The sequence below is a fragment of the Scophthalmus maximus genome, chromosome 11, assembly GCF_022379125.1.
Source record: "Scophthalmus maximus strain ysfricsl-2021 chromosome 11, ASM2237912v1, whole genome shotgun sequence".
Lineage (NCBI taxonomy): Eukaryota > Metazoa > Chordata > Actinopteri > Pleuronectiformes > Scophthalmidae > Scophthalmus > Scophthalmus maximus.
The window spans coordinates 11,429,512-11,571,380 of NC_061525.1; the positions used below are offsets into that span (position 1 = coordinate 11,429,512).

A 141,869-nucleotide genomic window follows, 5' to 3' on the forward strand; every position below is an offset into this window, starting at 1 on the left:
TGATTATGATAATAAAAAAAAATGACAGCCTCCTTACTCTGTCAAAGTCAAAAACAAGGTCAACAAAAAAAACGTAATACACACAAATCAAGAATAACAGTAATACTCAAACCCAGCGGTTGCTTTCATTTTAATTCATCTGGAAAAACTAAAATTCTCAAAAATTTCCTAATGACGTCACTCAAATACACTTGGGTCCATATAAATGGAATGTCAACTCCATTACCCTGCATTTCCTGAAGTATTACAAAGTCTAATTCAGAGCAGAGACAAGTATTGCAGGTAAAGGTCTCGCAGGAAAACGTTGTGCAGCCACTTACTCAAGAGAACAGGAAACAAGCCGAGGGATTTTTACATTGTAATGTATGTCTGATGTCCCGGCTCAGCTCACAATAAATGGGTCGTAAGGTGAAATATTAATGCAGGTGGGGCCATGTGATATATTTTTAATGTAACATAATGGATTTATTACATGATATTGAGCTTCATATGTTTTCTGACAGCGTTGCCTGCACTGAGATTCACAATTAAACACCAATGAAACTCATTTAGACACATGAAGACTGTGAGTGTGTGAGTGTGAGTGTGTGTGTGTGTGTGGTGATTGAGTTTTAATTTTTCCTGACAACACTGTAACTTTGTTTGACCCAGGCAGAAGTCAAATTGCACTACTTTTGCTTTATTGCTGGAAAACACAGTAGGAAAAGTTGTGTAAAATTTCAATATGGTAACAAAATTAGCATAGTTTTATTCATGGAAGTTATAATGATTTGTTTTTTGTCGAAATTGTTTAAGAGAGTTGATGGTTCAGTTTCGATTCCACAAGAGGATGTACTTTGTGGTGCTGATGAATTTTATTGTGTTTCTATTATTTTGTCCACCACATATATGTATGTCATTGAAAAAGAAAAGAATTCATGGCATCAAGCAGTAATTGCGTGTACATGGAATCTACGTTAAAGATGAAGAGCAGGAAACTCTACGGTGTCAGGTGTAAGAACCTTCCGTTCCTCGGAGCTTCATGGTGATTAGATCTGTGAGGAAATACCAGGTGCTCAAAAAGTAAACAAATTATATACATTTTTATTCTTGTTTTTGAAGGGATCTTTGTGATGAAACTAAAAGATATATCGAAGTGAATGTGTCTAGATTTACCTGAGCGGATGTTAGATTCACTGCCTGCATTCATATCCCAGTTCAGCCCCGGCTGCACAGTAGGTCTGTACCCTGTTACTATTCCATATTTTATGAACTATGTAAGTAACAGATTACTTACCCACTACCAACCCCCTTGTACGATATGACTTTTATATCTACATTTGTGTTCGAGTGTGTGTGAAGAAAATGTGTAGATCTTAGACACCAACATTAGAAATTTGCTGTCACTGCTGAGGTGTGAATAATTGATTGCTTCAGCGTGAAAGCAGCGATATGAAAGTGCACATCTTGCATGTTCGGGCCCTTTCCAGTCCTGTTCCCCTTCAACAGGCTACATTTTCTGTAGGTCAGGTAGATTTTTTTTTTACAAATGAATTCAGCAAAAAAAAAAAAAAAGAGTTAAAGACAACCTGTGCTTTCATGCAGTGCAGAAAGGGACCGGGATGACAGAATCTGATCTTCCCTGGCACTTAGTAGGGAAAATGATTCTGGGGTGAAGGTCCATTCTTCAGTATCGCTCTGGTTTGTGTCTCTTTCAGCAGCTATCTATACAAGGAAAAACACTCCCGCCATATTCCTGAATACATCTATTGTTGAAGTTGGCGGAGATGCTGTTATCTTGCTGCCAGGTGGTGGAGGGTGAGTTTAGCCTTGACAGTCGACTCCTAGAGATGGCATGGCAGCACAGGAGACCTTTTGCTCTTGTTGCACTTTGTGACCAATAGGTGCATGTGAAAATACTCCCTTCTGCAGAAAAACGTTACATTGTGACTTCATATATTGTTATTATACACAATATTACTCGAAGGTTGATACTGATGCATGTCTGTAAGTCACTTGTTGTTGTTTACTGTTGTGGCTAGTTGAGGTGGAGCTTGTTTTTCACTACTTTATATACACTCATAATCCAGTGGTTCCCCAATTTAGGGGGCAGGCCCCTGCAAAAGGTCACAAGATGAATCCGAGTGGTTGTTGGATGAGTAGAAAATAAAAGAAAAACGAATTTTGCTCCAAATATTTGCAGCTATATGTTTTCCTAATTTTTGGTGATATGTTTTTGTCTTGCTTGTGTGTGAAACTTGACATAATGTTACCCGTTTGGGCCACAAACAATTATTTCAATGAAACCCTCTGAGGAATATGACCCTAAACGAGACACACATTTTCTTTTAGATCCAAAATGTTTGGTAACCATTGATTTCATTCTTAAGCAATGTGTTGTATTTTAGAAGATTAAACATTTTATGTGAAATCTTTATCTGGACTAAGCTGGTAATTGAACAGGAGTAAAACGTGCAATCTTTTTCTCTTAAATGTAGTGGAGTATATATAAAGTAGTAGAAACACTATTAGAGTAATTGTACTTAGTTACTCCTAAAACTGTATTTCTCAGTGTCTGAAGACAACAGGATGAGAAGTCGATGGTATTTCCTCAAAGTGCAATGTTCAGATTTATGTGTTCTATTGTGCCACCTGCTGGTGAACCGCTGAAGCACTGGAGCAGTTCGTGTCTTTGCTCATCACCTCTACCTGCTTTCTTTATTTTTAGAAATTTGATGGGGTGTAGCAGTTTGATGGCTGCAGGAAGGGGGGGGGGGGGGGGGGGGGGGCTCTGGACAGGTCAGCAGTCCCTCTCAGCTGTGATACAGATTGACGCTCAATCATCCACTCTCACGCTTGCAGCTGCTGGCAGTGTTTTAGTCTCAGCTCCTGACCTCCGTGTGTCTGTGGACAGAGGGAGGAAACATCCAGGGGAGCATGTGAGAACATAGTGTGCTCTTAGAAAAGGCCTCTGCAGAGAATCAAACCTGTGAATGTCAAAAGATTGTCAGTCTGTATACCGTACAGAGGGTGGAACGTTCTTAATGCATTTTGTTATCACTTACTGAGGTTGTCAGATAATTGATTTCCGTGGAGAAGTTGTTATTAGAAACATATCTCTATTTCAGCTTATTCTGTATTATTCTCATTGTACAGTAGAGCCCGACTTCCTCACTGTCTGTCACCCTGTCTTAAACCCATTCCTTCTAGTTGAATGTATATTTATATATATGAATACATTTTTCTGTAGGGTACTTCTATTAAAATGCATACTAATACGTCATAGTCTTGCTCACACAGAGATTCTTTTGTCACATTCAAGTCTATGGATTACACTTTTATGGAACCTTATGGGGGCTAAGGATGGAACTGCTGACATTAATTGAAACTGGACAGGCGTTGTTAAATGGTCTAAAATCCAAATGTTACTCCACGAGTAGTGCCACTACAGGGGTCAGGCCCCTCCAAACGGTCACAAGATCAATCTGAGGGACCTTGAGATGAATTAGGTGGCATTAGGTGTATGATGTTTTATTTCAATGTGAGAAATATAGAGGGGAAACCATTTGTTTAATCTATAAAGCGAATTTTAAAGATAATTTTATTCATCCTATTTCTTATTTAAAATCTCAAAACTAATTAGAAACTGTCAAATAACCTCCATGTTGCAAGTATTTTGTCATAATTATTCTTTAACAAATGGAAATATTGACCTGATGAAAAGTTGAGAGATCTCCACGTGACTACAGCATAACATCTGGAAACCATGAATACTTGACATTTGAGTGAATGACATTGAAATCCGCCAACATCTTATCGGAGCAAACGCAAATGACCTCGTTGAGGAAAACCCACCCTGTGGTGAATTTCAGTTGCTTGAGTAGCTGTTGTGAAATGGAAGTGACACTTGTCGTGCATGAGAGGAAAACGCTATAATGCCCTCTCACGTAAAAAAAATATCAGACAGAAAATGTCACACAGGAATATTTTTGGGATATTCTTGGCCACCGGAAGACGTGAATTGCCCAAAGACACATCAGAATAAATCTCAATGAAGAGAAATGGAATCAAATAGAAGATTTGACCTGTATATCTTTTAATGATTTCCCCTGAAATTAATTGTTCTCTCTGTTCCTTCTTTTCCTTCAAAGTATGTGCTGGAAACATCTGCGTTCAAAGTGACAGGAGTTTGAAGAATTGGAGCTATTAGTTTGCTCCGGCCGCTTCCTTCCTATTTCCATTAAAAATGTAGGAGTCACACTGACACACTGATAATGTGCGGTAGGGACAGGCAGCAGATCACTGCAACAGTCAGGCCGGTGAATAGTGTGTGTGTGTGTGTGTGTGTGTGTGTGTGTGTGTGTGTGTGTGTGTGTGTGTGTGTGTGTGTGTGTGTGTGTGTGTGTGTGTGTGTGTGTGTGTGTGTGTGTGTGTGTGTGTGTGTGTGTGTGTGTGTGTGTGTGTGTGTGTGTGTGTGTGTGTGTGTGTGTGTGTGTGTGTGTGTCACATGTTTACTGATACGAGTCCTCTGTGAAATTGGACCTCCATCATTCATCAGTCTTCACCATCATTACAGAGATTAGATTTGGACGAGCACAAGGGATATGAAAATGACCTCGTGTGAGCCAGAGATATGCATCAAAGATGTTTTTTTTAATTTACAGAAGAGACTATAGCCTACAATCCTGCTCATGCAGCACAATGATATATCATATTCACAGCAACTCTCTCGGAGTTTGAATCTTAATTTTTAAATTGTGAAATTCCCTTTTTTAGACTGGAGTGAAATTCAATCCTCACACGCTGCTGTGAATCTGCCCCGTCCTCGTCTTGTGTCTCTCCAAAGGATTACACCTGCTGTGATTCTGGTTTAATCTAAATTGCCAATATGCTTCACACTAGCATTGCATCTGTTTTGTGCTCTCTCCATGATACTATACATGACAACTGTTTTTGTAGCTCAGCACGACAAAGCCGAAACTAAAAACTGCTGTTTCTCTGAAGATTTACATCTCCAAAACCGAGTAGGAGCAAAATGTTTTCTTCTGCATGAAGATGAAATGGATAAGGATTTACAGATAACAGAGCATGAAAAGATGTTCTTTGTATTCGTCAAATGAGACTCTTACTCACACGAGGGTGCTCCGACTCGTCCTCTCATGATGAATTTCTTTCAAAACAAGGTGACAACAAGCCGAGAGATAGTGGAAAAAGAAATTGGTTGCATATGCATGAAAAGATGTTTGTAGTTTGTGTTGATATAATCCTGGATAATATGATACAGAGATGCCGCACATATGTTTCTCCAGCACCAGGACATGAGATCCATAAAGTCCAAAAGAGAAAACACAGAGCTGATGTTTTAATGTTTTATCTTTAAAACTAACTCTCATTTTCATAACTGATTGATTTCAGTCTTCGTTTTTCTCAATTCAGTCGAATGGCGGGTAAAGGCTCGGTCAACAAAACTTCAGTGGTGGTGGAATGTAACAAAGTACATTTACTCAAAAGTACTTGTACTTTACTTGAATAGTTTCTTCTTTATACCACCATGTTTATTCTAAGGGGAATATTGTACATTTTACAAAGTGTATTGTTTTACTGTAGATTATACTACAATACCAAACAACATAAACAACCATGGCTGTTTATCACCTTTGTGAAAAAATGCATATTTATTGTACATCATTTTATGCACATTTCCCCTGAATTCCAGCCTTCCAGATTGGCAATCATTGGAAAATCTTAGAACTGAATTTCAAAATGAATTTCAGTGGATTTCGAGTTGAGTAGCAGATTCGTAGCACGGGGTTATACTGACTAAAATCTCTCTTTAAGATGAATTCCTAATAGCTGTTGATTTGTTGCTAACACAAAAACAAATAGCTGGTTGCAGCTTTTTGTGAAATGTAGTGATTATTTGACCATTTAGTGAAATGTTATGGACGGTGCAGGTGTTTTTTGTTTGACAGTATTGTTCCTGAACTTGTTACAGCTGAGTTGCTGTATATTTTTCAACTGTTAGACACTATTTTCGGAATATTTGACATTAACATCTGTTGGGAGCACAGAGGCAAACCTACAAGCGAAATAGATGTGTAGTTCTAACTTCAGACCAGCAGAGGACGCTCCTGAGCCTCTGCTGAGCCAGGACGTGAGGCCTGTGATGAAAGGTTGTAGAACAGATGAATGGGCTTTCAAACATACAGTAAGTGGCAATTACACTCGAGATCTATTTGTACCAAGCAATCAAATGGTGGAGATGTGGAACCTGAAAAGTCACCTTTTTCTGCAAAAATCAGAATCCCTGAATCACATAATCAAGAAAATTATGATTTAATTGGTTTTATATCATGACTTTTGCTTAATGCGTCATAAAGGGCAAGTATTTAGAAAGATTTTAGAAGAGAAAAGAGCACTTTTTGACAAAATTATGAGCAAGAAAGTAAAACTAATGACTAAGTCAGTTCTGGCGAACTATCTCATAATTTTAACTCTTATCTCATCATTGTGTTTTCCCTTAGCCTTTTTATCTCTCAATTTATGTTATCATGGCTAAGGATTTTATCTTTTTCTGGTTAAATTATCTTCTATACCCTTTACAAATGTAGAGCACAATACAATAGAATATAACACATGTTATGATATGCCCAGCATTGTGACAATCTGAATACTGTAAAAGAAAACACCTTGACCTATTTTGCTGTAAGTAAAAAAAAAATAATCTCTTAGTTGAATTTTGAACTTTCTATTGAACATTTTATATCATACGTATGACATACTATCTCACATTTATTAATTCTATATCAGAATTTGGACATAAGTCAAAATTTCTACCCAAAGTCAAAAATCTCCTAATTTTTGACTTTGCGTGAGTGTTTTAAATTAATTATGGCTCACTTGTCTCCCTTACTCAGCAAATGTAGGGCACGGTGAATGAATTACTTACATCCCTCTTCCGCACTTCCTACCGTCCTGGGAGCATGAAGCATCATTTTGGAGAAAGTACATGTCAAATGTGCAGAGAGGGACGGTAATATTTACTGTAAGCAGCCTCATACGGGCTCATTATATCAGTTTATCAGCTGCAGCAGGAGTCTGGGCTCCTCCAGGGCTCCTCCAGCTCTGTGAACGGCTCAATACAAACAACTCTTAGACAATGTGACACTGCCATTTAGGAGCGTGACAAAGGAGGAGCCACATTGCCATGTACTGCTCCCTCTGCTGGCAAAGGTCCCAGCGAAAAAACAAAACAACAAAAAAAAGACAGCCTAAACCAAATGTTACAGCAATAGTAGCTGCTTACCGTTGCATTCTGGTGCATTGGGTGTAAATGACTCGCTGCCATTGGCCCTTGCGCTGCTGTGACACTCAGCCTATAAATAAACTCAGGAGTCCTCCTGGCCATCTAAAGGTCCTTTGCAGTTGCTTATATACACATGCACACAGTCACCACGGGGAAACAAAAGCCCTGCTCCGGTGACTAATGAAATCTGCTGACAAAGTATCTCAGTAGGTCAACAAGCCAAAGCCCACGACCACGTAGAGAGCGATAACAGGAGCTCAATTAGTGACGGCAGCCAAATCCCGAGAGGTCTTTCAGCGTTTATCAGTGTCATGAGTGTCATGAGTGCCTTTTCCCCCTCAATTTTTTTTGCTCAGTAATTGTTGGATCTAAATTGTGAGGGTGAAGCAATATGGAGTTTGTCATAATGAGATGGAGCCAGACGGTGTTCAGAGACACATAAGGTCAGAGCCAGGGGGTGAGAGGCCAACAGCTGAATCTCACATTCTTCACCGCAGTCAGACAGACTGACCACATCTCACCATCTGCACTTTGCTGTTCTGTCAGCACACACACGTCAACACACTGACACACACTAACCTATCTGCGGCAAGTGTCACCTTAAACCCTGTGAGATCCTAAAACCCAGACACCCACACACATGCCAAAAAAGGGCAAAAGCATAATTCAGCTGCATTATTTCATCAGAGATTTAAAGGTTTCATGATTTGTTGCCCTTGTCATTTACAAAAACAAGGAATAGTTTTGGGACTTGCCCTTGCTTCCAGCCAAGAAATAAAACATTTTGACTGTTGGACAGAGCCATGCTATAGCTGCTTCCCCGTGTTGGTCTTTATGTGAAGATAAGCTAACTCTTGGCACCAACGTCATGTTTAGTGGATAATCTTCCTAATCTACCACTTGGCAAGAAAGTGAAAGAATAAAATAAAACAATGCAAAATATCACAAATGTTTTTTTGTAAATAGAAAACTTTTTGGGCTCAAACTTGTCATTCTGATGTTGAAACTGATTGCACAGTGCGAAGGCGCTAGAAAGATCGACACCATCCGAGCTTAAATTGGTCCCCCCAAAAAACCTTGCTTTCGACACGTTATTCTCTCGGCCACCGGGACGCGGGGAAAGGGCCAGTCGATTTACAGCACAAAGAGCTGTCACCCACTGTGTAACCAAAACAAAGAAGAAAATAGCATTTTCCCGGTATCTATCCACAGTGATGGAAATAGCAGACGCTATTGACAAAAACAACTCAACCCCGCAAGAGAAGAAGAATCTGGTTGACAGAAGAACAAAAGCAGGTGAAGAAGGAGAGTGATAGAAATGAGATAGTACCGGATGTTTAACTCGAGGTTCTTTGTTCAAATTGGGCTGCTATGGCACAAGTGAAGTGAAGCTTCTTTTTCATTTTAAGAGAACAAATCTAGTTGGAGATCAACACATCTGATCTGTGGAGTGATGAGGAGACAACATTCCTCCAGTGAATACAGGCAACAAACATAAATACCATATTTCCATAAAGTTTTCATGGTTTTCCACTTAGGTTGCTGCAGCTCCCTCTGTTTGTTTAATGGATTAATGGAGTCCAACAGAGCATTAGCGCCACTTGCTGCTTATCTCAATGAACAGAATTTACATCGTGGTAGTGGATGGAAACTCAGTTCAATTTGCACTATATTGAGATGGAAACCCTGCTAGTGTCAAACTGTTCCTGCTTGATCTAATCACATTCAACCAAAGGTCTGTTCTCTGCACAATTAGAAACAATACTAGCCTCTGATTGACTGACAGCACCCGCTGCTTTTATTGAAATGTTGCAAACCTGCTGAGTTTCACCGCAGAGAAGACGTCTAATCCAAATGAGACAAAGTCCCTTGGCTGGAAGGACTTGGTTGACTGTGCAATGGCACCATGTCCAATCGTAACGCACCGACTGAAGCCGGAGAGCGCTTTCAGTGCGATGCAAGGTACAAGTTTTATTGGAAGAAAACATAGTTGCAAAAACTGCATCCAATAAATGCAAGACGAAGTAACAAAGTGGTTGCCCTACAAAAAAAGGTCAAATGCCTTTGTTTGTGTTTGCGACTCAGGCATGACTCTGCCTGGCTACTCTGGGGTGTTTAGTTAGAAATACGACCACCATCCCTCTCCTGTTGAGACGCCTCTATTTTATGCCTGTTTAGCCTTTGTGGCCCGTAATAATGTTCACACTCCCGCTGAAGCAAATATTGGAGCCATTGTGGCCCCTCATTGTGTCGAGCCCTGCTACAGACATCTGGACTCCTCTTCTCTTGCCCAATTTCCAGTCCCATTCAGGGTGGACAAAGGAGAGCAGGCGTCTGACCGTCCAAAAGTCACTCTCCATCACGTTGAGCCCCCGCAGCCTGACATGGAGACAATGAAGTGGAGAGTGAAGAAGCAACAGCACCCAGGAACCGGTCTGGTCTGCGTTGGAGGAGGGGGAGCGAGTGAAACGGAGCTCGTACCCCCCTGGGAGCAATGTGTGTCCACAACTCCCCAAGTGGGAGACCCCGGGCTGGGCACCAGAGGCTCCAGCAGGGACAGATTGTGGAGTGGGTGTGAAACAACAGCTGCTAAATAAATCACCACATGCAGGATCAGACAGTGGAGGATAAAAAGCAGCAGCGCAACGATCTTTGGGGGTGAGGAGGCAGGCGACCGTTAACATGCTCGTCATCAGCAGCAGCAGAGACAATGGTGGCAATGATGATGAAACAGAAACTACTAATTGTGTCAAGGAGTTGATTTTCCTTGTGCAGTGTGCTTATTAATAAACATTGTCGGAATGAAAAAGCACCATGGCAAGAGCAGGACAAAATCACAAATATGTCACAGATAGGCTTCACATTAGATCCTGGATTCTGAGAAGTGCAAGTTAGTGAATGATCAAGTTAGCCTGTCCATATCAAACAAAGGAATCATGCCGCAGCCTGGACCCAATTTTTTGAGTATGTCATGTCAGTTGTTTTCAGAGGCGAGTTCGAACATTTAAAATGAGTCCCCTTTTATTGCTGAAACACTTCATCTTTGACTGGGATGTGTTCAATGCACACACTGACTTGTTGACCCCAAATAAGCTGCCACACCGAGCCTCAGTGCGAGGCCCATATTAACCCTGTTCTAATTATACAACGCAGAAGTAAAAGATCAGCAAAGCTCTCCTCCTCTGAGTTTTGCGTTGTCCCCGTCCCGTCCCGTCCTCCGAGGACTCTCCCGTCCACGCGCGGGGCGCAGATGGCGTGTGTGTGTCTCTTTAAACCGGCGCTCCTCAGTGCGCAGCGCAGCGCAGCTCGGCGTGTGCGGCGCTTCGTGTTCGCACTAACTGACGCCTCGACCTGCAACTGGCCGGATCCGAGCAGAGAGAGAGAGAGAGAGAGAGAGAGAGAGAGAGAGAGAGAGAGAGAGAGAGAGAGAGAGAGAGAGAGAGAGAGAGAGAGAGAGAGAGAGAGAGAGAGAGAGAGAGAGAGAGAGAGAGAGAGAGAGAGAGAGGGGAATTGTTTTATTCATGATCTTTATTTGATCGTGTTTTCAGCAGCAGCAGTGTATCTTGGGAAGACGTCTCTCTGTGTGTGAGAGATACAGGGAGAGACCGTGCGGGGATGGAGAAGTGATGCTGCTGAGTTTAGTTATTAGGTCTCTCCTCCGGGGCGGTGCTGCTCTCACGTCCTTCTGGGAGTGACGGCAAAGTTTCTTTTTTTTTTCTTTTTTTTTTTTCTTTCATCCGGGGGCGATTTCATTCATTTGAAATATTTCAGATCGGTTCAGTTCACCTGCGGTTTGCAGGCAGATCTCGTCGCTGTGGGAGGTTTGATAGTCCGAAGTGGACGAGGCTGCGGACTACAGCGGGATCTGACACCCGGAGAGTGTGGAGATGAACTTTGGAAATGTACTACTTGTGACTGTCTCATTCATCACCATCACCTCAGGTAAAACATCAATTTAAATAAGAGGACATGTATTTTAAATGTGCTCTCTCTCTCTCTCTCTCTCTCTCCCTCACACACACACACACACACACACACACACACACTGACCATATGGCGTGACTGCCTCATGGTGTCGCCCATTTGACTTGTCCTATCGTGTTTTCCGTCACTCCAGAAGCACGTGAGATGAATTCCCTTCCCTGACAGCTGTGGCAACTGAACACATCACACATATATATATATATGTGTGTATAATGCATACATGCATACATTTGTATTATTTAAATGCCACCGGTAGTGAATGCCAAGATGATGCACCTTTTGTCCCCGTCCCCCCCAGGAGCTCTGAGGTGGTCACACATGGATGCCATTAGGCAGCAGAAGAGGTCAAAGGAGGCTTCGCTGGAGCAGAAGAGTGAAAACATTTAGCTCTCGCTTTCAGCTCACAGGAACTCTCAGTGACAGTGTGTCAGTCTGGACATGCCCAAGGCCCCCCTCCAAAAAAAGGTTTACGGGGATGCACACTTGTTATTGAAAATTGCTGCTTTTAAAAGCTCATGTTTGATTACCTTTGAGAAAGGGATTATATCTTTTAACCATTGGCCTAATGACAGTTTACATTCCCAAGCCTTAATCCAAAGCCCACATAAAAGCAGGGCTCAAAAGAAAAACAATTCACAAGAGTGCAGATGTTTGTTTTTTTTCATCCCCAGATTAATTGATAGAACTTTTATGACAATTTTGTTATTGTTGTGGTGCATAAATCATGATGTCTGTTCCATTCATGCTTTACCACTGATAGAGGTTTGGTGGCATTAACATGCCGACAAAGGCAGTAAATGAGAAGGCGGCTGACGTATTTTTTAAATATATATATATAAATTGGTACTGTCGTTTTTGAGTTATGCTGACAGACAGACAGCAATGAAAACACAACCGTGTAGTCAGAGGTTATTAGCATTAAATCGGGACCGTGCCTATCTGTCAACTGTAAGTCCAACGTCAAGTCTCTTGGTCTCCACCAACTCCTTGCTGAAATATTTCTGTCTTTAGTCGCTAAATGCTCTGTGTTCACAAATCAGTTCACAAATCAGTCACCACTTTGTCCATCTGCTAATGTGTGGCTTGCAGGTAGAGAACAGCAGGTTTTTAAAAGAGAAATGAGAGTTAACCAAAACAATGAGCTGAAAGATGTCAGAAGCCCGTGAAAGCTGAGGGCGTCTGTGGAGCCAGGCGATGATTCTCTGAGAGATTGTCAATTTAAGAGTGACCACTTTCAAACAAAAGTGGAAATAGTAATCCACTGTTAATATTAAATTAATTACAGAAGGTTTGAAGAGTCATATACTTAGCAAGCAGGACATCTTCCAAAATAAACCTTGCCTACGCTTGACATCTCTGCACTGCAATTTCCTGTCAGTCAGTGAACATATACACTGATACCAGCATATCTACAGCAAAGTAATAGCATCTGACATACGGCCAAGTTATTGGTCTCGCTCTATTTTACATAGATAAACTACAATTTCACCGTAAATCCTGAGCTCTTAGCTTTGTGCCACCTCTCCCCACTCGTTCTGCTTCATTATTAAGTACTTGTGCCACCTCTCAACGTTAAAGATACTTTTCAACGCCCACAACATCTGCCCACATCTATTCATCTGGAGTGAGTATTTCCACTCATACCCACACCGATTATACTGCACATTTCCCAAAGAGTGATTTGCATTTTCATAAAAATGCTCGAGAGAAGAGGATTCAAAACAGCTTCATGACCTCCGCGGGAGTCGCGATAAGACAAATGCCCCACTTGTAGATTTGAGTCAGTTATATATGTGTGTTTGGGGTTTTAGTCTCTGTTTTCTCAAACCTCTGTGTGATTGTAGTGAAAAACAACTGTCACCTTCACAAACTGCATTCAATTTAACACAGGAGCTTCTCGTACGCATGCATGCACCCCCCCATATACACACACACACACACACACACACACTGCAAATCTCAATTAATATGCCATCAGTGTAGACACTTATATTCAATGTTATCTTGAGCTGCATTCAGACTCAGCAGTGGAACTAATTGATGCCAAACAAGCCTTAGCTGGTGATTTGTGTCCACTCCGTCCTCCCGCTCATTATTTTGTGACAAATGTGGCTGAAGACTGACTAAAGCCTCTCACAGCCCCTCATGATGAAATGACCGTGGAGGATGATGAAGCCACTGCGGAACATGGTTAGTCGTCTAAATGTGCCACAAGCTTGAGTCATGTTGCCGGATGTTGATGATGTCCCACTTCTGGTACAGCCGCTGATGACATCATTCAGAGATTAGATGACGGGCGAGGAGGGCCGCTGCCAAACAAAGGCTCTAAAAGCCCAGACTGATGCCAGAAGGGAGAACTTCTCTGCTTTTGAAATCTAGTTTGCTGTGGCACGTTATCGCCTCCCCGCAGAGATTACTTGCGAATGTCACAAGCACTCCTTGAGTGTTTTTGCCCTTTTTAAGTATGTAAATGAATTGGAATTGAAAAAGACACGAGTAAATCTCTGCAGACAGCCCTACAGACAGGCTTCCAGCCTTCTGCTGCCGTCTCAATTGAAAAGTGAGAGCACGTGAAAGCATGTAAAGTTAGTCCGGAGCTTTCCGCCTGTCAGGTAGTTGTGTTCCACAGGAGGAATCAAGCTGTGAACTCAGACAGATGCAGGTTCTTTTAAGAGTCTGAAAGGCACCGAGGTCTGAAGCATGACAAGACGTCCCTCTGCGGCATTGTTGTTCTCACACATTAGCGTGACAGCAGTACACTTCTGCCCCTGGGGAGGATGCAGGGTTAATATCTGTAAATACTAATTAATGAAAGCGGCCACTGTTATGTAATGCAACGGCTAGGAGACAAGAAACACCAAATATAGCCTGAATCAACAGGGTTTTTCAAGACGTGATCTTGATCAGCCCCTCAGCTTTTACCCTGCTCACTCTGTGAGTTAGATGAGGCAGGAATGGAGGGGATGCCACGAGCAAACATGTGGGCGTGTGTCAGGGTTTGCAATTAGGAGCGATGCGATAACTTGTCTATCAGAGACAGCAATAATGGGCTTCATTTGACTTCGGCATCTTGCTTTCTCTGGATGTTTTTTGTTTTTTTTTCTATGTGAGGAAATGGAAAAACTCTCACAGATCAGCAGCAGCCATGACAATTATCACATCAAATTGACCATACACGTGATCAAATCATAATGGGTCTGTAGCTCTAATTCTATTAATACCACAGAAAAGTGACTAAGAATCAGTAAACTAAGAATCCCGCACACTCATCACAGACTTTATTGACAGTGTTTCATGACGAGTTTCATATAGACATTCAATCTAAACGACACCAGCAACGCTTCTGTTTGTGGGTACAAATTAATCCTGCTATAATCAATATTTTTATAACAGCAATGTGCCAATTGACAATGGCAAAACAACATGTCACGTAGTGATGAGCCCACAGAGAATTACCACTAAAGCTGTCTGGACTCAGGCAGGTCATTGAGGTGTGATCGACACATTGGTCGAGTAATGGAAGGATCCATCAAAAAATCGGAAGCCATGGCAACTTGGAAGAAGAGGAAGCAGTGAAAAACTAAATGAAATCTAATGACTAACGGGCAGGAAAAGAAAGGAAACACCAATCTCAATATAAAGGTTCAACATGTAACAAATGAGTAGAGCAAATTTAAAATATTTCTCTGTGAAAAGCACAGCTGCCTCTCGCCCTCATACACTCATCTGTAGGCAGCAGAGCCTTGAGAGGAACCACACAGTGAAGACCTTGCATGAGCCGGGCACACTCATTCACAGTGTCCTTCCAGATTGCATGAGTTGTGCTGAAGGTCTGTGAGATTGGTTGAAGTTCATATGGGTTTAAAAGGGGTTCATTTGATGTCGTCTGCACCGAGTCGTCTTTGGCACCATGTTGCTGCATGTTTCATAACTATTCCACAAGGAATTGTTTCATTTTTTAACCTTAGACACGCAGCTGTTGAATGAATGCCTGTGTTGAAGTGGATTTGCTGTCTTAATAAAGAACTCTGTCGAACGTCTCGATGAAAACTGTGGAGTCTGTGAATCAACAGCTTCGGGTTACTGAAGCAGTTGTCTGTGGAGCATGTTTTTTTCTGTGTTTATTTGACCTTTTCCTGAAACCCTACAACATCAGCGGTCGGTCCTCCCCTAATTGTTCATCCCTTGTCAATGTGATAGTTGTTTCACACCAGAATACCCTTAGATTAATATTTCTCACACAAATCAAGGCACTGTTTTTAGTCGGATCATGAGCCCACTGTGGGCTGTAATAGGTCGTGGTTATGATCCGACTAAAAACTTACCTTCTCTGAGGTTCCTATTATGACCTTAGATGTTTACTTTTCCATGTCAAACCAGGAGCTGAGAGAGCTTTCAGCCGTCCCTGCACAATCTTCCTGTCACGAAGCTAACGTTGCTGTGAAAACATTCCCTCTCTCAGAGAAAATATGTCGCTGTCAGGCTCAAGGTGGTTTGGACCTTTTTTTTTTTTAATGATTGCACACTTGTCACCGGAGCAGATTGTTGCTTGTCACTTTGACCACCTAAAGTTGTTTGCTATTCTTTTTCTGACGCGACTATTTTCCCCACAATGCATCAACATGGCACAGCATTGACTCTGCTGTTGCCCACGTAACTATTAATAATCCCCCTGGTGACAAAAAATGTTGCTTATAATGCTCAACTGTGTCTGCATTGTCGGAATCAGTAAATATTATTACCCATAGTATTTTCCGAGGCGTCTGTCACGCTCGCACAGTGAATACAAGGTATGAATATACAAGATTTTGTCAGGGTGACATTTATGCTATTCAGACCAACTCAAAGAAACCAGGATTATCAGTGGGAGCTGACACACACAAGGACAGCTTGATTTCATAAACCCTGGAGAGGGAACGTTGAAGAACTGAGACTCATTATGAATGTGGATAGTAAAAGGATTTAAATACATTTTTAATGATGCTGTTAATGGCAGATTGATGTTCTTACAGGGCGGATGAAGTGATATTTACTAACAGCTCTGAAGATTCCGTGGAATTAATATGAATTAGATGTCTAAAAGTGAACGGTTTTGTTTTTGGTTTAGTTTCCCCATTCTCACCAATTGTGTTTGCAGCCACAGCAAGCAGCTGCTGAAGCAAAAAAAAAAGCTCTAATAACTGATGGACCTTCAACCTGCTGGGAACCAATCAACAGACAGACACAGATGGCAACTTGCGGGTGAAAACAGTGGAGCATTTAGCCAGTGAAAACCATTTCCCTCAGGAGTTGGTGGAGACCAAAAACATGAAGCATGCAATTACTGGAGCAAACACTTAAGTTGATTTTCTTTGTATATACAGTATAACCCATGTGTCGACCTCCTATAACATCTTCACCTGACTTCCACCTTTGCTCCCGTCACAACCACAACGGCCATTACAGGGTTACGTCACCCTAACGTTTACATGTCGCTCTGCAGAAAAGATTGATGCTGTCTCACATGGCCGCTGGATGTTGCTCAGTGATGAAATGTAGCTAGTTATAATAAGCTCCCTTGAACCAACAACGATACAGAAGTCCATTATTAAAAGTAATGAAATGCAAATTCAATGGATATTGACCCATATTTCATCAGACAGTATTATTGATTATTCAATTTTGGCCTGTGCCGCATCAGTTTTTTCACCATTTTGGGTTTTGTGTCTCACAATTGGCCCGTTACTGAATCACTGGAGTGACACTTTGAAGAGGTCGACTCTCTCTCTCTCAGTATTTGTTTCTGGAATAAAACTGAAGTGGAAGGGAGCTCAGTGTGATGTAACCGTATTACATGACTTGGGATTTGAAACTGCCATTGAATCCTCTTGCGGTGCTTTAAAAATACAGTTCACCACCAGGACACCGCCGGTCTGTGGAGACCCTCCGTCAAAATCGAGTCAGATGTGTCAATATGTGCTCCCTGCAGATACAGAGTTGATGAAATATAATCTGAAGGAAAGCACATTAGGATATCTTCGAGGATCAGCTTATAGACACATATACTTGTACATATAAGTGTGTTTTTACTAACTGGAAGTGCTATGACACAGTTTACCGACCCGATTATTCATCCAGATCCTGCATTAGTGTTGAGCAATCTGTCCTGGCTTGTGACCCGCTCACACCGCTCTGTAGATGTTTACCTCAGGTCTTTGCCGTGATGGCGACTCCTGGCCCGCAGGGATCTAATCAGTTCATGAAAAGACATAAATCAGCTTACAGCAGAAAAGTGAGGGTTTATCCTGATGCCTCAAATTTAAGTATAATGTAACGGCAGCATGTGCAACAACATGTGTGTCATTGGGTTACTGCTGACTGCCTCGCTCCGCTGATAATGTAGGACTTTCAAGCAGTCTAGATTATGTGCTGAAAATAATGCCTCAGACAGAGCAGCACAATAATCAGTGGCACAGTGACCATTTCCTGTTCTGTCCTTTTTTTTTTTTTTTTTACTACACTGAGGGAGAGACCATCTGTTCCTCAGAACCAAACTAAAAGCAGCAGCATTTTGAATAATTCATTTTTTCTAACTGTAACACATTGTTAGAGACATTTGGTCTTGCTCTAAAAGCCTACCTTAGGTCTTGAAGCAGTGAGCCTTTCCCTCACAGCCAAGGGAAAATGGATCCCCAGAGAGAGGGATATGGGAGTTATCTATCTCTCGCTGCCTTATTCTCACAGCCCGCCTGGTCTGCCTGTGTTATTCCCACCTTTCCTCCAGCTACCATGTCTGCCTCTGCGACAGTCCTGATTGACACAGAGATTGGCCATTATCATATCACATGGGTGAATTCATCCTCGGTACATGTGGCATCTATTTGAAAATACTTTGCAGCAGAGTAGTGTGTGCTCACTTTGCTAGAAAGCAGCAGAAACCACTGTGGAGGAAAGGTGGGAATATTACTGCCGTTTGCACAATAGCAAAAGAGTAAATGGATATTACAAGTTGTCATTGGAATATGTCTATGTCCCTGAATTCAGAGTCAACTTTCAAAGAGAGATTGCCCATGATTCACTGCATTGCTGCACACAAATTTATCCCAAGACACAGTCTGTGTCTTTGTCTGCCATCTCCAAAGAAAGATATAACTACCTTTCAAATGGCTTTGTTGCCTTCTGCGCTGTCACAACAAGTGTTTTGGTGAACATTTGTCCACATCTCCACGTTACAGGGTCCCGGGCACGGTTTGAGGATGGCGCGCCCCGGATAGTGGAGGACCCTTCTGATCTCATTGTCTCCAAGGGGGAGCCTGCCACCCTCAACTGCAAGGCAGAGGGCCGACCCACTCCCAGCATTGAGTGGTATAAAGATGGTGAGCGCGTGGAGACTGACAAAGATGACCCCCGTTCTCACCGCATGCTCCTGCCCAGTGGCTCCCTCTTCTTCTTACGCATCGTACATGGAAGGCGGAGCAAACCCGATGAAGGCGTCTACACCTGTGTGGCCCGCAACTACCTGGGAGATGCCATTAGTCGCAATGCTTCACTGGAAGTGGCCAGTAAGTAATGTTATTTGTTATTGTCCTATTATGTGTGTGTGTGTGTGTGTGTGTGTGTGTGTGTGTGTGTGTGTGTGTGTGTGTGTGTGTGTGTGTGTGTGTGTGTGTGTGTGTGTGTGTGTGTGTGTGTGTGTGTGTGTGTGTGTGTGTGTGTGTGTGTGTGTGCGCGCGCGCGCAGGAAGATGCTTCACAGTTTGTCACAGGTCTCTTTGCAGCCAGCTGGCAGCTTTATGGAGGTCCACTGGAGAGATGGCTGTGCTTAAAAATAATGACATGAGAAAACCACAGTGTAGGAAGCAACCCCCAAAATAAAAGATGGTGGTGTAGGTGGAGATAAATTCAGTAATAGCTGCTGGCCAGTGGATTTGTTCCAAATTTTAGCTTACTGTGACGGTAAATGAATGTATTTTGACTACAGTACTTTTAAAAAAAAAAAAGAAAGAAAGAAAAGTCAGCTCAAAGACCATTAACACTTTTTGGGGGACTATAAATGTAACATGAATGTGAAAATAATACAGCTTTCTGTGCGCCTATTATTAATAGTATTACTATTATATTTTCTATTCATTTTATTATTGTAAATATCTTTAGATTAGATCTTTTCCTTGTCTTAGAAGCTGTGATTTTTTGCTCGTGCTTCTTGCCGTTATCGCTGTCATTGCTTGCCAGTCTGGGTTTGCCATATCTTTACAATGGAGGTGCTGCTTAAAATGTCATCATGATTAATGTAGGAATATAGGAAAATAACACAAATGCAGACAAATGCCAGAATTTCCCTTTAAATGACTTCTACCTGCTTGACCATCATGTCTACATTATGAATGACAATATTCTCTTGTTTATTAACATTAATCACTTGAAGCCATATTTACTGTCTTAGAAAATTACATTAAGCTTGCAACTGTGTGTCACTGAGACCTCCACTATGAGTGCCATCTAATCATAACCTCACCTGAGAGTCACCTCTCTGTGAACCAACAGGATCATTTTTGTGAGCAAAGCAAAGCTGTGTTTTCTCTGCACAGACATGTTGCTGAAGAGTACGGCAGCGGAGTGTGAGCTTTCTCATATCTCAGAACGCGCACTGAAATAAAAAGCTCCCAATAGGAGCCCGCGTTTATTATTTTCCCTCCTTGGCCTGGGACACGTGCCATTGTCTTCCTTCCCTCTTAATTGTGCCAGTGTGGCTCGGCCCTGGGCTGAACTGCAGCTCTCTTTGACATGAGGAAATGGATTAGTCAGTGGGTTGATTAGGGGAAGGAGCATAACAGATTACCAAGGTCGAACTGTCCTCTTTAAAAAAAAAAAGAAAAAAAGAAAAACCCACACAAAACAGCAATTTGAGCTCAGTCTTATCTCCCACCATATTGAGGCTTCCTCAGTGTCAGTGTGTGTAAGTGCTCACGGCTGACCGGCCGCATCTGTAGCTCGTGTTCAAAAATAGGGACAGCATCCTCGGATATACCGAAATACTGGGCACCATAAGCAGCTGCAGCTCATGTGAATATCCAAGCTGGGAGAAGATATAATGCATATATAGTCACGTGCCAACAGTTGTTGTTGTTGAAATTGAGCTTCTTGTGGAGCTGCAGAATACAGTACAGTCATATCTGTGAAGGGATGATTCACCTGCAGGCCTGGAGTGACTAACAGTATTAATAAGTGCCTGTTTTGTTCTAATCTCACTGCCTCTGGCTATAGCGAGGGCATATGCTAAACCAGCATGGTGGTGGTCTTAGACTCCCCCTCCCCTCTGTGGGAGGTTGTGCTGACTGTGGGGTAAATAGTGACCCAATTAGCTCTGGCAGGGAGGTGGGGGGAGTATGCCGTGTTAATGAGGGGGCCAGTTTTAAGATGGTGGTCTCTCTGTGTGTGGTGGCTGTGAAGCAAGTGGCTGAGGGACAACAGGTGGGAGGAGGATGAGCTTTTAACTCCCACTGAGGAGTAATTAATACCGATGCATCTGCTCGATTGTAAATACAGGTCTGCATACGGCACACGCACTAACCTGGTTTTAACCACATTAATTACACATTAATTGCCAGTGAATGATCCATAATATATTGTGCCGCATGACAAAGACTTTATTCTGTAGTGCACTCACAGGCTTGCGCCACTCACTATGTCCATGTTATCTGTGGAGATACACATCTATCTTGCTGGTTCATGATTCACATTGCTCTGGCAGTGTTACAGTCGAGAGCGACATCAGAGCTGAAACAGGCTGAGCGAGAGCCAGATGCTTATTTTGAACAGGAGCTGACTATAGTCCTCATGAATGTGTTGCAGGTCAAACTATGAAAAAAATTGTTTGGTTTGCAAGTAGTAATGTGAATTTACAAGGCAGGGACATGTATCTTCTGGAAACATTAGTGATTTGCTTTGACAATTAACATTTGTAGTTAACACGCTAATTTAAGTGTTACTGATTAAAGTGGCGTTAAAAGCCATTAATCAACGGCTGATTAATAAAGTCAAATAGAGTAAAAAAAAATGCTGTAAAATGTTAAGTTAATGTAAAACTTCTTATTGGGGAGCCCTGCAGAGTTCACAAGTTATGTTTATTGTGTTCCTGCTGGCGCTCCCCTCTGGAGTGCCCCATAGTGAGGGACTTGGTTGCCAGCAACAGTCATTATTCTGTCTTTTTCTCTCCTTTTTTTCACTGTACGCTGCCACTGATCAGATGACTTGCCTGGCTTATTGAAAACCCAGAATAATGAGACAGTGGGAATTGAGTGAAATCCATTCCTCCCTTTTCCAAACAGTTTTTTTGGGGGGCCTTAAAAGAAAACAGTTGTAGTGTCTATTTCAAATTCGTGAACGTCTGCCCATCTCAGTGAGAAGACGGTCACATGGTGTGACAGGATTAGAATAAAGTAGGACAAATAAAAAATAAAACTTGCTTAAAAGGCTTTAGAGCCAGATGTTCCTCTTACTCCTGATGAGGGATTAAGAAGGAATCAAAGTAGTGGTTGCAGCTTGTTTCTTGGCTTCTTCTGCTTTATGTTTTCTCTTTTCACTGGCGAGAATCTGCAGATATATGCATAATCCCTGATGAATACAGTTTATACATGCACTTTAGAATATCTTCTTCTGGATGCATTTAATGTTGGCAGCCTATATTTCATTCAACTGCATTTGAGCAAATCACCAGAGCTGTGGTTACGTGTGAGCCCTGGATTATAGCCAACTAATAAACCAGACTGCGTTGTCTTCATGCAATGCTTCTTTGTAATGAAACATCATTACGTTTGTGGAAAGTGGAGGAATTCATGGGTTTCTAATATACAGACCATGTTTCCCATAGTCCCTACTCATCCTCCATCAGACAATGGATTAAAGCTCTCTTCTCTGTAGGCAAAGCCTCCATTAGCCATGACAGGGCAGTATCATGGCAATGGGATTAGACCATCTCTAACGGGTTTAGTGCTCTCTGAAATAAAAGAACAATAGGAGCCATGCAGGCACTGGGTCGTCTCAGGCTCTTAAAGAAATGCACTTGCGCTGTCCTTTGACCTCTGCTCAGTCTGTGCCACTCACTGTCAACTCCTGTTCAGAACAAAAACTTAATTTTTTTCCCTGTCCTGTCTGTCACACTCAGCCATCATGTGTCTGTCAACTTGCTGGGCTTGTAAATGGTCTGCGAACTGTTAAGTAATTTGTCCTGTGGCTGCATGATTTGCAGTCACAATTAATTAACAATGAATGCACAACGTCAACAATACACCACACGAATCAGCCACTATACATGTAATACGCAGCGTGAATGCATTTTCTGGTGATTAATCTCTTTCCCTCCCTCTGCTCATTTTTTTTCCAAAAACACACAACAGATGGCCTTTCTGTAGCTCCTCTCTACCAAGTATTACATTATAGAGATAAATGTCACTTAGAAATCGAGTGATGAATATTCTCAAGGGGTTTAATCTCCTAATCTGTGTATCCCTGAAATATTAAAGTTATGAAAATGAATGTGTGCTCTCAGAATAGTGCCCACAGAAGAAATGATGAAACCGCTGAAATCATTTAGCCCTGCTTTGCCATTATTTAAGCTCACAGGAAGTGCCTCGGGGGGAAGTGAGGATTTGTCTCTGCAGAGCCACAGTCCAACCTCAGCTGCCCCGCGGTAACCGTGCTCCCCGTCTGAGCCTAGTGTGGACGGATGGAGGCGAGAGCACAGGGCCTGTTTAGGGGATTATTTAAGAGATCCAGTCATGTTATGTCCGAGAAGTTAAGTGATGGACAGAAGCCCCTCAGGAGCAGGTAGGGGTGGGGTTGTCCCCAATTCTGTGGTGGGATCATCGTCACATAAACACCCATGGGAAACTGTGTGTGGCATGGGAGGCTTTAAAGTTGGAGCAAGGAGGGATCCCATTAACTTGAACACAGCTTCAAAGAAAATGTCGGAGTTCGTGTTGCGTAGCGTTTGAGGGTAGTGATGTGTTTCAACCCCTCAAATGTCCCACTTTCTGACGTCTGGGCCCCGGGACTCTGGGTTTCAAAAGCTAAAGGTGTGTGTATGTGTGCATGTGTGTGCAGTTTAGTTCATGGCAGTGTTTCACCATGGCAGTGAGATAAAGGTCTCTGCACGCTCATCTAACCAGGCCTTACAGACCGAGGTCTAAAAATAATGCAGCGCTTTCTCTTAGCCTTTCAACTCTGCAAAAACATTTGAAACAGGCAGCCAAGTGAACACGGTCAGGGTTATTTGGTGAACAGACCTTTGGGACCAGTGTGAGTGCCTTTACTGGTTTTAGTCTTCCCATGTTTTTGCTATAGCATCTGCAAAGGCTCCCTACTTGCCCTGTTTGTGAGGATCCTCAGGTGTTTTACATCTCTGTGGGAGACGTCCGTGGTATGCTCCCTTCAAACCGCTGGTCTCATCACCTCCTCTGAGATGTATCATAGTGTTTGACTGTGAATTAGAATTCCTGCAGGGTAATGAGAAATTTAATAATGTCAAAGAGGTTAGATGTTCTGAATGAGTCTTCATTGTGTAAAGACTTCTCCCTTCTCCTTAGCCGAAATGTCACGGCATTAAACGGAAAGAAAAGACAGCCATGTGGTAAAAAATAACTTTCCAACTAATTTAGATAAAGTTCAGTTTGAGTAGGCAGGTGGTGTGTGATTGATGAACTCATATCACGGAGAGAGTTAAAAAGAAAAGGGCGAATGTACAGATTGACTGATGTCCAATTCAGACATGAGGGAAAACTGTCTGCCACCTCACTAAGTTTTGGAATATTCAAAGCCGTTTACCCAAGACAGTTATGGAAGTCAAATGAGAGGGAAGAATGATTTTCCATCTTGAAATAGCTGCGATAAAGTCACTTCAAAAGATGTAATTATTCAAGACTAGTGGGTGTGAATATTGATGTTGTATTAAAGACAGGGGCTGCCATATTGACATACACCTGTCAGGTGAACTGGTGTGGTAGTTAATGTGACATATGTAATACTTAGGACTAAGTGCATGTACTTCAATTGATTTATATATATATATATATATATGTGTGTGTATATATATATATATATATGTGTATATATATATATGTATACATATATGTATATATGTATATATATGTATATATGTGTGTATATATGTATACATATATATATATATATATATATATATATATATATATATATATATATATATGTATATATGTGTATATAACAGCTGCTCCGTTGCCTCTGAAAATAATCGGAGGCTACAACTGTAGTAACCTAGTTACATGATTATGTTTGCAGCTTTCATCGGAGCACTTTGATCCATTCCATTTTTGGTTTACGAAAATAAAGTTCACTGCCCTGAAAACTTCCCAGGCCTGCTCGATTTTTGTTATTGGTCAATTACGATTAAGGAGTTGGTGAGATGGGTTAATGTTTAAAGTGTTACCATGGCTTGTAAATTGATCTCTCAGCTCTGTGAAAGATTACTAAAATATTCATGAAAGCATAAAAATAGATAGCATTGATTATGCTGCAATCATACACTTTGGTTGAGGAATAGATAGCCTGTAGGCTACAGCAACAGGATTTGATCCATCATGACGGTTTGTGTGCATGTGTATATGTACGTTTGAAAATGTGAGCCTGTCAGCATCCGAGCATGAGTTTCCATTGTACTTCAGGTCTCAAGAGAAGGCTCCGGTTCACAGTTCACTCAGAGGCTTTGTCAATCACAGCAAAAAGATTAGACGATATCAAAGGTCGCCGTGTCAAACTTTTCCTCCTGTCGCCATCCACTGGGCGGCGGGGGGTCGCAAACCTCAGGGTTGATGTGGCTATGACTTTAGTCTTTCAGTGCTGATTCAATTTGTGTCAGAGCTGTGCTGATGTGAAGCTAGCGTTTGGGGACAGAGAAACAATCCTTTCATTAACATGGGGGCCATTTTTTTTCTCCCTCACATTCAAGCTAAATTATGAATGCGCTGTGATTTGCTCACTCCGCGTTGGACTGAAAGATGTGCATTATTCATCTGCTCTGACAGGAGAGACAGGAGAGTAGGACACGGGCGTAGGAAAACATTAAAACAAGAGCACAGTCTAACAAGGATGTTGCCGAGGATTTGAGCACTCGTGCACATGCAAACACAGCAATCGACTTTCCCCTCAATAATCTTGTTTTCAACTTGCAGCAAGAAGATGGTTCACTCAAGAAAACACATCGGATTGATTTCCAAGACAAATTGGTGTTTCTTTTGATTATAGTGTTCATGTTTCTGTGCTGCTGCTCGCCAATCTGTGGGTCTGATTTCCATTCTGTTTTAAAAACATCAGACAGGCCAGGCCTCTGACTTTAATTAGATTTCTTTGTGTTTTCATCTTAGTCCTGAGAGATGATTTCCGGCAGGCCCCGAGTGATGTGGTGGTGGCTGTCGGCGAGCCTGCTGTGTTAGAGTGTGTGCCTCCACGTGGCCACCCCGAACCCACCGTGTCCTGGAAACGCAACAACGCCCGGGTCAGCACCAAGGATGAACGCATCACTGTGAGTTTAACAAAAAATCATTGAGCGAGGTCTGTCAAGTCTCCATATTAAAATAATGAGTATAATAATGAGAATGAATATATCTAACTTTACTGGACCCTTAGGTGGCCCCAGCTCTACACGCCCTTGTAGTTGTTAAATTTGTTAAACCCAACATGTCCCAACATTTTCAAATATAAATCACAATATATGTCTGAAGGCGAGATTGTGGATAAATCTGTGTGAACGCATACCATTAAAAATTTAAATGAGTGTAAGGATTGTATAGTGATGAGATTTTTTCTAACTGTAAATGTAGATAGGGTGATATGACACAGTAGGTCGGGTCATACGTTGTATTTTTCTTAATAAATACCGTGAAAAGACCAAAGCAAACAATGAACTGAAATTATTAACAGGTACCAGAGCATGTCTGTGCTCTATGTCTTACATTTTTAAAATGTTTCTGTGCTGTAGACCTTAATTGTGTAAGACTATTAAAAATACATCAGAGAGCCACACTGTTACAATGGGTGACAGGTTCCTTTTTTTAAAAATTAACACAGCCATAATAGTTTATTTTGAGCTCATCCAACATATGGTGTCCTACTACTGCGCCAAATCGCGATGAATCTTTGGCTGAAAACTAGTCCCCAACAAATGCATTATTAAGTCCTATTTGACTAATGTCTTTCTCATGGGCCCAGCTGTTTTAAAATGTAAAAGTATATATTTGTCTCCATTCTTTAAAATATTTCTTTTTCTGAGCTCATCAGAAATGGTAGATAAGATGGAAAGTACCGACTGTCTTTTCTTCTTTTATAATGTTTTAAAGCGTAGAATCAAGAGGGCAGGATGTTGCACTTTCATTTTAGTTCTACTTTAATTATTTTGTTGGTCATTACTTTGTGGATACATGTCCCACCATTAGGTAAAATTAGTTTTTTTTTAAAAATGTACTACAGTGACTGTAATTTAAATCACCAATAAAACATGTCTTTCTACAGGACTTCTTTATAAACCCTCCATCTATTACCAACAGACTGCAGTCGAGGAGAAAGGCAGAGACACTCATTTACAGTGTTTCAATAGGCTGTAATTAAATGCGGACACCTTGGTTTTCTAATGACTGGAAAGTTTCTCTGTGATTCTGCTGTCACTTTTGTTCTCTCCTCTCATGTGTAAAATCGACAATCTCTTTTGGTTTGTGAAAGGGATTTTTTGAAATGTAAGAAACCACATACAGCGATGAACCACAACATTAACGTGCAGAAAATGAAAATATTCAAGTAAAGCCCAAAATGTATTTATAGTACGTAGTTACACTCCACCACAGTACAAAAGTACACCACAATGACTCATACAGTGCTTTGAATATGCAGCATTAATGATTTATGACAAGGGTATCCAAATGTGGATAGTTTTATTCCCTTAAAGGCCGGGATGAGCATTGAGTTGTATCTATCTGGTGTCTTCATCTGAAGTCTCAATATCTTGAGCTGTCTCTCTGCCGTTTTTCAGATTCGTGGCGGCAAACTGATGATCTCTCATACCAGAAAGAGCGACGCTGGCATGTATGTTTGTGTGGGCACAAATATGGTCGGAGAGAGGGACAGCGACCCTGCGGAGCTGGTGGTGTACGGTGAGTTTCTGATATTTATGCTGTAAATGTTAGTGCAGCAGTATCACGTCTTCCAAGGAGCACCTGCTGGACTCTGTTTGAAACCCTCTCTCCTCCTGCAGAACGTCCCGTGTTGGTACGAAGGCCAGTGAACCAGGTGGTCATGGAGGAGGAGACGGTGGACTTCCTGTGCGAGGTCCACGGAGATCCTCCTCCCACTGTGCGATGGCGCCGGGAGGAAGGAGAGCTTCCCCGCGGGAGGTGAGAGTCTCAGACAGGAGCATAGACAAACAGAGAGTCGGACTGGTGATGCACATACAGCAACTTATGAGGCAGAATAAGAAATAGAACAGTTTTACCAGAGTCGAGTCGTGAGTTGCGTTATTAGCACATGTGACCCAGAAAACATATGTGGAGTAACTCTTCATTAATTCATGTTCGGCTAATATAGATCCATAAATGGAAAAGAGGATTCATTAGTTGGCAGAATCCTCCTGGGACCAGTTTCATCCTATTTCATCTAAACTCAATATAATTTATATTTAGCTAAGCCTATTAAACAATTACATTCATTTTTGCTCTCCAACATTATATTGTTCTAAAACATAATACCATAAAACTCTAAAATGAACACTTACATAGAACAAATTACTACATTACAGCCTAGAAATGATATCATGCATGTTGTATACACTTGCATGTCGCGTCGCAGTTTTACATCTCAGGTTTTACATCATTTCTTTTTATTCTAATGAATTAAGGCCGATGGTTTTGTGTGTTTGTCCCTCTATATGGTGCCGACACTGATGCCAGATTTGATGCTGAAAACTGAATTATGATGTTAATAGACATAGGAAGGTTAGATTTAGTACAGAGTTATTGGTTATTTATGTAAAGAAGAAAGACATTTTTGGAAATACACTCATACCAGATAGATACAACCCTTGTGTCTGTACGCTTAATTTGAAGTTATATTATTAGGCAACTTACCCTGGCTAAGCTCCTGTTGTTTTTAATTGTGCTATATGAATAAATGTAACTTGACCTGACTGGTGATAGAAGCCTTATGTGTGTGTAGGTGTGACAGTCAGGTTCAGTTTATTAGTCCACTTTTAGAGCAGCTAAGTGTGATTTCAATGATGACAATTTTTTTCTTTAAAGAGCTTTATTATGTTCTTGTTATCTTCTATTTCTTGTATCTGGTTTTCTTCTGTGGTGTATGAGTCCATTAAATACATGAAACTGATTTGATTCACTTCATGCCTTGCATAGACAGGGACAGCTGAGGTGTCTCTCTGCACGATGGTCATGCATTATAATTTAAACTATTTTTGCCCAGAAAAATAAATGTATTTAATCTACAGTTAAATTAAATGTTTCTCCATAATCCAGTGAGAAGTCCTCCAATGGGCCAAGATAATCATACTCGTTTGTAACTGTTTCAAGAAGGAGTAGCAGAAAGGAAAAAGGGTTCCACTCATTTCAAGATAACGTCACCTGATTGGTAAAAAAGAAATCCTTGCAACAGGTTGATTGACATGGAAATAAATGATATTATCTCCTACCACTGGCAGATTTTCCTCCGTTTGTGTAGATTAGTACGGCCATTTAATTTTTTGCTATGCTTCCCTGTCAGATCTTTCATTATCTCTCTTCTTCTCGTTCCCAGGTTTGAAATCCGAAACGGCAACAGTCTGCGTTTGTTCCGTGTGAAAGAGCAGGATGAAGGGACATACACCTGCACATCTGAGAACAGTGTGGGCAAGACAGAGGCCTCGGCCATGTTGCAGGTCCACGGTAGGAAACACATCATGCATTCTGTACACAACACACATGCACACGTGACAACATAGAAAAGCTCATTGCTGTTCCCTGTCCAATGCTCTGTTTTTTTATCAGTGTGTCTTTGTGAGTCCCCGTCCAGCGACGCTGCCAGGAGCTTATACTAACCCATATGGATTATACCATTTGACAGATGTTTGGGAGATGTGTGCTTTAACTCCCTGCCAGAGAGCAGTCCCAGTATTAATAAGACATGACTCCCTCCCTCTCTCTTCCTGTCTCTTTATCACTCTCCTCTTGCCACCTCGCTCTCTCTGCCCTTTTTTTTGTATCACTACACAATGTGTGTGTGTGTGTGTGTGTGTTGGTGTGTGTCTTGGTTGAAATTGTCTCAGATGACTTCATCCACTAATGCTTTTATCCGTGCAAATGAAATCCTAACTGAGCAGTTATTCATTCACTCTGCTTCTTGTTCATTTTTTCCCCCCATTTTCCTTGCTATTACCTTTTTTTTTTGTTTTTTTGGAGCTCAGCGTTTCATCCATCTCATTAATTTTCCATCTCCCTCCATCGTGTTTCAAACCCTATCATCATTCCAGTTGGCCCGTTCCGTAAGTTAACTTTCCATTTAATTTTTCTCAACAAAAAAAAAAGACATTTATGTTATGCGCACTCATTTTGAGGTAAAAAAAATACTCTTTTCTCGATGGTATTTATTATGGTCTTTAAACCATCAATCTAATGGTGTAAGTAAGTAAGTCTCCATTGGTATATTAGTATGTTGACAAGGTGCCTGTTGCTGCAGTCTGTCACCCTCAGACATAGTGACTTAATGTATACCAGATTAAGTTCTCCTATCAAACAAACATCTGCTGCGTGAATCGTGTGACACCATGTAAATCCCTCTCATTCGTCGCTGCAGTTGTTTAAACTGCAGAAGAAAGACTTTTGATTACAATTCAGTAAAAGTCTTCACTTTTAAATAAGGACATGGTTTTGTGACCTCAAGTTGCATCACTGAACATTTTACCGTAAATTATTATTGCATTGTTATACTGTTGATTTTTTGATATACTACTATTGTTAATCATTTTGATGTATCCTCACATGATATAACACAGTGAACAATAATATAGCTTTATTATTAAAGGAGCACAGATTTCCAACAGATTTCCTAAATGTGTCACTAAACCATGACAACCGACAATCAGTTATTTGTACACACAATTTGGTAGAAAAAGATAAGGGGGTTCCCTGGTGCTGCATATGTAAGGGGGCCAGATTTCTTTGCTGCACTGCTAAATAAAAGGGACAACATGTACAATAACAGTTACGTACATCAAGAGAGCTCACACACCTCACAGGGGGGTGTTGAACAATCAAACAAACATGAAACAGCAGATAACCAGTAGATCAAACACAAAGTCCATACAGAATGAAAACCCTTCCCTCTCGGCTTTAGGCACCTTTTTTAATCATATTGTCTCCAGTGGGGGAAAAAAAAGAAAAACAAATATGTTGCTTGCTATGTTGATAGATACTGATCAACTGTTAATACAGACTATATCATCTGATCAAATTGTAGTACAAATGATAAAATAATAGAGTAACCACCAGGGGCCACAAAAAGGTTCCCTAAAGATGACCTGAGAGCTTCTTAAAATTACACATGAGATCAGTCTAATACTACCCCCCCCATAAAAAAAACAAGTCTGTGAGACTAACACAAGACCACACGCAACACAAACAGATTTTGTTGAAAGACATTACAGCATTATGAAGTAAACAACATTCAAAAAAATATCATCAAAACACTCTGATGTTGATGAAAGTGTGAAACATCTTCAGCGTTTGGGAACACGCTCGCCGTGAGAATATCAAGAAGGGACACAGATGACTCAGTTTTCCTGCGTGTCGAGCGTGCTCTCAACAGTCGTGAGACTGTGTGTGCGTGTGTGCGTGTGTGCGTCTGTGCGTGTGATTTGTTGAGACTATGAATCCAGGCCGGGTTAGGTCCTCATCCGACGGGAAATGTGAGCCAATTATTGAGAGGGGCGGTAGGAGGCAGTGGTCAATGTAAATGTGCGAAGGATGTGACCTGACCTGAGCTCGAAATTACCAGCTCTGCCCAGACCTTTCCCAAAATAACTGAGTAAATGTCATTAGAACGGCCCTGCCCTCTGCTGCGATGATTTGTTTCTTTAAAGGATACAGAGGTGATGTCCCTCATTAGAGATGAAAGGTGCGACAAAACTGTAATAATAGATCAAAAAGCTAAGGAGGTTAAAGGAACAACCCCTTAAATCTTGCCAGGTAGAAACTAATGGATGCTTTATCAATTCAGTGTCAAAACCATGTGGTGGGAAGTAACTAAGGGAAGTACAGTACAGGTACAGGTTTGACGTGTTTGCACTTTACTCTAGTATCCCTTTTATTCTCTTACTCCGCTACAAGTCAGAATACTGGCTTTTGTCTGACAGCTTTATTCAGCAGCTGTTGTTACTAGTTTCTGATGGGCTGAAGCTTTAGGTCGTGTCAATAGTCCTATAGGATGCAGAGATACCACCAAAAAGGCATTTTTCAGTTACGCATGATGTCATTTTCAGACTTCATTGTGACCTCTTCGTGATGTCAATATAATAAGATATCATTCGATGGGGAATCTTTTTCCGATGTGTATTTCGGACCATATTTTCGTTCACCTTGACCTTCGACAAGGGATATAAATAACCGTTCTAGGCTTGATTCCCCTGAACATTTTTTCATTGTTTTATTGGTAATTTTACTAAAGGAGATTTCTTCCTAAATTTAAATTAGGTGATTTAACAATTGAAAGAGAGAATTGATCAATCCAGAATTTGACATGTTTTCATTCTTCGACTGCCTACTGACCCTTTTTTCCCCTTTTACAGTTCCACCTCAGATTGCATCAAAGCCCCGGGACCAGATTACCACCCAAGGAAGGAGCATCACCTTCCAATGCGGCACCACAGGAAACCCCCCACCTGCCATCTTCTGGCAGAAAGAGGGCAGCCAGGTAAGTGTCTGGGGCAGGGAACAATACGTTCTCCTAATGGTGAATACTGCTGCAACAGAGACATCCAGTAGTCAGTAGTCATCAGTTTCTGTTATACCACTTTCACACCAGAATGACAGTGTAGACCCGGGTTTTTTAAACACGGGTCGACCCGCGTTTAATCGGCAATTGGCCTCTTTCACACTGTGAGCAGACCAGGGTCTGACGGTCGTGTAGTGGCAGGTGGCGACCATAGGTGGCGGTAGAGAGCGGAGCGCGCCGTAAAACAGAAGAAGAGGAAGAAGAAGAAGAAGAAGAAGAAGAAGAGTGTAGTAAACAACAGAAAGCATGGTCGCCGGTGAGCCGGTGGTCAACGTCACCTTAGATCTTGTACTTGTCACTCTTTCAAAGTTTACAAACTCAGCGCAGTGTTACAAGCCGAGCCTGGTCCTTTAAGCAAGTGGCACTATGGGGTTTGAAGTGTGTGTGTGTGTATGAGAGAAGAAGAAGAAGCTTGGCGCTGCACGCTGTGGTTGTCTACGTAGCTGCAGCCACAGTGAGAACGGGCTCCGCACATCGTCCATGTTAGCGACAGTTTATGGCCACGGTGTAATGAGAGACCGCCCGATGAGGCCGTGTGTGTCCGCCGAAGGGTTGAAATAAAGTGCCCCGATCTAAACCTCATCGATGATCTTGATTGTGTCAGTTGTTACCACCAACGAGCCAGAGCTAGGCTAAGCGAGCTAGCTACACGCGAGGTGTCTTTACTACAGCTGGAGGAGTCGAGCCTTCGTTGCCTCCGTCATCGCGCAAATTAGCGGGTTCACCCGAGTGTGACGTTCACATCAGGGCCGATCGGAGGTGAAGCCGATTATTACCCGGGTCTATTGTAGAGTCATTTGACCCGGGGCTGAATGCCGATCAAACGTTTTCACACTGAAGAACACGCCAGGTGTTAGCGGCTTTAGTGAGTCACGGAGTCCATGTGAATACATTTGCTTCCTAACAAGCTGTAGGTTGTTTGTTTGTGTGCTTATGGGGATTTTTAAAATTCAATCCTTACCATATTGTATTGTGCTTCAGAACAATTAGCAGTTTTTCACATCTTCGTTTTAAACGTGAGAGTGATTCACCGCAGCATGAGCCCTTTTTTTCCTGATTTAACCCTACTGCGGTGAGGTTGCCCAAACTCGACTAAACACTTTTTTTCCAAGTGAAACTGATGAGAAATGAACAAGAGATTTGCATTTGGCTCAGAGATATGAGTAGATATACAAAGTGTCGCAAGGCATTGCGGTAATGCGTTGGAGAGAAATGTTTCTCCTGCTTGCGCCTAGGGTGTAAGAGAACAGTGACGGGAGGAGTGATGAAGAGAGACGGGAGGGGCGGCAGGAAGTACACCAGGTGTGCAAGCTGCATCTGTAGGGCAAACCTGCAGACAAACACTGTCCTTCCATATTGTACCCAACTATAAATACCCTGTTGCGCAACAGCAGCTGGGACCGCTGAGTTGGAGGAGCAGCTTCAGATGTTTTGGGGAGATTGTCAGACAGCGAACAGGAAGTTCAGCTGCAGGTCTTGTGAATAAGCTCCTGTCCGCAGGATGGTTGAGGCATTCCTTGGCTGTTTGTGGAGCTTTTTGCTGTATTTGGCGGATTATCTGCAGCCTTATAACCTTGGTCCCTCCACTGACGTCTAAGCCTCTTAGAGGAATGAAATGGATGGCTGAATGGATTGATGTGTATCCCTTCCCCCTAGTTCACATCCATCTCGCTTACAGAAAAAACAGAATGGGAAAGCTTTCTGTGAGTGGGCATCATCCAAACACAGTGTTTGTCTCATGGTCCACTTTGAGGTCCGGACTGAAATCTCTGAAAACAACTATTGAATGAATTGGCACAGACAGTTATGGTTCCCATGATGATGCGAAGGTTGAATGTTGTCATTTATTATTCTGTTAAATGAGTGAAATGTCTGGACATCTACCCGATGGGTCCTGAAACTTGGTACACACTCAGGTTTCAGTTTGTCCAGTACTTAACCTTTTGTGTAGTGCCAACCAGCAAATGTTCCAGTAGCTGATAACTAAACATAGAGAAATTGGTAGACATTATACTAGCATCAGCCTTAGTATTATCGCTGTGAACATGGTAGCATGCTAAGGTGAGCATGTAGCTCAATACAACCTTACCGAGCTACTTGAATTTGTGTAGAAGTCGATGGGCTTTGCCTTATATCAACATGTAAATGAAGCATTTAGTCAATGAATCCATTTGTTGACCCCCATTTTGATGAACAATTAATCATCTGCCAGCTTCTCAGAAAATAACATTTAGCAAAAGAAAAAGAAATGATAAGCAGATTAATCAATAATGAAAATTTAATTAGCTGTAGCCTCAACAACAAAAGGAATTTTGCAAATTGATTGATCTCTCAAGTCAATCAAGCAAAAACATATGTTGCCTCCATCTTCTCAAATGTAGAGATTTTGCCTTTGCTTATTGTGTTTTTGATTGACAAAACACACAGTTTGAAGAAACCAACATGCATATTGGGAATTTTACAAAAACAGTTTAAAAATTGGGTATTTTTTTTACTAATTTGTAGACAAAATAATACATAAAAATGAACCAGGAACTCAAACTATTTCAGAGAAGTCATCTCCAGATCAACTTTCAACGAAACAAATATTGCAGCATAATATTGTTCTTCTGTGTGTGTGTTTGTGTGTTTAGATGTTGCTGTTCCCCGGCCAGCCGCCGTCACAGTCTGGTCGTTACTCTGTGTCCATGAGCGGAGAGCTGACGATCACTGACGTCCACCCCGACGACTCTGGTTTCTACATCTGTCAGGCCATCAGTGTAGCAGGAAGTGTGTTGACCAAGGCGCTGCTGGAGGTGGAAGGAGGTGAGACGGCCGTTTAAATTGTTGGGTTTGAACCTTGGGGAGGTTTATTCTTTAGAAGGTGCGCAGCAATTAAGCCCATAAAGACCAAGAAAGAACATCATTAGAGACCCCATGCTGGATGCGCAATGAGTTTCAAGTTTAATGTTCTTTTTCAGGCAGCTTGTAATCACCAGATATAAGCTTTTTTGGGGGGGTTTGCTTTTTATGCAGCCTAATTTGTTCTGCCCATTAAGAATCTAAATATTTTGCACTCTATACCATCCAAATATGTTTTTCTCTACCTTTCTCCATTGTTTAGCCAATCAGAAGAGAGATGACCAACCTAACATAATGTACTGCCTTACACTTTCCTCTAACCGCCAGGCCCCTCAGGTCGTGTTCCGCCGATCATTCGCCAAGGTCCGTCCAATCAGACTGTGTCTCGGGGTGAGACCGCACAGCTGCACTGCCGTGTAATCGGAGGACCATCAGTCAAGATTTCATGGGAGAAAGATGGAGAGAGTCTTCAGGGAAATAAACCAAGACTGACCTTGATGGAGAATGGCACTTTGCAAATCACAGACTTAGAGGTGTGTGAGTGGGTTTGCGCAGAGTCAGTGTCATTTATTGGAAAAAAAAAGAGTTTTGAAAGGTGTTTGCTTTTAAACTGAATGAAAAACAGACTGTGACTCATGGAAATTACAAAAAACTGAAGAGAATACTGTAAACAGTACTGTTTGAGCTCTGACCTGCTTTTACTTTCGCAGCCCACACGGCGACATATTTTTCCCATTCCCTTCATGAATTCAGTTTTGGCTTTTAAAATTAAGGTGAGACAGCGTTTCAGAGACAGATCTCTCTGAGGAAGTGCATATCTCTCCGGCAGAATGATGTGCTCATGCGGTGTGTAATTGTAATGTTAATGAAGGTGCTTGTTTGTAAATGCTAATGTGTTCTACTTTGATGGAAGAGCAGTCAGCGGCCTCTTTGTGCTCCGAGTGCAAGCAGGGTGGCGCAAAAGAAGCATCATTTTCGATAATTGACTGGTGATAGACGACAATTTGTTTGAACGTGTTTTAATGAAATGTACTGCCCAGACTTTGCTTATCCACTTTCTCTCTCGTCTCATCCTGTTTCTCAGCAGTGGTGCACAGAAAACTTGGAGCATTAAGATATGCTCCAGTGCACCACTGAGGCGGGGGAAATCTGCCATGCCAATGTGCTCAATGGAACAGAAGACGTGCATTAGTGTGGCATCAAGGGGATGACAAGGGGCGAGAAAAAAAGGGGGAAATGGAGATGACGAGTGAGGGACTAAAAATATTTACCCCGCCGATGCCCCAATCCACCCATCAATATTTAAGCAGTTGTTGGAGTCATTTAGGGAAATTCACCTGTCCACACGCTGAGCTGTCTGTCAGCCAGAGGTCAACACTGCGGTTGATGATCTCATATGGTCTGATGATGGTTCAGCAGACTGGCTCTCATCCAGGACAAGGCTGGGGCAAACACCACGAGTGTCAGTGAAGCATGCAAGCGTATACAGTTCATAATATAAACAGGAGAGCAGTTCTTTAAACTGCTATAGTAAATATCTTTATTCTGGAAAATAACAATATATGTATTTATGTGTACCAGTTATAAGGAAAATACAGTGATTCATTTGTACACTAATACACAAGTACAAAAGGCCATTTGAGCATGCAAAAATGTGAAATTTACCTTCAGGCAAGTAAATCAAAAACATATGGGGAATTATGTTTCCAATAATAAATAAGTAATGAATTAATATTGGATGTTAATTGATCTTTTCCTTCTTTGAAATTCTTATTTTCCCACTATTTGGTACTAAAAGTAAAAGTCTTTCCAGGAAAGAAGCTGGTTGAAGGGAAGCTTACAATTAACTACACTTATATATCATTAATTTAGTTATTCTATAATTTTAGTCAATATTCTTCTACATTAATCTTGTGACTATAGCTGCCAAATAAATCTAAAGTTCGATAAGTAAAAAAAAATAATTTTGCTCTAGACATTCTTGACCTGAAAACTATTTCAGTCACAGATCCAAAAACATCTATGGAAAATTAAAAACTCTTTGCAAATGTTGTCTGCTGTTTGACAGGACACGGACTCTGGGATGTACATGTGCATGGTGTCCAGCGTGACAGGGGAGACGAGCTGGAGTGGGATGTTGACCGTCAGAGGTACCGACACCAAAACACTCCAAACTCTGTCTCTCTTACACTACACCTGATGCACTCAAGAAGCTACACACTCATGTGAAAAAAGTTCTTAATATGAGCCTGTGACCATAACAGAACAAAACCCACTCTCATTTTAACAGTGGTCCATTGTTGAATTCAAACTGTTTTTCCTGTTTCTGGAACAGAAGATGGATTCTCTCCAGGATCTAGAGTTTCTGAGTTCATCCAGCTCCCAGGGCCTCCGCAGAAGCCCGTGGTGACGGAGGTGACCAAAAACACTGTCACGCTCACCTGGCAGTCCAACCCACACGAAGGCGGTGCCGCTGTCACCTCCTACATCATCGAAGCGTTCAGGTACAAACAATCTTCTCTCTGCAGCATATTATAAAATGTTGACATTTCCTCAATATGATAGCTTGGATAAATCAGTCCACTGCCTTTTTAATGTCAGAAATGGAATTAGAAAAACAGTGTTAATGACTATAGTAAAATGGTGATATTAATAATGAGCTTTATTTAAACAGCACCTTTTCTAACAAGGTTACAAGGTACTGTGCAAGTTAAAACAATAAGATTAAAAACAAAAATACATTATGAGAAAAAATAAAACCAAACAATAAGAATTTAAAAAATGATAATGGAAGTAATGATTCATTAAAGCACAAGGTTTTCAAAGTATTAGGTAGGTTATTAAGTCAGATAGGACCTCAAATTATGAACACGACTATATGAGGTCAAAAGGTCACCAATGTAAAAAAAACAACATTAAAAGCTTTTGAAGCGCACACAGTCTTTACTTAACTTTCCACCCCCGGTGAAGGTCTCGCCATCTCGCTCTGTTTATGTTTGTTAGTATTCAGACTGTAATGAAGTCTTCTTCATTTACAGTCATTAAGAGTTTGTAAATGACTCATCTCCACCTGAGGGAGAAACCGCTCTGTTAAGAGACGTCCTGAAATGAAACCGTGACGATCTCTGCATCAGTATTTAGCTGCGGCATCCCGAGGAGAGCCACCGCAGCTCTAACGACCAACCAGGGGCTTTAGCGGGACGGACAGTGAGTGAAAGAGAAGACAATTACTGCAGCGGTCAGCCCGGCAGCGCGACAACTCTGTCCTGTCCCGGGGCAATGGAAGGAGGGGAGCGTAGTGGGGACTTGGAGAGAGTTCACTCATTACAGAGGCAGTAGAGAGCGTACAGACCGAGTGTACTGACAGAAACACACAAACGTTCAGTTGGCTCTGTGTGGAAAGAAAAGCTCAGAGCGGGAGACTTGCATGCACAGCTGATGACTAAGATCCACTCGCTCGCTGTTGCACGCTCCACCACCAGCAAATTGCTGGCAAATATTTGTTTTCAGGCTTCAGCAGCAACAAAGAAAGAAAGTTGAAACCAATTTTGTTTCTCTTATAGTACCCCCTCTTGTATACATACATATTAATACTTATGTTTCTGTTTTTTATGCAAAATGGAAGTTTAATGTAAAAATTATTGAAACGCATCCAGGGCAGCTTCCACCCCGAACCCATTCGAAGCTTTTCCAAAAGCCGGATGAATCGATTTAAATGGCAAAAGGGATTCTCCAGAGAACACTAGGTGAGAAAGGTTGCCTGGGAGAAAAAATTGATGATAGAAAAATGCTGTGGCCTGCTCGTTGTAATTACCTTGCCATTTTCTCTTCCACTGAGTTTAGGAAAATGTTTAATTGTGCTCAAGTTGTTTGATTGTCACAGTTGCTGCACAGCACCAGGCTGCTGTATCCTCACCGGACCCATTAAGAGGCCGTTGTTTTAACGCTCGCTGCATTAAAATGAAGGAATAAAATTTATCATGGATTGTCCACCAACTAGGAGTGGCCACGCGTTTTGTAGATGCACACTATCTTATGAATCCTACAAACAAGTTTTTTTTTTTATTCATTAGCAAATAGATATGTTGAAAGTATGTAGGCCTACGTATAACTAAAATAAATTTGAGAACTGTATGTGCCAAAAGTAATGCTGAAACAATTAGTTCATTTGGCAAATAGTCAATTGGCAGCTATTTTTGGTGTTCAGCTTGCTGGTTTTCTTCCTCTTCTGTTTTTCATATCATTTAAACTTGCCATGAAAAGGTGACATATTTCAGCCTGCACTCTTGGTTGTCACGTTGTGCTGTGGAAGATTGTGATTGCATGTTCTCACCAAAACACAATTAACTGAGAAAACAAACTGCAGTGCAAAACTTTTGTCTAGTAATAACACAAACAGTGTTCATATGTACTTATTACAATAACTCATTGTTCTTGCTAGCAATCGATTTTCTAAGATTGTAATCCTTTCTATCAATGCCAAAAACCTTTTCTCTGACTCCTCCACTGCTGTCGAATCCGTTCATCCATCTGTGTTATCGGTTCAACAGCTGTGAGCCAACAGTTGTGATCAAGCCTATTACCTTGTTATCTCAAAATGACATGATAATGAAGCAGTCAAGATTTCAGGAGTGGAAAACCGCAAACACCTTCCGGATAAATGTCACGACCTTCAAGTGTGACACCATCATCTAACCTTCCCCAAATCCACCAACGATTAAGTCGTGATGGAGTTCATTTGGTAAAATCGAAAGGAAACAGACGAACTGCGTAGAAATATTTACATAGTCTTGTTTCCTACAATAATATGCCACTTGTCTCCTGCAGCCAATCGGTGGGCAGCACCTGGCAAACAGTGGCAGACCACGTGTGGCAGGAGCGACACACAGTTATCGGACTCTTCCCCAACACTGTCTATCTCTTTATTGTCCGAGCGGTAAACTCTTATGGCCTCAGTGACCCCAGCCCCATCTCCGAGGCTGTCAGGACGCAGGGTGAGTTACATGAGCGAAAATCATCCTCATCTTTTGTATTATATGATATAATGTACAATCTTGATTTCACTTTCTATTTCTAAGTTACAGCACAAGATGTAGGCGATGTGCTACATTATTTAGAAAAACTCAGTGTGCATGTGCAGTCTCACAGGTTGTTGCTTCCTCAGAGTGATGCTTCTCTACTCTGAGAAATGTTGAACTCCGTTTTTGCTGAATAGCTTCAATTCAGTTGTTTTTGTTTGCCTGGACTGAATGGATGTCTTTGTTGTTTCAGATGGGAGTCCCACAGAACAAGGTGTGGACCACAGACAGGTGCAGAGAGATTTAGGGGAGGTGTCTGTCTACCTGCAGAAGCCTGCGGTTCTCTCTCCCACCAGTGCCAGGATTTCCTGGACTGTGAGTTGAATACTTGGATGATGAAAGTTCTACTTTTCGAAGTTGGCTGGCAGCGTGTGGAGGACATGCTTATCTCCAAACATTAACTTCAAAACTCCTCCAAACACGACTTGACACAAACAGATTAAGTTGAGGTGCAAAGTACAGAAGTTTCCTTCTTTGATTACTGATGAGAATATTAAATGTTTCTCCATTTTTTTTTGTCTTGCCAACATCTATCAGGTCGCCCGTCAGTCTCGGTATGTTCAGGGTTACCGGGTTTTTTACCGGACTATCGGCAACTCCTGGTTGGTCCAGGATGTGGAGGCCACGTCTGACCATAGTACCGTCCTAGAAGATCTGCACAGCAGTACAGAGTACGAGGTCAAGATACGCCCTTACTTCAATGAGCTCCAGGGACATGACAGCCTCATGGTTCTGCTGCGAACCCCCGAGGAAGGTAAGAAATATTTTTCAATTACCAAAAGCTCACAGCAACACTCCTTTGGGAATAAAGTACTCAGACTAGAGTACAGACAGAAGTTAACTAGAGAAAGCTGAGGCTGAAAAGTTTTCTATTTTCGAGGCTTACTGGACAAGTTAAGTGTTTGTGGACAAAGGAAGTAAAAGTGGGTAATGCATAATTTTCTTTCCGATAATAAATGAATAATAAATGAATATTTATTCAGAGTTAATTAAAAGATTTCCCACTTTCTCTAAAATTAGACCCAAACCACATCATTAGTCCGGGGAATGTCTTGGAAATTATCCCTAGATCGGGAATCTGTAAAACAGAGCATTATCATAACAGGGAAATCTTCTAATAATAATACTAATACTAAAATACCTTTTTTTTCTTTCTCTGTATCCAGTTTTAAGTGCTCCTCCACAGGCTGTATCAGTGGTGCAGCTCATCAACAGCTCCAGTATCAGCGTGTCCTGGGTGCCCCCACCTCATAATATTCAGAGTGGCATCATTCGAGAGTACAAGGTGAGATGCAGCTACAGCATCAGCACATGACTACACCTGACTGTCTCTTTTCTGATTTGTATTCCTTTCTTTAAAACCAGCGACGCAGCCGTCAACTGAATAACAGAACAAACAAATTGTTTTTCTCGTCCCTGATCTTTGTATTTTTACAGTCATTACACAGTGTTGTTCAAATAAGTTGTTCCAATACTTGTTATTTTATTGCCTCTTATCCTCTGACATTCTGTCATCAGAGTCTCAGCTGAACACAAACCGTGCCCGTCATCTGTTTGCTCTGTGAAAAAAACACTCTCTGTCTCTTAGCATAAGCACAACACTGATTACTAATCATCAGGCACTGAATTGGAACTTGCAGTTCTATTGTTTTGATTTAGTTTTCCCATCTGTGTCTGCGTGTCCACAGTTATAAGAAAACAGCAAAAGTCTGATCACGAACATCCAGATTCAGTATGTGGCAGCTTGTCGGCCCACGGCGAGGATCACACTTAATCCACTTAAACATTAAATTTGCTGAGAACTGCAACACAGGGTTTTCTTCAAGCCTTTAAAGGGCTCAATGTAAAACTATTCACGTATTCCAGGTATCAGAGGTTACATTTCCATTACAGCGTCACAGCTTCCACTCATTTTCTGTCGCTCCAATTCGTTTAATTGACAATTGACAGCACTAAACTGATCTTTTAATTCATTTATCAAGTAAACAAACAAAATGAGCAGATTATTTTCAACCTTAGAAATATGACTCCTAGCTCTTACTATGAACATTAGTCACTATTTTTGACATCTTATGAATATCAGTAACATGGGCATGGTTTGATGTGAGTAAGGTGTTAAAAAAACATTACATAATGGTGTTGCTACTTCTCCTGAAGAAATATTTCCTCACAGAAACACAGAAACTGTGATGCCTAAAGGCACCTACTGTACATTTGCCACATCAGGATTTTCAATCTGCCTTCAAGCTGTCATTTCATTTACATGTCATTTTCTTTCATCTCTGTTGTGTGTTTGCTGCAAACTTGTCCCACCAGATGAAGCTTTAAGGCCCCAAAAATTAAAAACACCCAGTCTGTTTTTTAAATAATAACAGGCCACATCTTACCACAGGGTTGGCAGGATACATTTACGTCTTTACGTGTTTACATGATTTAAAACTCAAACAGTAACCCTGTTTATCTGGTCTCGATCAGGTCTGGTGTCTGGGCAGTGACGTGGATCAAGAGAATCAGATAAACCGGACAGTGGATGGAGCGGTCCTGTCCATCCTGCTGACAGGGCTGCTGCCCGACGTCCACTACTCTGTCATGGTGGCTGCTGTCACCAGCCTGGGTGTGGGCGCTCAAAGCCCGTCTGTCAGCCTGCTTCTCAGTGAGTCACTGAAACTGTTACAGTCACTACGGACAGAGATATACGACAAGATGTGCTCGCCGCCGGCTCAGTGCACCACAGGTGGAACCTGTATGTGACTGTTGATCGTAAAGGAGTTTACAACCCAGGCGTTGTCAGCGTGTGAAAACCATTAAGATAGACATTTGTGGGATAGACAGGAGGATCAGGATCTTCTGCTTTTAACTTGTCAGTAGTGAAGCCAGTTATCCAGACTAACTCATAGATTTCTTTCTACCATTTGGCTGCAATGTGTATTTTTTCTTTCAGCTTACCCACTGGACAAGGCGTCAATGCCGGTGAAGAAAGGTGGTCATCTCAGCATATCAGAGCAGATCACAAGCGTAGTGCGCCAGCCGGCCTTCATCGCAGGACTGGGCGTGGCCGCCTGGTTGGTGCTGACGGGCTTCAGTGGTTGGCTGTACTGTCGCCACCGCAGGAGGAAGCAGCTGGGACACTACACCACGTCCTTCGCATACACACCGGCAGGTGAGTGGGAAAAGACGCTTTGTCTTTCAAAGCATTAAATGGAATGTTTTACTTTACTCAGTTGTCAGGGCTGTTCCATAAAGGATGAAGTGTAAAAAAAGAGATTAAAATGACATGACCTAGGAGGATTTTCAGAGACCCCCACATCTTAAAAGAGAGAGGTTAATCTTTGGCAGTTGTACAGTAAGACATCAGATTTCATTTTCAACTAAGAGACAAAGTTCCTAATAGACCAATGGGGCCATCTCCAGCATCGATGAATGTTTTATCATTTTAGTAAGTATTTGCAAAGCAGTGGGTGCACTATCATCACATATTCCATTAATTAAAATGTATTTAATCCCACAGGGTAGTTTTAATGTCAGGAATAAAGGAAAACACTGATATCACACTGAAGCATATAACAAGAAACCACTACATACAGTTCATTTTAGAATATGCACTTTGGCACACAAGCACGTAAACATATCAGCTGTTTTCTTACTTTGAGAGATGAATTATTCATCGTCAGAAATACTAAATGCACTGTCCAAGCCCTCAAGAAATACATTTGAAATGAGATTTCCCCCTTAATATTTCACAGTGACTACTGTTGTCTTACCCGTGACTAAAGATTGTATTATTTCCTATTGTAGTATGGATTCTATTATCACCATTAAAATTGAAATGTTATAGATCTCTAAATACAGTTGTAGAAGCACAAACAGTTCTATTGACTAATTTAATGTCTGCATGTTTATTTGTTGCAGGCATATTGTGTAATATTGATTACACTCTTCTGGGGATAAACTTAATTTGGAAAGACGCATTTATCAATACAAGATGTATTTATCTTCCAGCGAATCTTCTGAAAACAATTTTCAAACAGAAGATTGATCCTTTTTCCTCCTGTAAAACATGATTTATAACTGAATTACTTTTCTTCTTTTAGTCGGCTTTGCTCACAGTGAAGGATCTGGAATCATAAACAGAGGGTAAAGAAGATTATGATTTCATAGAGATATTTGCCACTGTGTTTCACAGAATGTAAAAAGTATTAATATACAGTAATCTAATCTCCTTCCAGGCCTGGATTGATGGGATCAAATATGGGAAACTACCCCTGGTTGGCCGACTCGTGGCCCACTCCGAACCCCACTCATAACAGCAAAGACTCAGTCAACTGCTGCTCTGGCAAACTGGACCCAGACAGATATTACAACAGTAAGAACTTCCCCCACTTGTTTTTTTGGTGAAATGGCAGATAGATTTCAGCAAACTTAATAGATGACCCTAATCAATGTAACACCGTCTTTTCAGCAGTCGGTATCGCCAACTACCCGACCCAGTCAGAAAAGCACAGCACGGCGTCCAACGACAGTCCCATCTACAGCACCATCAACACGGCTGCTGAGGACGACCTGCTCGCCTACTACGACACCTACTCCAGCACGTCCTACAACCAGGGTCCAGACCCATACAGCAGCAACCCAGTGCTGTCAAACAGTGGACTCGTGGGTCTGGGGCAGGACCTGGACCAGTGGACCATCCAGTCTGGTCAGTCTGGGTCTGAATATGCCAAGCTCCAGTACACCAAGAAAAGCAATGGTGAGGGTTCTCTAAAAGCCTCTACAATACATTTTATTGCTATAAAAACTGAGTGTCTAATTGAATTTGTATATAATATATAATACAACTTAGATATAGCGGGCTATTTTATATACATGCGCACATGAGTTTACATAAACATAGACAACATGTCAGGTCCCCAAAAGTGGAGCCAAATCGTCAGGATCTGGAAACTGTACTTCCACATAAGGAAATTATTTCAACAGACTTCTTACAATTAGTTCTTACAAATAACAAAAACATTCCACTTGCTCCTGCTTCTTATTTTTTTGTCAGCAGCATTTAAAATGGAACATATTTATAATTCAAAATGAGCAGCGGGTCGAAGTTCGGGGTGGACACACTAAATCACAAAGTGATTCCAACTTGTACGCTGACACAATGTGCTTTGTCTTGATAGACAAACTGGTAAAGCAGAAGTCGACCGGATCCTCATCCAAGTCGGCTCCTCTCACCTGGGCGGATGTCCTGTCGCTTCCTCTTCCTGCCAACAAAGAGAAGGGTCATACAAGGACAGACAATGACGAGGAGCAACACAGGTGAGGCTCGTATATATCCTGAGACGAAGGGCCATATTCTCCTTCAAGAAAAATTACTTTTTGTACTGCCTAGTATTCGCTCGGTCAGGTTATTATTAGCACCAAGGCCTTCACCTACGTGACAGAGAGAGTTAAGGAAGATGGATATCAAACCTGTCCTGTAACTCAGCCAAGGCCGTCAAACCAAACTCGAGTGAAGTTTGGAGTCCGGTGATTTTTCCAACTAACTTTGAATTGTGTCTGTCGGCAGTGAGTCGATTGTGCTCGGAGCTTACGGAGGGGAGCATCTCATCTAACTGGTTGTGACAGATTTGATTGTGTACATAACAGGGTGGGATTGGGGGGGTGGGGGTTTCTGACTGTGCAATGTCTTCTGTAATGACTTTAGCGACCATCTGACAGCCTGGATTAGTACTTCACCACTTTCAATGACACATCCATCATTAAATTAGCCCTGACAGCACTGAAGTGATAACAGAAAGCACAAACGTTGTTCTCTTCCTCTGTCACTCTGCACATAGGATTTTTTTTATTTATTTTCATATTTTCAGCCATGTTAGGTAAATGGATGGCATTGTGGATTCCTCTACCAGACATTCAGACATTCAAGTTCCTCAGAGGATGATCCTATTGACTGGGATCTCCTTCCTTTTTCTCTCACACCACCAGGAGGTTAACATTTGCTTGTTTCAAGTCGTCTTTAATACAGCATGATGGTAATTTTGTATGTTGTGGTTTCATTTAGAGTAAAATAGACGATAAAGCACAGTAGCGTGGATACAGCTTGATCGACAGCTGGTAGGTCCAATCGGTACATGGTCATAATGCGTAACTCAAGGCTTCAAAACTTCGGGTCACAAACCAACGGGTGATGTCACGGTGGGTTGCCACTTGGTCTCAACAACTATTGGATGAATTGCCATGACATTTGCTACATGCATTCATTCAAAGCACAGTGTGGAAATCCAGCTTCAAAGAGCTGTTGGCGTGGCTGGAGACTGTAATTTTTGAAGGTTTCAGCCTGAATTATTCCTGGTGCAGTAGTTTTAATCAAGTTGGGGTATTGCAAATGTTTGTTGGTCGTACTGTAAGTAGGTTTCATGTGATCAGTGTTCCCCTCAGAGCCGCATGCTCATGCTGCAGTTACTTATTGTCCATCCTTTAGCTCTGAGGAGGAAGGCGACGACTGGTGTCCACCGTTACCCGCCAGAACCTACCTGATGGACACTTCCAGGGAGGAACTCTCCAGCCTGCCCTCCAAAACAGACGATCTCTCCTACGCAGCAACACTGATGGCTCCTCCTCAGCAAGGCACACACAGGTCCAGCGACAGTCCGCGACTACAACACTTTGACTTCTTGACCCGTCACCTTGGCTCCCAAGTGTCCCAGTCCAACCCAGATCTATTTACCAATACCAAGGCCCAGGATGTCAATCAGATGTACCACACCAGCCAATGGGCGGAACATTTCAAGGGGGAAAGCTACAGTAAAGGTCAGTTTTAATACACATTAATGCCTCACATCTTTGGAAATGACCCCTCAAGAGGTTGCACACGACCCCGCGGTGCCATGTATAATTTAGTTTATGGTGTTACCCAACAGAAAGTATTTGTACATGAAAATCATGTCACATTCATTTAAAGTGCAGCTCAGGGTTCCTTATTTCCCGGAGGATGACATCAGTGTGCTTTCTTGTCAGGACAATCTCCTGCTCCAGCTGCCGAGTGGAGCCCCGGAGCCCAGGCACACAGATCCAGGAGTAAGAAGAAAATGTCCAAGGAAGGACAACTCAAGCGAGAGCTACACAGCACAGCAGGTATGGCCCATTGTTTGTAAAACATCAAACTTGTTTTTATGGTGAAAAAAGAAAGAGTAACAAGAATTTTAAAAGATTTTTTCTAACCATGCTGTCAGCGTAGCTCTAAGGATGGCAAGCTCTGTGTGGTAGTCCTACAAGATTTTTTTTTTTCCTGTCTAATGCTAAGCGGGGCTGCACGGTGGTGTAGTGGTTAGCACCTTCGCCTCACAGCAAGAAGGTTCTGGGTTCGAATCCCGGTTCAACCAGGGCCTTTCTGTGTGGAGTTTGCATGTTCTGCCCGTGTATGCGTGGGTTCTCTCCGGGTTCTCCGGCTTCCTCCCACAGTCCAAAGACATGCAGAATGGGGTTAGGTTCATTGGAGACTCTAAATTGACCGTAGGTGTGAATGTGAGAGTGAATGATTGTCCGTATCTGTATGCCAGCCTGCGATAGGCTGGCGACCTGTCCAGGGTGAACCCCGCCTCTCGCCCAATGTTAGCTGGGATTGGCTCCAGCGACCCCCCGCGACCCTTAAATGGATATAGCGGTAGACGATGAATGAATGAATGAATAATGCTAAGCGAAGCTTACCAGCTGCTGACTGTAGCTGCATATTCAATGTAGTGGCAGGGCACTGATATTGATCTCCTCGTCTAACTTACAGCAAGAAAGCAAATAAGCATATGCTCCAAACTGTAAAACTGTTATTTTAAAGTTTTTAGGTCTCTCTCTGTGGATTATTAATCATCAATAATCAACCTTATGCAGAACTCCCCCCTCCACCAGCCCCTCCCCCTACAGATGACTCCCTGCAGCTCCTGGCAGATGTTTTGGGCCGCGCCCGAACAGACAGTGAAAGAAAAGAGGGCAGCGATTCGCCTACTCCTCCGAGGAGGGCCGAACACTTCTCTCCCCAAAGGAGAGGGTTACAGGGTAGGTAAAATATGTGAGGCTCACCTCTGTCAAATCATTCTGTAATTGTCCACAGCCTAAAATAGATTATCTGTGGGGGGGAAAAAAGAACAATTCATCTCTGAACAACACATCATACTTCACCAGCTGGAACTCAAATAGATGTGTATTAATATTATTGTGGTGCTTCATTTTTAATCCCTTTGAGCTTAGAAAGAACCAACTGCCACCAGTGTACTGTTAAATTATCCCATAGTAGTAGCTGTGCTTTTAGCAGCAGGGGGTCTATTTTCAGTCTGCTCCATCACTTAGGATTTAACCTATATAAATGCAGCTGTAACTTTGATGATGAAATATTTGTTTGTCACATGCAGATGAAAATATAATCCCATATGGCCAGTCCAGCTTCCTGCCCAAGGTCCAGATGTCAGGCTACGGGTCCCTGGGTGGAGGCGTCTTTCCGCGCCCCTCGACTGCTGGCTGCAGGAGAGATGTGGTATGTGTTGACATACTGTAGGAACTGCTGAATAGACACTTGCATAGAATGGGTAGCAGACAGCTCAATAGTAAACTGAAGTCAGTTTATTTTGGGGGGAAATAACAGTTGAAACTTGGGTGCGGGATTAGTTATTCAAAAGCATCATTTGATTTTGAAAGTAAAAAGTAAATGTTTACATTTAAATATACAGTATATATAATCTCTAAATCAGGAAAGCAGGATTAATGCTCTACTGCAGGGGAGCCTGACCTATATGTATTATACAGTTTTTACTCTTCTGCGATGCATATCACATTTGGCATATTGTATATATCAGCTGATATATGACGAGAAACTGCAGAATAGAACCATTACATAAGTATTATAAATTTCTATCCAGATTTAGCACAAACATTTTAACAGATTTTCCAGAAAAACATTTCCAAAAAACTACTTGACGTTCATATCCACTGCTGTCATATAATAATAATAATAATAATAATAATAAATTTCATTATTATTATATTATTGATATAAATGCAAAAAGTTGGTTCATCAAGATAAAAAGATGGAGCGTTTGGATGCCATCAAAAACAATTTCAGAAGAAGAGGACACAACAAGATTTTGTATTCACAAAAGTACCAGTCAAACCCTCAAATGATGAAATGAATGTGGAAAACATGACGTATTTATGTATTATGGGAAAGGTTTGACTGAAGCATAAATCCACGCATCCATCACCACCTGTTTGGAAATCGTACATTTAGCACCAAACAACCTCCAATGATTCTGTGGCTAACCTGTTTTTAATTTACATTGTCAGTACAGTCCTTTGCATCGGCCCATTATTCTCTGTTCTGTGTTTTCTTTCCAGAACATCATGTAAACAGAAGCTGGTCTCATTTTCCCCTCTGATTTCCTGTCTTTGCAAACCATCAATCTGTTGCCATGGTATCCTATGAAAAACTGAAGAGAAAAGGGAAAGCGTCAAGGCCTGCCATCTGCCTTTTCACAAACAATTTGTATTCTTTTTTTATTTGAACGATTTACTCTTTATTTTTTGTGATCCCCCTTCCCGCTCCTCCTTGTATATAGACATCTTTGCAATTTTTAAAAGATGATGATGAAATATAACAGTAGAGTAAATCTGGAGGGGGGTAAAGTATTGAATTTTCAGCCAATGGGAAGTAAATGTAATTATTACATTATTGCTGAATGTATTTTCGGTTTACTGCTGACCATTAAAACCACGATGGTGTGTGTGTGCGTGCGTGCGTGCGTGCGTGCGTGCGTGCGTGCGTGCGTGCGTGCGTGCGTGCGCGCGTGTGTGTTTGTGTGTTTGATAAAAAACTGGAAAGATGGCAGAAGATTCGTTTATAACCCATCATGTTGGTGTGTGTGTGTTTGAGTGTGCGTGTCAGTGCATGTGTGTGGTGTTTTTATGTGTTACTGTTTTAATCCCTCATCTCTGTGTGACTGTACCGTGGTATATCTGTAGATCACCAGTGTGTTGTCAAGCTTTTTAAACTGACCAATAAAACATTTGTTACAGAAGTGCTTCAGTCAATGTGTGAATATTACAGGACAGCGAAAGCATCAGCGTACGTGACCGTGTTTGGTCTGTCTCGTCTGTCCGTCAGTCCATCAATTTAGATTGGAATATCTCACAAAAACTAGTTGGAGAATGATGAAATTAAACAATTTTCATACCTTGATCAAATTGATAAGCTTCCACAGTCACCAACTCCAGTCTGGTATAGAGGCCACTTCACAGGTGTCCTCAAATATAATCCGTGCTTTTTTCCTTGTGTTGCACATTTGAACTGTTATTCCACATTGTTATTAGACATGTTTTAAAACATGTAAAATTACTTGGCTTTAGATAATATTTTGTATGACATTTTTTTTTCAATTCCTGTCAAAAATTCCTGAAATTGCATCAATTAGATTGGACACAAGATGTCTCCTACATCCATTCTCAGTGTTTGAGCACTAGAGATCTCAAATTCAAATAACTGTAAGTTATCTATTGGACCAAATTGGACCAGATAAAAGCCATAATCATTATTTATATATGAATGAATAAATTATGAAAAAAAATAGCTATTCTTCTGGCCAACAGTTATCCAGTCTTTGTTACAAAACTGAATAAAAGGCACCATCTAGTGGTCATACCTGAGAAGAGCATGATACGCGGGAAAAACGTACTTTATTTCTATGTTTTCAGTGATGGTTCTAGAAAGAGGTGCTTGGGAGGGTTATTGTTATAATAGTTACAATAAACAAGAGTTGAGGTACTTCTCAAAGGGCACAGAGACATAGTGGCTGTTTGAGGGTTCAAACCAGCATCAGGAGATGGACAAGATGTAAGAAAACCAGCTGCCTTAATTCTTCCGTCACTAGCCTGAGCTGTCCGTAAGATAAGCCTGTCTCCAGCAGATATTTTGACCAGTCATAGTGAGAAAAACACAGAGTGATAACATGAACCGTGTCCCATGGAGTCAGGCAGCAGTATGTACACAAATCCAAACCTCCAACCAAAATATTTGGCCTCTGAGGAAAGTAGAAGTTTTCACTTTCAGAGTTTTAATAAAAATGTTTTGGTTTTACTTTTTTAAATTTTATTCCTCTAGATAATATATACAAACAGATGAAATAAATAACTATAACCACTAATGAAAGGCTTGTGTTACCACTGAATCGGAGTTTGTCCCTCTAATGAACCATGTTGGGGGGAATAACAGCTTGCATCTATTTGCTGCCATTCAGGACCCTGAACCTAAAGTAACAATGTGTGTGTTCATAAAATCTGTGCTTTCCCTGCTGTGACATGTCAGAACGTTTTCATGTGTGGGGAAAAAAAGTCTTGCTGAAAATCAACACAATGCAACAAGACCAAATAAAAAATCTTCTCTGATCACTGTTATAATACCCTTTTATAACTTTTCATTATTTTATTAATGTTGTGGTACATGTAGTGCAATAATGCAAGTAACTCTTGCACTACACTGCATGTGCTAAAACTTTGTAAAGGCAATGGAAACATTTTAACTGCAGAAAGTATGCCCAGATTTTGTCTGCATATAAAAGCTTTATGTTTTGACAATAGTGGTCTCGACTGAACTATATTGAGAGCTGTTAAGAAGATGCTTCAACAAAGATAAACCACTTTTATTCACAGCTTCTTCACCCAAACGGCACAAATCTAGAGCTCCGGCTCATTATCTGCTCTGCCAAGTTGACCGTCTGCACCGTGTCCTGTGAATTTACAGTGTTCAAGTTCACTGTAACGTGTTTTATTCTACAAATGACAGAGCAGTTTTCCATCCACTAATAAACGAATTTTCTGTACCATTTAAATGATGGGAGAAATATGAGGCTAAATGTAAAAATTGATGGATTATGCCACAGTTCGCCTTTCTGCAGTTATTATGAGGAATGGAAAAACATTAAAAACACATTGTAGTGATTGCAGATTCTTCCTCATTTATACCATGTGCCTGTAGAAAACAATTAAAAATGTTGGATTTATTTCATGTAAATGAGCATGTTGCACAATTTGAATTACAGTATTGTGACAGGAGCTGGATGAGAGACCTGTATTTAACGGCATAAATCACCTGATAGTTACTGAAAATGAGTGTTGCTTTACTGTCAGCAAACCACACACAGGGATTTACATAAAACATATAATATGAGACATAATTCAAAAATGACAATTCTTTAAAACATATTCATCATTTAAAAAATAATCTCTGTTGAATAAATTTTTCCACAATGCTGTGGGTAAGCCTATTTCATGCCATGAGTTTACTGTGTGGGGCTGTGCAGCATTTTGAATTAAAAGCCCTGTGTCATCAGTATTACCATGATGGGCACAGCGCTTTAACAGTTTTGTATTTTCAGCAGATTCCCGAAAACACAAAACTCATCCTCTGTGATTGGTTGTGGCTCAGCATGTCCCATTGTGCCACCACACCGTTTGTTCGCTTGGTTTCCTATGCACAAACAAAATTTCCTGTGACCCTGGGCAATATTGGGCTCCTCTGTGCTTTGACAACCCGTAATATTGGAATCTCTGACTTTATTTGACGCAAAAAAAACCCCAAAACGTTAAAAGGTATGTAAACAATATTAAACCCTAATGTGAAATGTCATGTGTACCTGTGTAATCCTCTGTATATAACTTTGAAGAAAAATTATTCGTCTCTGAATTTGTCAGTTTAACTCCCGAACCATGATTTTGAATCAAAACTGATTTAAAACAAGTGTATTTAATCATTCAATATTTCAGCAAGGTAGCATGTTTTTAGAACCATTGGAACTAGATGGAAAAATATTCCTGAAGTCCTGTTAGCATTTTTTTTTTTTACACATTTCCCTATTCATCAGCATGTCATGTGTGGTATATTTAAACATCTTGTGGTCTGGGTTATAAATTTACATGAATATCTCTGGGTTTGAAAAATGTTTTAAAAAGTGACCCACCCCCCGGTTAAAATGAGCTGGCTGCTAATGAGTAATGTTTCTATTATCAGATGTGTCTTGCTCCAGCATAACATTTGTGGCTTCCTGTATGAATGTATTTAGATATTGTTTTATTAATATCCAGAGCTGTACTCTGTAACAGGAAGTTTCTGCTGTAAGTGGTTCAGAAGGAGCCACATATGCCATGGCCCTGACCTGGAATGTTGTCTCTCTCTTTGTGTCAGTGCTTTTTTTTTTGTCAGGATGTACAGCTTCATGGGAGGTGGGTTGTTCTGTGCTGGAGTTGGGAACATACTCCTCATTGTCTCCACGGCAACCGACTACTGGATGCAGTACCGTCACTCCAGCAATTATATGCACCAGGGCCTGTGGCGGTACTGTGTGCCCGGGAAATGCATGACACACACAGACAGCATTGGTGAGGCTCGTTTGTGTCTTCTTCTGCATATGCACAGGGCAGACAGATCCTCATTTATATTCATGAATTCAATGACAATCCGTCCGTGACCCTGGCACCACCTCCTCAGTTTTGAGGTGGCGGGGGGGTTATGTCAAGTAAATGTATGTTTGTTTTGTAAAAACTGCATTTAAGCGAGCAGTTTTACTCTGATACTCCTTACGTGACTTCAACAGATCCATGTTTACTTTTGAAGCCAACCCCTACTTAATTCATATCATGCACGTTTAATTGTGGTGCAACAAAGGGGCACTAACTCAAGGCCAAACACTAGATGGCAATCTAGTGCCGGCTGATAAAACATGAATACCTTTGAAAACATTGCATGAGTTGGGTGTATGACAGAAAAATAAAACCTCTGAATTCTTAAATTAGAACTGGCTGTCAAAGGTCTCAGACTTTCCTCGTCTCCCCTCACCCACAGCGTATTGGGACGCCACCCGGGCCTTCATGATTCTTTCCTTGCTGGCTTGTTTCATTGGCATCGTGATTGGCGTCATGGCCTTCATCCACTACTCCTCCTTTGACGGGTTTGACAAGACATTTGCAGCTGGCATCCTCTTCTTCATCTCCTGTGAGCTCCTCGCCTGATAACCACACACAAGCCTATAGTGAAGACAATTATCAATTAATCCTCGTGATTTTCTTTTGATTATAGGCTTCTTTGTGTTGCTGGCTATGGCCGTCTACACTGGAGTGACAGTGAACTACTATGGTAAACGCTATGGCAACTGGCGATTCTCCTGGTCCTATATAATGGGCTGGGTGGCAGTGGTGCTCACATTCTTCTCAGGTATAAATCCCACCTAACTAACAACTGCAAACACAAGAGGAAATCCCTTTTTCCTCCTTCTTATGTTCTTATGTCGTTGATGACACTACACACTGTGGTTATCTTATTAAGACTATCATTACTTTATTCTAGGTATCTTCTACATGTGTGCCTACCGGATGCACGAATGCCCAAGAAACTCTAACTCGCGCTGACCTGCCAAAGACTTCAAAACACACACACACGCACACGCACACACGCAATCTATAATATACGGCCAAGAGAAACCAACATCCCAATGAACTTTCCAATAACTTCCTGTTAAACTATTCACGATAAAGCAAAAATAAATAAATCAGTGCTTTTCTTGTCTATTTTGTCTCTATGCATTAATAAAGCTTAAAAACACAGATGTTGGATGTCGATTCTGGGAGCTCATTTCATTTGCTCTACCAGACTCATTCTGAATCCCTTCCATTCGGAAGTGATTTCCTCCACTTCCTCCTCTTTTGAAAACAACCAAGGAGCTATGGCTGCCGCTAATGAACGAGCATTTGACTTAAAGTACCCAATATTTTGAAGTTTCTCCCACAAAAGCGGCAACACTCGTTCAGACATTGTGGAATCATCATCACCGGCATCTCCTCTCTGCAACACTCTATAATGACGTTTTCTCGCCGCTCAGCAGACACCACATGATTCGTTGCTCTCACTTGTTGTAGGTCTATCCAATTGCACCCGGAGGCATTTTGGTCTGCTATGCCAGGCTTACAGACAGTTACACTTGGAGGGAAAGGGTCTACGGAAAAAGCAAATAAACTGAAGGTTTTCTTACACAGCTAAATGATTTTAACTAAAAGCAACATCAATGTCTATTTTTTTTTTAAATTAATTCTAGGTGAACCTGAACACAACATGAGATCTACTTGATGAATGTCTGAACAGCAAAAGCTATATGCAGGGGTAAGCGTTTGGTTGCAAAAGTTGAAGAGGACCCAATGAAGTGGCCCAAAATTATTAAATTAAATGCATTCATAAACTAAAAGTCATATATAACTATAAGTAATAAAATTCTAGTTCCTTATATAGAAATACTTTACTACAGATAATGGTGTTTGCATTTGTATTGCACTTTATTTACCTACGTTCAATTTGACCATCTTTTCAGGACATAACAGACTGAAAATTAATCTAAACTAAATTGTTCTTTAATACCAAAATTGTATTGTGCCTAAGGCAGTACGTTAAGGCAGTAACTCTTCTTCAATAAAGTATTGTGTCATTCTGTCATTTTGTAAATTATGGTCCCATTTAGAGTCAAATAGAAGATAAAGCACAGTATGTATTGGCGGGTGGATACAGTATGACTGGCAGCTGTCAGTCAATCGATGCATGGTTGCAGGTGTAGGTGGACGTGCAGTGGAGCTCTCAGTCAGACCAACCACCAACTCTACGTCTGGATCCCAAAAACCCAACATGGCAATGGTCAAAATGCAAAACTCGAGGCTTCGCATTGCCGTCGGGTGACGTCACGGTGGGTTGCCACTTGGCTATAAGTGAAGGAGGCTCAGACAAATGTATTAACTCAGATGTTCTCTCATGTCACGTCTTCTCTCAACTCTTTAAATCAAGAGCAGAATAACACGTCATGCTAACTGCTGTAAGGTGAAGAAAAAACAAGGAACAAATTCAAAATGCAAAACATTTTTAATTAGTTTCATTTTTCATTTCATTCATTTTAGCCTCATAACCAGCTCAATAACAACAACAAAAATTGAATAGTGATTCAAACTTTAACTGGTTTAACTAAATGCAAGACAGATGTACGGAAGCGTATTGCTGCCAGGGTAGAAAAATAACGTGGAAACTTTCACGAAATAACGTGAAAACGTATTATCATTTCAAATTTATTTACTGATCCGTTTAAATTTTTCTGCCATGGCAGCAATACACTGCTGTACAGATGCCTGCAAAAACTGGCAACCCCCAAAAAAGTCTGTGAAAGTGCTGCACTAAGCCTGGTATAAAAATATGATCAATCGATCCAAACAGAGGTGTGGTTCTGAGTATAATCTATTTAAAACCAGGGTTATTATGCATATGAAAACCCTCCACACTAACCTTTAAAGAGGAAAGACAACAAGCTCATGCAAATCTGGTAAAACTCTAGTCAACCTCCTCGATGGTGGGAGCGGAGGAGGCTCCTGCTCCAGGAGCACCACCAGCTCCAGGAAAACCACCAGGCATTCCCATCGGCGCCCCGCCCACACTCTGGTACAGCTTGGTCATGAAAGGGTTACACACCTTCTCCAGCTTCTTCTGCTGGTGCTCAAACTCATCTTTTTCCGCAGACTGAGAAAATAGTGGAAGAAGAGGACTTTGAGTATCAACCTGATGCCAGTCTGACAATTATTTTTATACTCAAGCTTGACTGCCCATCTAAACCATACCTGGTTTTTATCGAGCCAGCTGATGACCTCGTTACACTTGTCCAGAATCTTCCGTTTGTCCTCGTCGCTGATCTTGCCCTTCAGCTTCTCGTCTTCCACAGTAGACTTCATGTTGAAGGAGTAGGACTCCAGACCGTTCTTGGCAGCCATCTTCTCTCTCTGGATATCGTCCTCAGCCTTGTACTCCTCTGCTTCCTGGACCATACGCTCAATGTCCCCCTTGCTCAGGCGACCTGAGCAGCAACAGAGCAAAGAATGAGTTTAATTTCAAATGAACACAAGGCAGTTGTACATTTGGTTTCACATTTAAAGGAGACATTTAATGCTTTTTCAGTTTGTCCCTTTCCTCAAGTGTGTTATATAGGTTCTACAGAAAACACTGCTTCTGTATCAGCTCCTCAGTAGTCCAGCTGATGCTTCTGTAACATCGTGATATGCAGAGGGCACGGCCAGCGGCTAGCCTCAACTCCCCCAAACAAAGCCAGGTGAAGCGAGAGTGGAGGCCGACACTTCCTACGTGCACTGGAAGTGGTTGACCAATCAAAACAAAGTTGTCCAGCTGGCCAATCAGAACAGAGTGCTCTTTATTGGGAGGGGCGCCTTAAAGGGACAGGAGCTGAAACCAAGTGTTCAAGACAGAGGCTGAAAAGAGGAGCTGCAGGAATGGACATTGTGCAAAACCTGGGCATTTTCTGATCATTGTAGCATGTAAACCTTTTCAAATAATAAACCCAAATTAAATTCAGCAATAGTGATTAAGTTATGCGTTGCCTTTGTCGTTGGTGATCGTGATTTTGTTTTCCTTCCCAGTGCTCTTGTCGACCGCGGACACATTCAGGATGCCGTTGGCGTTGATGTCAAAGGTCACTTCAATCTGAGGAACCCCTCGGGGAGCGGGGGGGATTCCAGTCAGCTCAAATTTCCCCAGAAGGTTGTTGTCTTTGGTCATGGCCCTTTCGCCCTCAAACACCTGTGGATTTAATGTGCGGTCAACCCATCAAAGATTTCCATTAAGCACTCCTTTTCAGCTAAATACAGGGAAACGCAGTAATGGTCATACCTGAATGAGCACACCAGGCTGGTTGTCTGAATAGGTGGTAAAAGTCTGGGTCTGCTTCGTGGGAATGGTGGTGTTCCTCTTGATGAGAGCAGTCATGACACCTCCAGCGGTCTCAATGCCCAGAGAAAGGGGGGTCACATCCAGCAGCAGCAGGTCCTGTACAATCTCAGATTTGTCGCCAGACAGGATGGCTGCCTGCACAGCTGGAGAATAAATGGGTGGATTTGAGGTTTAGTGCGTTGCTTTTTATAGTCACTGTTATATTTATGGCCAAACAGGGACCATACCTGCACCATAGGCCACTGCTTCATCAGGGTTAATGCTTTTATTCAGGTCCTTCCCGTTGAAAACATCCTGCAGAAGCTTTTGGATCTTTGGAATACGAGTGGAGCCTCCCACCAAGACAATGTCATGGATTTGAGCCTTGTCCATCTTGGCATCACGGATAGCCTGTTCCACGGGCGCCATGGTTCCTCGGAACAGGTCTGCATTCAGCTCCTCAAACCGGGCTCTGGTGATCGAGGTGTAGAAATCTATGCCCTCGTACAGAGAATCAATTTCAATACTAGCTTGGGTGCTGGATGACAGGGTGCGCTTGGCCCTCTCACAAGCCGTGTGCAGCCGACGAATTGCCCTCTTGTTGTTGTTGATGTCTTTCTTGGACTTGCGCTTGAACTCGGAGATGAAGTGGTTGACCATGCGGTTATCAAAGTCTTCTCCACCCAAGTGAGTGTCGCCTGCTGTGGACTTCACTTCAAAGAGACCGTCTTCAATGCTCAAGATGGAGACGTCAAATGTGCCACCGCCGAGGTCAAAGATGAGGACGTTTCTTTCAGACCCAGCCTGTAATTTGAAATTATTTTCTGTGATTTATTTTACAATAGCATTGAATAGATCCCCTTCTAAACCCCGCATTTAAAGTCAGTGATTTTTACTCAATTACTGAAATTCATTGTAAACAATTCACTAAAATTAACAAAAAAATCCTTAAGATTAAAAACAATATTTTTACCTTTTTGTCCAGGCCATAAGCAATAGCAGCAGCAGTCGGCTCATTGATGATACGAAGCACATTAAGCCCAGAAATAGTCCCTGCATCTTTGGTGGCCTGGCGCTGAGAGTCATTGAAGTAGGCAGGCACAGTCACTACAGCATTTGTAACTGTCTGCAAGAAGGAAATGGTTGCAGATAGCAACATTTAATGGGACATTTATAAGATTTTGAGCAGCAATAACATATTTTTTTATCATAATTAGTTGTTTATCATAAGTTCAGTTAAAACTGACAGATCTGTAGTCTAATAAAACAGCAGAATTGTAGCAAACAGAAAACAAATAGAGCAATGTCCTGTTTACATCCTGCAGCCCAGAAAATGGCAGTGGAGTTAATGTTTAAGTTGTATACAACTCATGCAGACCTCCAAAATATTAATCATAAGATGTCAAAATGTATTGTTTGGATAAACTGAAGCATACAGTTTTACCTTGCCAAGGTACGCCTCTGCAATTTCCTTCATTTTAAGCAGCACCATGGAGGAGATCTCCTCTGGGTAGAAGGTCTTGGTCTCACCCTTGTACTCCACTTCTACTTTGGGGCGTGAATCATCGCTAATAACTGTGAAGGGCCAGAGCTTCATGTCTGCCTGGACAACACTGTCATCAAACCGACGTCCAATAAGACGCTTTGCATCTGAGGAACAAAACCATACAAGTGATTACTAGAAAACATCTAATCGTGCTTGATTTGTCTAGAGAAGAAAAAAAAATCATACCAAATACTGTGTTGTTGGGGTTCAGTGCCACCTGATTCTTGGCTGCATCCCCAATCAGCCTCTCAGTGTCAGTGAAGGCAACATAACTGGGTGTGGTCCTGTTTCCCTGGTCATTGGCAATGATTTCAACTTTGCCGTGCTGAAACACTCCTACACAGGAGTAGGTAGTGCCCAGGTCAATGCCAACTGCTGGTCCCTTGGACATGGTTCTTGAGAAGATGAAAGTAATCGGTTGTTAACCGTACACTGGCACTGGACTGAATATCTGCGTACAGGAGTAATTTGGCGCTTGAAAATGTATCTTCAACTCACTCTCATTCCCACATTATTCATACACAGTTTTACATCAAAAAGTTAGTGCTCTTTCACACAATGTGACTGTGGAAGCAAACAGAAACTTCAGGCACTATGTACCTAACCATAATCCCAACCCCTAATCCGATCAAAATGAAACGCAGTATTTAAATGCTATAAAGGTGTAAAATCGAAGAAAATACATGAGATGTTACGTTGTTGCCTGCCATCTCTGAAATTTCAGGAGATGTGACAATACGCATGGCCAAGAGGTGAACCAATGAATGAGCTCATTCTTGTCGTGTTGTTGGTACCATGTTGTCAGCTTCAGACATACCTCAGAAATTGTGCTTGTCTTTCTGGGTGGTGGTCTCAGTCCGGTTTTGAATTTTCAAATGTGGTCAACGAACTCAGAGTCTCACCTCTGTCTGCTGTAATTCAAATGGGATTCTGAGAGGATTCACTACCTGTTACGTGCGATGAGATCAAAGATAGCAGGAGTGTGTGTGTCTTTGAACCTTTGATCATTTCATTAACGAGGATGACATCACATTAGCATCATAAAAGAATGTTTTGTTTTGATTTTTGTTTTGATTTTACAAATGCACTAAAGTTCTTTAATCCAGTTAACTTAATTCACAATAAAATGAATACTTTAGGTAAGGTTATCTGAGTTACTGTATTCACCTTAAATGAACTGTAACATCAGTGTAATTGGTGTGAATTACAGTTATTAAATCAATATTCGGAAATTCAAACAAATGTATTACTCCTCAGATGTTACTTGATGTTACCAGATATCTTTTGCTTGCACATGTTTCCTATTATAGCAGGATTGGTAACTTTTCCCTGAGCTGCTCACCATTTATGGCCATCCGTCGACCATCTTGGTTTTGACGAATTTGTGTTGCACTTACAGTGGCTAACCAGTGGGTGGCAAGTGTATGGGATGACACCTATGGATGACACACTAGGTCTACTGTGTTGGCTGATGTGCAATTATACCATCAACACCCATGCATATACAAGAAAACTGCTTTTGAATAGCTGTCCACAGTAGTGACCACTATGCGTGAAAGGGCTAAGTAAGGTTTTGAAGCGCTTTTTTAAATTATTTCTATTAACTTCTGATACGGCTTACCACTTATTTCATACAGAAATAATAGTTTCACTCCTTGCGTTTCAGACTTAACCATGCATTTTGAGTTCTGAGATACAGACGCAAATGTCTTAAACGTGAAACCACCAATCTCACCAATACCAATCTACACAGCTGGTATGGCTTAGTTGGTTACACTGCTGACTTTGTTACAGAAAGTCGGGTTTGATTCTGACTGCAAGTCACTTTGGATAAAAACGTCAGCAAAATCAATGTAATGTAATCTATTTATCTATTTACCTAGCTTAAGGACTACTGCAAGATTAAACTGAACCTCAAAGTGCCAGGTGAGTCACTTTAGATGCATCAAGAACACCGATATGTAGGATACTAAATACACAATCTGTCAAGCTACACCAAATATTAATGTGGGGATGGATCAGTACTGAAATCAGGGTGTATTATTAAAAAGAGAAATAAAATACAAGTGGGTCACAGATCATCAAGTTTTATAACAAACACTGGGATTGGTTTACCAATTACAGAACAGCACATACAAGAATATGTCCTGATGTGACCTTAAAACAAGTAGGATCCTGCTATGATACCGTCACAACATGTTATGATACAGCTCAGGTGTTGCATGTGCCTAAGAGACTGACTCAGTGTTCAGCATGGTCTAATTACAGTCACAAGTTGCTGAAAAGAAATCTATTGTAAGGTTACACAAAAACAAACCATGACCTTCCGGTTAATTTGACCCTGCAAAGGTGCAACATAGAAAAAGGAAAGAAACAATAGGATCAGATAGATCTAACAAGTATAATACAATGCACACGTAAATGCTAATTTAAGACAAAAGTGTAAACAAAATATATGTATATATATTGAAAGGAACACTGACAGAAAAAAATCGATTACTCCTGTGTACGACTGCACAGGCTGAGGTTGAAATTCATCTAGAGTGGCAATAAGAATGTTGAAATTCATCTAGAGTGGCAATAAGAATGTTGAAATTCATCTAGAGTGGCAATAAGAATGTTGAAATTCATCTAGAGTGGCAATAAGAATGTGACTAAAAATGTGAGATTTCATGTACACACTGGTTTTCACTGTGACCTGTGTTATGTCATAGCCTGTTAATGAACTGTACTTTTCATCTTAGCTTTCCCAAGAGTCCCTTTAGTGTATACATCTTTAAACTGCCTTTATTGTCACAGCCCTATAGGCAAGACACTTGCTTTGTCCCCAGAGTCCTACATGACAACCATTCTTTTTACAGTGTAAACATCCATTCACCACCTGAGAGTGTATGAAGTCTTTAAGTGCTCACATTTCTGCGAGGAGTCACATTCATGGACACATGAGTGCGTTATGTATAGACATGTCTGGCCTTGTTAAAAAGTCCATAACGGACACCTGTTGATAAAGTTAAGCTCAGTCAAGACCTATGCATGAGTTGAATTAAACTGATCATTATAGGAGAAACATCTTTGCTGATAAAAGAGATTAATGGAAACCAAAACCCCTAAGTTTGAAAAAGTTATTCATTCCTTCATCACTTCACGTCTGGACGACTGTAATTCCCTAAAGCCCTCTTGTGTCCAGCTTGTTTAAAACTCGGCTGCCAGACTTTTAACAGGTCAAAGGAGACAAGACCATTTAAACCCCATCCTCACCACGCTGCACTGGCTACCTAGCCTGGGACCCATATGAATTCTGGGAGCTCATTTCATCTGCTCTGAATGTATGGTGCCTCATCAGAAAGTGGTACCCATACTTTGGAACTTCAGTTTCAGCCAGTTACAGCTAAATTCATCAGCTTCAGACAATACTGAATGTTAAGGGCCGTTACAATTTTCCGTAATGATAAACAAATGTTTTAAAAAGAAAATCTGAAAAAAATGTCACCTCATAATAGTATCAAGAGTATCAAATGATGACACTGTTTCTGATTGACCTTAACATACCTTTGGCATTTCTGTCCTAAAATGTCCTGTTACTTTGACCGACATACCTGAAGACACTGGTATTGATATATCTTTGATAAGCCGGGTCCTAGAATCTGTGCGTCACAGCAAAGCTCACAATACATGCCGCTGGTTTACATGGCAACACTTTCATTCCGAGGCAACACAGTGTCACCGATACACGTCATTCTATGTTCCTTTATAATTAAATAATTTAATCCTCAGCATATTCTGTCAACCAGCTCGATGATGAGGTTCAAACTCAGGTTCACTTCATCAAACTTCAACTTGGTTGTTATCAGAATTTTCAACATTTTCCCGTTCAAACTGAGTCAATGGGATTTGGATTCTACATAAAATCAAACACTAAACACTCACTTTATCCACTCCCATTAAATACAGAACATTTATTGTTTTTACCCTGGTTCCTGACCTAAATGTGATAGCATTTCCCCAGGGTGACATTATTTGCTTGTGGGTCCAAGTTTTGAAGAAATGTGCCTTCGGTAACACCGATGGCACTGCTCGCAGACAAATGCTTTTTAGGCAACAAAGGAGAGATTAAAACTGCCATTTGACATCGGATACATCTAAAGTAATTTAACAGGAACCTTTTTCAGTCTGTACCCTTGTGGTGTATTGTGGTGCTGTTCTTTAGGGACCTGAGTTACTCAGGAGTCCCTTGCTTCACAAAAGACTTTGGATTTCTCTCAGATCTAGGTGTGTCTTTTATTTGCAGACTGTACAAAATGGGACTGAAATTTTCTATTTACAGGTTACAGCCTGAGGCCATAACAAAAACTGATCCACTTCAAAACTCGCGCTCTGACAAACAATAGTGAGACTTTTATCACATCAAAAGATCTAAAAAAGAGAAAAAACTATTGTTACCAGATCACAGATCCTGTTCATTCACAGGAAGATGGAAAATCGCCCCTTGGTTTGTAGACGTTATAGTTCCTATGCAACACCCAGGACAGTATAATCAAGTGTTTTTTTTCATTACGTAACATTATTCTTGGCCATTTGGCTTGCATTGTCCTACATATAAAATGATATGCAATGAGAGAATAATTATGAGATGAATGTTCCTGCATTACGACATTAGTTGAAAGCTGGCTGCTATATAAGTAGATAACACATTTTTTATCTTTGAAATTTGATACAAACGATATCTCAGACAGTGAAATGCAATCTTTAATAAAAAACAGCAAATTTGAGGCACAGTATTTCCATTTCATGCTATGTATACTTCTACTCCACTACGTTTCATAGGGAAATATTGTGCTTTCTATTCTACCACTATATATATATATATTGTATATGTATAAACAATATGGAACATATCAAAAATGCATTGGATTGATAAACATTTTAGTTCATTGTTTTTCCTTTCCTCTCCCATTTATCAACTCGTAACCCTTCAGACACTTAGGGGCAGGGACCCCTTGGTTGGTGTCCACAAAACTAAACTGCAGGTGGTTAAAACTAGCCCCACCTAAAACAGATAGGGAAGTCCAACTGTATTTTCATTTGCATTAATACATCAGTACTGACAAAATGATCATGTCTTATAAAATGATATCAGTTACAGGGAACTTTTTCCTATTTTTTTAATTTTACTTATGATACTTTTATGTACATTTTGCTTATATAATGTATATTACAAATTTATGTTTGGCTGGTGTAACACCCCATAACACACAAAATATGAGGAGAAAATAAGTAGTCTTGAGACAGAGAGCTGGGAGTGGTTGGAAAGAATCTAAAAATATCAGTTACATCAACACGAGTTGAGGTGGAGCTGCTTGACGTGACGAAGTTTACTTGACGTTAATTGTTATTGAAATGAAAACAATTCACGTAAAATGATGGAGATGATGAATGTCCAGCTTATGTTACAGGTTGCACTTTTGTCTGAAGCATCCCTTTACACGCCCCTTTGGGCCAAGGGGGGTGGATGAAGGTGGGGGGGCAACAGTATAAATAGAGAGATGAGAGAAGTAATAGCAAAACACAAAATGAAGACTTTCAGGTAAGTCCCTTAAATAATGTAATCATTTTGTTTTACCTAATCATACTATATGGTATGAAAAATACTTTTGTTAGCAGACAATTATTTGTGAATGTATTATTTATGTCAAAATATTCAGATTTGTTTTAAATATTTTCGGCTATAACAAAAATAGAGAAATACTGTGATTTGTTTGTGGATTTGTTGGATCTTTTAATTAAATGGCTGATGAGATATAATGTGAGGGACTTTATCTGATCAATATTGCCAGTTATATTTCTAATTTTCTTGACATTCAAAATGGAGGACATGTTTGTTCCCTGCGCAGACCTGTGCAACGGAATTAAAACATATCAAGTAAAGGCTTACTGTGTCTCATAATATTGTTTGAGTAACTCTGTTACCTTTGTAATGTTCTCCCTCATGGACACAGAGGTGCATAACAACTTTTGCCTGCATTTTTGAAAGAGTTTTCTTTCAAAGCACATTCCCTTGAAAAGTGAATGCGTCGGTCCCCATGGTTTATGCTGTGTTCTCACAGGTCTACACTCAGAACAATGTGGCTGGTCATTCTTCTGTTCCAGCTCGGCCTCATTCTGAGGACTGAGGCCCAATTACCAGACCCTTGCATTCTTAGTGATACGAACAGACCTCCAGGTTTGTGACATTCTCTTGGATATCTTCTAGAGCTTCTGTTATTTTCACACTTCCATTGCAGTTCGGTTTACATCCCTCCCTTTTTTTACGTCTCTCCTAGAAAACTCTGACATAATTGTGACCTGTGGCACTCAGTACATGTACCTGAGCATCTACATTTGCCCAATGTACCAAGCTCTTTACAATGAGTCTATGATGGCCCTCAACAATGAGTTCAACAAACTTGAGTGTTTTGGGACTGCTGACTGGACAGCTGTCCCGCCAGTCTTAAAATTCAAAATCCCCCTGAATGAAAGTGCCATCACTGCCTGCAACAGTAACTTTAAGGTATTATTTACAATAGCCCTACCCGTCATTTTCAAAGAGCACAATAGTTGAGCAACTCAGTCTCCTAGAAAATTCCGTGGATTTCTGTTAACGTAATGAGAAAACTGTTATTCCTGACTATTTCACTAAAAACATGATTCTTTTTCAATAGGTTACCAATGAGGTTGGGTCTGGGGCATTTGTCGACTTCTCAAATGTTCAGTACATCAACATTTCTGGCGAGGTAAATTCTAGGGACCCGTCCACCTCTAAGATCACCTACCGCTCACAGATCCTGTACAAGTTCTCCTGTCGTTACCCAATGCAGTATCTACTGAACAATACTCAAGTGGCCGTGTGAGTATGCTACGTGGCACCCAGAATCACACCCGCACTGCATATGAAATGACTTTTGATTCAGCCAAGTTCCTAATGCATTAAAGGAATTCTGTTTGATTCAACACAGATCAGGTGTGAATCTTGCCATACAAGGCAACAATGGCAGCTTCATCAGCACACTGAATATGCAGCTCTACAAAGTAAGGCCTGCCCTACTGTAGCTTTCAGAAGGGGAAAGAGTATTTGTTCTCCAAAACATTTTATAACTTTAAATTTGTTCATACTTTCCTGTGGAACAGGATGAAGGGTACAAAGACCGCCTAGAAATCCCACAAACAGGAATCAACCTGAAGACCAAGGTTTATGTTTCAGTCAAAGCGGAAAATCTAACAGACAGGTATTTAGGTTTTTGCCAGCATGCAGTGAACAACAGGTTATATGAATGAGAAAAAACATTTAAAATCCATTGATCTGTTCCCTGAAGGTTCCACGTGCTGCTGGACAGATGTTATGCAACAACAAGTCCCATACCCTTGACAAGCACCTTTTATGATCTTTTTATAGGGTGAGTCTCATGTACAGTATATATACAGTAAGTAATACCTTCCACTTACCTTTAAACTTCCCCATGTGAGGTAACACTAGCCGTCTCTCTTTCACTCAAGGTGTACACTTAACCCACAAATTAAGGTGGAGCTCAACGGAGTGTCTCAGATGGCAAACTTCTCTTTTGAAGCCTTCAGATTCGTGGATCACAAAGAGCAGATAGTTTCCACGTACTACGTGCACTGCGTCACGCGACTCTGTGAGACGACCTCATGTAGCACATTACTGCCTGTGAGTAAACTTTGTCTCTTTACCTGAGTTCCTTTTGGAGTCCAAACCTAATTTTAAGATATATCAACTCGGCACATGGTGTCGGTGAATCGTGCTGAGCTTTGTCTGTGTTTGTTAATTTTCAACAGAACTGCACCACCCAAGGGAGGAGAAAGAGGGAGACCCATGAAGTGTTGCCCAACGCGACGGTCAGCTCGCCTGCCATACTCGTGTCCCAACAGACCAGGGGTACGTCTTTGGAGCAAACTGCAATAAAAATCCTATCCTATCTTAAAACTTTTTATGCATTGACTAATGAAACATGTGGTAAAGAAGCCAATATGATCTCCAAATGTCTGATGAATGATTACATCTGACTGGAAATTATTTCAAACCCTATGAAAATCAATGGTTATTAAAAGGGATAGTTTTTGGGCAATTGTAGCTACTATTAATGAAAATAAATCAGCACTATACTTACTATCTTTATTTACATAATACAGTATCATCACACTGCCATACAAGTGGTTTGACATTTTGGGAAATGTACTTTTTCATTGGCGAGGGTTAGGATCAACACCTCTCTCATGCCTGTATATTAACTATGAAGCTAGAGTCAGAGAGCGGTTAGCTTAGCTTAGCATCAAAACTGGAAAATGGGAAAACCACAGAAAGAAATTTTTACATGATATGTATTAAACATGTTAAATAATGAGCTTTAGGGATGTTGGTCAGAAGATTTTTTTGGGGGGGGTCATCCTTTTGACAGAGCAAGGCTAGCTGCTTCCCTCTTTATCCAATCTTTATGCTAAGCTAAGCTAACCTGCTGCTGGCTGTAGCTTTACATTAAATGGACAGATAATGGAGTGGAATCAATGGACTCATTTAACTGTTGGCAAAAAAATAAAATAAATGCATTTCCCAAAATGATGAAAAACAACACAAGAAAAGTCAATCCTGTATATTACTGACCATAGTGTGTTTCCATTTCTTTCTTTTTTTAGTAGATTCTCCAACTTTCTTTTCTACTCACGGTAAGGATCCGAGTCTTAAAGTAACTTCAATAACATGTTTGGATGCATAACACTTCCTGGCAATGACTGCATCAAGCCTGTGACAAACTGTGCATTCATGTTGCTTTTCTAGTCTTTTTAGTGCAGCCTCTTCCATGTCTTGTTACTTTTGGAGGTTTCTCCCTCCTGTCTCCTCTTCAGGAGATGACATGGGGAAATGTTGCTCTATTGGGTTAAGGTCCATGGATTTACTTAGCCGGTCTTAAGCCTTTCACTTTTCTGCCCTGATGAAGTCCTTTTTTTTTGTTGTTAAGTCATCTGTCTTGCTGCATGTTAAAGTTCCTGCATTTTGTTGCTACCATCACGAGTTACATCATAATTGAAAAGCACCGGGGGGCACACCCCGCACACGCTGTATATAGGCTTCTATATACACAGCATACATATATATGATACATATCATACTAACATCGTTTACACAACGCAAAAGATAAAACACTTCTTTGCGCTTTTGATGTGACACATTGATGGCCTGGGTCAAACAGTCTCTGATGGATACTTTCTTGGTGCATGCTAATTCGGTAAATAACAACATTAATTACCATACCCATGAAGTATATATTAATGTTTGATGTCTTAACGCTTTCCTTCTCCCCTACTCCTGCAGAGCTGGCATACGAGAGCAACTACAGCAGCCCTGTGGTGGCTGTGATCATCTGCATCTGCATCCTGACAATCCTCCTCATCTCCATGGTTGTTTACTTTATGTTTTACATCAGGCAAAAGAAGTCAATGCTCCAGTAATATCCACTGACTGAGGGTGGAGTCCCTTCACTTTGCTTCTACACCAGCATAATACTTCATCATCTGCATTTTAAACAAGCCATGAGAAACAATAGTCAGAAACATCATACCGTCACACAACTACGTAGCTTTTCCATTTCATGAATATGAGCCTCTTAACACAGTGGTCAGCAGTTATCGAGGCATGCACATTATAATCTTTATGAATCACATAGTTTATCAATATGGAGATGAGGGCACAGTACATATAATGTATGTATAATAATTGTGTATTATAGTTAAATATTAGTTTTAATCATGTTGTCAGAGTCATGTGGCATCTTTTGTAAACATTAAGAAAGCAAAACTGTTGTGTTAATCCATTCAATAGATGTTGGGATGATTGATCATCACAGGATGCTTGAATATTTTTGACCTCTTCAGAATTTAAGTAAAAAAAACAACAACTATTTTTGAGAGTTGTTCCGTATCTAATTTCTTTAATGGTTAATACATTTAAGTACAATAGTTCATTACATTAGTAACAATACTGTCAAAATATGTGTTAGTCTAAGAAATTAGGTTTTCAAAAGATATAGACTTAAGTAAAAAGACGGCTGTTTGAGGTAACATAATATAGATACACTATATACTCTTAGGGTTGGTTGCTTAAAGGTCCAGTGCAATACAAATACATTACCCAGTGTTTTAGTATTGCTTAACAAAGGATTTATGAAAGAACAGTTACTTGAAGGAGAAATACAGCAATACAAAGAAATACTAGAAAAAATGAATACAGAGTTTGAAAATGTATTTGATTTGATTTAAATGTACAGAAATATTGTTTTTCTTTTATTCTTGAAAATAAAATTACCCGAACATTTTCAATCCTGATTATTGTGGACTCAATAAGTGATAAAAAGCTAATCAATCACTCTAAAGCTGTTTTTAGACATGAACTCCGTAAAAATGTTCTCACATGGCCTCACTCAGACATTCTTCACTGTAATTTAAACACCATAATGGTTCAAGATGTTCAAACATGAATAATATAGGGTTGTATTAAAAAAAAAGGATCAAATTGGGCTTTGGAGTTAACAGATGCTCTGCTCTTTCTTGTATTTTGTCACCTTTGTTAAATGTTGGTCATTTTCTACATATTTATTAGGTTTTTAGTGCAGGTTTTTAACCATTAAAACCATTAAAACCACTAGGTGTTTTCCTTCATCAACTGCGGTGTTTGAACATACATGTGAAAGTGCTCCTAATGAATTTTTTTATCTGGCTGCATTTTAATCAGTGCACTGAATTTTTAAAGACAATCAATTTTCAGTTCTTATCTTCCAAAAATAAATTGTCTGTCCACTGGGGCAGCTGTTCTACTTCTGCTTATGCGAAGCAGTTTTTGCTAAGTTCACCGTTCGCAATGGGAGTACGTCCTCCACCCATTCATCAGGGGAAGCCATCATGCGCTCCCACAGGGCCACTTCATAGGGGCTTGAGTCCATCCAATCCACCGCTGCTTCATAACTTTTGCCTACAGACACAAATAAACAATAAAAGTCACGACAAACTAAAAACATTAATGTTCACTAATACCCAGTGTTTTTCTTATTTTACAACCAATCATATTGATTTTGGCACTTTACTAGTTCCATATACTTTCATCCTGAAACTCAGTGTCAATGTCATAGCTTTTATTCTGTTTCACATTTTTATAGTGTACGTGAATGGAAACAATACTGTACTACTACTGACGAATAAAAGACATAAATAGATAAAATGTAGTGGTAATAATGAAAATAATAATATTTTTTTATTATAAAAACCTACTTGCATGTTTTGTGTAGCATCCCATGTGTCACGTTTTTCTTCCTACAAAGATATCCATGTAATTTATCTCTAAACTGCAGTACTGGTAGTACTTCCTGACGAGTATGTTAATTATTATAATATTTATAAAAAAAAATTGTTTAGGGCAAGAAAATGAGTAAATAACCATTGTTTGGGCAGGAATGCCCCTTCCTCAGGAGAACGGACAAGCAGATTGATGGAAGAGTATGAAATGGGAAAGAAAAACCTACAAACTGGACCTGAAGACAAAACCATTTGAAAAAGAACCGCACAAATTTGCAGAAATGTCTTGGGCCCATGAAACATTATGATTTCATCTTCTGTAATTATTTACCAAGCTTTTCTTTTCTTTTCTTTTTTGCTATGAGTAAAAAAAAGAAGAAATGAATAAGAAGTTTTTAAACACAAAGTAATGAAGTAGTGAAAACAGAGTATGTGAATGATTTGATGGATCAGTGGTTATCACTGATGCCTGACAAATTTCCACCAGAAAACTCATCTTTCTAGTTTATATGTTAAACAATAAGATGCTTGAGAATTGGACGGACGTGTCCCAACCGTACCTGTTCCGACTCCAAGCCTCAGGCCCCCCAGCAGGTTGCTCGCGAGCCTGTCTCGGTCCCACACGGTGAGCTCCACGCAGGCTTCTGTTAGGTCAGTCAAACTGATACCATCGTACACCATTGTGTGGTTAAACACCGGATCCGCCGTCCTCCGCAGCACGCGCGTCTTCTGCCGACTCTTCCTGCTCGTGTCCGGCAGCACAAAGCTTCAGATGACGGGGGAAGAGGAAACGCGTTGATTGGTATATAGCGAGACACTTCAGTTGAAATCCTTACTTGTGAAGAATATTTTGTACATACCATTTAACATATGGGTCAATGGTGGCCCTGATTAGAGGCAGGTTCTTGCATTCTTTGACCCATATGTGAACCTCTCCGGCGTTGGGTCCGTCTTTAGCCATGCCTTCAAAGAAGAAATGATACACCAAATTTTTATGAATCTGGATTTATGCTGTCCTGTGAAGCCAACACATTTTTGACAGATCAAAACTCAGTCAAGACGTGAATCTGACAGTCAGACATTTGCATCGTACAGAATAAACAGTCATTTTGCCAGAGACATTTGTGATTTCTGGGAAAACAAGTCAAAACCCAGCACCAGTACTAACTGAATGTACTATGTATTTCCCTGTAGCTGCTGCATGTAACTGTTCATGACATGACAACATGTAGTTCTAAAACTAAATAGTAATTGTAGAGGGACAAATTGAATTACTACAAACTATGCACAGTTAATAATCAAAATTGTAATATCTTAAACAATTTAGTATGTAGGTAATTATCACTCAATTTCAAAGAACAACAAGTTACTAACTAGTGCGACTATTAGTACAAAAGTACCCTGATTTAATTAAAATGCACTATTATTTAACTGGGAACTTTTTAAAAGAACAAGGAAGTATAATTCTTTCATTGTGCACTACAGCATGAGCCCTGTTTCTTCAGCCTATATTTGTTATAAGGAGCATCTTTGTTTCTATGATCCCTCAGCTTCTTTATGGAAGTTTGTCTGCGAATCATAGGTAATACAATCAGAGATCCCAATACAAACAATCATCATGGTAATATAATCTATAGGACATCTGCAGGCCCCTGTCCCTTGCACCTCATGCGTTTCAACAACCCACCCAGTATAATGTTTAACCTGCCCAACAATCTGGCAACAGTGATCATAAAACAAACAGCTGAGTAAGACTGTGTACAGACCATCACTGTGGGTGACCTGTGGCAGGAAACGTATGGCTAGTTTCATCTCTCCTCGCCCATTTGCTTGAGCGAGCGGAGTGGGTGTAGTCTGAAATGTTTTACAGAGGATTTATCACATTAGCAGCGCGTTCAAAAATCAATCCATCACGAAGCTGCAAAGTTCCTTTGTACCCAGATTATACAATAAGTGCGGTGCATGTGAAAAAGTCAACAGACTCCAGCAAAAATGAGCAGGAAGACCACATTCTTAGATAAACTGCTGTTATTTGACAATATATTGTGTGTGGGTGCGTGTGTGTGTGCGTGTGCGTGTGCGTGTGTGTGTGTGTGTGTTTCGTCTTACCCTTGCTTTCAGGACTAAGTAGTTCATCTGGGTGTGGTCAAAGTCCCACTTGGAGAGGTCCACGTCTACCTCGCCAAGGAAACTGTTCCTGCCAAAGGTGTCGTGATGCCAAACGGAGAGAATGAGCGTCTGGGTTCTGAGGTAGTCCATGCGAACACGATACTGTAACGACAGAGAAGAGGGATCTGCTTTTGTTTGCTGACTGTCATGCATGCCCAGTACTGAGAACGGCAGCGTGAGAAAGACTCTGTGTGCGTTTAGTACAAACGGCATCAAATCTGTCCTGGTTCTTACTCTGAGGATCTCGTTGAAAGTTGGATTCAGCGTCTTCTTTTTTACAGATGTTTTCCTCTTTCCCAAATTAGCTTTGTCGGGTACCAGGTAGCTTTTGACATACCTCAAAGAAAAAGGAAGAAAAAAAAATAACCCCTTAAGTATACAGTATAATACTACATGGAAGTAGCAGAGTTAGATTATGTTGTGTGGCTCACGATGTATCATTGCAGTATCATTGTTGTGTGAGAATTTGTGAGAATTTGCTCTCATTGGATTCGAGGTAGACTACTCACGGATCCGAGCGACTCCTCTTTGGGTCGACTGCAGCCAAGTCTCGGCACTCGGCAACGAAGATGTGAAACTCCCTGAGCCTCTGAATGTAGTTGATGGAAAACTGGATATTTCCCTGAACCTCCACGTTCCCGAAGTCCGCGTTGTACATGGTCATAACACTTCCACTCAGCTAGGAGCACACACAAATCAAACAACCCAACATTTTGTTGGGGGGTTTTGGACAATTTGTAAAATCAAATCAGTCTTTTGGAGACAGAAGCGGAGGTCAAGGACACCACTTCCAAAGAAACTCCACTGATTATACACATCTGTTTATAGATCATAGAGAATAATATTGTTGGAAAAAGCTGTATGATAAAAGCTTTTGTCGATTTGGTAAATTTAATATAGTTCAAGAATCTGGTGGTGTGGTGTTTTCTGTGGCCTGTTCCTCATCTCCACTTAGGACTAACACCTTGAGTCTACATGTGCTGAGTCTCTGGCTGAACCGTCGGTGGTTGAGTTGCATTGTGGGTAAGGTTTGTTGTAGGCGCCAGGTTTTGACAAGGAAAAGGAATGCATGGAAATATAAAAGACTATATCCCTGATTCTGCTGCAGAATTTTTGATCCTTTTTCCATAGATTGTATTGATATAGAGGTATAGAGTAACAGGAGTGCAATTCTACATCTGAATCCTAAATCCTGGCCCTGTTTTTTTTTTCCCTTACTAAACTTCCGATAGGCAGCTGTGCACTGCACCTCACAGGAAAAAGACAAACCGACTGATTTAACAAATGTACGTTTTGTTTTTCCTATGAGATCGTCCAGGATTGTCCCGAACAGGGCTCGTTCCTACCATATCAAAGAGAGGCATCACGTGTCTTGTTGACTGAGCGACAGGTTAATATCAGTCACAATTTGACATTAAAAGCCAACAAGCAGTGCAGTTTAAGAGAGGAGTGTCTAACAGTGAAGCACGACGATGGGTTAGCGCAGCATGCTGCAGAGTGTGAACGTACAGGGGACACAGACGCCATGCCAGAGCTGCTGGAGAGGTTAGTCATCGAGCTGCCCATCATTAGTCTTCCTCGGTGGGAATTGTCCGCACAGCTGGAGTCAGCGTCCCTGTCAACATCCTGCAACACAGACAGCAGGCACAGGAAACTCTGTGCAGGGGGATGCAGAGCAGGCTTTGACCTACTGGACTAAAAGATGAAGGGGGACTTTTACCTCCTTCTGTAAGAACGAAGGAACTGATTTGCTCATCTTCTTCAAGTGGTCTGGGTCCGAACATAAGGAGGAGGAGAGCGACGGGACGGACGACACTAAGGAGAGATTCATTGGAAAGCAGAAGATACAGTATCTTGACTCGACTGCCATTAGCAAAAACATCGATTATGAAATCCGTCTGGCAAATATTTTACCATCACTAACGCGTCGGCAGTTGTCGGCAGTTGGGTCTTGTTTTCTTTCTTGCTCTGCGAGAAACGTGAAAATAAATTTCTGCTACAAAAAAAAAAAATCTGTGCATTTGTATTTGAAAAAAATCAACTGGGAAGTTGAAGAGAAGCTCACGTGGGGACAAAGATGATGTGATGTCCTCTATACTTTTAGCCACGTTCTTGGGCCACGCTTCTGCTCGCCTCAATGCTTTCCTCACCGGGTGCTGGCCTTCGTCATCATTTTCACCTACAGGGCGCATTGGAGGGGAAAACAGCTCTGATTAATCATGTTATCACAGTATATTTTAACAGAGAAATATACTGTGTTTGCTAAATGGGCCCCCGGGCACCGCTCCTTCCTGCCTGGGGCACAAGATTTTTTTGTTTTCATAGACTCTCATGAAAAGTTGTTCATATGCATTAGCCTCTGTTTAATACAAGGGACAGGAGGTTGTGCCTTACACACCTCCAGCCAACAGGTGGCAGCAGAGGGATTTGTGCCAAGAACTGATACGTGCAGCAGGGTTGTGATCATAGGTCGAGATACATCCGCCGACAGATATTTAAGTCATGCCGGAATGAGCAGTTGAATTGGAGGCTAGAGTCATGGAAAGTGTAATTTAATAAATGTAGGGGGAAAAAAATCAAGGTTAAGTCACTGAAAAAAAAACGAACTGTGCACGAAGGCAAAGGCTATGTATTTTTTGGATTTTAGTATAGGTCCCCTGAGAACAATGAACCAGCCACCACTGCATAAAATGCTGCACATCATAATGTAAATACTCAGTAAAACACCTTGTTCCATTGCTTCAAAGGCATTTAAACAACTGGGAAGGAAACTGTCACGTGAAGTTGTAGTTTGGTGAAACATTTCTATTTCCTGTGCGGTGCCAGTAAAGTCGGAGCAATGCGTCGCCAAGCCCACAAACTAAACATGGGCAGCTTCACTCACTGTTTACAGAAACGTACTCCTGCAAACACAGATCAGCTCACACGGATATGATATCAAGGATACTGCTGGATACAAGCCAGAGTGAACATTTCTATGACTAGGCAAACAGCAAGAGTCAGTCCAATTCAAAAAGCATGTTTAATAACATGAGAGAATTATGTAAATATGAGATTTGGTGAAAATGAAAAACAAAATCAGTCTCCACGTATACATTCCTCGCTTGACTTTATCTTGTGGTGTTGTCAACATTTACTCACGATTTGCCTTTTATTTAAAATCTGTATGATTTTATTTATCGGACTAATTATTATCAATCTCCATTGAGATGACTGAAAGTGTCTGCTTGTGTTTGTTCTTCTCCAGCCGCTTAATTCTTCAAGATAAATGAAACAGCTTCACTGATTGGAAAAAAGTTCATCTAAAGGTTTGTCTTTTTTCCGAAAGAAGAAAATGAATAATTCAATTTAACAGCCAATTTTTTGATGTCCTGTATCCAAGGTCAAGAATGAACACCTCCATGATAAACACACGTTGAGCAGAGGAAGACAGGACTTTCCTGCCTAACCACTGATACTGAGTATCAAAAATTGCAGTAAAAGAAAACTGTAGTTTTAAGAGCAGTTGATATTCAAATATAAGCAAGTTCAGATTGCAGGAACAACATGTTGGCATATAAATTGTATTTTAAGAGATACTTTTTTCTTTAAGCTGCAGAAAAAAACATTTTACACTGTAAAAGACAAACAAAAAGAAGTTGGCGCTCACGGTTTGAACTGTTCCTGGAGATGGACACGGTGTCTGACGTGCTGCTCATGGACGACTCCTGCCCAGTGTCTGAACTGCTGTAGTTTGCCCACAGGGGGCGCTGGCTCGTCTTGCTGCCCCTCCTGCTGTAACGTTCCTCTGAACCCATCGGGGTGCTGGCTCTCACTGGCCCGCTCAGGTCAAAGTCGAACGCGAGCCTGTCCTCCGAGCCCTCCTCCTTCACGGCCGGGGCGAGCGAGGTGTGGACGCTGGTCTTGTCCGTCATGCCCAGGTAATGTCGGTAGTCTCTGGGAACAAATGCCCGTGCGCGTGGAGCCATCAACTCGGTTCTGTCTGGTGATCTTGGCACGGCGCCCTTCTCGCTGTTCTGCCTTTGCTTCCTGCCCTGGGAGTGGACGGGGCTTTCGTCCATTCTAAGCTGGCCCTGATCTTTTTCACGCGGAACACTAAGAGCCAACATGCTCGTGGCGCGACGCAGACAATTCCCACTACTGAATGACTTGCCACAGTTGTCTTTCCTGCTCTTAGGAGACCGAGTCTCTTTACCTGAACTGCTTTGTGGTTTCGTGGATTTCTCCTCCCTACCAGAGTCTTTGGGGCCCCTTTTGGACTCGGCCGTCGTATGATTAGACAGGTTGTTTTTGCCGTCGGTCCCTGCTCTTGACCCCAGATGTGATAATTTCACGACAGTCGCTCTTGTTTTCTCGACGGCGGAGGACGAGCAGTAACCCTCAGGGTCGCCGCTCTTTAACTCCTGAGATAGAAGTTGCACATTTGGTGGCTCTTTCCTTTTGGGGCTTTTGGGTTTGTCAAGCGAAAACGATCCTTTGGCGTCTGACGCGGCCTCATCCCAGAATTCGCGGAGGGTGTGGAACAGTGTTCGGCTCGTTCTGAGGCTGGGGGACAACTTGTCTATTCTCTGATTCGAGGGAAGAACAGTCGAATTATGATTACATCTATCTGAGTCTTCGCCATCGCTGCCTGGATTATTTACAACTGATCTCAGGTCGAACTCCGACTTTGTAAATCTTTTATTCAGTTGATTTGCACCACGAGCGACTTTACCGTCCCCAGGAGTTTTAGCTGCACCAGTGCCAAATATGGGCTGGTACCTCTCCTGCTCCCAGAAGGATTTGAGCTGCTTGATTCTCTCTGCTGTACTTTCTTGGTGTGGTAAACCTTGTCTATTTGCATGGGGACTGTTAGTTCTGTCTTTATTAGACACATCCTCTTTTCCTAAATGTATATTTTTATCATCACTGTCCCGACTCTTTACGTCCTCACTTGAACCTCTTGAAAGCTGTGCTCTGGAGGCGACTTGCACATCATTCCCACCTTGCTTGTCGTCCGTATATGAGCCGTTTCTGGATAAGTGGAGCTTCTCCGAGTCCGATGTGTCCCTTGTTTGGACGGCATCATCCAGCTGAGACACCGGCACAGTTCTGGACAGCTCTTCCTGCCGTGGGCTTTCTCTCGATCGGGAAATACTGTCCGGTTGTGGACTTGGTTTGACCGGCGAGAAGCTCTCTGACTCGGGACTCGGGCTGGACTGGAGTCTGGTTAAACATGAAATCTCAGTGTCCGAGCCTCTATCAGACACTTGGGGGCTAAATTGTACCTTTAAATAATCTGAGTTGTATGTAGGGTCATAATTATTTCTTTGAGATAAAGTATTCATCAGCAGACAGTCAACCTGCTGGTTATTATTTAAATGACCACTCTCACCCCCATGCCTCGAGGCGTACTTATCATGCCCCCTCCCATTGTGTATTCTACTAGCAGGGGACACATCGGCCCCCGTGTGGGGTTTCTTCACGCTCTCCTCGTGTCTCTCCGCTGAGAGATGAACAGGTTTTTGTGCTTCATCGCTGGGCGTGATTGATTTCCTGATATGTATTTTAGGACCCATGTTGCTTTTCTCCCAGAAGGACTTCAGATTAGAGATTTTTTTCAAATCCTTCTGCGACTCCTCTTGTGTTTCAGTTGATTCCTTGATGCTTGTTCTGTCTGTTGCTCTTAACTCTTGTAAGTGACTTCTCTTCATGTCAAGAGTGACCTCTTTTCGCACTGAATCCTCACTTCTTAATTCGCCGATATCTACATGTTTGTCGGAGCTCTTTGTGGCCTCCGGGCCGTTGTCTGAATTCAGCCAATCGTTGCTGGCTGTGCTGCGGCCGAACCAGTCCAGCACCTTTGCGATGGAGTCCTCGTCACCAGGGGGACTGGTCGCCTGAGTGGTCAACTTGAACGCGTGTTTCTGATTTGATTTCTTCGGTGCATGCTGATCAGATTTATCAATGAAGTTGAGATCATAACATATAGGAGGCTCCGGATCTGAAAGCAAAGGTATGAAAAGAAATTCTTGTCAGAATTACCCGTCAGAAGAACCCGTCATTATTATTGTTATTATTAATATTAATATCATCACTAATAATAACAACAACATAATCGTATTTTTTAATTATAAGTATCAGTCTGGTAGAGATTACAGCGGCGGTTGTACAACTGTCCTCTCTCTCTCTCCTCTCCTACTGTCTCTCCTCCCACCCTCTTTCTGCCCACCTCTCCTCTCTTCCTCATTTCTCTCCTCACCCCAACCGGTCGAGACAGATGACCGGCCACGAGTCCCGTTCTATCAGAGATCCTGTTAAAAGGGAGTTTTTTCTCTCCACCATCGCCAAGTGCTTTGTTCATTGTGGGATTTGTTGGGTTTTCCCTGTAATATTGTAATATTGACCTCACTATGTAAAGTGCCTTGAGACAATATATGTTGTGATATGGCGCTATACAAATAAAATTGAATTGAATTGAATTGAAGAATATAGTCAGAAATGTATTACCGACAGTCCTACACAGTCTTTTTTAATATAAAAAAACTTGAGCAACAGCTCAGAGAAAAAACAGACACACTAACGTATTATAAAACTAACTAGTAACTAGTAATTTTGTGTCAGTATGTCAGTAGCTCACTTCAGATTTGATGTCCACTAATATATCTCAAAAAATAGAGGATAAATTTCCATGAAATTCTGTACAGACATTCATGGTCCCCAGAGGATGAATCCCACTGACTTAAATGACCTCTTGTCTTTTTCGAGTGGCATCATCAAGTGAAATCTTTCTACTTTGTCCAACTTTCTGCCCTGTCTGCACACTTCTTAAACCTTGTCAAATGTGAAAATAAAACAATCTAAAAAGAAAATGTCTCACAACCACAAGTTGTGTTCCCAGGTTGGGAACCACTGCCTTACTCCACATTGAATAACTAGTTCAAACACACCTTTAACAAGAGCGAGGAAATTGTGTCTGTTTCTACACTTACCCACAATGCTTTGGGTCAAACTCAGCTCCTCTTGCCTCGTCGAGGTTCCCTCACTGCTGCTGATTCCTCTTTCTGAACCCTGAATGCTGCTGGTGTTCAGGAGGACAGTATTCACCGCTGCATGTTCTCTGTGGGTCTGATCGTCTCCGTCGTCGCTCCTCTGTCGGGTGTCTCTCGCAGGCGGAACGTCGCCTCTGATGTATGTGGCTGGTCTGAAATTCCAAAGGTAGTTTTAATGGGTTTTTTTCATTGAAGATTTGGGTTAAAGTCATACAAGGAATGAAATCCACTGACCTGTCTCTTGTTATGGAAGGTGGGCGTCTCTCTCTCTCGACAATGGCATTCGAGGAAACCTGCGATGCATCCCACGTTGGCCGCTGGGAGGTTTTATCCGCGGAGCAGGAAGACGGAGCAGGCTGAGACACCCGGCTGAACACTGGAACTGCACTTTTCTGAGGCATTTCGTCTCGGCTCTTCAGGAGGGACTGGTAAGAGTTCCCGCTGGACCCACGCTGGATGCTTCGTCGAGGAGCAGGAACGATCCCCGCCGACCCTACTTGAGCGTCCAACCCTAGGTTGTTACTTTCTGACTGGCCGGAGGCTCGTCTTGAAAGGAACGTCCTCTTCTTCGGCACTGGTTTGAAACCCACAGAGGAACTTTCTGATATGACGGAGCCTCCAGACGTCTGACTGGCCTCACCTGCAGGGTGATTCTTCAGCGTGGATATGGGCTCTGAAGGAAACACAGAGGAAAGATTACAGGGGCATTTAGCCATTATAGATTCCTTTCCATTATATCACCTATATTACAGCCTTACTAATGTGTCGGTCTGTTTTGAATAATTAAATAAATTCATACCTGTCTCAGGTGGCTCAGCAGGGATGAGGGACGCACGGTTGAAAGGGTTGTGCCTCTGCTTGAAGGAAAATTCCAATAGTTATTATTTTACATTACAACGGCCTCAATATGACTGTAACATAGGGAGGTAGATGTATTGTAAAAGGCCAATCTGCTTCGTGAAACTTCCACTTACTGTTCTGGGAGAAAAGACTGCTGAATTTGGATTCTCGTTCTCAGCGTCACTGGAGGGAGAAAAAAACGAACCGTTTTCTTTGGCAAAAGTCAATTTAAAAGAAATCAAACACCACAGAGCATCAGATGAAGTCACACAGACAGAGTGCATTTTAACAAGATGCGTCTGCTCCTCATACTTGTGTGCATGACCGGGGCTCGCTGGCTCGTAAAATAAGGCTGACATCAAGGAGGAAAACATCCATTGACTCAAACTAACCAAAATATCAAAGGAACTGGAAAGGTATGAGAGAACACCTGATAAGATAAACTCACAATACCTGGTGTTCAATATCAGTCTGCCAAAAGAGCTGATCCATTGTGTGTTTAGGATTTGTAGCCCTCTGCACACTTGGCCAAGCCAAATATTGACCACACTGTTAAAGAAGGCTATTAAATGTGTCCCTTAACTTAAATTTTTACTTAACTTTATACACATTTTTCATTAGTTCCCAAATAGTGTGTCCTCCTCTGTACACTGTACTCTGTAATTTTGCAATAATCAAGAATAAAAATATATCACAGGCAAAAATAAATAAATAAAAACCACATGCTAGTAAGATATTGAGACTGTTGACAGAGTTTCGTTCCAGAAACAACCACGACACTGAAGTGACATCACCAGTCATTTCTCATTCAGAGTCACTGAGCCAAGAGCTCAGTGGAGCTAAACTGCCCGTCTGTTTTCCCTCCGTATGTCAGAACATATCTTGCACAGAGCCGTGGCTGCTGCCGGGCTATAAAACACACATGTTCCCAGTCAGCACCACCTTTGTTTGCACAGGCTGAGTCACAAGACACTGCACACACACTGGTAGAGAGAGAAAGAGAGAGAGATACAGTGTTTCAAACTGAGATCGAGTTATGTGATGTAATGTGACCTGGCACTTTGTAGAAGAATCTTTAAATTAAAAGGAAAATGATCAAGTCTGCATGACAATATGGGATTTTAGCAGCTCAGCCGGGCGACATCTTGCGATCCAGTTGTTCTATATGAGAGATTCAAGAGCTGGAATCCACAGACAAGAGTGAATTGAGCTCGGTGCGTTACAGCACCATGTGCCGCTGGTAAAACCAATGACATGTTTATAGGACTCGTCGCCTCTTGGAGTGTCCAAACCTTCCCTTTCTCACACCGCAGGCTAAACAACACCATGCAGACGGGAAAAAGAAATGAAGAGGTTTCTAAATCAACAAGAAAAAAGAAATAGAAAAAAAAGAATTGTGTACTTTTTCGCTTGTGGCTGCAGCGTCGCCAAACACCTGGCAGGTTTTGGTGGAGCGACGGCGCCCGAACCTCGACTGCTGGGTGTTCTGGATTTCTCGAGTCTGAGAGACCCATCTGCAGTAGAAAGGGAACAGTGGAGCTGAGTATACAGGACTTAATGAAATGAAATTTTTTTTTTTTTCCCCCCTGTTGTTGAAAAACCTGTTTTTTAATGATCTGCCGCAAACGGGGATAAAAAGTTTGCCCGGGATGAAACCAGCATTTAAATCCTATGTTTTCTCAAACTGTCTTTCCAGTCTGGTCCTCTTCACTACGTCCACTGTGCAGGCGTCAGCAATAATCGGCACAGTCTCAGAAAAAAGGTTGGATCTAATCTTTGGCTCATTCCTTGGGAAACATTTGATCTCTCTGGGCACAGAGCAGACATCAGTGGGATCGAGAACGTACCTCAGGAGACGTAAACCTGCTGCTGGTGAACAGGTAGAAAATAACCTCTGTCACTGAACCGTGAGAGCTGAGGTCACAACTGGGGACAGATTATTTCCTTTGAGCAGAAAATGAACCCACCTTTCCTCTGTTTCATGGAAGCCAGAATGATTTCCGAGCCGTGGATCGTGTCCATGTGCCGGAGACTCTTGGCCTGGTAGAACCACTCTCCAGTCAGGTACTTCAACTTGCCGTCTGACTGTGACCCACTGTCCAGTATTTTCTCCAGGTTCCTGTCGGGGAAACACACAAAGGAAACGTGTGCAAATGCTTAAATGAAGAGGTTTGTCTGTAGAGTCGTTTATGGGTCTTTGATGCACCGTGATAATCCCAGCTGAGGGCCATTTCCTTCTGAAAAAAAAGATTAAAAGTACACTGGACATTGTTCCTCTCCAGCACGGTCCCTGCGGAGACACAAGAACAGACTGAACAACGGTGAGACAAGGCTCGCGTCAGGCTGCGCTGAATGGACAACCTGACACCGCTTTAATTCAGTCTGAGTGGCACTAATCTCCAAAACATGAGGTGAAATTCAAAGCCAAGGACGGACAAAGGGGAACAAACTACCGCAAGGGGTTTTTGAAGTTCTGAGTTTCTCCTCATCTGGACATAGTTCAAGGTTTAGGTTGGAAAATGGATTTAAGTAGTAGCCTACATATATAGGCTACTACTATAATTCTGCAGGATTTTCTGTTCTAGGATTTTTGTTTATGCCATTTTTCATCCCCTGCAGAAACGATCTTGTGATAACACCGGAATTTATACCTGAGTCGGGGGTCATCCGAGGTCACATGTGACTTTGTTGATATCAATATTCGACCTGCACATGCGCCAGATGGAAGATATCCAGTGTTAAGCACTGCCTCTGGGGGTCATCCAGGATTCATAGAACCGCAGGCACTACAAGAAACTTGCAGTGGCCATTACTGAATTTAGAAAATGACTACGCAGTATATTTTCCTCCTTCCTCGTTATCAGCTTTATGTAACACTTGCGCATGATTCCATCTAAAGGGAGGAATTTGGTAAACATGTCCATTAAGTCAAAATTGAATCAAAGAAAAAATTCCTGGGCCTTGAAATGACCACTGCTGCTCATCTTTTCCTCTTGACACTGAACCACAATGGTCATGTGAAAAAAGGGCCGCACATTATTACAGGCTGCTGCCTTAATCCTTTTACAGTAGACGGGTCGGGACACAGCGAGCATTCAGCCTCCCGCCCAGGAACAATTTGACCGGCCAATTCCATCAAGTCTCACAATGAAAAGCGCGTCGTTTAATGACACTCCCGACTTTCAAAGAGGGTACATGTTTTGTTAGTTTACGTGCGTTGTGATCGGTGATGAAGAAGGTCTTTTTGAGATCCTCCGGCCTTCTTCAAGGCCGGAGTAAGGTCTTACTCCGGCTGGAGGCCAGGGAAGACGTCGGGAAAGATACTGGGTCTGTTGTTTGCCTTAACGTGCCCTGAACATACACGTGAGGAATGTGTGACCCCTCCCAAAGGTTCAACCAAAAGCTTGGGAGCAGCTCATTTTAACTTTGAGCTGAGATATGCATGTTCCCCTGGTTGGTCGTCAGGCTCTTCACAGGCCAGGTGTCGCTCGCCATCGTGTCTCTGGGGGTTTCTATTCCTGCCCGACACCGCAGCGTGATCCTCTTCTGAGTGTCGACCACAACTGGGCTTTAATTTAAGAGCGCAACTCACACGGAGGCCTCCCAGCGAAGAAGGCAAACCGTGTCTCCTGCCAAGCTCTTATTGTGTTATTCTATTATGGCCAAACAAGCATAATTTTGAGCGGCATGTTTACCCTCCCACAAAGGCCTCTTCTCACAAGACGGGCAATGGAAAGCCTGTCGGAGTACTTATTGAATTATTAAAACAACATTAGCGGAATAACATAACATTAGTTTAAATGTTGGCACATACCATTTCAGCTCAAACATTTCACAGTATGTTCCTTTGGTTCTTACACATATTTGCTACCTGATTCTCTCCTCCTCGGCCCTCTTCAGCTCGGCGTCTCTCCTCAGCACCGTCATTATCTTCCCCTGCTCCTCCTCCGTAAGGTGGCTCAGGTCGATCATGGTTCCTCCTCCTGCGTCTCGGACCGGCGAGATGTGGACACACTTTGCGGCAGGAAACATTCACCAGATGGGGTCTGTCCCCGTCAGATGAAACACGAGGCAACCATTACGCAGTGTTTCATCCTAAAAAATAAAAGAATCCCCGTTTTGCTCCCTTGATCCAAATTTTTGACTGTTTTACCGTACAGGTAAAAGGATACAAATAAGTGGACGAGTCTTTTTGGAGAACTTTTGGAGGAACTCCTTTAAAACAGGACAGAACTGTGTGAAATTGTTGTTTGTTGAACAGTTTCTCAAAATATCCGACCAAATGTGCAGCATGCAAACAGCTTCTTCCATAAATCTTAATCGGCTTCTGATTATGGATAATTAATACGTTTATAAATGTGCATAAGTAAATCTTTTGAGGTGCAAATCGAATAAAATCCGTTTGTACTGCCACTGCATTATATTTCACAGGGACATATATTTTTAGTCTATTCAATTATTTGACAGTTAGTAGACAACACAACACATGATACACATGATAAGCATATTCAATATATTACACAGTTATGAATCAAACCAATGGAGCGCAGCCTTTTTGCCTTGTGTCACTGGTTGTCTCACTTGGCTTCGCACAAGGTTTCACCAACATAAATAAAAAGTCTAAAAAACTGTTTAAAAAAAAATCACGTTTCTTTCCAGCACCATTAATCATTCAATGACCTTCTACCTAAGTCAAGTACCAAGGGGCGTCACCAAACTATGGAAATGTAACTTGTACTGTTACTGTTTTGCATTTGCATGTTTATTCAGGAAACTGGTTACTGACACAACAAACGAGAGCTCTTCCAACAGGCGGCTCCATGGACAAACTGACTGACTGTCTGAGCACTTATCATTATTAATAATATTGTCAACATTATGAATATACAGCTCTGTGTTCACAGTAAGCATCATGTTCCATGTCACAGCTGCAGATGTGCAGATCAAGGTGAATCAGACTGAGGACTCAGGGCTGGAAATGTTCTCTTGTTGCTGACTTGTTTTTCCCTGTTCAGCAAAGTGAATTAAACTGGATTCTTTAGAACGTCAATCACATGTCTCTGGTCTTTGCAGACAACGCTTTGTCAACAAAAAATTAGGGCTACGTAATTATTAATTATGCGACTGATATTTTGCGCTATTCATCTGAATTTGTTTTGACATGTGACATGTTTTTACCTCAGCCTGCTGCACCAACTTCTTACGCCCTGTAGCCTCGAACACCACTCGCCTCGTCTACTTTAGGACTACATGCGTTTGACATTGGACATGCTCCTCTTTAACCGCGCCTTGCTGAAGTGGCACATTTATGAAATACACAAGGTTAAAGAAAGTTCCTTTACCTCCTCTGCAGATCCTCCGCCGCCGCTGCTGCTGCTGCTGCTGCTGGACGAGCCCGAGTCTCCGGACGGGAGGAGAGGAGGAGGAGGGGGAAGAAGAGGAGGAGGAGGAGGAGAGGATGAGAGGAGGAGGAGGAGATGAGGAGAGGAGGAGGAAGAGGAGGAGGAGGAGGAGAGGATGAGAGGAGGAGGAGGAGATGAGGAGGAAGAGGAGGAGGAAGAGGAGGAGAGGAGGAGGAGGAGATGAGGAGAGGAAGAGGAGGATGAGGAGAGGAGGAGGAAGAGGAGGAGGAGGAGAGGAGGAGGAGGAAGAGGAGGAGGAGGAGGAGGAGGAGGAGGGCGTCGGTCGGATGGACGGGGAGGAACTGACATGTGCATCAGACACACGCCGGTACAACGCACACAACGGGCAGAGTCGGGCCGACTGTGCTGTAATGGCAGGTGTCGGGCGGCAGGGGTCCTCAGTGTCCACGTGGTGGGGTCAGTCTGTTGGAGCCAAGGGTGTGAACGTCCCAGGACCGTCCTCAGGTTATCGTGTCAACAGTCTCTCTATTGAGAGTCTGGCGTCCATCTTTATTTACAGTCCATGTTGTAGTGATTTTCCTTCTCACATTGTCCAAATTGTTTGTTTTTTTCCTTCCAAGTACGAGGTGGTGAAATAATAACTGCAATGATTGTAAATTAATTGTTGAAGTACAAAGATGTGATCATTTGATTTTTATTTTTTTTTGTCTTAGCCCTATACCGACATAACCTTGGCATCTTTAGTTGCATGCATGCTTAGTGTCCAGTATGTGACTAATCATAAGTCAGAAAAAAACATTAATTTGACTTATTTTATCATTTACCTTTTTTGGCCCCTCAGCCAGGAAACTGGAGGGCCGGGAGGTTTTAATTCAATCCTTCTAGAATTTGTCTATCACATGGCAATATGCATCATAAAAATATCATTTCAACTGACATGCTCAAAGCTGTAGGTGGGTCCTGTGCTGGGTTGACACTGTAAGACCTGCATTATTTGACATATTTGGGTGGAAAAGGGGTAAATTTGTCATGAATATGTATTTACACCAATAACAATTGAACCACACCATTCGTGTACTGTTCCGAGACCCTTTGGTCAAACTGAAACCCCGCTGAACTACATACAAACGTTGTCTTCTGCAGCTGGATTTATTTACAGTATTTTCATTCAGTAGTCGTCTTCAGTCTCAAGAGTCGCTTGGTGAAATTCTGTTAGTGTAAACCAGATCAATTTATTAATCGTTCATGTGCTTCTATACTGCTGTGCCTCCAGTTAAAGTTAATGCATCCAAATTGACAAAAAAATAAAAAATAAAAATTATACAATGGTTTGTGGAAGCTGCTCTTTATTTGTAAAAGAAAGAAAAGACTTCAGTCATTGTCTGCTACACGTTCTAATTACATAAAGAAAATATCTGCGGAGACAAACGCAGAGAATATCCTGAATCAAACTTAGGTAGAGTCAAATTTGATTGAATTGCTTTCATATTTCATACATCTTTCACTTTTGCACTCAAACAGTCAGCTTTTTTTTTTTGTTATATATACACACAGAGCGCCGATCAACAGCGCTCCTCCACTCCACGACACCGCCGCTCCTCTGGACCTTTTATACAATTAATTTACATCAAATCTGTGACCCTCTTCCCCAGAGTGTAGCAACTTAGGTATCCAACAAGCAGACACGCTCCATCCACCATATACACCCCACCCCACCCTCCCCTCCCCATGCTCCCACTCAGGAACTGTAGTGTGGAAAGATGTGTGCAACATGAAGACAAGTCTTTCACATTCAGAGTAAAGGCAGCCTTGAATACGGTCAGTGAGTCAATGGCATGCCAAGCTTAAAGCAAATGGAGCCTAGGCACAGAACCGACTACATACTGTTTTCTGACTCGTACTCTAACCCCTGCACTTTAAGTACAATGGAGATTGTGAAATCTTTCGTCCGGTAAAAAAAGAAAAGAAAAGAAAAATTCTTAACACAAAACTCTATTTAGTGCTCTATCATTCCGCTTAATAGGTGTAATTTATATAATAGCTATTTTTAAACTCTACCTCTTGATGATAGTCAGAGATCCTTGTTTAATGCTGAAGCACTCCCACAGGTGTTCAATGTACTGTAGATTTTACATTGTTATTTCCCCCCCAATCTTAAATCAATAATCATAAATAAATACAAACACACAAGGAATGTCTACTGTAAACACGGTAAAAAAGACAAAAACTTAACAGGTGTAAACGTCATTAGCATCACTACTTAGTGACATTTAAATAACTGTCGGGGATGGACGACTGATGATCGGATCAAGAAAGGGAAGGAGTGCTCTCCTTTTTCTTCCACCACTTTCCCTGCTGAACATCGAGCCTTTACATCCAAACACAGTATTTCCAAATACATTAACATCAAAGTTTCTCAGCACCCATTAACTATCTTTACAGATTACACTGTAAAATGGATAAGGAATCCTCTTAAGGGGGGTTAGACAGCAGCATCATTTGACGTCTTGGACAAGTTACAGAAGTTATGGGTGTGAACTATCGTCAAACGTCATTTGGACACGGTTACCATGGTTTCTGACAGTCGTTGCACCATTGTGTTCTTGACATGTCTGTATTTGGAGTGTGTGTGAATGTTTCTCTGAAAAGTTAGACCGCAACGAGGACAAAGCTTTGCTGCTAATCGCTTCGTCTTCCGAGAGACACTTTCCTTCAAATTACATGAACTGCATCTGTAAGGAGGGCAACAGACAACGTTAGCAACAGGCTAAAATAAACGTTCAAAAACAAAAGGCTGTCATATCCGTTGACTGTGCATTAAATCCTTTCTTAGAACAATATAGTCCACTGAGCATAGCAAACATAGCTGCATGTGATAGGGTACACGTATTTTATAGATTCAGCATGACTCACACTTTCTGAGCATGTGTTCCTTATAACTGCACAACCTGCCTGAGAATGAAGGTATTTTTAAGTTTTCTTCAGCAATATAGTAATTCACAGATAGTTGTGCGTACATAGCAAACAGGAACTATTAATTGTGAATTTGGCTTGCCGTTTCTGATACGACCTGTCATTTTTCCGTCGGATAAAATTTGCTCTGAAGTTAAAAACTAGAATACTTTTGTGTCCCATTAGAATATTAGTATGAATGGCACATTGACCACCGCCACTAATCTAAATTGTGTTACAGTGACGTAGGGAGCCGGAGCTTAATGAAAGGCCAGTTAAATTCATTAATAGCCACAAGGTTCAGAGAAAACAGGGTTGAGCAACATGTGATGACAGTGTAAGCACAAGGGATCAGAATGAGTCTGGCTGTGATAAAGATGAAAAATCTGTCAAAACGAAAAAGCGGGAAATCCAAGCAACAAAGGCCAAATTATAAATAAATACATGTATCAATTAATCTGATGAATAAGAAAACAGGTAAAAAGGGGATTAGCACCGGGCATGCAATGCATGTAGGTGCATTCGCAAGCAAAGAGCATGCTGTACCTAAAGAGATGCTCTACAAGAAATCCTTGAGAGAGAGGTGTGCAAACGGGTCCTGTCCAGGGGCTCGGAGAGGACTCTGGCTGGAAGGACTAGAGGCTGCGGAGGGCTATTTCAGGAAGAAATACAGGAAGTGGGAGGACCAAAGGACAAGTCAGAGAGTCAGTACAGAGACTGCAGGAGGGATGAGATTAGTAAGGAAAAGCTGTGACGTATGAAAAAGTTAATAAAAAAAAAGTAGTTGTTGGGGGAAAAAATGGAAGTCATACAGAGTGAGATGATTCAGTTTTGTCCCCTTCAGCCCAAAAGAGTGAAGGGGTCCGCTGTTAAAACTGTCATCATCTTCAGCAGTATTCACACTGACAAACACACTTGCACAGTGACTAACTATGGATCATAGCACAATGGATACGCCTATTTACTCAACCTGATAACTGTGCAAACAGATACTGACTTCACTGTCAGACCGACGCACACACACCTGAGCACTAGACACGGAGCCAAAGGGGTTGGGGGGCCTCATCACGGGCTGGGTGTACATCATGGTGGGTGGATTCATCATCCCCATGGAGCCCATCTGTGGAGGCTGAACACAGAACAGAGACGTCACTTCAGTACGAGTGTTGGTTCAGTCGTTAGCCATGATCTTCATCAGTTTACCCAGTTGGCAAAAGAATTGCAGATGTATATTTCTCTTCATTTTGCTTTTTTCAAATTTTGAGGGCTTTTCATACATGTTGGCATTTAAATGACAACTGGATAAACTCCATCTATTGATGAAGCTCACGTGATCAAAACCTCCAAAGCTGCTAATGAGTAAACAGCATTATCTCTGATACTGACCATGCCATATCCCATCATGCCTGTGGGGGTGGTGGCAGGGAAGGTCATGATTGACGATGGCTGTAGAGAGGTACAAATAGGCCGGTAAGAATTTGAATTTGTTTTGCACAACAGCACAACAGTGAAAGATCTGTGCGTTATTACCATGGAGACGGGGTTCCAGGTCGTGCTCGGCGCCGCCTTGGGCTGCCAGTTGGTGCCGCCGGTCATCCTCTTCTCCCCCGGCTGGCTCCAGTGGATGTCACTGTAGATCAACACAGTTGACATTAGCATCAGCTCGTGAGTGGCCTGAGAGCACAGAGCTGCACACGAAGCTGCGATCCGCCACTTACTTTTTCATCGTGCCGTTTCCAATGCCGAGGTCTGAGAAGAAAATCAAAAATAGTCTGTCATTTCATGCCTTTATGAACACGTGCTTTAATTAGTGCAGCTCAAAGCAAAGCAGCAAACTCACTGCCGACAAGGTTAGCCAGGGAGGAGTCAAGGTCATCTGACACCAGCTTCTCTGGCTGCTGACTGGACGGCTGGTTGGAGCCGGCAAGAGTCGGTTTCAGGATTCCCCCAGTGATATCTGACAAGGCAAATACAGCAATGACTCACGACCGACAGATAATGAATCATGAAGGGTTTTGGTAACGGAATAATCTTTTTTTAAAGCATAACATGGTTCTAGGATTTTTCACTTTTCTTTGTCATACATGGGAGAAAAATATCTATGTTCTTTGGACTGTTGTTGCACAAAACAAGAAAAACAAATAAGCTTCATCAACATACATGATCAGCTATCCATCTAATAACATGAACATTAATGCTTACTGAAAGAGAGGAGACAAACACCCAGTCTTTCACCTTGAAATTATTTAGCAATTCATTCATCAATACTTTTTAATTTCGATTGGAAATGGAATCAGGTCAATCTGGGACCCAGCAATGTTGCCACTTTTAAAAAACTGCAGTCAAAGCACTACTAAGGGTTACTTTAGTAAAAACACAGAAATAAATGGCGCAGTTATTCCATGTTTTCTTATATAATAAATCCTCACCATCAGAACTGATGCTGTTGCTGCCTGCGGCTTTGGCTCCAAAAACGGACTCAAAGTCAACTTGTAGTCCCCCTGCTGACTGTTGTGGAGGAGCCTGTGGCGTAGAGTATCCTTCATGAGAGATGAGGAAAAAGGATGGATGAAGTTACAAAGTTACATGATGTGAAATTGCTGAAAAACTGACCACACTGCTAAGGAGTTTGGTTTCTGCACTGGCCTGTGTTAGTACAGCGTTCATACACAAAGTCCTGGATGCTTCTGCCGAATACCACAAACTTTTCTACAGAATAGACAACGGGCATCAATCTGCTGCTGAACGTGCTTCAGTACTCTACCTCTGAATAGACCTGCTACAGTAGAGGGCTCAGAGGGGAAGGGAGCCTGGTGTGGGAGGTGCTGGGCAATGGACACTGGACCACAGAAAGAGTCTGATCCACCACAGGAAGCAGGAGAAAGATGACAACGAAGAGAAATAGGAAGAAAGAGAGCAAAAGGAGAGGGTATTTCAAGGCCAGGCCACAGAGAAAGATTGGAAATGACAGGTAGGAAGAAGCCAGCTGACATTCATAACATTTTTGTAGTTACATATTTAGTGTTAATTAATTAATTAACACAATTTAAGCTCAAGTTTGAGTTGTAGAAGGCTAAAATAGTGCAGAGCATTATAACAACCCTAAGGCATGGACGTTTGACACCTTTGGGAAATTCACCAATTTGCTTACTTAAAAAAGGAGATTGAATACAACTCTGCTTTCTGTGAAGTTAACATGCTGCTAGCTTCAGTGGAAATAAAGACCAAAAACACATGGGGTGTATATGGGATCTTCATGTAAAGAATAAGTTTTGAGCACAAGATCCATACATTTTAAGGATTATCAATGCCAAACAATAACTAAATGATTTCACAACTGTGAAAAGTTATAGTGGTGGAAGTTTTTCCCACAAAAGTTTTAGAAATGTCCAGGAACTCTCCAGGGATGAACATTCCACTATCTATCTGAGGTTTACTCATCCTCAGTGAGGCTCAAGGGGCTGCAGCTTCATATTTATAAGATCAGACATCAGAGTTTTATCAATCTTACTCATCTAAAGCATACGGTATTTCCCAAAATGTCAAACTACTCTTTTAATATTAGCTCATGTCCACATTTCTATCATAAATATCAAAACAATGGCCCTGGGGGTAATTTCATAGGACCCTATGTTTGCCAGGGCTCAGGAAACATAGGCTGCGATGGTGAGCCATCATAGTACCTGAGACGGAGTGTTCTATCCGCACTGTGCGTTTGTAATTGGTTGAAACAGGTGAGTTTGTGTCAATAAAGGGATTGTAACGATCTGGAGAATCAAAAATAGTGTCGGTAAAAGAAACACAGGTTTTCAACTTAGAAGTTCTACAGCAGGATTGTTTTACAATATAACACCAAACTGTTCATTAAAAGGAGAGAATGGAAAATAACCATGAAGTAACATGGGCCTATGGCCTCTACAGTGGGACACGAAGGCTCCCACTTGATACATGAGGAGATTAGTATAAACAGCAGGGATGTGCATTTTAAAAAACAAAATTGAAGAAGATAATTAAGACAGACAGATAATCAACAGTCAATTACAGCAGAACAGAAACATGCAAACTAATCATAAGTATATGCAACTACAGAGGAATGAACAAGAGCGACAAGACGTCTGGAGGTAAAACAAAATGAGTCATTACCACCAAACATTTCATGACCAGATGTCATAGAGGAAAAGCTAACACCGTCTGAAGACACGACAGGTAAGTGAGTGGCATCGACAACGAGTTTTGAGAGGAAAGGGTTGAGGTTTGGCATAGAGTCATCTCCAGCTTCAGCAGAGGTGAAAGGATCTAGGCAGGCGGAGCAAAGAGAGACAGAGAAAAAACGAGAAGAAGACAGTGGAGAGGAAGAGGTGGGCATCAGAGTCAGACAACAACAAGAGGAGGAGAGCATGCAAGTCCAAAAAACACAGGAGTTGGGCTGGTGCGTTGATGATGCTCCTCACCTGCCCACGCTTTTGCCAGAGGAAGCCCCGTTGAGCCTGATATCATGGAGGGCTGGAAGGTCGACTGCAGGTCAAACAGGTCACCCTCCATCTTTACTGCACTGCAGGCAGAAAAATAAATGGTTCAAGGCTTTAAGTTACATTCCAAAAGACAAAAACATGGTTAGAATGTAGGTTTGTCTCATCCATTTTCATTTTTTTTTTCATTATTTTTCAGACAGAGTCACATGAGTTTGTGTGTTCAGAGTACAGTTTGTCAAAGTTGTGTGAGGATTCATTATTCCATTCATCCATTATCTGAACCCAAATGGCAACCCACTGTGTCGTCACCGGTTGGTTTGTGAACTGCCGTTCTGAAGCTTTGAGTTTCGCATTTTGACCAGCGCCATGTTGGTTTGTTTGCAACCAGACATAGAATTGGGGGTGGACGGACCAGCTGTCAGTCACGCTGTAAGCACGCTCCAAGGTATACAGGGCTTTTTTCATGTCTATTTTACTCTAAATGAGACCACAAGTTACAAAATTACTTGAAATTGTGATTTAGACCATAAACCCCTGGGGACAATGTTTACTGACGTTATAAATCAAGTATGCACAGAGAAGTAGACTTCTTTTTGCAACCAGCGAGTCGCCCTCTGCTGGGGATTCTAGAGAATACAGGCTTTAGGCACTTCCGCGTTGGCTTAATATTCCGGACCCGGTGAATACATCTATTTTTGACTGAGTCCTGAGAGAAACCCCATACAGACACGGGGAGAACATGCAAACTCCACACAGAAGGTCGAGGATGGTTGGTTGGTGGAAATAAGTTGGGAAAAGTAGACATTAGGGGGAAATATTGTCAGTAAAAAATAATAAATAAAATAGGAAGTTTCAAAAAATATACAGGATATTCTGTAAATCCAGGCAGTACCCGTTGGAGCAGCTGGGTGTAGAGAAGAGGTCGATGGCTGGTGCTGTGCTGATGGTGCCCCCAGTGGTGGAGATAGGCGACGTATCAGTGGTGGCAAAGGAGGGCCTCTTGGAGAGCTCTTTAAGCCTTTGTTCCTAAAAACGGAAGTCCAGATCAAAGTGGGGAGGAAGGAGGATCAAAGACATGGAAAACAAGTCTATTTAATATTGCTGTTGATTTAATATTTTTCAAATAGCACACTAACCTTCAGAGCTTTGAGTCGGGCCTGTTCCTCTTCAAGAGCTGCCTGTTTCTCACGCTCATCCACTTTAGTGAAAGACATCCCCGTGCTGGCCAGCGATGAGACTGCATTTGACAGAGTGCTGGCCCTGCAGGGTAAAATCACAAATTCACACAAACTGCAGCACAGGCAAAGCTATTACAAAATCTAATAACACTTCATATCTCCAAACAATATAGGCAGAAACAAAGGTGGATTCTGAGGCCGAAAGGAAAAGATGAGAGAGATTCAGAAACAGTTCGGAGGATTAACGTACCTGCTGGCTGCAGTGGAGTCTTTGACTTTTTTGCCCTCTAAAGAGGCCAAGTGCTGCTCCAGAGCTTCCAGGAGGCTACTGGGAGCCTGTTGTGACAGAAAACACACAAGTCAGCAAGTTCCCTAGACATAAATAATGTGGTTTGCATGGACATCAAGGCCATAATGGACGGTGGTGGGCAACCAAGACAGAGCAGAAAACACTGCACACTATGAAATACACCCCAAAGTGTGTATAGTACAACGGGTAATTTCAAGTCAATTTATGTCTTTGATCAGATTTATTTTTGCTCCACAAAAGGTAAACTAGCACCTTTGTGCTATTAGTTACCCACCACTGATCCATGACTGCATTCCAGCCGAAAAGCTACTATGGATGAGAGCAACGTCTTTGTGGGATGACGTACTGCACCATGGCACCTTCAACAACCTGGGTGTTGTTGAACTGGTCACGTCTAATCACAATGGGGGGCGGGGGGGGCAGCCATTTTACAGTAGATGAGCTACACTGAATTTTACAGCTCAGTAACGTGACCGACAACAATATGGACAGAGTTTTACCACAGCAAGTGTTTTTTCCGTCAACTGTTTTTCACCACGACGTTAGGAGACAGAGTCAGAGCAGAGGCATGCAAAAAGACAACACTGAGGCAAGTCACAGACAGAGAAGAAGAGTGGAATGATAGTACTTACACAAACTGTGAACTAAAGTGGAAAGATAAAGGGAAAATACAGAATATAAAGGTGGTGACAGTTAGAGGGGAATGCATTTAGCTGCAGCTCTCGGGAGGGGGGGGGGTAAAATATTGACATGAAATTGGTCCCCACAGCCCCGCACAACAGATGTGCATCTTATTTGTAATTAGGAAACATCTAACTGTCACAGTACAGCTTTACTCAGTGGTTTGCAATTTTAAAAACACTAAATGTGGACTTTACACCTTTATTTACTGTAGAAAGAAGGCGAAGAAGAAGGTAAGGGTAAGAAGAAAAGGAGGCAGAAGAAGAAAACAGGAGAAGACGACCACCTCCTCCTGCAAACATGCGCTCGAGAAGGAAATCATGCAACGTGTCATATTTTAAAACAACATCTGTGTTGGATGTAATAAAATCTAGTTAGACAAAGACAAAGTTGATGAAAAAAAAAGAGGAATTACTTCCTATTGTCAGGAGATAGTGTCTTCAGATTGATATGCTTACCTGTGAAAGGTCTGGAATGTCGCCACGATCAATGCCCACTTGCTGTTAGAAAGAAAAAAAGAAAACCAAATTTACAACTCTGTTCCTGGTGCTTATAGACAGCATTCACAGGAGCGTTGCAACATTTTTTTTAAATATTTAGTGTAAATTACCTCTGCTACTTTGAGGAACTCCGATATTCGGGTCATGCGGGTGAGAAACTTCTTGTAAATGTCCAAACCTTCTTTACACTGAGTCTTCTTCATGTCAAAGTATTTCTCTGTTTGGTGAAAAATAAATCGATTTAATTTAATTTCTAATGGACAATAAAAAATACTGGTAGAACCAAAGACATGGAAGGTTGTATGTGATCATTGTAGGTCTCACCTAGCAGGTTGATGATGCCTTCATTGTAAGCAGCAAAGAGTCTGATGGAGTCTTTGAAAAGGAGCATGAACGCTGCATTGATGACTCCATTAGTCAGCTCATTGGCATTAACCTGAGGGAAAGCAATCGGCCAAAGCATTCATTTTTTAGTTGACATAAAAAACAAAAAGCCTGTATATGTGAACTCAGATAATGCATCCGACTTTGTTTGCAGCAGCCTCTGTAAAATCTGCACACTGGAGCTGTAGAGCTACGGGGGCGTCACCTTAAACTCACATTGAAATCGAGAAGGGCGTCCATCTGGTTCTGAATAATGGGGATAGTCTTGAGCAGTTTCTCTGTGTTCATGGTCCTCATTACACCGTCCACTCTGTGGACACATGGACAGGGAAGCAAACAGCGCAGCTCTTAACACATGATGGTTCACAATGTAGCTCTTATTTTTAATTACAGAATAATCTGCTAGTTATTTTAATAATTAACTGGTTTAACTAAAACTAAACTTTAACTTAAATTGTACAATGGGCATAAAAATATGCTTCCCACAGCCCAAGATCACATCTTCAAGTGTCTTGCTTTGTCTGACTAGCAGTCCAAACCCAAAGATATTTAGTGTCAATCATGTGTGACAAAGAAAACCATCAAATCATCACAGGAGAGAAGCTGGAAGCAGCAAAAAGTGTCTCTCTTGAAAACAAAAATTGTCTTTAGGACATAAGCCTCTCTTTTCACAATTAAAAAAAGATATGTTTACACCTTGAAATTGTAGAATCCAAAAAGTCCTTACCCGCGTTTCACTTTTGTGAAGTCAAAGGCAACCTGTCTGTATGAAACAGCTTTCTCATTCAGGTATCGACTGTACCTCCTGATAAATGTGGACATGTCATAGCCTGAGGGGGTAAAAAGGGTAGAACAATCTCTCATGATTTAAAATAATGTTTTGCAATGATGGGTAAATTAGAGATAAGTACTGGAAACAACAACAGGCACAATTGAATAGTTACCTTGCAACCCACTTTTGTCCAAAAAATTACTGAGGTTGAAAAGTGTATTCCTCGAAGCCAAGTACTGGACAAAACGCTGCATGAAGGAGAAAAAGGTTAAATCACAACGACACCAAGGAATTATTTTATAATATTAATAATCATATATAAATGTAATCTCAAATAATCTGCTGTTTGACCACTTAACTGCTCATATAAATAGAATGTGTGTGCTGAAGCGTCTCACCTCGTTGCCGTAGACCATGAGGTGATGTGTGGTGATGAGTGACTTGAACACAACCACCCAGCTGGTGTTGGTGGTCCTCTCAAACAGTGAGTCGGCCAGTTGGGGAATGTTCACGTTCATCTCGTTGGTGCAGTGGATCAAATCTGAAACGAGATAGAGATCACACTGTGATTCAACCTCAAAATAATTCATATAATCAAAGCTACAACACCACAAATGCAGAGTTGATGTAAGAGCTGTGACATAAGGAAACATAATGTTATCATGGAGCTGAAGTAAATTGTCAATTAATCCTTTAGTCAATTTAAAGTATTGACTAATCATTTAATCCTTAGAAACGATGCTACGAAATGTATCGCTTACACTTCCCAATATACATTTTTGCGGGGTTTCTTAGCCTTGTGGCCTTGTGGTTCGCACGTCGGTCTCCCATACTCGAGGCTGCGGGTTCGAGGCCCGGTCAATGCAGTATAATCAACAACAACAAAAGAGGGAGACGAGCTTTCTCCAAGATCGCTTTTATCCCCCTATAAGATGTTACACACACATGTTCTGGCCCAGTTCCTCGGCTCATATGTTCATCCTTGTGCTGCTGGGTGAATGATGATCGTCAAAGCAGTCGAGTGCTAATGCCCCTACCATTCACAGCGGTGATCAAACAGATGGGGTAATTGGGCCTCCCTTTCTGTCCTATATTTGACTTTTCAGAAGGAGGGGGGACTCCAAGTAGGACAGGATAACCTCCAGTGAAACAGCAGCAGCAGCAGCAGCAGCAGCAGCAGCAGCAGCAGCAGCAGCAGATAGCACGAGTGGCTGAACTTTGCGGGGGGAAAACGATGGGGGGGACACAAAGAGGGGAGGAGGAGGAGGAGCAATATGTGGGACGGAGGATGAACTGACAGCTGTCATATTGTGGTCAGACTGCTAAAATATTCACACTGGCTTAATGATTTCTGACTGAATTCACGAGACACAAATGAAGCAATGTAAAGTGATGGACACAGGACTATGGAGGTGTGGACTGGACTTTAACCTTGAGCATGTTAACTCTAACATTGTCATGTTTGTATGTTATGTGTGTTCATGACTTGACCATGTTTACTTCTGTTTAAAAACTCTTGCCTCAAAGTGCCAAATCATAGTGAAAATTCAGAATATTACGTTTGTTAGATCATAATATGATACTGAACAATGTACACAACTCAATTTAGAGACTACGAGAAACAACACTAGTGTGTGATCATACTGCCTTAATCAGACCCTACTTAATGCTGATATGAATTTTGTTTCTATATTTGACCACTATGGCACCGTATTGTCACAAATGTGTTTCTTTTATATTCTATTTAAGTATGTTTTACATCTCTATGATTGTACTAACCTCTTGTTCAGAGGCACAACAGAAATACCGTTTATATACTTAGCTACTAATAATATTATGATCCTAATATTGATTTATTATCTAGCAGCACTTCTCATGTATGACTGGGTATCAAACTGCAATACTGTTTGGTTCCAAGCCAAAAGCTGCATGGCACAAATTAAGAAGAAAAAAAACTATTGTAATGTTGTCTAGTTAAACTTAAATAGTTCCTTATTCTAGTTGAAACAATGCCAATTTTTGCCCATTTAAGGAAAAATTATTGTAAGACTGCTTGTATTTAGACTGACCTTTTTTTAAGAAAAAAGTTTGTTGTTTAAATATGAGGACTTTTAGTAAAAGATGATGAAAATATTGAGGTTTGTGGCTGCTAGTTGGACAGTAACTTTTGAAGACCTTCAAAAAACAGCATTTTCACTATTTTCTGTAATTTTATGAAATAAACGATAATGAAAAATCTGAAGTTGCAGCCTAAATTCTTTTTTTATGAAATTGAGGCATCGTTTAGAAAAGATTGGGTCAAAAAAAACAACTATCCATTTTCACTTATAAAACAAACTTGCTGCTGTGCCTCCTCCTGACTGTCACTCCCACCGGGAAGTCTCCCTGATGTTACAACATGAAAACAAGAGGACACCCTGTTATTCTCTATGAGCTCGCAGGACATTGGTGCTGTCGCTCTCAGTCACGTCAACGAGGCCAACGGGGTTTCACTCCACCGGCTTCTAATCATCTCACCTCAGGGGAGAAGCCGAGCGGAGGAGCACAACAGGTGTGGAGCCTGCAACTTTGACATAGAGGCCGACAAAGTTTACCACCAGCGGATGAAATTACCAGGTTGGCATATTGCTATATTCCATCACATGGGACAATTAAAATTAGCCTCAAGGCACAGAGGACAGACTTTTTCCCACTTGGACTGTGAACTCCACTCATCTGATGGTGCAGGGGCCTTCAGAAAAAACACTTTCATCACTGCCATCATGCTTTTCCAAGTGCGGATCGATATGAAGAAAATCCACCCTCTGCATCCCCGAGTGCAGCCCGACTCCTCTGACTGTGACAGCATCATCACACAAGGACTTAAGCTCTTATTGCTTATGTCAGGGTGTATGAATGTAGCTGTTTCGTACCCTCTTGTTTTTAAGCACACAGTGTGTCATCTCTGAAGCTGCATGACCCCTCCAGGTGAGACAGCAGCAGGTACCACATGACTCTGCCCCCCTCACTGACTGGAGTGAAGGAGCCGAGCAGGGACACATGTCCGGCTGCAGGTGCACCACCAAGAGGGGATGTCAAGCTAGGACTGAGAGCCTTCCTGTGAACTGTTCATGATTCAGGGCCTGTTGAGAGTGAGCGCCCCCGTGACTCACACTATTATGTACCCCCCCCCGTCACAAAACATATTCATGTTAATTGTCTGCTCTCTGGGCGAAACACCCGAGCCTGTAAGTCACGTCTGCGGGCAGCAGTGGGGAAAGGGGAGCGACGAGAGGCTCGACTGGACAAAAACCAGACAGCTAGACGAGCGGGTCTTGACTCTGACAGCAGCCGAGGACGACACGATACGTCCGAATTATATTTCAGCGTCAATAGCGGCTGCCGAAGCTCCCCGGTGGTGCACAGCTCGGTGTCAACAAGGCCTGTCCGCGCTGTCAAAACAATATAATCTCCCTGACATGAACGAGCAGTAGCATGTAGCATGTAGCATGTAGCATCCCGAGGCTTTGCGGCCTTGCGGCGCCACCATCGCCATAACTCCGCTCGTCCACTGCCGTGATTCCACTACACACACACACACACACACACACACACACACACAGTGGTGTGTGTGTTTTGTTGTTGTTGCTGGATACTCACAGTCCAAATGTTTCTTCTTCGGGCCCATGACTTCGTGGGTGGTGGCCTTGCACACTGTTTTGGACACGGCGGACCCCGTCACACTGTGCTGGGCTGCGGTGATCCGGTCCGTAATGCTCTGCCCCGACATCTTCCCTCGCTCGGCGCAACAAAAGACTATAATGTTTTTTTAAAAAAAAGAAGCTTCGTCTCGCTTTACCTTCAGATAGGAGGCGGAAATAAATCTGGAAACTAGAATGAAACCTCCACCTCCTCCGCAACCTCGCCGGACCCACCCCCCCACCTCTCCTCCACCTTGGTCGAAATAATAAAAAGATGAGACGAGTGTGCGGCCGGCGCGGGGCAGCGGAGGGCGGAACAGAGAGAAGCGGAATCTGGCAACAGCGGAACACGAAATGTTTGCGTGCTTCTTCCTTGTGGCGCCGCTCGCCTCCGTCCCGACGCGTTCAGATTTCAGGGCTGCAGCGGCCGCAGGGAGCGCTCAGCTGACTCATCCGACCCGGCTCCGAGTGTCGCTCTCATCCCGATGTGGCACACCGGATCCCAGCGTCTCCTCTCTCCCGCCCGCCCGCCTTCCTCCGCCGCTCCGCCAGCTGCTGCCGCCGCCGCCGCCGCTCCGCCTCCGCCTCCGCCTCCTCCTCCTCCTGCCGCTCGGCGTTGAAGCGCGTCGAGAGGAGAACAGACCGCTGGAGAGGGGGAATGGCGGGGCCTCGGTTCGATCAGCTCCGACGGGGGGGGGGAGACGGCACCACAACGCCGCCCTGCAGACTTTCAATCCGAATCCGCGCACCGCTCACTTGCGGTGCAGGCGCACACCAAGTGACCGCAGTGCAGCCTGGGGGCGCACAGTGTGCAAAGACTGCACGGTCGGCCGGTGCAGGCCTGGAGGAGGAGGAGGAGAGCAGGAGAGGATGAGGACCGAGCTGCTGCAACAGGCCTGACTCTCAGCACGGTGTCCCACTCAGAACAAACCCGAAGTCTCACAAAGGCACACGGCATCTGTTGGTGCGGAAATATTGTGTTGAGAATTAAATAATCAGTTAGTTTGGCTTTTAATTTACTCCAAAGCTCTGGGGGGGGGTTATATTGGAACTTGTAATGCACATTAGTATATAAGATGTAGAAATATGGACCTTTTACCATGATGAAGTGGCCTTCCAAAGTGTTATTCTCTTTTCCAGTCAGGCTCAGAATAGTTAGTTAAATCAGAGATTTTTATCAGACATTCTAATGTTTATGGTCTAGTTTCCTCATAGGAAACACTTTGTAAGTTTTGTTAAGGCAGTGATCAAAGGTGAAATCCACCCTGACAAAGTTTACAGTTTATTTATATATGAAATAAAACATTCAGCTTGTCCCTCAAAAAATAATAATAAAGACAGGTTAATTGGATACAATTTATTGAGACCTCTTATTCACAAGAAACCTTATTTTATTCTATAAGATAAAGCTATACACATCTATATAATTGAGTGTCTACAGCCCAGGAGATAACAGGTGTTTGTTATATTATCATTACAAAGAACAACATTTTCTCTTGTAAAGGCAGACAAATACCAATAAAATAAACCACATACTTCACATGTTCATCGGCTTCTTCTCTTATTATGTTATGAAACGGAAACATTATGAATAATGAAAAAAAGATATCATTCTACAATGCATATGGAGAGCAAATTGTGTCAAATCCAAAAGACATAAAGAAGAGAAGAATTTGGCAGCATTATTCCAAGTACTGTATTATTTTTTGGCAAAGTTTTGTTTACTAAAGAAAACAAGATTTTGCATCAGCCGGCCACACTTGTGTCGAATATGTCAATAAAACAGAGATTTCTTAATGGATTATTTATGATTAATTCAATGTTCAGAGGAAAATTCACTGTGAAAATAGTGTTTTTGTGGACGTTGAAATGATGCCTGACTCACTGACAAGAAGAACTCTCCCAAAGAAGCTACACAGAGACATTTGAATCTATATGAAGATGGAAAATATAAATAATTAAACAAAATTATATATATATATATATATAATCCTTTTAGTAGCCAGTAGGTCCGTACAGCTTTTAGCTTTTAGTAATTTTCAAAAGTAAACAAGACATTATTTAACTTTATACATTATATGATACTTTAAAAAACTCAGAAGGAAAAGTTATGTGCCTGTGTTCCTGTGTTTATACTGAATTATTGTTATTGTTATGTCGATGCATAAATGTGTAAGTTGCACTTAAATGTCATTACTATATGAGTTTGATCTTATCAAATCTCAGTCATTTCATATACTGTCTGGTTGTTTAATCTAGAGCAATGTATCATATTTTATGAACTCGTATATTTTGTGAGTAAGCCTTAATTTGTAAAGTGAGTATAACTATAGTTGAGAATTAAATGTAATAGTAAAAGTAAAAATGTTCCCTCTGAAATGCAGTAAAGTAGCTTAAAATGAAAATAAAGTACAGTACAAATCCATAGCCTGCAAATGCGTAGTGAAAACTTTGAACAATTTTTTTTGACAATGATGTTTATGCCAATGATTTAAAACAAAACAAAAATTACACAATGTTTAGCTGCACGAGTTTGTGATTTTTGAGGTTTCAGGAGTTGATTTAAGACAGTATGTTGTTTCTATCAATAGGCAATATAAACATAAAAATATCAAACTTAAAAATGTAAACACATTTCTACATAAAACATGAAATCATTTTACTGGAGACAAATCTCATTCAAAGACAGACCACATGGGGGCAGCACAATGCCACAATTATCTCCACACATAAGGGTCTGCCACAGTCCTCACTTGAGAATTTGCTATCTGACCAAATTATCATAATCTGTGTTTTAATGAAGATGGATTTCAGTTGTTGACTTCACTACTGTGAACATCCTCCACAAATAAGTGGAATCTGAAGTATGATGCTCTTCTTCTTCCCGTCACCAATACATAGATCACAGGTTCATCTTAGTGCCTCACTACTGATTCATGCCAGCCGGTTTTGTCCCTCAGTTTTATTGAAATCTTCAGTTATTCCTTTCAAGCAGCGACACATCTGATTGTAAAATGATTCTTGAATCTTATTAACTGTAAAAATGAATGTGTTATTTAAGTTTGTATCAGTCTATACAAACAAACAAAACTCTGAAATATTCTGTGTGTGTGTGTGTGTGTGTGTATGTGTGTGTGTGTATATACGTGTATACATACAGTGTGTGGTGACATGAACCAAAATAACTATGATTTCCTCTGAGTCACATCCTTGACAAGGTCATGGAATGGGGAAGGCAATGCTCCTCACACATTGTTCTCCTAATACAGGGTTGGGTTTCATACATAAACAATAACTGAGCCTGTTGTTTTCTCTTCTCACCTGAGAATTTTCACAGGTTTTTAATCCAGCAAAAGCCACTGTGGCTCTGAGGACTGCGCAAAAACACACTCATGCTCACAAAAAACCAACTGAAAACAAACAACTAGTTCATTCACCTTTCAATTTCAGAAGAAATCACATGGAGATCATTTCATTACCTGCATCAGTTATGCATTGAAAATCAATTTCTTTAATTTTCAAGTTCATGTGGAACCATTTTACTCTTTATTACAAGCATAATTTGTGGCAACAAATATTCAATACTTTTTTTTTCTCCACATACGTTATAAATTTGCTCTTTTGTGCTATAAAAAAAGAGGTTTCTGGCTTTCGAAAGCGTGATACTCACTGAGGAATCAAATTGCAGTTGGGCCTTTGATGAGAGCTTCACTTTCCTGCCTGTGTTAAAAATGGAGCGTCAGATTACAGTCACGCTCTCACGGGTTTTCTGATGCAGCCCAGATTGTGTGATTTAGTTGTCTGTTTGTTGAGTCTGGATGTTTCAGGTTGATCAGATAGAGTCAGCCGGATCAGGCAAATCTCCGGGTGGCGGTTGGTCCTGTGCCATTAAAAGTCTCTGAGCAGCACGAGAACCTGCAGGAAGCGTAACGCTCAGAGAGAGTCGCTCAGAAAGAGCTGCTGGTGCCATTATGGTGGAGGATAAAGGATGTTTCTTTGCAACATTATGAAGTTCAACAAAAAAACATGTGCATTGTTTTTATTACTTAAATGTCAACTTAACACTGCATGTAAAATGAAAATTCACATGAATGAAATCCAATTATTCATTAAGATCTCCTAATCTTAAAGAAAGTCACGTGACTGAAACATAAGCACAATAGTATGGCGCATGGTTATACCTTGGCTAAAGGGGTCATTTGCTGGGTGGGATTTGTAAAATAAGCAGGATGGTAATGAGTTCAGCATATGTATTAATTTCATGTGTACATGGCCATCTGATCCTGTTTGCACTGAATGGCATTTGTCTTCGTGTAAGAGCTTCATATTTGATTTCAGACCTACCTCATCAGAGGGGCAGGTGAGAGGGAGTGAATAGCAGACACCCGCAGCCAGCTGTGTTTCTCAGGCGGGTGCCTGAGCGGCCTCAAGCTTGGATCTGAGACTGACACGTGAGGCCAAAGGCCAGGAGGAGTCTGAGCGGTGTGATGCATAGGAGATGTGTCAGATGAAGGCCACTTTGTCATGGGTGGGGAGGGAACAACAATCCAGCATATAATGTTCCTATGTGCTCACACACAAACATGTTCTTGGAATATATATAATGTCATTTGTTTTTCTGAAAGACAGCAATGACATGAATCCAGCTAAAAACATTACTCATTGAAATACAATGCATTGAACCCCCTTGAAAACGAGATGGTTAATCTAAAGGGGCTATCCTTCAATAAACTTCAATACAATATATATAAAATGGATTTGATTACGATTAACCAATGTTCTCCTTTACATTTTCTGATAATCCTTTTCCCTTTGCCACAAACTGGGTCTGCACGTTTCACGAAGACAACAAAATACATTAAAGACAAAAAAGCTAAAGATAAATATACATAAATAAGAAATAACTCACTCAACTCGTTTGACATGTTATATGGGCTACGGATGAAGAAATACATTAAATAATAATCTAATTAACCAGAAATAAATTAACAGACAATGAAATGTATGATACATTATAACAAATGTCATGGGCCATATACATATATATATATATATATATATATATACAACCTAAATCTCGAGACACCTGAATGTGAAAAGATTTTCAATTGTCAATCATGAAATTTCTTCCATTTTTTTGTGGTAAGGTAATTAACACTCAGAGAACCTTGGGCAAGTTTGTATTAATCCATCACTGGAGTAATGTAAGCTTGCAACCGATAATGACTTTCACCATCAATATGTCTCAAAGTTATTAGAAAATCCACTCAGTTTTTCCTGGAGTCCAAGTCATCTTTGCTACGTGAATTTACATTTTTTACAGTCTGATAAATCAATGTTTAATATGTGAAAGAAGCCCGAGGAGAGGATTAGAGTTTAACTGAGATGTACAAGGCCAGATTAAAATTCCAGGGCAAAAATGATTCCCTGTTGAGTCCCCCTCAACAACCGACAGACACTTTACCCCTAATCCATACTAAAGTATTGTCTAATGCCAATTATTCACTGTACATATGCAGAAAGAAAACTTAAAGTGAGTAGTAGTCCACAGAAACATCTTAATCTGAACATCTGAAATTTCATTCCACATAGAAAAAGTCACAACATCCACATTAGCTTTTCATTTTAAAAGGCGTCACCACTGTTTACATCTGCCATCCACACAACTCCAGAGTTTTCAAGCCCTGAAACTGAGAAGTCTGGACGTTTGTTTATCGTGTTCACGTGACACATGTTTTCAGGCGTATTCGTATATGGATTGGGATTATTATTGTTACGCAGCTATTGTCGATATCCATATGCAGAATCCAACAATTGTAATTAGTTATTAGAGCACTGTATGTGTATTAATCCATGACTGGAAATAGTTTATTTACTCCTGTCAGCTAAAAAAAAAACATCAACAGCCCAGCTGCTCTTTTGTTTTGTTGCCGTTCTTTAGAAATTAAACTTTATGTTTGTAGCCTATTTTTAAAGATTTATATGTGGTGCTGTAGAATGTGAGTACACATCTGTATTTGCCTTTTAAAACCAGATGTATACCTCTGCTAAAACTCAATAGTTTCCCTTCACTGTCAAGAAATCACCTGAAAAGACCAAAACTGAAGAGGAACTGAATGTTCCTCTACCAAAATGAACTACCACTTTATTTTGATTCAATCCCAAGTATGACATCCTGCTCCTGTAAGTACTCACTGGAGAAAATAAAAATAGTCCCAACAAATGGAAAAAAACATGGACGCCATTAACAAAATGTGTTGCATCTATGTGTTCAGAGCTTTTAAACAGCGCATTGTCACCTTTTTCCAAAATGTGCATTATAATCAAACTAATCTTGGTCATTCTACATGAACAGCGACTAATCATTATGACTTAATATCATGAATCAAAATCTGAACGTTATAATCTCCATGATGGTGGCTTTTCTCTATCTGACTGAGTGTACCGACAGTAAGAATAATATCTATTAAAGACCCAGAACTGGCGCCTCTTTAACTGTACAGATCAGTTTGAAGGTCAAAGAACAACAAGGGGAAGAGGTTCTTTCTTCTGATACAAGCTGGACATATTCATTTTAGTCTTTTTTTGTGGGATGGACTCAAGACTCACAATTCCACTTTCAGCTTCTGCAACACTGCATGCTGCAGCTGTACACACCACTGAATACCTTTACTCTAAGTGATGCCTTGTGCATCACAATTACCCACACACAGCCACGCATGAGACCGTGAGTTGACTTTTATGTACATGTGAATGTGGGCTGCAGCGGCAGCCGATGACAGCCTAATTCCCGGGCCGGGCCCCCCCACTGCTGAGGCCCACCATTTGTGCAGGCAGACAAACAGAGATCGGACTGAGGAAAGATGAGTGGGAACCCTCCAAGAACGCTCAGGTTTCTGGGCAATATGAAAAGATTTGTCCAGGGCATTCAGCTCTGACAGAGTTTCCCATGTTCGGCATTGCAGCGGGTTTTTGTTGAAGTGATGGATAAAGAGACGCTCTATCTTTTTCATCTGTGCAAACACAACGGTTACCAGACAAGTTTAGGCCCCTTTAATGGCACCAAAACTACAAGCCGCGTGTTGAACGCTCCACACAATCCGGGGGAAGAGCAGCGGAAAAGGCAGGAAACAGGTGTATAAAAAACAGAAGCGAGTGGAGAGTGAGATGAAATGAGCTGGAGAGAGGGGTGACCTCAGTTTAAAAGGAGCGGGGTATTACAGGTTCTGGGCCAACTGGAGCAACTGAGGTAGCAGAGGGCAGACGGAGCAGGATAAAAAGGATTAGGGGACCTGGAAATGCAGGTTGTAGTACTCTGATAGAGGTCAGGGTGAGCAGCAGTCAAGGAAACAGGGGACTACTGTTGCTGTACTCATTTTGAGTGACGTTTCCCTCACACATACCCGAGGACTGTGGGTAATGGGATGTTGACCCTGTGACGATGACGGCGGGCAAACGTATCACGGGTGCTGCGATGACTCGAACGTACTTCATCTTCCTGCTGATGAGTAACGCTGCTTCAGTCTCCACACAGTTCAATGGATACAACTGTGACGCCAACTACCACAGCAGGTTTCCTGGTGAGAAGACCACAGACACGTTTACAGACAACTTTGTGTCTTTCATTCTGACTGAGGCTATTCACGTAGGCATGATCGGACTTAAGATATGATCGTGTGAGCCGTGGACAGTGTTGGAAACAGTTTGACCTGGTATTTAAATTAGACGTCTGTCAGGTACTTAGTATTTTTCCACATACTTTTTTATGGCTTCAGTATCTATATTGAATGTCAACAATTTACATTGAAACACAAAATCATAAAACGTGACACCTTGTTCAACATTTGACCATCAAACTGGTTCCACTGGGACCAGCAGCAGTTAAAATGACTATAGATAATATATACTGGCTTCAATTTCTGATCCTTTTTATACTTTTTTTTTGTATTTCTACATTGAGGCATTCATATTTTATATTTACACACAATTTAAGATTTTGAATACTCCCGCTGTCTTCTGTCTACTGTATAGGAAAATAATGTGAATGTCAAGGACAAGGAGAAATATTTTATCTACTGTCATCATTGATAGATTAGTCTTACATTGGTTTTTTCAAGTACTGATTGTCATATGACATTTACAATACTACCTCATTAACACAGTTTTTTTTTCATCAAACAACAACAGACGATTAACAAACTTCAGGATAAATGCTATGAATTAAAATGCCTTGCTATTTGAAATGAATCTTAGATTAATCCCAACCATCAAATCAGGCACTATTCGATCCCTGAAATTGCAGGTGAATGTCGGTGTGATGGTAAACGAGTGGAGCCTTGACTCCAGCGTGCGAGGATTGAAGACTTCCTTTCTCCTCTTTCATGTTTTTAACTCTTCCCCTCTGCTTCCTCTGTGTTCCTGCAGGCGAGCGGGACATCAGTGTGTACTGCGGGGTCCAGACCATCACCTTAAAGATCAACTTCTGCCCGGTGCTTTTCTCTGGCTACACGGACGCAGACTTGGCTCTGAACGGTCACCACGGTGACACCCAGTGCCGTGGCTTCGTGAACAACAACACCTTCCCCACGGCGGTCCTGTTCAGCATCAGCCTCAGCACTCTGGAGGCCTGTGGCAACAGCCTGGTGGTAAAGAAAACACAAATACCACAATACATAGGCAACTTTCCTAGTGTTGTTTATTGACCTGGGAGGAGGCAAAGTGACTGGAGGAGGTGTTTCTCTCTGCAGGTGAGCACAGCCTATGGGGCCAATGCCTATGGGAACATGTCTCTGGTACAAATTGGGAACATCTCAGGCTTTATCGACACCCCTGACCCGCCAGCTATAATCAGCTACCTGCCCAGCTTGTTGTATAAATTCAGCTGCAGCTACCCACTGGAGTACCTGGTCAATAACTCACAGCTGGCGTCGTAAGTTGCTGCCAAAATTATTATTTTTTATCTCAGTACCAAAAGAGAGTTTGACCTTTCAGGAGTTATGTGATTTGATATCGAGATTCATTTGGGGGTAGTGTTTTTTTGATATTCCGAGAAGCATTTGTTTTAGGATATACATATTTTTTTGTTGTAATTCCCTGAAATTAGTCCCTGAAAGATAAAAAAAATAGCATTGAAATAATTGCGTTAAACTCTTCACAGCTCCTCTGCTGCTGTATCTGTCAAGGACAGCAACGGCACATTTGTGAGCACGCTGAGTATGATCCTGTACAATGTGAGTTTACGGCCACGGTCATCATACACTATAATTTTCCACTGCAATTCATAAAAATGGAAGCTTTTCATAACGGAAATTGAGTTCATGACCTACATCGTCATTTCACCAAATTTATCCTCAAGTAAGTCTAGTGATATTTCATATTTCTCTTATTGTAAACAACTCTCATGGAAAATTTATGAAAAGTGGTTTCATGATCATTGAGTCATGTTTGTTCTTCCTTTTTATGAATCCATTAACTTTATGACCAGATTTACACGGAGCAGTATATTTATTGAAATATAGTTATAAGTATATTTTTTCTTATCGTCAACAAATCACCTGAAAAGCTAAAAACCAACAATGAGCTGAATTAAAACAAACATGGGCACTGAAGGTTATTTTGACCCAATCCTACATAATGTTGTATGTAGGGTTGGACTGTGTCCGTCTCCCGGACCACGACCTGAGAGACGTTCAGCCTGACGGACGGATTATGTTTATGTTCATGTTTTTATTCCTCTATAGCGAAGAAAGAATCAATAACTTGAAATATTTTCGAGTTGCTTTTTTGTATTTAAGTATTGTCTCATAAGCAAGATCAAATTGTGGAAGCTGGAGGTTCAGCTGCTGGACTATTGGTTTCACATGGGACAGTCCTGTGTTTTTTTGACACATTGATCCATCCATCCAAACAGCCCCCTAATGCGGACTTTGTCTCCTTTTATGCTGATTAATCTTTGACTTCCTCCTTTGCCCCTGTCATATTATACCACCTGACGTCACGTGGCATAAAATGTAACCGTGTTACTGTGTGGAACTATGGGTTTGCATTTTAAAAGTGGACAGTCTCAGACTAATGCATTGTTGGTTCATGTCCTTTCATCGGATTTGTTGACAAAAGCATAAATGTGGAATATCACCTGTCTCATACTTTAAATGCTTATCATTTCAGGACTGTGCCCCTTTTTTATTCTTAATTTCATGTTTTGAGTGGAAAAAAACTTTTTTCTTTATTTGTGTTCCCTGCAGGATTCAACATACAATCAGCCTCTGTCTATTCCAATGGCCGGACTGGCTCTGAAAACCAGAGTATTTGCTGCTGTCAAAGCCACAAACTTAGACAAAAGGTACCAGACATCATGCGGCCATTTACAATTGGATTTTGATTTTTCAGAGGTCAGAAATCTTCACAGAAATACTGCTCATGTAGTTCATTACAACAGCAGCAGCAGCAGCAACCACAACAACAACTTCAGAGAAGTAAAGATGATATTTTGGCCAATCACTGCATCTTTCCCACCATCATTTTTATAGAATTGGTCCTTTTTTCTGTGCTTTGCCTACATTCATTGTGCCATTATGTTATTATTCTAAGTGAAGGCGCCAGCCTGCAGCAAAGAAAGACTGATTTGTATTTTCCCATGTGCAGTTAGATCTGTATCCTTCATGCCATCTCACAGTTTTGTCTCCCTGCAGGTGGAACATCTTGATGGACTACTGTTACACAACCCCCTCAGGGAATCCTAATGATGAGCTCCGCTATGACCTTTTCTTTGGGTAATCTTGCTTTTTTCCCCCCCTCAAGATGATGACTTGATGAACCACAAAAGAGAGTCATTACCTATTCAGGTCCCCCAAATGGCCTATGCTCATGAATGCTACTTCTTCTCCCCTCTCCGAGTGCTTAAGCACACATCTAGACATCAAATCGGTCATTTTCAGTGGCTGCATGTGCGGTTCATGTCTTCATGCATGTGTATGTCTCCTTTGACACAGCTGCTATAAGGACCCGCAGACGACAGTTTTCGAGAATGGGAAGAGTCAGATGGGGCGTTTTTCCTTTGAAGTTTTCCGTTTTGTCAAACACAGAAACCAGAAGATGTCGACTGTGTTTTTGCACTGCGTCACCAAGCTTTGTCGGGCCGACGACTGCATCATGCTCATGCCAGTAAGTGCAAAAATAACAAATCTCAGTTTGTGGCTCACTATGTGTCCCTGATATCTGATGACATGATTGGCAGATTTGTGGGCGGCGGCGCAGGCGAGATGGAGAGGAGAGTCCCGTGTCCCCACCAGCAGCATCTGGGAACGCAGTTATCACTGCAGGACCAATCATCACCAGGAGTGGTATGAAGAATAAACTGACTCTTAAAAGAATCTGACATTTTGGAAGACAAGATTATTCGGCATCTTGCTGGGAGTTAGATAAAAAGATTGATACCACTCGCAGGCCCGGATAAACAATGCAGAGGCCCCTCGGCACAAACTCTGCTGCAACATGAAAAAACATTTCTCATTTTTAATGTTGTGGCAGATCGGTTTACTGCACTTCTGTGGCCCATTGTTTCAGGACCACCAGTAATGTGATTTATTTCACCATTTCTATTATTTTCTATGACCTCATGGCTTCAATAAGTCAAAAATATACTGACACACCACAACAACATAGTTTTAATGTTGTGGCTGATCAGTGTATTTGTAACCTGTATCGTACATGATTTCCACCATAACACCACACATCTTGGCATAGAGACACAATGATACAGTTCTTATCCTAGTACTCACCCCAGCACCAACTTTTTTTGTAACCAGACATAAGAGTATTCACACCCCAATGCATACAGCACTTTATAATCTATTTGACCCTAAATGAGACCACAATTTACAAAATGAACATAATGCTGGATTAGAAATTACCCTTCTTCTCACTTGATTTATAACACCAGTAAAAGTTAACCTGAGGAGTTTATGCTCTCATCTCTCTTATCTTACCTTCAGACACAGCATCACTTGCCATTACCATGTTTTTCAAGTCTTTATGCTAAACTAAGTTATCCGACAGCTTGCTGTGTCTATATATTTAAATGATGAATATGAAAGTGATCAATCTTTTCATCTAACTCGCAAGAAAGCAAATAAGAGTAAGCTTATTGCCCAAAATGTCACACATTTCTTTATATTTAGATAGGTTAATGAATGCACACTGACTCATGACTGATGAACACTTTTGAAAATCATTTTTCAGATGAAACTCCTGCCAACAACTCCAAGATTGGTAAGATCCCTCATGCAATGTTACAAAAAGAAAACAAGGTTTTAAATATCACCTTGACTAATGATAGACAATACCTATGGAAATGGATTATTTAAGGCAACAACAACTGAGATTGAACTTCTTGACAAAAAGAACAAAGGAAAAAATGTCAGGTAATGTTAAACCCACGACAAAGAACAAGTCACTTTTAAGCTTCTGCTTTTGTTCATCGTTCCATCCTGCAGCATCCGGAGACTCCTCCCAGCCAATGAACCCAGTGACCAGTGCTCTGATCTCAGGCGTGGTCATCCTGGGCGGGGTCAGTGTGGGCTTCTTCCTGCTGTCACTTCACCTCCTGCAGAAGTCCCGCCTCCCACTGAGCTCGACCTCAGGTGTTTGGAACCCCAGCTTTAAATGAACTAACACTGTTCACAGTAACATCTTTGGGTAATTCTTTCTACTACAGCCCGTGATTTACAGGGTGATTTCGCTGTTTTGGGTTCAGGGTCAAGTTCTTGTGACATGCTTATTAGTTGCTAACTGATACTTGATTATAGGTTACGTGGAAGAAAACATGACAATGAGGAACAAGGGAGTAATATAATATACAATGAGATCAATAAAGTTCCATTTGAAAAGTGTTCTCAGACTTTGGGCTTTTGGCCTCAGACACATACACATGACACAAATGTATGATTGTGTCCATAGAACAAACTTGTTTCCTAAAAAACACAAAGAGCTGAACATAGTTTAAAGCATTTAAACAATACATACAGGTGTGACATCCACAAATGATTAGATATACTGTAACAGTATTGATAATATGCACTAAGTAGTAAAACTGGGAAATTTTAGAGGAAAGGAGAAATTGATTATATTCTTACCAATAGAAGTTACAGTAATGGGAGATGAGATGATGAAGTTTGGGACAACCTTACATTTACTGTGTGAGCAAAAGCATTTAAATAATAGTTATTGAGTTCTTTGTAGGATTGCCTATTTTGGATCCACAGCTCATTCACTATGGAGAAACCATCCATTGCTGGGTAAAAAAGTATTTGTATTTTACATCCCAGAGTAAAAATGAGGTGTGTAAGCTGCAGAACAATGTTGAGCTGTTCTCCTTTTATTACTCTTTAATTGTACTTAAAGGGCAACGCTGTTACCATACCAATGTTGTTTCCCATTCAGTTGGTGTATTTACAAAAAACAATCAATAACTTATTTTCTTCTTTCCTCTGAAATGCCAGATCACTCCTGCTACTATTCTCTAGTGATCGTGTTTTCTTCCAATGTACTTACATTTAGGAACTGGACAGTATTTAACTAGGACCTGATTCATACAACGAAATGACACTGTAAATCATTGACTGTTTGATTAAGTCTTAACCTTCTTTGTACTGACAGTATGTTGAACGACAGACGTAAACATGCGATACTTGTTTTTTGGGTCGTGTGTATTTATTCCCTTCGATACCTCATTGTTTTTGTCATGTCATGTCTTGTCATGTATTGTTTAGAAAAGGCTTTGAAACAAACAACAGTTATGTTTAATGTGTTGCCTGTTTTAACAGATGTTATCCTATTTTGTTTCTACAGTTATTAAGTGACTTAATCAAAAAAGAAAAATTTGATTGAATGTATAGTGTTTTATGTATAACTGTGTTTAGCATTGATGGCAGTTTAACCCTGTTTAATATTAAAATCAGCAAATAAGCATTATGCAGTCTTTTGAAAAGAAGAATGTGGATTTATTGTTGTATGATTCAATACTGTCTCTGCTGCAATATCAAGTTTCAAAAATATGTTTCAGATGTAAAATATGAAAATTCCATTCTGGCTTTAAGATATGCTGTCAGACTTGAACTGATCCAGGTTCACTTGTGAAGAGTTCAGACATGAAATGCAGGGTTTATTCTTCATCAGAAGATGAACACTAACTGACCCTATAAGGGCAGTTCATCCATATAGTAAGTAACTTAAAGTTGAATTAACGTGTACACGAAAGATCAAATTATGCAGAAATTCAAATATCAAATTGAACCTGTTATGGTATTTCACCCACAAGTACAGTCATATGAGTATTATCCCAAGAAAAAAAATGATTCAAGAAATATAATTTCATGATAATTATACAAATCATAAATTATATAATCAACCTATTACACATTTTTGTTCCATTTACTGTTGAGTGACAACGGGTGATTCTGGTTTTCTGAGGTAAACAGTAACATCAGTTGGACTTGACGGGTGGAGAAAACAAACTCTCTTTGTTGTGTAGCTGAATAAACCACTGACAAACTAAGTAGAACATCCAACCTAAACTTACTATCTCGTAATTACTGACTGTCTAATGACACTTATTTGTATTGTGGGTAATAAATAAATCTTTATGTAGGTTTCATGATGTCTCTCCGATGGTTTCTCTGACTACGATGAGGTTTTTCCAACGTCACGGCCTTGTGGGTGTCCAATGTCCAGGAAAATGAACAAAAAACAGGAGCTCATATGATGACTGCTGGAATTAATCTTTCAATTTGTGCCACATTGATTTTCCCTCCCAATGACCTATATAAATTTCTGCTGGGCTGCAGCCGCGTCTCACCTGTCTGACTCTGCGGGTGTTTTTGTGACCCCGCACGGCTCTGCTGCATTCACCACTCTTTATCACCCTAATCCTTCATTTCAACAGGCGTTTTGTGATGCATTCAGCGTCCACAATGCCCACAGATAACTGAAATGAAAAAAGAAATGTTACCCCCCCCCCCCCCCCCCCCCCCCTCACTCTCTCTCTCAGTTTACTATCAGCGATAATTGATTACACTCTCCTCCCACGATGGAAATGGAGCTGGGACTTGGCTTTCAATGTTGAAACCAAGTTCAGGTGAGCTAAGACCAATGAAAACATACTGCCGGTGAGTAATACACATGAGGGTGTGTGTGGGCGAGAGGACAGAAAGAGTCTTAGCATGTTTAAGTGCACACGTCATGACAATAATAACGTGTCCTAACGTGTGGTTTCATATGTTTTACAAAAGGTTGACTAAGACACCCATCCTCCAACTTGACCCCGATCAGAGTCTTCTTCCCAGGTGGCTCACCTGACAAGATCAGGTTACCGGGGGGTCATTCAATTTTTTTTCTTTTAGCTAAACTACAACATGAAGCGTGAATTGTACATGACGCACGACAGCTAAACATTATGTGAGTTTCTACTTTGACTCGAGTTACGCAAAGCTCAAACATGATAAATGACAGTCACGCTGTCTAACAAGATTGTTGATGATAATATGTCACTTATATTATTAGCAAAACAACCTATAAAAGATATTTACTCCTAATCCGTCAAATCAATAGCCATCCAGGTTACACTAACATCAACACCTCAGAAGACAACAGGTCCTTTTTGGTCCATTATGCGTGAGGTCCCAGGTGACAATGAACTATACATGCTTACTTTATTAAGTTTCATATCAGGCAAATGGGGGCTGCATTTCACAAACAAAGTCACAAAGCCTTCTGGACTTTGTTAAAGCATGTTACTTTGAAGGGGACTGTGTTGGGTTACCATCATTTGCCTCCAGGAGAAGGACCACGGTGCCTCAGTCACAATAAGTGAATTGTTCGCACAAACTGAAGCAGCCCCAGTAAAGTAGCTTTGACCCTGTTTCCATCCAATCCCAAAACAGTGTTGTGACTGCTCAAAGTTCAGGTTCACCATATAAAATGAGCCCACTCCTCTCTTATCCTAAACCAGCAAAGACACTGTGGAGGTAAGGTCCTGAGATAACATCGGGCTAAGGTTCCTTGATTGACATGCAGCTCTGGATATAAGCATTTTTTTTCAAATCACCTCCATGGATTTACAAGGATATCATCTGCATTGTACCGGATTTTCTTTTAGGATTTTCTGTGTCTGACATCTGTTGTGTTTGCCTCAGCTTTTTTTTCGCAGAGGGCAGAGTTGGGAGATGGCTTTATTCAGCTTCCTTATCCTGACATCCCTGTGTATTGCGGGCCGAGAGGCCCTCAGCCTATCTGACTGTGGAGTGCATGCCAGACGACCAGGTAAGACCTCCATTCTCACTGTCTGCTTTCGGACACAAGGGGTCATATGGATTTTGGGTCAGGTGTAGGCCGTTGGGGTAGCCATATTGATTTTAGTTCCAGTTCAGATCACACTTGAAAAAGTCCTATTTACACAGGTAACTATGTCCAGTGGAAAAGTAAATCTTAAGACAGGGACAAGAAGTTAAATATTTCAAATTTTAGTATCTGTTAGTGCTTTTTTTTATTTTATATATTTAATTGTATTTTTGGCTTTTCAATCATTTCTGCCAATGTAAGCATTGTATTTTTCAAAAAGGATTTCTTGCACTTCTACCATCTGACTAACTGGTACAATTCTAATGAACGAACTTTGTCTGTCAATGACAAAGCATAAAAAACCATTGTTGTTGTCATCAGAATACACAGATATTGCAGTGATGTGTGGCACATCTGCCATCAACCTCGCTATTCAAATCTGCCCGGCGATCTACACCGGATACAACGAGAGCTTACTGATCCTCAACCGGATCCGGGACAACTTGGACTGCGAGGGGACGCTGGACACGTCGGTGGCACCTCCTGTGGTGAGATTCAGCTTCCCCATCAGAGAAGGAAACGCCTGCGGGAGTAATTTCTTGGTGAGTATGGTATCAATAGAGTATCTTTAATCCAAGTCTTGAGGGACGGTGATGATGGGGCTTGTTAAAATTCCGCAGAGGAGAGTCAGAGCAGATTTAGGGAAACTGAAAAAGGAAACTGAATGCTGTGTTTTGGGCCGAGCAAGGGGAGGTGGGAACGAGAGCTTTCAGGGCTGAAAATAAAGGATTTTTTCAGACATACACCAGATTGAATCAGTCTGCTCTTGGCTTAATGCCACACAGATAGATGCAATTCCATCAGCCTCCTCTCTGAGAGTGAGAAAGTGATGTGATTTCATCACTGCAGCATGCTGAGTTAAAAGACGCTGGCCTTTTTCTCCAAAAAAATCATGTTTCCCCTAAATAATTCCTCAGACCACAAGTGCACCAGGGACAGGAATCTTCTCCGACTTCTCCAACATCCAGTCGGTCAATGTCAGTGGCGTGGTGCGATCCTTCGACCCCACCATCGGGAGCATCACCTACAACGCAGAACTCAAGTATTACTACTCGTGCACTTATCCACTGGAGTATCTCATTAACAACACCCAGGTTGATGTGTAAGTGTATAATTCTAATGTGGAAAACATGCGTTAGCTCTTCACACATTTTACTTGTGTGACAATTGTGATCTCATGCCTCTTTTTCTCCTCGCAGGTCGTCCTCCTCCATTGCTTTGAAGGACAACAATGGAAGCTTCATCAGCACTCTGAGCATGGCCTTGTACAAGGTGCCACCTTACACCTGTTGTGACAGAACCAATGAAACATCAGTTTGGCTTGATGTGTAACTATAGAAGATCAATCTTAGGTAACCGTTTGTACAATTCTTTTAATCTTAATTTTTATCCTTCTCTTCCTGTGCCAGGATCAAAATTACACCACGAGCCTTGTTATGCCTCCTCTGGGTGTCGAACTGAGAACAAACGTCTACGTGCAGGTTGTTGCATCCAACCTGACATCACAGTAAGAACTGTTGACATGTCGGGTTCAGACCTGGACCTGTATTTATCAAACTTTGAAGTATTACAATTAATGACTGCAGTACATTAACCGAGGTACTACTTTCAGATACTTGCTATGAAATATTGTGCTTTTTACCCCTCATATTAAAATGAGAAAGGCATTTTAGAATTAAGATTTTTAGTCTCAAGGAGAAGTAAACAAAAGGTTTTTACTTGTATCCTGCACTAAATTCTATTTCATTGCAGTTTAATTAAGAACAGATCCCAGACGTTGGTCATGCATGGACACTGATAGCTGATTGATAGCCATATAAAAAGACCTTTTCCAACTCCTAGTCACCCACCACACCATTGTGTCCTGATAGACTGCAAATTTGAGGATTCCACCTGTGACCTGGAGTCTCTGACTCGTTGCTGGGGACCTCATTCTTTCTCCACAGGTACTTTGTTCTCCTGGACCGGTGCTACGCCTCAGTGTCTCCGCAGCCCTCCAACTACACCTTCTTCAATCTCTTTGTCTCGTAAGGCACCAAAACACCCACAAACTTTGCCTGCTTTTATGTAACTTGTGAGTTTCTTCCAGTCCCTCAAGGCCTGATAATGAGTTTTGTCTCTCGGTCCAGCAGTCCAGCTTTAAATTGAAACCTTTGCACATATCTGCAGGTTGTCCTGTCTTCCATGACATAATTAAACCACAGCTAACTCTGGACTTAAAGGGAGCCCTATAGTCTAGATTCCTTCTCTGCCTTTCTATCATTAATACACTGCTTGTATGTATCCGTGTGATGTGCAAAAGGGGCACTTGTGAGGTTCGCCTTTTATTGAAAGGTGCTCCATAGATCCGATGACCACCATGCTGGAGAACGGGGATAGCCAAAAGGCCCGCTTCTTCTTCCCGGCGTTCCGCTTTGTCGAGCAGCAGAACCAGACCATCTCCACCTACTACCTGCACTGCATTACCCGGCTCTGCGAGCGCAGCACCTGCGACACCTTCAAGGTAGGAAGCGCTGCATGCATTTCGAGCAGAATTCTCCAGTTCCAGCCAGATCCTCCTCAGCTCACGTCTCTCCACTTGGTCTGATCCGCAGCAATGCAACCGGAAGAGGAGGAGCGTGGAGACCACCGTCTTCCAGGAGAGCATCACCGAGCCGTCCGTGCTCACGGTGGCTATAAAGGCCAAGACAGACAGCCGTACGTCCCCTGTGTGTCCTTCTCTCTGTGCAAATGAGTTCTTAAAGGAGTCAGACAAAAGATCGTCACACTGTAATGACAGTTACAAGTAATAATGTTTCTGTATACCCGGAAAATCTTTCTATAGACACTGTCAAGTAAACTCCCGGGAGCAGAGCAAGTCTCACAGAGAGAAACATAAAACATCACTCAGGCGGCTGTGTTTAAGTATTTAAGCTTGAAACCAAAAAACATGTAAATGGCCACAACATGGGCACTTTAACACAGATATGGGAGTAATCATAAAAACTATTCTTCACAGGAGAAACAGTTAAAAGAACCCGCCTTTTTAATCTGTTTTATTCATCTAGTTATTGAAGTTTCACCAAAATGTAGTTTTACACATGAAAATCCCTAACTTTTGCTCTTCTACTCTTTCTCACAATACATGTGTTAATCTTACATCATTCTGGCAAATATTTTGGGAATAACCCAAATGAGAAAATATGAGATGAAACGATCCGTTATAGTGAGATACTGACCTCGTCCGTCTTTCTTGCAGCCATTCTCTCCAAAGAAGAGGGTAAGTGTGTCATTTATTGACTTGACTGACATTTTTGAAATGTTCTACTAATCAGCTTTCTCCAGAAATGAAATCATTTCTTATCTGCAGCAAGTCATGATGCCTTCTTTGTTGTCTGCTGTTGAATGAAGCACCCCATCATGGTGTCACTCTCATTTGTGCACAGCGCTGTCTGGTGGCCAGACCGATGGCAGGGGGGCATCTGTTGGCCTGGGAATTGCTGTGGCCATCCTCATCGTGATAGGCGTGGCCGCCATTTTGATGGCGGTATCTTTTTATCGAAAACTGAAGCGGCTGAGCTAGCAGCAGCCCATCATGCTGATGGCCGGTGGTCAGCGCAGGCTAGATGACATAATGAGTTTGACAGGGTGACATTCACATGCTGGTGGAGGTGCATAATGTATGTACGTAGGACTCTGATGTACTGAATCAAACTATTGATTGGAGCACTTCATGTTTCTGCCCGACCCCTTCACAGACTGCTGCAAGTTATGGAAGGTGACGTCTGTATAATGCATCCATTATGGTGAGGAAAGAAAGACAGAATTCCTCATAGAAGAGCAAACTGTCGTTCTTCTCCTTTGTTTTTAGTACAAGTAAAAAAAGAAGAAGATATATCGAGTTTATTTTGATGAAACACAGACATGACAGTGGCATCAATCTTATTGTCCAACTCTTGTCACGAAAACAGATATGCATATTTTCCAAAATGTTGAACACAGCAAAAAAAGTTAAAATCTGGTACAAATTTGGTACATTGTCGGTATGTAAATATAATTTGATTCAAGTACTCAGACTTATTGTTTAGTCGACCCAACATCCATAGATAAACATCTGCATCTGTGTATGAATCACAAACACGAAAGACAACTTCCACCTATTGATGGGTTTACGAGCAGCGCATCTTATTTTTGTCCAAGCCATGTTGCATGTTGACGTAGAAACTTTTGTAATTAGTTCAATTTTGGATGCAAAATGAATGAGACGTTACTCTGCAGTCTTCTGTCCTTCATACTACATGACCTTCTAAAAAAATATTAGGTATCATATGCATATCATATAGCATATGCATCGATATTAAGAGAATGAGCAAGTCAATGTGATTATTTATTTATAGAATTTGCTTGTTTGAAGGATTTACTCAAGCCTGTATAATATCAGGGGAATTTATTTAGTTGTAATAAAATGTAAATGTAAAAATGTATCATCGGCTGTGGCAAATGTTCTGAGAAAGTTTGTATATTTCCACAAAATGCATGATTTCTGCTGTGTATATTCGTGCCATTTTTTTGGTCACACATGCGTTATCACTATTAAACCTTGCAGGATATGAAACACAAGGTTGTGTCTTCCAACAGCAGACACTCACCTGCAGTCATACATACACTGAGCAGGCTGTGAAGCCAATGTTAGAGTGCTTTTCACAGTCCACATGAAACAGTCCCTGAAGACAAGAAGACTTTGCTTGTCTTCAGTTCAGCCCAGTAGTGTAAAGTAAATGAAAAGGATTCATTCACAAAAGTTGGTATATCTGGCACGCACACACACACACACACACACAAACAAACAAACAAACAAACACACATACACACACACACACACACACACACTCGTGTGCTGTTTCATAACATGGAGGAATGTAAATCGTAGAAAAGGTGGAGCTGTTCAGTTTTCTTCAGTAGTATTTTACATTCATATTTTCAGGAGTTCTTCTTCACTTTGAGCTTTGTGTTCTCTGCTTAAGTTTGAACTGGGGCTTTGAGGAGAGCTGTTTTTGTAACGATCCTCCACTAGAGGGTGTCTAATAACCATCTTTTTTAATTTAATATTTTCAGGGCTGTCCCTGCTCTGTACCTGCCCAGTGTGCAGTTAATTAATTAATCAATATTGTGGATTGTTCAGCCTCTAGCTAATCGGGGCGGTGAATCAATATATCAATTTCTTAATGTTTTGATCAAATCAGAATTAGATTTATTTTTTGCTCTTACATCACCACAAGCGTATTTCTCTTCAATGGTAAGTTGTGCCAGCACTCTGAAAGGCCACTACCCCTTTATGTCGTCACTCAACAGAACGACTGAGTGACCCAGCAAAAAGCCAAATGTCTTCTTGTGTACATCATAAAAAGAACAAGCAAGGCAATCTGCTGGCTTGACAAATGATCTAATCATGAGTTCCTGTTTTGCTAAGTAGGCCATGACAAACTCCATGACAAGACGACCCACTTTGAAACATAAGGGGGATAAATCAGCTGAGCTGGAAGCTAGTGCTCCATTAGGACTGCAGTTACTGTATGTTCAGGATAAATCACCGTTTGTGAGTTGTCTCTAATTTAATTAAAAAACAGGGATAAACTCACGCTCTGTCGCTCCCTAATGGTGCGGACATTAACCTTTGGAACCAGCTGTTTTGCCCTCTAAAATATTAATAGCTATGGGGAAAACAGTGAAGATCCACTAAAGATCTGAATTGGATTTGCTTATGATGCTCCTGACAACGCATATTTTATTGTATCGTATCACATTCAAATCATCTCACGTTGTGATACATCATTGTGAGCAGCATTTGTATTGCTGCCATAAAAACTGTGTTTATTTAAGACTATTTTCTCCAAAAGACATGAATTCTGTCATTGAGGATGAAATTGTGCTTTTTTTTTTATACCAGCCCAACGTTTTGTTTTGTCCTCAGCTGAAAGAATAATTGCCCTGTCATTTCCATTCTAATTAATATGCATATGAATCTGTCTGTAGGCTATACGTTAGGTTTAGTAGACAGCAAAATCATGAAAAATTGATAGACCAGCTGTAATTTAGGGCAGGCATATGAACAAGAAGACTCCTGGAATATGATGGCTTTGAATAAACAGTGACAGTTGTGCTAATGAGCTGACGTGATGTACTAATTTGTTTCCCCAAAAAAAAGCTGGGATGGATTCAAGGCAGGTAAATGTGAAAAACTTTACAAAGGTAAGACTCGATCTGCTGGACTGCTGAGCAGGCAAAGTCACGTAGGGAGGTCCAGCTGTTCCATTAACCTTTTGTAATGAATGAAGCCGGGAAACTGGGCACAGTTAAATGTCATAAGCACGCCATACCAGAGCCGGCAGAGGAATGAAGCACCAGGGCGGTGTTCCTTTGTTACATCCTGGGCGTCTTATAAACGTCTGAAGAACTGTGATTATTCGGTTCCTTGTAGATGAGAAGATCGACACTGTCATTGCTGTGTTAGCTGAACCGACGAGTAAGCCGGAGACACTGCAGTTAATAAGTTCAGGATAAAGACTGGTGCTGCTAAAATAAATGTGATAGGGTGTGAAACTGTGCCTTTTAACCATGAATTATTAATGTCCATTATTTAATTGGTTATTTGGAGGAGCTGGTAGTCAGATTTTGCCAGTTTGTACAGATGCAGCCAGGCTAGCTGTTTTCCCCCATTTCCAATCTAACAGCTCCAGGCTACATTGGCTGCCACAAACACATCCAACTGTAAGTGGTTGAGTTGCACTGTGGGTAATTTGGCACCAGGTTTGGACAAGGAAGAACAATGAATTCTATGATCACACAACCATCTTGAGTTGATGACTAAAACATTCAAAAGTCCTTTAACTGTGGGAGTCTGTTCCCATCCTTGCATGTCCACGTGGCACGGCAAAAGTCAGGATAGCTATTTCCCTGTTTGACGTATGAAGATAAGATCACTCAAACTCATGGCAAGAAACTGACCAAGTGTCTTGTCCAAAATGTCCACTACTCCTACTTTCAGAACCTTAGTACGAAATCCAGAGTGGAGGTTACTGGAGCTGGAAAAAAATACATCTCGGTGATTTCAACAAGGCCTTGACAGGGTTTTCTCTGTCAGCAGCTGGTGTTTTTGTGACAGGCCTACAACATGAATGCAGCATATGTCCAAGTGTACAGTATCAGTGTAGTGTATGTGAATGGGCTTTGTTGGTCCAATTAGAGTGTGAGTGGACAAGGGTGAATGTAGGACACCAGAACACACTGCTGAGCCTTCAGGGGGTGTTTCAACAAACTGTGCTGGGGCCCACTTGACCATAAATGTCTTACAAGGGAAGATTATTTCCAATCACTGATCACTGGAAAATGCCGGGCGAAAAGACAAATCAAAGGAAGGGAGGACAGATCGAGCTGATCATGAAAACAGTTTGATTGGCGTGTGGCTTGAAGCGCAACGTGTGAAGTTTGAATATGAGAACTGCGATGAGCATAGATTTTCTCAAATAAATCAGTTGCTGTGGAGATTCAGAGTCAGACTTTTAACACTAAAGGGATAAAAAAGGCACTGGTATAGTTTTAGGGATAGAGGAGTAACTATTAAATGAATTATGATGACACATTTGAATGAGAGCAAAAAAGTTGCTATTATTATCAAAATTAGCACGAAAATAACTTTCTGGAAATGTGGAATGTAACAAGCTGGTTGGCTCAAGATGTTTTGGCTTCACATTTCAGGAGCTGTCATTTCGTCCATTTTTAGAACTCATTGGTTTACTTCTTTTTGTTACAGTGCCCAGTAAAAAAAAAATTGTTTAAAGTTTAAGGACATAAATAAAAGCAAATATTGATGATCTGTTTTTAAAGATTTTCTCTTTAGTAGGAGCCTGCAGGTTTGAGGCTGCCTGCCAGATTCAACCTGGGGGAAAACAGTTTCCTGCTGCAGATGTAAAATGGGCTATGAAAGCAAACTTAGCCAAAAGATGTTTAAATGCTGTGTCGAGGTGAAGGAAGAGTGTGGTGATGATTGTCTGACTCAAATTACACAGTCACTTGAGAACCGCTCATCTTAAAATGCTGTTATTTGTGTCTTCAGTATCTGATTACACAACTCATTGAGTTAAATTGCAAGTGGGTGCAGGTCTTAGGTATGCTAACTGCATGAGGACAAACAAGATTTTAAATGTTGGTCTTTAGGCAAACTTTAGTCAGATTTAAGACGGCTAAAATGTCAAATCCCTCTAAAAAGACTGAATAATCCTATTCTGGATGAGCGGCTCTAGTCATTCTCCAAACCTCCAGCTAAAATCCTCTCAAAGCTTTTTTTCCAGGATTTCTACATTATCCGAGTACGCAACCCTTACACCTGGGTGAGTGAAGAAAAACAGAATAATACTGGCATTTCTCTAAGAAGAGCTGGTCACCCAAGAGAAAAGTGTTTAGCGTCATCTGTGCTCAACCGCTTCAAACTCCCTGAGAGCTTCTGAAGATTCACTCTGCAAGTTCAGTTTAGTCGAGTTCAAGACTCTCTGAGAGAACCCATTATTCACTATTTTCTTCCTTTTAGGGTGATGTAAGTTTCTATTTATGATCATGTCATTGCCTGCATTTGGGTATTCCATTGTCGTGTCTTGCATAAATAGCTTGAAAAGCAAAAAAGGCCGGCATCACCTTGTCCCACTTCATCTTAACTTATTTGTCAAGCTGTCCATCATCCTTTCAACAGGGGGCAACTTGTTAATGATTAATGCGGCACCTCTTAATGTGATGGATGAATCCCCTGCTGCATGATGGGATGGGTTGAGTCACCCACTCCTCTCAAACCCCTCACAACTCCTCCCCATGTAAGGGAGACACACGCCTTGTGTCCATCGATGAGAGGAACAAAGGCACATTCAATTTAAGCCCCATCAATAATGTACAGATGGGGAAGCCTTCTGCTTAAAGAGCCCTAAAAAAAGCCAGGGCATTGATGTGGTGAAGCAATGGTTTTTATGAGCTTCAGATTTGTCCACTTGTATTATTGCTCTATTTATTGTTGCATTGCAGCGTCTGTGTGATGTCTGAGAGCCATCTTGAGCTGCTTTGTCTCTCTGGAGGATGCAGTCCAGGTGCTGGAGAATATGTCACCAGGAAGATAAGAAGAATCGTTTTGATTTATCACCCATGTCATATATTTGCACAGTGTCTATAAAAAGGAAATGTGGTTGCTTCAAGTTGACGCCAGACTGAAGCAGGACTGTGTATAAAATTTGACATTTTGAGAGTTTAAAAAAATATATATATAATATATATATATATATTTATATAAAAACACAGCGTGATAAGAGACAGGGAGAGACAGTGAAAGAAGCAAAGGAAATGCAGCAATCACTAAACTATTGAATCAAATAAAACCACAGGAACACAATGTTATCAAAAAGCCTTAGATATGACAAAAGAAGATGCAATCTGAGATTTTGTCTAAAGCGAGCTAAGGAGTGTGATGGTACAAAAAACTCCAACCTTTATTCCAGACATTTGCAGCACCAGAAAAGCATCATGTGAGGATCTCAAGCCAAACACAATAGTCACCAGCCTGGCATTGCCAGACTAATAATCAAATGCGTATTAGTCTGGGACCTGTCGGTTAATTTTCGATGTCCAAGAGGCGTTACCAACGGACGCAGACCAAAATGCCTCCAGATGCAATTGGATACACCTACAACCAGTGAGAGCAACAAATCTTAGTATTAACCCCTGCCCATTATCAGAGAATCAGTTGTGATTTTCTGCCGGGGGAAATCATTTTCAAATGGAGTGGATCCAGACCTTAGTCTGGCAGAGCAATTGAAATGAGCTCCCAGAATTCATCTGGGTCCCAGGCTAAATATCCAATGGGTAGTTTAAAGGTCCAGGTCATTTCTTGGGGATAAAATCATACGTGCTTTAAAAGAAATCAGCATCTATCCTAAAATGGAAAGAGAAACAGTGCCAGTGATGTACTTTTGGGCATGATGGTATAAAAATGAGATGTGATGGATGCAGGACTAACTTATGCCAAGCTTTTAGCAGATACAAAATGCTTTAATGTTTCAAAATTTGGAAGAAGCATGACTCTATGAAAGAAAAGAAGGCAGCAGAGATTAAAATCGTAAGGCTTTATTTACACATAGCGGCGCTTTGGGCTAAATAGCATCTGCATGCCAACACAATCACAGTGATAAGGCCAACATGCTTACGCTTAGCCGGTGTTATTTTTTTCTGTGTTCACCATCAAACTTTAGCACATTAGGGAGTTCAACTTAAATAGCTGGATGGAATCACAGAAATGATCATCCTCTGAGCACTGCGGAGATATCAGCATCAAACATCATGGGAATCCAGCCAATAGTTGATGGGATATTTCAATCTGGACCAAAGTGGGGAAGCAATAAACTCATTCCATTCCTAGAGTAGAGACGATAATGTGACATGGGTCCAAGAAGTCTGGCATTTGTGGCAATCATATTATTGTTACATACGGAGCTCACATTTGTTTACATAAAGCAGTGACATTCAAATTTGGAGGTCCTGAAGACAGTGAAGCAGAGATTCATCTGTTTCCCTTGCATACAGCTGAATCCCCTCTCCACTGGAGTTGAAGGTGAGGTCATCTCTTTGAGTCAAGTGGCCCAAGAGTAACATATAACAGAAGAAGGGCCTATTTCTTTACCTAGAGAGGATCTACAACCTTCAATAGCAAAAGAGAAAGTTTAACTGCTTTAAAGCCGTTTCGTGCCGGTGCAGCGTTTGAGCCTGTCAGGGCGGATCACATGATCAGTGGTATCAAAAGACACAGTGAGGTTTGGAAGGATTAAAAGAAATGCCAGCCCCCCTATCAGTCCTCAAAGACAGACATTTGGTGCTTTTATAGCAGGTTTAAAAGCCAGACTGAAACTCCTCAAAATCATTATTTCTATTCCTGAATGCAATCAGCTGATTAGTGATTAACTTTAAATGAATCTGACTCCTTCTCCCTCAATATCGAATGAGGAACTTCACGGCGGCCAGACGTTTGACTGCTCACCTGGAATAAAACCAAAGAATAGGCATCCTGTCCTGATGTCATCCCACCATTTCTCTCCCTGTAACTTCTACTTTGTGATTAAAAAAAAGAAACGTGAAACGATTTATAAAGATCATCAGATCCGTTTAATGTTGTAATAGCAAAGACAAGTCCCACCTGTTCGCACGTAGGAATCTGCCACTCATTTAGCCCTTTTTCAACCTGACACCCATGTGACGCACAGAGGGCAAGAGGACACAGAGCAGTAACACAAACAACCGTATCCCCTCATACAATACAAATGCCCTTCGACACCACTGGCTGAGATGGGCAGCTTTGCCCCAAATCCATCTGTGGTCATCGGGGAGCCTGTGGGGATCATGGTTCATAATTCATAGAAGGAGCCAGACATCCAGAGAGAGACAACCCCAGGCTGAAGGGAGGGGGTGCCAGGATGAACCAACCCTTTTCATTATGCATTGGATCTCAGACTCTAAATCTCTTAAAGCAAAAGCAGGGTGCTCTATGATTTTTTATATTTTATTTTGAGAGCTGTGAATATGTGTTATTAGCTGAGTCAGATGTGCACACTCTCTGGAGCTGGCAGGATATACAGAAAAATACAATAATTGCATAAATTCCTATGCGAAGTAGACGCCACTCTTGTGTTTGCATAGGTCAGTGAATAAGCTGGATGAGCTGCAGAACTCCTGGGATATAAAGAAGTGGCAAACACAACTGCACTAAAGGTTTATATAAATCCCCTTGGTAAAGTCAGAGCCCCACTACTCAGATAAATCTGGCAGAGCAGCATTCCCAAGAGTTAAGAGTGATGACAAATGCTAATAGGATGCTGAAGCCAGAATTAAATTAGTCTATTTTCACTAAAGCCTTGTCTTAGGTAAGGTTATTATTGTTTTACTTGGTGTTGTTGTCTCTAATGTCCCATAAGATTGCAATATTTTGTGTTGTGGAGGTGTGGTAAAAGACACATTTCCTCTACAGTGGATGATAGAGTTGTATTAAATTGAAATGCATTTTTTCTTTCTTCACCCAGATAGTATAGTTTGGGCGTAGAAAAGCATAACAAGAGAAGTCCAGAGCTCTGATACCCAACCAGAAAACGAACAGGTCCTGACATTGAGCTGAATCCCTTTTTTAGTTTTGTTAATTTAGTTATTTTTATTTTTTATTATTGTTTGTTGTTTTTCAGGTTTGGTCATTTGGTAATAAAGTTTCTAGTGTCGTAGTAATACCTTTTTTCCGTAGGGGCTTTGTGTTAGAATGCAAATGTCCGAAATTTGCAATGAACTTTTCCTGGAAGCCCCCCAGTAAAATTTACAGAAAATGTGAGTGAGCCCACGTGAGAATACGATAGGAAAATCTCCGGATGATTCACGGCGATCAAGTGGCTGCTCTGCCCAGGCACCACCCCTCGCCCAAATGTTCTGGAAAATGTCCTGCTATTGTGAACGCGTCTGCAACTTCACCTTTTTTCTTCAGTCTTACTGCTCTGATCAGCATTGTTTTCAGTTGCAGCAGCCCGCTGCAAAAATAGCCTAACAGCCAGTAAGCAACTAGCTGGGAAACATAGCGGAGCATTTAGCAGCTGAAGAGCCAGATATCTCCCCCAGGAGTAGGTATAGAGCCCAAAAACAGATCTAAAAGGAGAGAAAATACATACAACTTTAAAGAGATCATATGTCAGTGTTGTGTTTGTAGCATGTAGAACCCCCAACTGGCCTAAACAAATCAATTATTTCGCATTTAAAGATCGATATTTCCTCAGTTTAAGGCTGACCTCTGTCTCACAACCAGACGACTTTATTTTTGGATTCAACCCTGCTCGAGTGTCCAAGACATTTTGTTCAAATGCATTTGCTGCTCACACATGATCACACAGGTGGAAGATATTTATCCTATATTAGTAAAGGCAGGTACAATAAAGCCATTGATGCACGGCGTCTATCCTTGACAACAATGAAGTCACAACCAGCAGAAATAATAGCCAACATCACATTTCCGTTATGGAGAAATGTTTCGCTTGTCCAGCAATAACACATCACAAAACTCTCTAGCACATAAAAATGATTCCCCCTTTAGTCTGGCAGAATGATGAATTGCATCCCATGCTCTTAATTTGTCTCCGCTGTCTTCATCAGCATTTTTTTAACCATTCTCTCATTTTTCACACTGATAGAGTTTGAAAGAGTGATTCCTCACTTTAAGGTGCAAACAACTTTGCTTTTACCTATTATTACTCCTCCTGCAGCAACTACCTCCTTGTGTCTCCGTCTGAGTAACGCTTTCTGTTTAGTTTTTACAGTTTCTGTCTAGTGTGAAACGTTTAACACGGAACTGATTACACATTCTAACAATAATGCATCCTGTCTCTGGTTCCCGATATTTAAAATAACTGCCTGGCTGACTGGGCCATGTATGCAACAATTGGATTTCTACACTCCCCCATTCTATATGTGTGCATTTTAATTATGCACATATTCAAATGCATGTTCATAGAATTAGGGAAATCCAACTGCCTTTGTTTGCTTTCTTTTCATCTCTAATATATACAGTATACGTGTCTGCTCCAGTGACTGCATGTGCATTTGATTTTTGCAAAAGTTATCACCGGGAGTGGGTTAAACATAACCTCTTTGAAGCCACTGTTGACTCCACAGTGGGAAATTATAGCAGGTTACATTGCTTCTTTTTTTCTATGATTGAGCATGTGGCAGAACATTTTGAGAGATTCCCTACTTGAAGGTTCAGTTTTTGAACGGCAGCAGCAGTTACATCCATTAGAAATGTCTGCTTATCTCTGCGTAGAGTTTATAACCTTTCTGGCTCCAGAGTGAAATGACAACCTGCACAATGTGACTAAGTGCATCTGAAGTGCTAAAATACTTTCCCATAATGAATGCTTTGTCAGTGTATTATAACACTTTATTTGAAAACAGTTATACAAATGATCCAATGACGCACTATTTGCAGCAGCACTGTGTCCACAGTCTAATGCACCACATGGTTGTATCGCTGAAATTTCCATCTCTTGCAGCCATTACATCTGTTTCATTCATAAATAATCACTTCCTCTTTTTACAGCAGCCCTAATGCATTGTTTGCAAGCAGCACTGCAGGAAGTAGTAAATAAGCACACTCAACTTGGCTTTATTGGAATAAAATGTATTGTTTTTTTTAATAATTACTAATATGTGTACAAAATAAGAACCAGGCGTATGGGTATCATTTCTATTTGCAAAACTTGACTCTGTAAAAACAAAATAATCTACATTTCATGAATCCAACACAAATTCCCATTGTCATTTTATTATTCAGCTCATGCTCAATCTGCTGTAAACCTAATAAACAATCTCACTTCGGCATGTTTATATGAGGACTGTTTTAGATATTTAACTGGAGGCAAAATCATTAAGTATGTGCTTCAATACCTCCTGTTCCTCTGCCTTTCAAAATGCTGCAACAGTGCAGGGTCCCAGTGGGAGTTTGTGTGTGGAGGGAACCCAAAACACAGCAGCTTCGGTGCACAGAGAGCTGCTCCCATGACACATTTGTACTGGAGAGGGGGATTTATCCTGTTTTTTGGGGAAGCAAGATCTGAGATCTCAGCATCTGCTCTCCAGCTTGGTACTGTGAGTGCTGGAGGCAATGCGCATCACCACCATTTGATTAAAGATTTATACCCTTTCAGACATTTTTTCTCTTTTTTTTTTTGCCAACCTTATCTGCTGCGTTGGCTGAGAGCTGTTTAAGGTGAGGGAGTGGCCTCTGTCTCAGTTGTTTTGCTACTATTTCAGCATCTAGGATCCCAAATAGCAGCGAAGTGGATTTTTAATAGATATATTCTGTTTGACTAAGGTAAATATGGAATAATAAAGGATGTGATGGGGTGATATTGGAGATATTTATATTTTCTCACACTGAGACAGAGCAAAAATCACTACACTTTTTGAACTTCTATTGATTTTCAGCTTTGGATTATCTCCAGTTATGCATGGCTGGACTGGAGCTGAACTTCATTCATTCGCTATTCTAAACAAATGTTTAAAAGCCTCCATTCACTAGATTTACATTTGAATTGGGGATGGCTCTGCTCTGTCTGTAAATCACAGTCGCTATTGTGGCCGTTGTACTTGTGGATTTTCCCCATACAAATTAATTTAATAAATATAAACTTTAAATCCAGACATACTGGTGTGAAAAAAATATCCCAAAGCACAATGTTATATTTTGAGAGATGGCAGTGCATTTGAAAGCAAATTGATGAAAGGTGAATGATATGACCCTCAACAAGCAAACCCCTGAACATTAAAGGTGCATTTGAAGACGCATTGCTAAATTCCTGACTCATTTTTCTTGTTTATTTGTAAGATTACCCTGGATAAAAGACCAAAGACAGATCAGATGATGGTACTTCCATAAATCAGTATAGATCTGATACAGGATAATGAGACATCACTGTCCTGTATCAGTCCCCACAATTGCAAAAAAAAATCAACAGGGGTAGACTGAAATTAAAGCCTGTAATTAATTCTGTAAATGTGTTGTAAATATGGTGTACGGATGCCATTTATACTAGGCAAAAAACACTTATATAATTGTATAATTACTGTATACTGTACACTGTATAATTGACATGCTGATCAGCTGAGCATACTGGGCAATATTTCGCACACAGTTGATGGTACACTTCCCAACCTTCCTTTTTCTTCCGTTGTACTTACATACACAGGATTGTCCCAGAAGAGGTTTCCAGTATGAACATCATTATTAGCCATGATGCGTTTTGAAAAAAAGGAGGCCTGTCTGGCTGCTGATTTCCCTACAGCTGTTTCTATTTTTATCGCTTTAAAGTTACATACATATGAGGATGCATTAAACTAGTCTGAGCAAATTATGTGGAAAATGTAGTAATAACAACCATTGATATATAAGACACAGCGAGTATAAATTATAGCTCTGGAATAAGACATAACTCTTCAAAAGCATTGAACATCACAGACTGATGATATACTGTGTGAGAGGAGTCATTTTGCTTTAAAGGATGTTGGTTCATACAAGTTGGCTGTTTTCAACTGAAGGTGTCAGTCTGTCTGTGCCCTGCAGCCTTTGACATCACCAGTGCCTTTTAATTGGTCTCTGTCAGAGAATCAAAATGCAAAGCCTTCTCTCAGCCCTTTAATTCTCCACAGGTTTGCTGGGGTGCACGCTTTTTAGGAAGTTTATGATTAAGTCATAAGATGTAAACGAGAAAGTACAGGATGAGTTTATCAGCCTAACATTTCTCTCATTAAATGCAGATATTTTGTTTGTGCAGTGTCAGGGTTCAGGTAGAATACATCGGCCCTTTAATTACAATAAAAAAATATTTCCTCAAAAAAGATTTATGAGATTAATTATTAAAAGCAGTTGTTTCAGCAGGCCTCAGGGTTACCTCGGGCTCATAGTGCTCATTTTCTTAAAAGATGTGTTGTTTGCAGTTGACTAATCACAAGTGAGTGAGTGAGAGATGAATGGGGAAGCAGTGGACGGTGATTCATTACCCAAGAAACTTGATGGACTTGCTCACAAGCACATCATTGTTGTTCAGAGGTCTCTGGAAATGGAGGTCTCATCTCTGAATTGGAGAGGGTACCGGCTGTCAGGATTCAGGGAAGGCTGGGGAGTCGACCTCTGACCCCTGCGTGAGGAATGTGGCCAGTGTTGGCAAGGGCGACTTGTTTGGAGGGAGAAAAAGCGCCGGAAGGCCATGTGGGGGCCTCAGTAGTTAAAATGTCCCTTGAAGCAAAGATACCCCCCTGGGGCTCATTTACTGGAGATAATATGACATGACATTCAAGGAAACTAGGTTTTTTTAGTTTTGGCCATACTTTAACACAAAATTTAAGTAGTAGAGGAAACTGGAGTCTTGAGATTATCACAGTTGCACAGCATTGTCTAAATCAACAATCCTTAGAAGTGAAAATCAAGGTGAACACACCTGAACTGTGCGTTACAGCTGTGTTACATTTGAAAAACACATTTATTGGGTTGGACTTGATGCAGAAAGAAGCTCTGCAGAATATATAGGATGTTTGAAACAGCTCATTCGAGCTCATCTGCAGATATGAAGGACAGAGTAATGTACGCTCCCAGTGTTGAGTCACATTCAAATAGGACATAATTTTGTATTTGAACATTTTCATGTTCCATCATAGATTGTGCTATAATGTTGCCGTCAGTTTCAGCAGCTGGGGCACATTATTTTTATGTTTTCTTACAATCTAAGTTAATATCATGCAGTAACCGGGGGGGGCTCCAGTAGGGGTGGAAAAGAGCTGTTGAGCAAAGGGGCGAGGGCACATCTTTTCTTCCTTTCAGTCATTTAAAAGCTTTTTCATACAGACAAGTTCCCTCGTGATAGTGGTTCGTTTGAGGGTGTGTTAGATGAATGTGTACATATGCCCAGGAAGATATTTGTTCACTTTAATTAAGTAAATTATCAAAACACGACTAAGCTAGCCACGACAAAAATCCCTCTTTTCTGACCAATAATTTGACAATTAATCACTCTGTGACAAGAGCACTCAGAGACCACCGACCTCTGCCAAGGCTGAGTGCAACGTGTTGAACGTTGTCCTCTCCTTTACAGACATGAAATAAGATCATCTAAATATCACCAAACTGCATGTTTTATACACTCACGTACGGTTTTTGGTTTTTTTTAAACCTATAGAAGGTGCTGCATACAGAGGAACTGTAGTACACGTCTTTACAGTATACTGTATGTAACCCCGCTTCCCCCAATACAGACCATGGACTACATTTGTTATTCTGGTGAATACCACACATGAGACATTACCGAGAGCAGAGGCATTTGCAGGTCTGAGAAGGCCAATATGCCGTCCACGTTTTAGAGCAGATTAGTGGTTTGCTGTCCTCGTGGAAGTCGCCAAGGCTGCAGGAAGATGAATGAAATGTGAGTTGTTTTTGCAGAAGAGGGACAGCAAGATACAAACAGGAGACTTAAAGAGGTGGTCCCATTAGAGAAAACGATAGGCAGTCCTTCTCATTATCAACCCATACAGGCCCCGGTGTGAAAACAGGGTTGACGCTGATGAGTAATTGCATTACCCCTCACCTCTATCTCCCCCAGATGCATTGCAACAATATGAAATAAGAGTTATAATTTCCCCATATTAGCAGAAAGAGAGAACATTTCAATGTGACAAGCATTAGTTATAGTTTATAGTTTCAGATATTAGAATATATTAGCATATTGGGAATATTCAATTAGGCAAGAATATATTCTACAGCCATGATAGCAGCTCTGTGTGGCCATAAAGGTAGTGGTTTGAGCTAAATGCTATTGTTACAATGATAATGCTAAAGCTTTTCCAGAGGGGCTGTATGTGAGAACAGAAGTCTCCGCAAATCCGAATTAAAATTTTAAAATGTCCGACAGCAACTCCTGACCTAGAACAGTCAGATGACCATCAAAGCAGTTGTATTCCTGCTCTGAATGTCTGCACAAAATTTCATGAAAATTCATCCAGCAGTTGTTGTTGAGATATTTCAGACTGGACCAAGAGGTGGAGTGACTAAGCATCAAATTCTCACATTGCAAAAGCTGTGACTAGCGAATGTTTGGCCTTTCTGCTTGAAATGGGACTTAAAAGATAAATAGAAGTTGTTCTGTTGTAATGAATTAATCAACCTATTGTATTGTTTCAGGTGTAGTTGTATTGTTTCACCAACCTGACATGTCAAATATTAGATATCAGAGTGTCCTTGAACGCACCAATGGACAGTCTTTAGTACCTGACGTAAACCTATCTTTTACTAAATCAGAGGCAGCAAGTTGTTCCCAGTGATGGATTACCTTTCCCGTGAATGTTTCAAGTCTGCCCAAGCAGATTTAAATAGCGCAGTGAAATGAATGGTTGGCTATAGAAGATAGGAAATTAATCTACAATCTTATGGTTTGCCCTGGAAAATAGCCAGTAATGCAAAGTGTGCGTAATTTGGACATAATGGAATGGAAAAAGCCAAACTGCCATTATGATCCTTTAAGTACGTTCAGTAGAAACTCATTCAGCACTGGTAATATTAGCCTTGATGTTAAATACTTTGCATGCATGCTTGGAGGTGTGGCAGGTTCACGGGAGGTGTAAGCAACCCATTAACTATGAGAGCAGCCCAGCCTCGGGACAGCTAATCTTGTTTTACTTTGCAAATGCATTTGCTTGCACCTAATTGCAACAGCAAGCAGTTTCTGAGTGGATCAAAATACAAATTTGAGCGATTGCTTGGGCTGCGTTTGACCCTATTTGAATGGTGGGGTTAATCTGGTTCAATTACTGCCATATTAATTAAATTATTAAAATTCGGTCCACACAGAACTACCAGTGATGTAGGTCAGGGACAAAGCAGAAGATGGTTTACATTTAACAGCTGTAACGGTCAGTACAGAGCTTTTGAAAAATAGTACCGTTGGGTCTCTTCATCGGGCACCTTGTTTCGGTATGCTGCAGAAACATTCTCTTCAGTGCATGATAAGCTGCACGTCCTGATTCCTCCTGACAGCAGCCCGACAAGCTGTCTCACAGAGACACTTAGGTTTCGCTAAATGTTTTCCATTTCAGTAATGTAAGGCTTGCTTTTGAATGGCAAGTGCAAAATGCAGCAGTTTGACTGACATGTTAATTGAATTTCTACTCTGTAGATAATGACAGCAAATATATCCTTTTCATTTGAATTTAAATCGAATCACTAATCAATATTTTTATATCAATAATACTCTAAGACTCTAAAGTCTCACCGACTACCTGTCCAGCATTTAACAGCAAAAGTACAAAGTCAGATAAGATTAGTGCTCAAAGAAGACTGATAATTGGGCAAAAACACGACACTAATTAATGTCTCTCGTTATCTGCTGGATGTGTAAAAAATGAGCTAACATGTTTGCCATGACAACAATAAAATTCAGTCATAGCTGCTTAAAAATAAATTTCCATTCATAACAAGCAGAGATAGAAAGTCATTCTGGGCAATGCATGAAATGGTTTTCAGCAGGAGTCCTTAGACAAGAAACTCGAGTGCTTGAAATTCAGTTTAGAAGTGGAATAATGGCCAGTGGGGTGAGGAAGTCCCTTTTATTCTGTGACTGTAAATTTTCACTTCTCCAAATTTTAACTTTAACTCACTGTACAGGCCTGCATCGCAACCCCATGAAGTATTTATATCAAACACCACCTGTGTGAAATTATCAGGTATTAGCTGCTACCTGCTTTACTTTTTAACTGCTTATTTAGAGCCAATGTGCCTCAGTAATAAGAAATCGTGTAATTCAGAAATGTCTCACCAGAGCAGGTTTGGGCTGAATGGCACAGTCAGCTAATCTCCATATGAAATGCACACAACAAAGGGAAAAATTAGCTGCAAAGAGCGATTGTTTAGAATGAGGCATTGAGAAAGTAAGCGAGGCAGAATGAAGGCAGCAGAGCAGGGACACGTCAGCTTCGGTAATGACCTACCCTATAAATGTCCCAAGAGTTCACATAGAGAAGCTGTTTGTGGCCGAAAGTAATATAGCAAAACACAGCCAGTGTATGGATAGATTATTTCCATGTTGATTTTTTTAAAGTAGGAATATATATTCAGACATTGAACATGCAGAATCAAAGCTGGAGATCTTTCATGCCGTAAGCAGTCTTATATCATGTAATGTAACTGAATCCACAACTATTTATGACGAGATTAACCAAAACACCATGGTATCATTACAGCGCACCCCAAAGCCAACATGTCAAACAAGTCTGTGTTACCAGAGGCATGTAAACATGTGGACACGGTGGAGCAAAACATGTAAACACTAAACAGAGACAATGTATTCAAGGACAGATATTTAGATATGTGCTGGGGGTGTTTTGGGGGGTGGTGGTCATTGACATGCCCTTGGGGAGGTTTCAGGGTCATTTGCATTCTTTCAAGAAGCCCTAGTACAAAACAATGCCAGACACCATGCCCTCCTCTATGGGGAGCCTCGACTGCAGCCAGCTCTGCACCACTTTGCTGCCTCTCTGTGCCGCTGAGGCTGCATTGTCATGGACACGGCGTGAGGTGAAGGGAAAACTGGTTCGAAAACAGAGCTGATTGTTATGGTAACACTCGTTTGTTTGGAGCTGTGGTGTAAATGTGGGTGTGGCTAATTGCACTATGTAATCTTATGTCACCGCCAGTGAGCATAAACTCTTTGGCTTGTTATTCGAAGCCCGAGGGTCTTGAAGAGACAATATCAGCCCGTCTTGGGCCACCAAACAGACCACTGCTCCTGTCCCAGATCAGTATTAAACCTTCAGGCCAAAGATGCTCCAATCCCTCCACATTCTTGAGTCAGGGGGCTTTAGTCGTCCGTCCTCTGCAGCTCAACCGCCTATGTTTAAACAGCCTTAATCAGATGCGTCTGACTGTTGAGGGCTCGGCTTGATCCGCATTGTTGCCTTAAACAATGAGCGTCTTTTTGGCTGCAGTGTAGGGTTACACCACGGGTGACACCTGTACGGTGCTCCTTTCACACAACGCAAACAAGGAAGTGCAAACTTAAACAGTGTGGCGGTTCTCAAAACAGGAGCAGTGACAAGCTCTATAGATGGGGGCGTAAGGAAGGACATAAAGATGGACGAGTTACGAAAAAAATGGAAGCAATGAACCAACAAAAAACTAAGTAAATTACAGAAACTGTTGATTTTAAATTGAAATAATTTAGCTCCAAATTATCTCTCATTGAGTTTCATTTGTTACCTTTATTTCAATTTAAAAGTGGTATTTCAATCTAACTTTCAGACTTATTTGATCACTGCAGAATATGGAAGCCGTTTTATCCAGGGGACACATCTAGGGTATCTTGTAATCATCAAGCAATCAGAAAAAATCTGTAGAAAAATCAATCGGTGTCTAACGGCAGAAATACCTCAAGTTAAGGACAGAAACAATGAGCAGTTAAAACTGCTTCAACACCGAGTAACGTGATGCAGTGTTGCAATGCGTGCAGCGCGTTTGTATTTGTGAAGGACTGTCACCAGCTGGAACCTGCACAAGGATCATGATCTGTCGTGCGTTCAGACATTTAACATCATCTTGGTGTAAAACACAAGTCCTATTCTCAGTGGGAGATGAGCATAAATTCTGACAACGTGGGGCAGCTACGGATTTTTTATCTCCTTCTTTGCAAACTAGGTTCATTGGAGATAAAAATGGAGGCTATTTTAGATACCATACTGACTTCATATTAAAATGAATTGACACAGGCAATAAAAAGACGTCAGCATGAATGATTTGCTCTTAGGTAGATATGTAACTTTGCTATCTGACATAACTTGATATCCAATCTTTTATAACGATAAATAAATTGAAATAAATAAATGCACTGAAGTAACTTTCCCTGCCAGCCCCCTAGTAAAACTTCCAGCAAATGACAGTGAACCCATTTTGAGAATATTGCAGGAAACTTTAGAAATTACAGTTGTAGATTGTAAAGCGATAAGTGTGCAATCCCAATTACATCACATTTCACGCTCTCGTCAACTTTTTTTTAAAGAGGCAACTGTTTTTGGTGAAGGAAAGCTCAAGTAGATCCACAGTTCACAACTTGTCCATGCACCCAACAGCAGAGAGACAAAGTTAGCAACTAGCTGTTGATGATTCACACACATCTCCCCCAGGAGTTGGCAGAAAACCAAACAACACAGCGCTAAAAGAAGAGCTAGGATTGGATTTCAGTGAAGAGACGATTTGATTCATAGTCAACAGACGCACACAAACACAACTCCAAATGAATGCTAATGTTTGGCCATATCTGGTGGATGTGTAAATACGTAGCTGTTTAGCTAAATGGCTTGCAACCTGAAAGGCGATAATCCTGCTGCCAAAATATCAGCCAGGTCATTGTGCAATTGGTGCATTGTGCAGTTGGTAAGATCTTACATTATCATTACAGCTTTGCTTAAAGTCACCTGTAAATGCTAATATGACCGGGCTCCTCAGGTTCTCGGTGACATCGTGAATCCTCTTGGGGGGTTGTGGTCACATTGGGTCATCTATGGGGAATTATAAGGTTTCAATTTCTGAAATGTTCTTCCCTGTTCTTACGATCAGTTTACGTCCATGCACCCTAATGTTGATACTTCTTAGGATTAGATGATGCTCCAGAGCCTTAACTGTTTTACTTTCTTTTCTGTATATTCTTTGTGTTGTTGTTGTCTGTTTTACAGATTTTCTTTTTTGTATTACTGTTTGTGCTTTTTTCACCTGTTTTGTACGTATCCATTGTCCCATGTAGGTAGAGGGTTTCGGTTGTGCTGCTGTTCGTGGCATTAGGCTAAATTATCACCAAAACCAACACATATATTTCTGTGACAATATATTCACAGTGACAACAGCTGACAAACTGTTCTAAATCCAATGACACACTTTACTAATAGCCTAAGAGCAGGATTATTGTATGTTTAGCTCAGTAACAGACCATACAGGCCCCAGGGCCTCGAAGCGAAAGTTCTTCTACATTTTGATAAACTTCCAACAGCAACTTCACACCGAGACCATAAATGGCACCAGCTGATTCAGTTGTGGTGGGAGGGGGAAAAAAATGTTTTTTTATTTTATATTTGATTACTTTGTCGTCCGTTTGATATTCTTGACATGCCCTTTTCACTCCAATATATATCGAGAGATTGTATCTCACTTCAGCTGGTATCTCCTCCTTCTGCTTTAAAGATTAACTGGCAAACAAAATGTCAACCTGCTTTCACAACTGTATTGTATAAAGAAAGATCTATATATCTATATCTCTATATAAAGAGAGAAAGGGAATAAAAAAATTAGAAGAAATCTGTTGCAAGTGATAGCACAGCGCAAATTACTCCAACAACTTTGCCTTTGAAATTCCTACACAGCTGCAAGTGCTATAACTTCCAATTCCAATAACAGAATTGCCATAACATGACTTATCTTTTGTTTAAGAGTTAATTTCATGGGACATTTGGACGTTGTGCGTCATTATGAGAAAGTGGCTGAGGACGAATTCCCAAAATATTCGCTGCCAGAGATAAAAAGAATCTACCATGTGTTTACTCTGGGTTGTTGTTCAAGGCATCAGCCTGCAGCAGACGGCGTGTAAGCACTGCCGATTCCACTGACAATGTGCCGCCATTATGGCGAAACCAGCAAACGGTTTGAGGCTTAGGTGAGAAATAAA

General features: G+C 41.3%; 8 protein-coding genes across 23 annotated transcripts; 5 read left to right on the plus strand and 3 right to left on the minus strand.

Annotated features, from left to right (window-relative positions):
- Positions 1–10,779: 10,779 nt before the first annotated feature.
- zgc:77784 (uncharacterized protein LOC402947 homolog) lies at positions 10,780–50,272 on the plus strand. Of its 3 annotated transcripts, none has more exons than XM_047335795.1 (26): positions 10,780–11,227; positions 18,484–18,810; positions 25,644–25,801; positions 27,302–27,422; positions 27,524–27,662; positions 29,071–29,198; positions 32,096–32,220; positions 34,935–35,106; positions 35,470–35,675; positions 37,211–37,292; positions 37,478–37,646; positions 39,970–40,136; positions 40,414–40,535; positions 40,758–40,974; positions 41,387–41,505; positions 42,696–42,873; positions 43,162–43,380; positions 44,312–44,354; positions 44,447–44,583; positions 44,680–44,967; positions 45,389–45,527; positions 46,693–47,021; positions 47,229–47,345; positions 48,114–48,260; positions 48,614–48,735; positions 49,593–50,272. In XM_047335795.1, exons 1-26 carry the CDS (start codon positions 11,173–11,175, stop codon positions 49,602–49,604), a joined length of 4,038 nt encoding a protein of 1,345 aa, XP_047191751.1. In that variant the 5' UTR covers positions 10,780–11,172; the 3' UTR covers positions 49,605–50,272. The 3 variants fall into 3 exon arrangements, with proteins under 3 accessions (XP_047191751.1, XP_047191750.1, XP_035479501.2); XM_047335794.1 differs by having other exon boundaries at positions 44,683–44,967; positions 48,096–48,260; XM_035623608.2 differs by having other exon boundaries at positions 10,781–11,227; positions 48,096–48,260.
- A 2,396-nt stretch (positions 50,273–52,668) lies between these two features.
- On the plus strand, positions 52,669–54,845 carry lim2.3 (lens intrinsic membrane protein 2.3). The gene is made up of 5 exons (XM_035623266.2): positions 52,669–52,838; positions 53,431–53,624; positions 54,088–54,237; positions 54,322–54,456; positions 54,589–54,845. The coding sequence occupies exons 2-5, from the start codon at positions 53,450–53,452 to the stop codon at positions 54,648–54,650; spliced, it is 522 nt and encodes a 173-aa protein (XP_035479159.1). The 5' UTR covers positions 52,669–52,838; positions 53,431–53,449; the 3' UTR covers positions 54,651–54,845.
- A 1,278-nt stretch (positions 54,846–56,123) lies between these two features.
- Positions 56,124–60,502, minus strand: hspa8b (heat shock protein family A (Hsp70) member 8b). 2 transcript variants are annotated; one of them, XM_047335714.1, is made up of 9 exons: positions 60,348–60,502; positions 59,717–59,925; positions 59,429–59,634; positions 58,958–59,110; positions 58,233–58,788; positions 57,946–58,148; positions 57,657–57,855; positions 56,886–57,118; positions 56,124–56,787 (listed from the first exon to the last, which is right to left on the minus strand). In XM_047335714.1, the coding sequence occupies exons 2-9, from the start codon at positions 59,919–59,921 to the stop codon at positions 56,602–56,604; spliced, it is 1,941 nt and encodes a 646-aa protein (XP_047191670.1). In that variant the 5' UTR covers positions 59,922–59,925; positions 60,348–60,502; the 3' UTR covers positions 56,124–56,601. The 2 variants fall into 2 exon arrangements, with proteins under 2 accessions (XP_047191670.1, XP_035479156.2); XM_035623263.2 differs by having other exon boundaries at positions 59,717–59,981; positions 60,348–60,441.
- A 4,342-nt stretch (positions 60,503–64,844) lies between these two features.
- Positions 64,845–69,340, plus strand: si:dkey-4p15.5 (zona pellucida-like domain-containing protein 1). Of its 2 annotated transcripts, none has more exons than XM_035623264.2 (11): positions 64,845–65,114; positions 65,635–65,750; positions 65,851–66,077; positions 66,229–66,413; positions 66,523–66,595; positions 66,695–66,792; positions 66,880–66,960; positions 67,061–67,232; positions 67,361–67,460; positions 68,216–68,245; positions 68,892–69,340. In XM_035623264.2, exons 1-11 carry the CDS (start codon positions 65,074–65,076, stop codon positions 69,026–69,028), a joined length of 1,260 nt encoding a protein of 419 aa, XP_035479157.1. In that variant the 5' UTR covers positions 64,845–65,073; the 3' UTR covers positions 69,029–69,340. The 2 variants fall into 2 exon arrangements, with proteins under 2 accessions (XP_035479157.1, XP_035479158.1); XM_035623265.2 differs by having other exon boundaries at positions 68,219–68,245.
- A 146-nt stretch (positions 69,341–69,486) lies between these two features.
- sytl2b (synaptotagmin-like 2b) lies at positions 69,487–86,309 on the minus strand. Of its 5 annotated transcripts, none has more exons than XM_035623257.2 (20): positions 86,247–86,309; positions 84,776–84,999; positions 82,872–83,023; positions 82,307–82,418; positions 81,039–81,087; positions 80,864–80,921; positions 80,299–80,737; positions 80,005–80,216; positions 76,683–79,016; positions 75,099–75,212; positions 74,948–75,001; positions 74,754–74,848; positions 74,543–74,659; positions 73,543–73,712; positions 73,268–73,370; positions 72,974–73,135; positions 72,631–72,718; positions 71,725–71,827; positions 71,425–71,630; positions 69,487–70,544 (listed from the first exon to the last, which is right to left on the minus strand). In XM_035623257.2, the coding sequence occupies exons 2-20, from the start codon at positions 84,934–84,936 to the stop codon at positions 70,387–70,389; spliced, it is 4,887 nt and encodes a 1,628-aa protein (XP_035479150.2). In that variant the 5' UTR covers positions 84,937–84,999; positions 86,247–86,309; the 3' UTR covers positions 69,487–70,386. The 5 variants fall into 5 exon arrangements, with proteins under 5 accessions (XP_035479150.2, XP_035479152.2, XP_035479154.2 ...); XM_035623259.2 differs by having other exon boundaries at positions 84,776–84,950; positions 86,247–86,308; XM_035623261.2 differs by lacking the exon at positions 86,247–86,309 and having other exon boundaries at positions 80,864–80,918; positions 84,776–85,072.
- A 1,287-nt stretch (positions 86,310–87,596) lies between these two features.
- picalmb (phosphatidylinositol binding clathrin assembly protein b) lies at positions 87,597–101,426 on the minus strand. Of its 8 annotated transcripts, XM_035623038.2 has the most exons (24): positions 101,156–101,289; positions 97,915–98,057; positions 97,689–97,764; positions 97,472–97,574; positions 96,961–97,054; positions 96,685–96,796; positions 96,471–96,577; positions 96,319–96,360; positions 95,812–95,823; positions 95,120–95,205; positions 94,828–94,951; positions 94,584–94,717; positions 93,671–93,771; positions 93,363–93,515; positions 92,903–92,986; positions 91,984–92,076; positions 91,649–91,759; positions 91,060–91,176; positions 90,938–90,968; positions 90,750–90,849; positions 90,606–90,665; positions 90,244–90,348; positions 89,766–89,871; positions 87,597–88,999 (listed from the first exon to the last, which is right to left on the minus strand). In XM_035623038.2, the coding sequence occupies exons 1-23, from the start codon at positions 101,283–101,285 to the stop codon at positions 89,779–89,781; spliced, it is 2,211 nt and encodes a 736-aa protein (XP_035478931.1). In that variant the 5' UTR covers positions 101,286–101,289; the 3' UTR covers positions 87,597–88,999; positions 89,766–89,778. The 8 variants fall into 8 exon arrangements, with proteins under 8 accessions (XP_035478931.1, XP_035478932.1, XP_035478934.1 ...); XM_035623039.2 differs by lacking the exon at positions 95,812–95,823 and having other exon boundaries at positions 101,156–101,426; XM_035623041.2 differs by lacking the exon at positions 92,903–92,986 and having other exon boundaries at positions 101,156–101,426.
- A 5,937-nt stretch (positions 101,427–107,363) lies between these two features.
- zpld1b (zona pellucida-like domain containing 1b) lies at positions 107,364–114,392 on the plus strand. Its single transcript, XM_035623084.2, has 12 exons — positions 107,364–107,379; positions 108,030–108,164; positions 108,615–108,776; positions 109,621–109,841; positions 109,944–110,125; positions 110,354–110,426; positions 111,441–111,538; positions 111,888–111,968; positions 112,188–112,359; positions 112,433–112,538; positions 113,437–113,466; positions 113,691–114,392. The coding sequence occupies exons 1-12, from the start codon at positions 107,364–107,366 to the stop codon at positions 113,861–113,863; spliced, it is 1,449 nt and encodes a 482-aa protein (XP_035478977.2). The 3' UTR covers positions 113,864–114,392.
- Positions 114,393–117,927: 3,535 nt separating this feature from the next.
- On the plus strand, positions 117,928–122,126 carry si:ch211-229d2.5 (zona pellucida-like domain-containing protein 1). The gene is made up of 8 exons (XM_047335771.1): positions 117,928–118,133; positions 118,509–118,693; positions 118,791–118,863; positions 119,001–119,098; positions 119,538–119,618; positions 119,926–120,094; positions 120,186–120,288; positions 121,017–122,126. Exons 1-8 carry the CDS (start codon positions 117,933–117,935, stop codon positions 121,151–121,153), a joined length of 1,047 nt encoding a protein of 348 aa, XP_047191727.1. The 5' UTR covers positions 117,928–117,932; the 3' UTR covers positions 121,154–122,126.
- The last annotated feature ends 19,743 nt before the right edge of the window (positions 122,127–141,869 follow it).

Excerpts from the sequence above, each read along its gene's own strand:
- si:dkey-4p15.5 (XM_035623264.2), top strand. The coding sequence starts at position 65,074 with ATGAGAGAAGTAATAGCAAAACACAAAATGAAGACTTTCAG. Across the intron at positions 66,596-66,694 it reads TGAATATGCAGCTCTACAAA|GATGAAGGGTACAAAGACCG; the intron begins GTAAGGCCTGCC and ends CCTGTGGAACAG. Across the intron at positions 67,461-68,215 it reads CGTGTCCCAACAGACCAGGG|TAGATTCTCCAACTTTCTTT; the intron begins GTACGTCTTTGG and ends TTCTTTTTTTAG.
- si:ch211-229d2.5 (XM_047335771.1), top strand. The coding sequence starts at position 117,933 with ATGTGTGGCACATCTGCCATCAACCTCGCTATTCAAATCTGCCCGGCG. Across the intron at positions 118,134-118,508 it reads CCTGCGGGAGTAATTTCTTG|ACCACAAGTGCACCAGGGAC; the intron begins GTGAGTATGGTA and ends ATAATTCCTCAG. Across the intron at positions 119,099-119,537 it reads GCATCCAACCTGACATCACA|GTACTTTGTTCTCCTGGACC; the intron begins GTAAGAACTGTT and ends CTTTCTCCACAG.
- picalmb (XM_035623038.2), bottom strand. The coding sequence starts at position 101,285 with ATGTCGGGGCAGAGCATTACGGACCGGATCACCGCAGCCCAGCACAGT. Across the intron at positions 97,055-97,471 it reads TTCACAAAAGTGAAACGCGG|AGTGGACGGTGTAATGAGGA; the intron begins GTAAGGACTTTT and ends ATGTGTCCACAG. Across the intron at positions 92,077-92,902 it reads GATAGAACACTCCGTCTCAG|ACTCTTTCTGTGGTCCAGTG; the intron begins GTACTATGATGG and ends GTGGTGGATCAG.
- lim2.3 (XM_035623266.2), top strand. The coding sequence starts at position 53,450 with ATGTACAGCTTCATGGGAGGTGGGTTGTTCTGTGCTGGAGTTGGGAAC. Across the intron at positions 53,625-54,087 it reads GACACACACAGACAGCATTG|CGTATTGGGACGCCACCCGG; the intron begins GTGAGGCTCGTT and ends CCTCACCCACAG. Across the intron at positions 54,238-54,321 it reads CATCCTCTTCTTCATCTCCT|GCTTCTTTGTGTTGCTGGCT; the intron begins GTGAGCTCCTCG and ends TTTTGATTATAG.
- hspa8b (XM_047335714.1), bottom strand. The coding sequence starts at position 59,921 with ATGTCCAAGGGACCAGCAGTTGGCATTGACCTGGGCACTACCTACTCC. Across the intron at positions 58,149-58,232 it reads AGCAGTGGCCTATGGTGCAG|CTGTGCAGGCAGCCATCCTG; the intron begins GTATGGTCCCTG and ends TTTATTCTCCAG. Across the intron at positions 56,788-56,885 it reads GCTGGCTCGATAAAAACCAG|TCTGCGGAAAAAGATGAGTT; the intron begins GTATGGTTTAGA and ends CTATTTTCTCAG.
- zgc:77784 (XM_035623608.2), top strand. The coding sequence starts at position 11,173 with ATGAACTTTGGAAATGTACTACTTGTGACTGTCTCATTCATCACCATC. Across the intron at positions 32,221-34,934 it reads GGCAGAAAGAGGGCAGCCAG|ATGTTGCTGTTCCCCGGCCA; the intron begins GTAAGTGTCTGG and ends TTGTGTGTTTAG. Across the intron at positions 48,261-48,613 it reads CCAAAGGAGAGGGTTACAGG|ATGAAAATATAATCCCATAT; the intron begins GTAGGTAAAATA and ends TGTCACATGCAG.
- sytl2b (XM_035623257.2), bottom strand. The coding sequence starts at position 84,936 with ATGTTTCCTGCCGCAAAGTGTGTCCACATCTCGCCGGTCCGAGACGCA. Across the intron at positions 83,024-84,775 it reads GCCGAGGAGGAGAGAATCAG|GAACCTGGAGAAAATACTGG; the intron begins GTAGCAAATATG and ends TTTCCCCGACAG. Across the intron at positions 79,017-80,004 it reads TTTGACCCAAAGCATTGTGG|ATCCGGAGCCTCCTATATGT; the intron begins GTAAGTGTAGAA and ends CTTTGCTTTCAG.
- zpld1b (XM_035623084.2), top strand. Across the intron at positions 108,777-109,620 it reads CTACCACAGCAGGTTTCCTG|GCGAGCGGGACATCAGTGTG; the intron begins GTGAGAAGACCA and ends GTGTTCCTGCAG. Across the intron at positions 111,539-111,887 it reads GCCACAAACTTAGACAAAAG|GTGGAACATCTTGATGGACT; the intron begins GTACCAGACATC and ends GTCTCCCTGCAG.